The 144,179-nt window shown below is 38.8% G+C and overlaps 2 protein-coding genes and 1 long non-coding RNA gene across 3 annotated transcripts; 1 reads left to right on the plus strand and 2 right to left on the minus strand.

Annotated features, from left to right (window-relative positions):
• Positions 1 to 22,644: 22,644 nt before the first annotated feature.
• GDA (guanine deaminase) lies at positions 22,645 to 80,460 on the plus strand. The gene is made up of 14 exons (XM_032212838.1): positions 22,645 to 22,944; positions 42,323 to 42,411; positions 48,586 to 48,757; positions 51,612 to 51,699; positions 52,856 to 52,961; positions 57,440 to 57,467; positions 59,105 to 59,212; positions 63,100 to 63,207; positions 64,207 to 64,304; positions 65,693 to 65,760; positions 66,741 to 66,890; positions 70,078 to 70,196; positions 75,603 to 75,630; positions 77,454 to 80,460. Exons 1-14 carry the CDS (start codon positions 22,822 to 22,824, stop codon positions 77,522 to 77,524), a joined length of 1,356 nt encoding a protein of 451 aa, XP_032068729.1. The 5' UTR covers positions 22,645 to 22,821; the 3' UTR covers positions 77,525 to 80,460.
• Positions 80,461 to 81,905: 1,445 nt separating this feature from the next.
• Positions 81,906 to 84,905, minus strand: LOC116506596. The gene is made up of 3 exons (XR_004255048.1): positions 84,813 to 84,905; positions 83,850 to 83,926; positions 81,906 to 82,653 (listed from the first exon to the last, which is right to left on the minus strand). It is a non-coding gene; the product is annotated as an uncharacterized LOC116506596 (long non-coding RNA).
• Positions 84,906 to 91,423: 6,518 nt separating this feature from the next.
• ZFAND5 (zinc finger AN1-type containing 5) lies at positions 91,424 to 102,347 on the minus strand. Its single transcript, XM_032213161.1, has 6 exons — positions 101,908 to 102,347; positions 98,356 to 98,512; positions 98,026 to 98,137; positions 97,581 to 97,681; positions 93,606 to 93,731; positions 91,424 to 93,047 (listed from the first exon to the last, which is right to left on the minus strand). Exons 2-6 carry the CDS (start codon positions 98,504 to 98,506, stop codon positions 92,899 to 92,901), a joined length of 639 nt encoding a protein of 212 aa, XP_032069052.1. The 5' UTR covers positions 98,507 to 98,512; positions 101,908 to 102,347; the 3' UTR covers positions 91,424 to 92,898.
• Between the last annotated feature and the right edge of the window lie 41,832 nt (positions 102,348 to 144,179).

Consider the following 144,179-nt stretch of genomic DNA (forward strand, 5'->3'; position numbering starts at 1 on the left):
GTTAAATGTATATGCCTTCCCATCTCAATACCTGAAGTAAGTTCAAGGCTCAGCTCCTTTTTAACATATTGTAAAAAGTAATGTGTATTGCTGATCTTTGACCGTAATAAAGATTTATACTTATACTATACTACAAGGTTCAGTTATGGTTGTAAGTCAAGGAATAACCTATACCTTAGACTGTATGATTCTGCGCAGTTGATAAAGATATAACGTTAAACTTTATATAACTTAAAATTCATCAATTGATATCAAGATCATATACCAAATACCCAATCAATTAAATAATATAATTCTTATTGCCTTGTGAAATGCCAGCAGGCCAGTGCAAAGCATAATTCCAAAGGCAGGGTTCCAAAGTTGGGGGCCAGTAAAGAGAATGACTATCTTCAGTCTCACATCATCTGATCTGACGCAGGTTTGTTTAGAGAGGTAAGTAGGAACCACACCAGTGGTGGGTTTCAATTTTTTTTAGAACCTCTTCTGTAGGTCTGGCCTGCTTTGTGGGAGTGGCTTGTTGGCCATGTGACTGGATGGGAGTGGCTTGCCAGCCATGTGACTGGGTGGGAGTGGCTTGCCAGCCATGTGACTGGGTGGGTATGGCCAACTTGTAAAATGTGGTGAAACTCACTTAACAACGCTCTTGCTTAGCAACAAAAATGTTGGCTCAGAAACTTGAAGCATGCAAGCCTTAAAGCTGTCAAGTTACAAGACCCTGCACCCCTAACCCTTTAGAAAAAAAACAACCCAGGGGTGTTCAAACTTGCCACCTTTAAGACTTGCGGATTTCAACTCCCATAATTCCTCCTCCAGTCATGTTGCTTCAGGAACTCTGGCACTGAAGTGTGCAAGTCTTAAAGCTGTCAAGTTACAAGACCCTTGCACCCCTAACCCTTTAGAAAAAAACCCCTCAGGGATGTTCAAACTTGACAGCTTTAAGACTTTAAGGTTTAGATAGGACTCTTAGAGGTGGGCGTGGTGATTGGTGAGCCAGCCAATCAGTGAGCAGTGGGCAGGGCAAGCATGGTGCGAACGGGTGAGGGGAAGGAGCTGGAACCGGTTCTAAATGGCACGGTAAATTTGTGGAACCTCTTCTATAGAAGAGGTTAGAACTGGCGGGAACCCACCCCTGAACCACACTCATAGACTTGCAAGGTAGATCAGGTTAAGGAACAGACATCATGTAGGCCTAAAACTACTTTTACTGGAATGGCCAAAACTAACAGAATCTTGCAAGTCTGGTTGTGTTTCCCCTCTTTTTGCCTTCATGTGAATTAAGAAGGCATCTGCTTTAGTGTTCTTGTTTATCTCTATCTTTATATGGGCTTAATTCACATTTATCTCTTTGTTGCCTAGGTAACAGATCTTCCTTCAAGGCCATCTTGTATATCACCTACATATGCTGAGGAACTTTGGAATGAAGCCATATCTATGTACTACTGAAACTCTTGCGTCTGTAATCTTTAACAGGGCAAAGCAATGCATCACAGGGCAACAGTTTCTGAACCACCATAGTTGAAATGGGCTAATGTATCCAAAAGAGAAGGCCCGTGACCTCCGTGGGATCTAAATTTGGCAAATCTATTGCTTCAGTGCTGCTGTACTGCCACACCACTACCTTAGTTCAGTATATTGGTCTCACCCCAGCCCTCCAGGAGGTGGTCAGATGTGGGCAATCAGGCAGAAAGCTAGAAGTCCCTCCTGCTCACACTGCTTTTTTTGGCTACCTGTGGGGATTCTGTTTCTCTGCTTAGGTAAGAAAATGTCTCAAGAAAAGCATAATAGAGTAGGTCACAGGTTGCTTAGTAAAAATGTACAGGTCACAATTAGAATTTTGAATTGAATTTAGAAACCTATCATTAACCAGATGTTAATTTTACATCTGATTCACTGAATCAGTAGTTGAAAGGACTGGCTCGCTCCTCTCACCCCACCCCACACCTTCCAGGAGTCTCCAGGTGCTCTGTTTTGGATGCCAGGTAAGTGCAGAGGTTCTGGGAGGGCAAAAAAATGGGCCTCCTGGAAGTTTTGGAAGTCCAAAAATGGGCCTGTTTCCGGTCTCTGGAGGGCCTCTGGAGCCCGTGGGAGGCCGTTTTTGCCTTTCTGGAGGCTCAAGGAAAGACTTCGGAGCCTGGGGAGAAAACATCCCCCCTGCTGTGGTGCAGGAGGCCGAGTAGGCCACATCCACCATGGCCATGCCCATCCAGCAACTGCTAAAATCTTTCAATCCCACCCCTGGGCAAAATGTCTCTTGTTATTGTCTCTTGTTATTGTATCTGTGGATGCCATCCAACCAGCTCTGTTTCAGGTGACAGGATTGAGAGTGGTTCTGAGGTTTACTTTCTTATCATTCCAGAGAAGAAAAGAAAAATCATTTTATGAAGGAACTGGTTCTAATCAATATGCTTCAGTTTCTGAGTGATGCACACAATTAATATTTTGCCTTTTATGGACAATAGATCAGATAAGGAACCCATGAACCTGTCCCAAAGGTGCTTTTTCTAGGGGCCACTGGACTTTCTTGTTTTTCTTTGAAGACATTTCGCTTCTCATCCAAGAAGCTGCTTCTGCTCTGACTGGATTTGGAAGGATTTACTATTTTTCATTCTAGTCTCTCAACCTTTCCGGGCCAAATGAATCAAGAGGAGCATGGACTTGGCTCACAGGTGATAGAGTTAACCTACACAGAATCTTATATCTGTGCTGGTTTCCACAGGGTCAAACAAATCCCAGATAACAGTGCAAAGGCACTGCCATCATTATCACATTAGATCATCTCCAAATAGCATCTAACTCCAAATAAATATGAACAAAGAAATTCATAAACATAACACAACAGCCGGTTGGAACATTGTCCCATCTGTTAATTTTCAGTGGGGAGCAGGTTATCCCAAGCAGATTGTTGGACATAAGTCAGCAGGCACAACAATATGATTCATTGGTCTTATTATCACATAGGCTCATACATGGGCAGCTATTTGTGATCATGCATTTCTACTTTTGGTCTTTGACTACTATAACTTTGGCCTTCTTTTTACTTGCATCATTTCTCAGAATTTATCAACAGCCCAGGATTGGTGAGCAATTTCGACCATTGCCCTATGTAACTACAAATTCACAGAGGATAACTAGATGTGTTGTTGAACTGCTCACCATGCTGTGGAAAACTCCTGTAGCACCATCTGGAGCCAAGATGCACCTGAAGTGGATCATTCAAATAAGTCACCCACCCCTGTACAGATTGTGGGCGACAGTGATATTCCGCTTGGCCTTAAAGAGACCTGAATGCAGCAAAGGACGGAGGACAATGTCCTGGCTTTTCAGATCACATGCTGTTTACACCAAAGAAAATACCAAGGTCAAACATGGGATGGAAAATGTTCTGACCCAGCTACCCAAACACGACAAGCCCTCTGAAATTAACTCAATTAGGATGCCTAATTAGCAGCCCCAGCAAAAAGTTTCTCTCTCAACGCAGGCTTACAAGTCTGGCTGGAAGTGATTCGTTGTCTGCCACATCTATTCATCTCTGCCCCCTGCCCTTTATTCCCAGAGCTAGGGTGGGGCTTTGCTAGCAGCGGTGGCTCTTCCTTTCCAAGGATTGGCCCATGGATTTCCTCTGCCTTCTGCTCATCCATGCATCAGGCACTGGACCAGTGGTGGGTTGCAGGCGGTACGCCCCAGTACTGGTGTACCGGAGCCTGCCCGGAGCACTGGATACCCTTCCGGTACGGTGCTCCAGAGGGCCCGCCCGCCTGAGCTCCTTACCAGTCTTTTAAGTCTTTAGTATTTCCACGCACGCACATGTTGCGTATAGCGCCTGTGTGATGCGACGCTCAGCAGCTGGAGTGTCACAGAGGCTCGCGGAGGCGCTAAGATGCATGCGCACACCGTATACATCCATGTGGATCAGGGATGGGTGCCAGTTCTAACCGGTTTGGTAGAAGAAGGGAGAAGAAAAACAAAGAAGGAAACTTATTTTGCAAAGGAGAAAAACAATTGCTGTTGCTTTAAATTGGAACTGAGCATGCCTGGCTGTGGAATTCTGAGAATTGAAGTCCACAAGTCTTAACTTTAAATTGAAAAGGTGCAGGAAAGAACAAATTGGTTATATGGTTATATGTTATATGGTTTTATGTTTTTGAAGTTTTAGGGTTTGTGCAATATGAGCATTGTGTTTCTAAAAGGGTTTGGATGATTCCCTGCTTGTGAAGGGAGCCAAACTTTGTCGAGGGTCATTATCTCATTATCTCTATCTGGCAGGCATATAGAATGAGCCTCAGGCAGGTTTCTTTGTTAGTAGAGCGAAAGAAAAACAGCACAGCAATTTAGGGCTAGAAGACTACTAGGAGGTCATCTAGTCCAACCCCTTACTGCAGCAGGAAACCTTACATTGTATGGGTTATTTTGGTGCCTCTAACAGAGAGGAAAATTGCCAGAAAGGAGAAATAGTTTACTAGGACAAGACTGCCATGCAGAGGAAGGTAGAGATAGTCCTTGACTTATGACTATAATTGAGCCCAAAATTTTGGTTGCTAAGCAGGAGCGTTGTTAAGTGAGCTTCACCACATTTTACCCAATCCATGACATCTCCTGGTGAGTGACATCAAGTTGGCCACTCTCACCCGGTCACATGACTGCCAAGCCACTCCCACAAAACAGGCCACACCTATAGAATAGGTTTTAAAAAAATTTGAAACCCACCACTGATGTGGATGCCGCCGGGCCCATTCCAACCATACCGGTTGGAACAGGATCCGGAACCCACCACTGCACTGGACCCAGCTGTTCCTCCTCTTCCTCATCACCTTCAGGATCTGAGGGCTCAAGACCTGAGGCTCTCCAGACCTGAGAGCTGTTCACTCTCCATCTGAAGGCTGACGGATGGCCCAGGCTCCACCTCTGTCTTCCTCTCTGCCAGCTCCATTCCCTCTTTCCCCTCGGAGCTCTCAGGTTGCCTTGATGCTGACCCTTACTCCCATGCCTCTTCCTCTGATTCAGCTGCTGGAGGTGCCAGTGGCCAATAGGCCACAACAGAAGTGATATAACCTGGGACAAGCCTGTGGCTATCATATTGGCCATGAAATCCTGAGCTCCATCACCAGTGTCATCATGAGATCCAAGAGCTGAGATAGGCCCATTGCTGGGTATTAAGGAGGACAGTACTCCTACAAGAGTCTCAGTTTGTCCTATAGACCAGAATCACATAAAAATGCTCACACCCAAGTACTACTTGAGCAATCATCAACATGGTGTCACAAACACTACTTATTTAGCAATATCTATATGTCTGTGTATATATGATTAGTTTCATAAAATCATTTTAAAGCCTTATTTCAGTGCCAGATGTCACAATAGTCAATTTAGCAGGAAATTCTAAATCTAGAACATGTCTTTACTGGCAGCAATTATCCCAAAAATGGAGTTCTGCTTGTATCTACTTCTGTTTGATGTGATGAAATTATGAATTTTGAAATTGTAAAACTGCCTGTGCTTCTATAAGGCCTAGAAGCTTTTTTTTTCACAAACTTCACATTTACAAAGTTTCTATGAGGCCTAGAAGCTTCTTTTCACAAACTTCACATTTACAAAGTCAACAATTTCTATTTTAATCAAAACGTTTCTAGTAGTGTACAGCTTTATTTCAGTTTGTTATCAATATACTAATTAGCATAAACTGTGAGAAACACCCTCACCATTCAGAAATTTGACAGAGTCACAAAGTGAAACAGCAAATTTATTGTAAAATACATCCTAGCAAGAGAAGGTGACCGACAAGCAGGCACACCCAAGCATTGAAAAGATCAGCTTTTGATGACTCATCCTTGTCTGCATGATTCCTCCCTTGTCTCCCAATTGGCTGAGTACCACAAGGTTTGCAGCCTATACAAAATGCCCAACAACCCCACATGAATCTCTGCTCCTGTTTACATCTCCCACCTCCATGCTTTAAGCGCCCCTAACCCTTATTTATTTATTCCTTTTTATAGCATAGCCCCCTGGTTAATTTTTGCACTTTATAACCACAAGTCTAGTTTCCATTGCTTCGGTTAGAATTTCCTGCTGTCCTAGGAAAATAAGATTACCTAATCATGCTTTTACTTTGCATACGTTTGTCTGGATGTCAGCAACCTGTGGCTTCAGAGCACTGTTCCCTCTAAGGTGCTCGGCTGTGCGGCCGCGCACGTGGAAAGAAACCCCCGCGCAGCAGTTTCTAACTGCCGCGCAGAGATTTCTACCAAAGCAAACGTGGGGAAGTCCTTTGCAGGCGGCTAGAACTGGCCGCCCGCAAAGGACCTCCCCAGACTTGTTTTGATGAGCCGCCCGTGGCAGTGGTGCCTCTCCCTCCACGGGGAGCACCTGAGCTGGCCCCCGCGTTATCCCTCCCCCTTCCTCCTCTGCCGTGCTTTTGAGGCCGTGGGAGCTAGTAGGAAAGCGGCGGAGGGGTAACCCAGAGCCCAGCTGAGGTGCTCCGAGCGGAGGGGGAGGCACCACCACCGCTGCTATGGGCGGGGGCGCCAGCAAGAGCTTTGCCAGTGAAGAAGAAGCAAGAGGACTGGCGGCTTTGAAATGCAACCCCCTGGTCCCGCCGGCCACGGATTTGATTCGGCGTAAGCGGGGGCTGAACACATGCTGAGCCGACTTTGCGCAGTGAGGCGGAGTAATTCAACCGCCCCCAAAGAACGTGTGTGTGTGTGTGTGTGTGTGTGTGTGTGTGTGTGTGTGAGAGAGAGAGAGAGAGAGAGAGAATTGGATCAAAATTGGTGGCCAAAGGAGTGGAGGGAGGGAGGGAAGGAAGGAAGGAAGGAAGGAAGGAAGGGAGGGAGGGAGGGAGGGAGGGAGGGAGGAAGGAAGCCCTGCCCCCTGTGAAAAAAACTGAAGATGGAGCAGTGAATGAATAAACCATAAAAGCAACAAACAGTTAATGCGTAAGTAAGCTGAGGAGCAAGTTCTCAACTAAGGAAGCAATATAAGAAAGAAATATAAAAAGCTCAATATGCCAAAACACTTATTTTAGTCTTCATTTAATTACTTGTATTGTAGTCTGATGTAACATCTTTTTAAAGTTAACGTTAGTTAGAAAAGATAGGGTACAAAACTTAAATAAAAAAAATGTACATTCATTTTGAAAAATAAATGCAATACTTGATTAATTTCATATCTTTATTTAAAATAGTTTTGGCATGGCATATGATTTTATTGACTCAGTTGGAAATGATGTGGATGTTGTATCTTATTCTGAGGTATATATATTCTTAAGTAACATAACATATAGCATATTGTCCAAACTTGCTAGACTATTTAATTGATCTTACTACTTTAAAGGGGGAGAGTTTCATGATAAATTATTTTATTACATTTATGTTGCATTTATATATTATATTTATTACATTTATATTCCACATTATATATTTGTATTGTTATTTTAGTGTTTATTGTCAATTTTGATAGATATTATATTGATATATCAATACTGATTTTAATCATACTAAATAACAATTACTGCTATTATTTATCAGCATTAAATATCTACAGTTTTTAATATTGAGTTAGTCATATTTTAGAATAATAGGATTATCTTTTAATAGGATAATTGGCAAAATCTAATTCAAATGTGATGGGTTGCATTCCAAAGGAATGTGAGAGGACAGGTTGCCTGCAAAATGCCAGGACCCAGGCTGTTGGTGCCATGTCTCTCTCTAGCCAGTCTAACAATCTAAAAGCTGAGCAGAGAGCCTTTTTTTTCAGGGTGAGCGGAAAAGTATAGTGTTTGAGTGGCACTTTTCATGCTTGGCATTCATCAGGCTGAAACCTCGCTTGCAATCGGCGCTTGGCGCTTGGAATGTTGCGCAAATGTCCAGCAGACGTGACAGCAGTTCAAACTGTTGCTCTCTTAGGTGCTCAGGCATGAAACTGTGCAGCTCAAACACTGTACTTTTCCGCTCACACTGAAAAAAAATTAGAGGGAACATTGCTCCAGAGCCTTATGCAACTCTTTTGTCCCCTGCTGTGGCTCCCTGTTGGCTAAACCTACCACTGGCTGTCCCTGCCCTTCGCCCTCCCCTCCCAGTCATTCCTTGCCTGGCCTGAGAAGGTAAGGGCGATGGCGAGGGATGGAGACTCAATCCATATTCCACAACGGGAGCAAAGCGCTCTTGCATTTGTCTCATCTCGTGGGTGCTTCTTGCACCTTGGTCACTCGGGGAGATGCACGACTTGCTCTCCGCCCGGGGCCTCAGCCTGGCCCAGCTGCACCAATACTCCAGGTCATAATGGGCTCCAGGAAGAGAAGGATATGCCATCTCCCCCATTGTGAAGCACACTAAATTTAATTGTGCTGTGTAAGGCGCTGCAAGAGCAGCAGGCAGGCCATGGAGGCGGGAACAACAGCGGCATTGGCTGCAGAGAGGCTGGGCCAGTGTCTTGGGGCAGAGAACAAGTCACATGTCTCCCAAGTGACCGACATGTGCGCAGCATCAACAAGGACCAGAAGAAGTGTTCACGAGAAGAGGCAAGTACAGGGGTGCTTCGCTCCCACTCTGGAATATGGAGTGAGTCTCCATTCCCCGTCGTCGCCCTTAGCTTCTCAGGCCAGGCAAGGAGTGACTGGGAGGGGAGGGTGAGGGGCGGGGCCAGCCAATGGTGGATTCAGCCGATAGAGAGCGACAGCAGGGGGACAAAAGTGCTTCATTTATCTGGGAACCTAAAATGGCTCTTGATTTAAATTATATGGTAAAAAGTACCCAAAGAAGATGAAAGAACAACATCAGCAAAACAACAACAACAACAAAAAAAAACCTCACCTTTTTTTGGAAATAGTTCAGGAGGAAACACACATGAGAGGGGGGGAGAGGGAGGGAGGGAGGGAGGGAGGGAGGGAGGGAGAGAGAGAGAGAGAGAGAGAGAGAGAGAGAGAGAGAGAGAGAGAGAGAGAGACCTGTTTCCTACAGAAAAGAAAACACCGGGAGCCACAAAACCTCAGTAGGTGTGGCTGGGGGCTGATGTGACTGAGTGGGAATGACTGATGTCAAGTTGGCCATGCCAGTGGTGGGATTCAGCCAGTTCGCACATATTTGGGAGAACCGATTGTTAACTTTCTAAGCAATTCAGAGAACTGGTTGTTGGAAGAAATCTCATTTTGTTTTTTTCCACTTTACAGGGCTAATCCTGTAAGGAAGGCAGGGAGGAAACATTCTGGTGTTGTTTCTAGCCTAATCTTTATTGCCCTCCTTACAGAAACTGCCTTTCCGGTTAACCCTTATTACATTGTAACAGCTAAGGCGAAGAGCCCATCAATGTGAGTGACGAGTTGGCCACGCCCACTCTGTCACATGAACACCGAGCTCTGCCTACCCAGCTGGTTATTAGAGCAGAGAACTGGTTGTTGAATTATTTGAATCCCACCACTGGGCCACACCCACCCAATATTTGTGGCTCCCAGTGTTTTCTGTTCTTTAGGAAATGGGTCCAAATGGCTCTTTGAGTGTTTAAGGTTGCAGACTCCTGGTCAGACTGGGCCTCTGGCTTGAGATCCCCATCAGCCATGAGGGATTTCGAGTCAGTCAGTCTCTCTGAGCTCAAGAGCCAATGTGCTGTGGGTAGTAAAAGGAATGGACTAGGAGCGGGAAGTACCAGGTTCTTCTCTGCCCTTAGCTTTAGAAGCTGGTGTGGGTGACTTTGTGCTATTCATCACTTTACTGATTCCTCATTTTTCTTCTGCAAAAGAAGTTAAAAATAGGATCAAGAGATTTCACATGACGCTTGGTGGGTGAGATGGATCAACTTACCAAAGCTGGATTAAGTATATGGGTTAAAAAGTTTTTAATTCAAGACTACCAGAACCTAACAATGCTAATTCTGGTAAAATTCTGACATATTGGTTAGCATGTCAGATACTGCTAATATTCAGGGTATTCTTCATATAGGAAAATTCCTGGGTGAGCTTGAGCAGATCACTGAGTCTCAGCCTATCTCTGCTCACAAGCTTGTTTGAAGATATATTGCATATTGTATATAAATAAATTTGTCCGCTTGCTACAGCTGTACAGTTTAGCACAAAACACAGAATAATTAAAGAGTGTTTAATGTAATATTTTTCTAATATGCATGCTTATCTTACCTTTATCTGTTTCCAATAACAGAATGCTTGGAACCTACTTTGCAACCAGTACACTATTTGTAATTTGAGACTTCTTTTTCCTGTAAAATAGATATATAATCTGTATTTAATGGTGGCGGGGAGCTTTCAGCTTGAAAGCATTGCTAAATGATTGATTAGGTTCTGCAGACTCATATAAATGGACTATTTGGAGTCTGAGTACTGAATTCATGGTCTTAACTGAATAGACAAACAAACTGGGATGAACTTTTCTGAGAAGGGAGAGTCTGAAATAGTGTAGGTATCCCACTTAAGCAGGGGGTTGGACTAGAAGACCTCTAACGTCCTGTTACTTAATTTGTAACTCTCAGCATCTTGGAACAAGGTTGTGATATATGTGTGTGTTAAAAATGCAACAAAACATATGTCAGGAGGGATGGCAGTGCCTAGTTGCTACAAGTGATTCAATGATATGGTATAAAACTATTTCCACTGATCCCTTTTAAACATACTGAATATTCATATGTACCAAAAATGGGTTTTCATGCTCACTATCCCACTATTCCATCATTTTCAACTTTTTTCTTGGTGTATTTGTGATGTCTAAAATAAATCTAGTAAAGAAATCTAAGACAAAAATCTGTGAAGCAACTTGTGTGGGCATCCCAGTTTTATTCCAGAAGCTCTACATTGAGTTTGCAGAGTATGTAACCATAGTGACTATACAGCAATACTTCTATATACAGTGTTGACCGAACATGGTCCAAACTGGTCTTCATTCTGTTAACAGGCATCAGATCTTCAGCTGAGCTAATTAATTGATTTCTTCTTTCATACTGAAATATATTTAAATTAAGCAAAGCATATGAGAGTTAATATTGGTAAACACTCTTCTTTTAAATGGCTAACTTTTAAGTTATCACACAGTGCAGAAGGGAAGAATTCAGTTTTATAAAGAAACATGAGAAAAGACTTGCCAGAAAAGATATGGCAAATACTTTATTTGTCACATTCTGCCAGAAATAAATTTTGGCAAGTACGATTGTTTTCTGGACAGTCAGTGGTACAGGCCATTGAAAAGGTCACTCCATTGAGGACCACTGCATTCAGAAAGGAGGGATATGGCCCATTCAAACTCAAATAGTGAATATCAGTATTCATTAAAGAGAAAGAGAAAGATAAATCCCAAGTGCCAGTATTTTGGAAAATGTATTCCTTTTTAAGTGCCTGTAAAAATAGAAAAAACGCAAGGACAGTGGAATGATTTGCAACATAACTATAACAATATTTCTAAAAATGTGCAATTTTCTGGTGTATATTAAGACTAATTCAGTAATAGCATAAAATAAAATAGTTTCAAGTTATAAAGTATGTATATATGTGTGGAAATGTTTGTTGAATAGAATAGTACCTAAAATCCATTTAAATAAATTATTCTATTCATTCAAAGTAACACAATTTTCTACATATAATCTTATTTTTACCTAGATTAAATAGCAAGTCAACATTGTGATCGATACCAACACTCATTAAATTAAAGTATTTTCTCAGGCGCCACACCTCTCCTTTTCATACTGCAATTACTCAGAGAAAAAAAATCTATATAAAATAAATCCTCTGCTCCCATAGAAACAGAATTAGCGACTTTTACTGCTGTTTCTACAGTTTGCTGGAGACATCTGTTTACACATATGAACAGATGCCTCCAATATACAGATCAAGACACTCTAAACAAACAGGACAATTAAATGTAAGATTAATTTCATCAGAATACTAGACAAACCATTAACCACTGGGTCATTGTTCATACTTCCTTACCTAAATGGACAGTGAAAAAAAATCGATGAGAGTGACAGCAACTTCCTATTGGTTTTACCACTGGGTTTCCTTGTAGGAAAGTGTCAGGGAGCCTTGGAAGTGAGGACCACATTGACCAGAACTCACCATGGCACCACAGCAGGGGCACTGAAGCATGGAAATAAAATGTCCAAATTTTATTACCATGGAAGTCATGAGTCCTGGCATTCTGTAAGTCAGCCCATTTTAAGTACCTTGGTTTAATAACTGATGCCCTCTGCCTTCCAATTTCTCCCAAACTGAAGATTACAAACAAATAGACACAAGAGTTTTAGTAGTATATAGATAGGTGCGGCTGGACCAGTATGCATATACTCTACTTACAAAAAGTTAAAATGAATTTAATTGAATTTATGTATAGAAAATCAAAGCATCAAAATATGTATACTTACAGACACAATGAGCTTTAAAATAAATATTCCTTCCAAATTACCTGCTGGTCTCTAATGACTTTGAGAGCTTTATCAGGAATGTTGTAATAATGCCTTATTTAGAGCCATTGCCTTGTTAATAAAAAGTTGATGGTCTGAACTGGCTTTAAAAAAACATACTATTTTTTCTTACCTGAGCTATGTTTCCCTCCTTTTAAAAGTCCAACAATGTATCGTTTCATCACATGAGATCCCAAATAACTCATGGTACCTATTGAAGAACTTTCCTTGCCTCAGTGAAGGTTGCCAACTGGTGCTGGCTGCAACAAATCGAAGTGCACTTTCTGAAATGGAGAGAAGATCTTGAGGCCATGTAAGATGGAAAAATATACTTTAGAAGAAAAGGATGCATTGAGATGAGTGAAGGGTTGACAGACTGAACGGTTAACTATATATGCCTTCCAAAATAGTTCTCAGCCTATTCTGGCAAGAGAGCAGTAAGTGAAGAATTAGGTGTCATTCATTTTCCTTCTTTGTGAGGAGAATTTTTCATTGTTTAAGTTTCTGAATATAAAATATATTAGCTCATAGTGTGTAAGAAAAATACACTCTAGATGGCAAACCTATGGCACACGTGCCAGAGGTGGCATGCAGAGCCCTCTCTGTGGGCATGTGTGTGCACACCCACACACAAACACATTCTGCTTTTGGCACTTAGTGCTGAAAAGATTCGCCGTCAATGCTCTAGATAAACATCCTCAATATTGTTGTGGCCCGCCAGCAGGACTAGTGGCAGACTCAGACAGTGAGGAGATTGGGGAAGAACATAGGCCAGTCCTGGAGTCTGGGGAAGGTGCTGATGAGTGCTCTGCGTTGGAGGCAGAGACGGGGCCAGGGCCGTCCGACAGTTATCAGCTGCCTTCAGAGTTGGAGATCAGTGGGGCAGAAGAACAGCTGGAGCCTGTTTCAGTGGTGGGTTCCTACTGGTTCGGCTGAACCAGTAGTAGTTTGGCGGCCTGAGTTTCTGGAACCAGCAGCAACCCAGGCCTGTCACGCTCCTGAACTGGTTCTCCTGGTGGCGCCATAGGTGCCGCCATAGGTGCTGCCATAGGTGCTGCCATAGGTGTCGCCATCTTGTTTTTTGCTTTTGTGCATGCGCAGAGCAATTTTAGTTGTACTGCACATATGTGCATAGTGTGCATCAAGTATGCATGCCTGTGGAGCGTGTGCTGTGGTGCACCTGCGGCGCACCCCTGAGCAAACCGGCAGTAGTCTTTGCCAGAACCCACTACTGGCCTGTTCCTGATGTGCGCAGGCGCAGAGCTGCCAGGAGAAGGGAACAGTTAAGGAACAAAGGCCAACTCGGGAGTAAAGGCACAGGTGGATGGTGAATGGCCCCTCCCAGAAGGAATAAAGAGAAGTGAAAGGGGAGTAGAGTTTGCAGGAGACAATTTTTTTCTTTCATTAGTGTGAAGATTTGTTCGTGACTCTCAGGGACTCATTGCCAATTATTTTCATGTACAGCATTGTGAAGATATCGGCCTAGCAGATCTCCAAGCCTGATAAGGTCTTTCGTTGTAAATTCTCCCTTAAAAAACTCTTTGCCAGGACTTTGCTGGATGTTAAGGAGAGGAATTCACATTAGCTTAATAAAAAGGGGTTTTGTCGGGACTAGGAGTCTGCTTTGTGATTTTGTGAAGCCTAGGTCAGACCAAATACAGGTAGTTCTCGACTTACAACAGTTCATTTAGCGACTGTTCAAAGTTACAAAGGCACTGAAAAAGTGACTTATGACCCTTTTTCACAGTTACGACCTTTGCAGTGTTCCCATGGTCATGTGATCAAAATTCAGATGCTTGGCAACTGGTTCACACTTGTGACTGTTGCTGTATCCCAAGGTCATGTGATCACCCTTTTGCAACCTTCTGACAAACAAAGTCAGTGGGGAAGCCAGATTCACTTAATAGCCAGCTTACTAACTGCAGTGATTTATTTAATAACCATGGCAAGAAAGGTTGTAAAATGGGGCAAATCTCACTTAGCAAATGTTTCACTTTTGGGCTCAATTGTGGTCATAAGTCAAGCACTACCTGTTTTAATGGGTAAATACTTTAGAGTTGAATTTAAAGCATCCCTCCAGATGTTTTAGAGTTGAATTTTCATAAACCCCATGCTGTTTCTCTTTAGATTTCAATTTGCATAATACTCCCTATGGCAGTAACTTTGATGATAGAAATATGAAAATTGAAGTACTAGTTGAAGGGAATGCATTCTGTTTTCTTTAGGAATCTGATTGAGTTTGGAAGTGTTTATGTACACTGAGGTGGGAATAAACTTTTTAAACTTGATGGAAAATAGAGACAGTTATTAATGAATATAGTTCATAGTATATTCATCATATTACTATGAAAATAATCCACTTTCTTTTTTATTGATTTTTTTTTATTTTTAAACAAAGACACACAAAACATGAAACATAAAACCCTCATCAGTTACATATAGCATGTCATTAGGTTGCAAGCATTTGTGCATCACCACTTTCAATTGTATATAAGGTCACAGATTATCCATCAAGCATACATAGATGCATTATTATCATTGTACATCATATTGTTCAGTTATAATTGATATTCCTTCATTTTAAACAAATATTCTAGAAACTAGATGCACATATATACCAATATTCCATTGCATCCTTATTTGTCTATTTAATAATAATATGTCTTTATAGAATCACCTATCTCATTATATTATTTTTGCAATATGAAAGAATTCTCCAACATTTTATATTTTTGCATCACTACTTTCAGTTGTATATAGAATCACAGATTATCCATCGAGTATACATAGATACATTTTTATCATTGTACATCATATGTTCTACTATAATTGTTATTCCTTCATTTTAAACAAAATGTTCTAGATATTCGATTCATGTATATACCAATATTCCATTACATCATTGTTAGTCTATTTAATAATAATATGTTTTTATAGTATCACATACCTTATTCTATTATTCTTACAATATGAAAAGCTTCTCCAACATTTTTCATTTCCATGTTTTTTTTATCTAGCCATTGAGAAAACAAATCCCATACCTTATAAAATTGTACATCTTCTTGTTCTCTAATTTCAAATGTCAATTTACTCATTTCAGCACATTCCATTATTTTTTGAATAACTTCCTCCTGCGTTGGTATTTTCTCATTTTTCCAATTTTTTGCAAATACAATTCTAGCTGCTGTTAAAATATTTACAATCAAATATTTCAAATCTTTGTTATATGTTTCTGGTATAATTCCCAATAAAAAAATCTCTGGTTTAAGGTCTATGTGTTTTTGTATTATTTTCTTCAACCACGTGTGGATTTTAGTCCAGTATCTTTTACCTTTTATGCAAATCCACCATATATGGTAATATGAGCCCGGTGTCTGATGAGAAAATAATCCACTTTCTAATGCACTGCTTCTCAACCTTGGAAATTTTAATAACAATAGCATTTGGACTTATACCACCCCATAGCACTTTACAGCACCGTCTGTGCAATGTAAGTAATCTGGGTCCTTATTTTACCAACTTTGGGAGGATGGAAGGCTGAATCAACCTTGAGTCCCTTCAGGATCAAACACCAGGCTGTGGGCAGAGTTTGCCTCCACCACCAGAGCTCCTTTTTTAAGATTTGTAGATTTCAACTCCCAGAATTCCTCAGCCAGCTTGGTGATTGGAGAATACTGAAAATTGAAGTCCAGATACCTTAAGGTGCTAAAATTGAAATGCTGGTTCAGTAGTTAAGGCACCAAGCTAGAAACAAGGAGTTCTATTCCCGCCTTAGGCATGAAAGCTGACTGGGTAACTTTAACATAGTCATTCTGTCTTGCCCAACTCATCTCACAGGCTGGTTGTGGGAAAAATGGGAGGAGGAAGGAGTATTAGATATCTTTACCACCTTTCTTGAGTTACTTATAAAACTACAGGTAGTCATTGACTTATGACCACAACAAAGGAATCTTTCTTTAAGAGAGGAATCAGGATGAAGATGTTTATCTGACTATCTATGTAGCATCATATCTCTCTCTCTCTCTCTCTCTCTCTCTCTCTCTCTCACACACACACACACACACACACAAACACACACACACACACACACCACACACACACACCACACACACACACACAAACTGCAATGCACTGCACTGCAGTCAAAGAAACTGTTGGCGTTTTCAGCAGTTAAGAGTTAGGTTAACATTTCAATAAAAGCATGAAATCAAATAAATATCACTGCCAGACATTCTATTATTATATTATAAAAATGTGGGGATTAGTTCTTCCAGTTTTCAAGTTTCTGTATATCCTAAACTAGCATTAAAGCTACCTTCCGGAAGTTCATGTCATTTTTGCTTCCTTGGTTTGGCCATCTAGATGGATCGTGACAAGAATCATGCCATATAGGAATTTATAAGTAACCATCAACACCAGTGGTAGGTTTCAATTTATTTTACTATCGGATTTATTTTGGTCTACCAAAGAAGAATTCATCTGATGGGCCCCAGGAGGGGAGTCTTTTCAGCTGTGTCACCTGCCCTGTGGAACTACATTCCCACTGTGGTCATATTGGTCTAAACCTTGTTGAAAGCATGGTCTAAACTCTTTTGAAAGAGACAAAGAAAGAATGGCTTTGCCTTCTGGCTTTGTGATCAGGTAATGGTGAAGCCTATAAAGTAACGATGTCCTTAGTGAATTGACTGCACTGTCCTTGTTGATTATATTTGTAAAGTTTTATTGTTTTAATGTTTTTGTGGTTATGTTTGTGTGGGGGGGGGATTGGCATTGTTTTTGTGTTTTTAATTTTGTAAGCCACCAAGTCACATATATGAATTAGGTGGCTACATAAATTGAATGAATGAATGAAGGGATGAGTAGGTGGAGGATGGCTGGCTGGCTGAAGAACAATAAACAGTCTAGAAAACAAATTAAATTCTGGATCAGACTTTTGTCAAATCAAAAGAGATTGAGAGTCTAGACAAGACCATGCAAGACAAAAGAATTTAGCAAGATAGAAAACTTAAGATGCTTTTATTTTCTTTAAGGTAACTATTAAGTGATTCTGAACTTGAACTTAAGAACAGAGTCAAAATGAAGACATTGATTACATGATGAGCAGGTTCTGCATTTCTAATTGCTTTAGGCTACTTCAGCTGACTGTAGTTCTGCAGTTCGGCTGTTCAAATTTCACCGGCTCAGGGTTGACTCAGTCTTCCATCCTTCCGAGGTGGGTTAAATGAGGACCCGGATTGTTGTTGGGGGCAATATGCTGACTCTGTGAACCGCTTAGAGAGGGCTGAAAGCCCTATGAAGCAGTCTAACTGCTATTGCTATTGCTATTGCTAATGCGAACATACATGCGAAGAAGGCATAGAAGAGGCTGTACTTCCTGAGAATGCTCAGGAAGATAAATCTATCTCAGCATCTACTTCTGTCCTACTATTGCAGGACCATTGAGAGTGTCTTGACATATGTCATTCTTGCATGGAATGGGAATAACTCTGCAGCGGACAAAAAAGCCCTACAGAGAATCATTAAAACTGCCCAGGATATCATCGGGCTCCAGCTCCCAGCCCTAGACGACATCTTCGTATCTCACTGTTTGAGGAAGTTGCACAACATTCTCAGAGTCTCCTCCCTTCCTGCTTACAATCTTTTTGGACTGTTGCCTTCTAGCAGAAGATCCACAACAATTAAAACTCAGACCACACATCTTCTGAATAGTTTTTATCCCAGAGCTATAATTGCACTCAACAATGAACTAAAGGGCCACCATCAGTGAGCAGTTGGACAGCATTACTTGGTCTGCTATGTAAATACTTGGGTGGTTTAGGGGTGGGGAATTTTTGGTATGTGTGGGGGATATTGTCATGTGTGTTGGGCCTGGTCTCTGGCCCCTTATGTGAATTTAGACAGTATGGGTATACTGTCTATATACGTACAACGTACAATGACAATAAAGTATTCTTATTCTTATTCTAAAGGGGAAAAAAGAGAGAAACAAATTTATTTTGAAATTTTTCAGGAGTAGATTGCTTTGCCAACAGACCTCTCCACTGGTCAATTTAAAGTTTTTATTCATAGATAAAGCCTTACTGGTGGCCTTGGGCTTATAATCAAACCGGCAACCTGCTTCTTGGTAATGTAATCAATGATGGAAACCTGTACTAGTATTTCAAACATCAGATATAACACATAAAAATCACGCCATAACAGCTTTTACAACCTTCTTAATTTATCAATCTCATTACAGGGCAAACTGAAACTTTGAACCAGGTTCAGGTATATATTTACAGAAGATAATAGGGCTCAGAATGCATTTGACAGAGAGCCAGCTAGCCTACACTCTTTGGAACTTATGCAATATCATAGGAGCCAGCCAGTCTATAATCCGCAGACGTTAGTTATTAAAACTAAGGATATCCTTTTCATTTAAATTGTCACATGCATAGGAATACCTACAATGAAAACCATTGTTTAGGATTATGGTGTTCTTGTTAAAGTATTAACAACCCATTATAAACCCAGAACCATATCTCAGTAAATATGTGTTATAGCAGCATATTTCAAAAAATAACTAAAGAAAGGTCTGTTTTAACCTGTTATATCCACACCACGAGGAAGCCAGTGTGGTGTAGTGGTTTAGGCATCAGGTTAGAAACCAAGAGACTATGAGTTCCAGTCCTACAGGTTCCAGACTTGTAGGTGATCTTGGGCCACTCTTTTTCTCTCAGCCTTAGGAAAGAGGCAATGGCAAACCTGAAAACCTTATCAGGAAATCTGCAAAGACTTGTCCAGAAAGTCTCTGAGAATTAGACATGATTGAACAAAGAAAAAGAATCCATACCACGTCCTCAAATGACTTCATTCTAGATAATTTTTTCGATTATCCAACATATTCCTGATAGTTTTTTATTCTAGGAAAAGTGGCCAATAAATCTTGAGCACCACTTTTTATTCAAAATCCTAGTTCACTGATGGCTAACCTTTTTGTTGTCGGGTGCCGAAAGTGTACAATTCACCCCACTGCGCTCTCCCCACCCTGGTTTGGTCCTAGCAGGTCTCCCTGAAGCTTCCTAGAGCACAAAATAGGTCGTGGGGGAGCGCTGCACTCCCGTGCATCTCCCTTTCCCTGCACATGCATGCGCAACCCCTGCCCCTAAGCAGGCACGCATGTCTCCCACATGCACCTTGCTCCTCACACATGTGCAGCAGAGACCCAAAAATCAGCTGGCCGGCGAGAGGCATGTGCGCATATACGGTGGAGCTGAGCTGGGGCAACGGCTCGCGTGCCCGCAGAGAGGGCTCCGCGTGCCACCTGTGGCATGCATGCCGTAGGTTTGCCATCATGGTCCTAGTTCTTTCCCCAAATTAAACCAAATACTCACATGGACATGTGTCTCTGTAGTTTTATGTAAAAGTAAAGATTTTTCCAAATTGCACTTTAACTTCTAGTGAGTTAAAGTACATATCTATGAAACAAACAAAATGTTAAAAAGTTATGATATTTATGCAGTTACTTACCAAGAATATCTAAATTATATTAAAGTAACCAAAATATCTTTACAATCCCCAAGGCATGTCACAACTTTTGAGCACCCCTAATGTTTGGAAATGGAAAGTTGAAAAATTTGACACACCCTAAAATCTATGTAATTGTAGAACAATCCCACTTAACTTTTTAAAAAGCAGTGAAGATCAGCTCTGCTTCTACCTACATAGGCAATCAGCTAATTACATTTAGTAAAATCAAGGGAAATGTGTTATTTCATGAAGTGTTGTATCACCAGTAAGGTAACCAATACTCCAAAAAGTGAAGAATTGTCAAAACCAGCACTTAGATTGAAAGCTAATAAAGTCAATAAAAGCAGTGTGTGCTTAAACACCAAACACATTAAAAATAAAAATTCAGTGCTAAATCGAGCTTTTGACATGCAGTCAACTCACTGCTTTTCAGAAGGCTAGGATGGTAGGGGTGTGCCAAATGTCTGGGAAAAGAGGATTCCACAGGACAAAGGAAAGGCATGTTTCCTGGTTTCCCTAAGGTAGCAATGCTTAAGGGAAGGGACTAAGAGTACGCTCACCCTATCTAACCTGGTAGGATAGCAATAGCATTTAAACATATACTGCTTCATAGAGCTTTACAGCATTCTCTGAGTGGTTTACAGTGCCAGTATATTTTCCCCAACAATCTGGGTCCTCGTTTTACCGACCTTGGAGGGATGGAAGGCTGAATCAACCTCAGGATCGAACTCCAGGCTGTGGGCAAAGTTTGCCTGCAATAGTGTATTCTAGCCATTGTGCCACCATCCCTCCAGGGATGGATAGATGTCCTTAGGGAAAGACGTCCGACAGATACCATGGTTTTTTATCATATAGGACTTTAAAAGTCTTTACTTGTATCTAGAAGGAAACCAGAACCCAGTGCAGCTTATGTACCAGAGGTAATACAGTTTTGTATCATCATTGGTTTGTTGCAACAAAAATTAATTCAAAAGGAATATGCTGTTCTTTCCTAGGTCCACAGAAACTTTGCAGCAATGGAGAACTGATGAGTTCAGTTGACAGAAACAGAGAAGCTACATTGATTGCAATGTTATAGCTTAATTGGTAGCTTAATTAGTACCTGTGTATGTACCTGTATATTACTACCTTTATAGTAGTACAGTGGACACAAGATGGGGGAGAAGGAAAACTATGCTTCATTCATGCTGTCCAAAAGGTTACTCATCAGCAAGTCTAAAAATGGAACAAAGGTGGGGAAAATGCAATAACAAATACAGTACATCTCACTTGGACCCAGTGAATGGGTCACTAGAATGGGTCAGTTGGAAGAAAAAGAAATAAAGTTACTAATCAGGTAAAATATAGTAGAATGAAATACAGAGCAGCAGCCAGCCATTGGCGGGCCTGGGTATACTGGGCACTGGATCAGGGATGTCATTAGATTGGAATGGAAGAACAGCTACTCAGATGGGCTTGAGATGGCTCAGTGCTTTCGAAGATGAATGTCAAAATTATGATTGACGGGTGATGGGCTGGGAGCCAGCTGAATATGATGTCATTCATCACTGTACTCATATTGGAGGTGGGGTAAAGCAGAAAGTGTGGATCTGACCCATATGGGCACAAACATGTCTAAATCATACAATCCAAACAAAAGTTTTCTAAGCTGATGCTCACTAATCATCACCACTAATAATTTGGATGTCCAAATGACAAAATAGCTGTCTCTCATATTATTCTCACACATATATTCATGTTACCCAACAGAATCTTTTTAAAGATGAATCATTAATTAAGTCTTAATGTTGCATATCCCCCACCCCAACCAGTTGTTCTAATACTACCACTGACTGGAATGTAGTACGTGTCCAAACTATAAATTCCTGTTTGTATACTGTACATCTGGTACAACTTCCTAGATGACATTGTTTTCTGAAATATATTTTAGACTAACTATGTATCATTCAATTCTTTCTTTCATCTAATTTATCTTTTCATAATTTATTCCTTTCTAATTCCAAGTCACATCTTCTGGCCATCATTAAATGGGTCCACAAATATTAAACCTAATACCTTGGTTTTGATCAATTGAGGGCTTCTCACAATATTTTTAGTAAAGTGTGGATTAAATCAGGGATTTTCAAAGATTTCTCAGCCCTTGAAAACTATTTGCTAGAGTTAGGGTTTTTCAACCTTGCCAACTTTAAGATGTGTGGACTTCAACTGATCTATAACAGTGTTTTCCAATCTTGGCAACTTTAAGGTGTGGACCAACTCCCAAAATTCCTAGTGTGGCTGGCTAGGGAATTCTCGGATATAAAAATCTTAAAATTGCCAAGGTTCAGAAACGCTGCTCTAGAAATTGCCTTGCAAGCCAACGTGTCTTGTTAGACTTCATCAGCTCAGAAGTAAGATATAGCCTGCTAGCTACCCAGTCAGGATACTTTTATTAGATTATTACTAGGATTATTACTCTAATCAGAGTATTTTGTTTGGAATCTAATTTTGGCCATCAACCTTCTCTTCACCTTCTGGGCAAGGACGTGCTGCGGGCGGTTGCGCTTGCCCGCTTCCATCTCCTTTCCAGGATGAGTCTTGATTGTTTTGTATCAATTTCTCCCAGCCGGTCGCACTTTGGCTGCCCTCACGGCGGGCTGAGGAGAAGGCGACAGGAGGGCCAAAAGACCCCCCCCCCCCGGGATGGGGCTGAGGGAGTAACCCGAATTGGTTGTAATCACACCCCTAAAGAGGAGAGTCCTTAAATAGGGGAGGAGAGATGGTGACAGCGCTGTGGGCGCTGCTCCTGACACGCCGGGACCAACTGCTGGGAGCTCCCGCAATCGCAGCCTCCGTTCTCAACGGCGGGCTCCACCGTTCTCCTTTCCCCGCCTTTTTACACCCCCCGTCGGCCGCCTGCTCCCGTCCCGCCAAGAGGCGCGCGCCATGGACCCCCCGCGGGCCGCTCCGCTCGCGCACATTTTCAAAGGGACCTTCATCCACTCCACCTGCGCCTCGCCCATGGTCATCCTGCAAAGCCACCTGTTGGGTGTAGAGGAGAGCGGGAAGGTGAGCCTGGGAAAGGAGAAAAGGGCGGCGCGGGGGCTCCCGGCTCGCTGCCTTCTCTGGCACTGGGGGGATGCGCTCGGGGCGGTGAGGATGCGCTCGGGGCGGTGAGGGTTCCAGCGTGGAGCCGAGGGGCTACGAAGGAGGAAAGGTGGCACTTCGGCTGGGAACAGCGCTTGGGACGGAGGGAGAAGTTTGAGGACAGGGCTTTGGAAGCGATACTTTAACACCCTCCCCCCATCCCCGTTGGCATGAAAATCCCGGCGGTTGTAGAAACGCGAAGAAAAAGAAGGCGGAAGAGCGGGTGGTTGTCGTGATTCACATAACTTACGTAACACCTGAGAAGAAAGTGGGGGATGTGAAATTGGGTTTAATTCGATCCATTTTCCAAGCAGGGAGCTCGTTTTCGGGTTGCTCAGAATCCCTGCAAATGATCAGCCGAAACAGAACAGACATAGGAATGAGAAGATAGAGAGATTTTGTTGATAGAAAGCGGGTGGTCTCCCATAAGTGAAAATCTCTTCCCGTCTCTAAATGGCACTTTAGGAAGGTGCGCAAATTATGCCAACTATAAAGAGGACCTGATAGACTTAGAGATATGCATCCCAATACTCTGCCCTCCCCGCTTTGTTTGTTTGTTTGAAAGGGTCACAAGTGTTTTCAGTGCTGGCAATTAGCAAGCAGGGCAAGAAAATATGATAGAAATAAATAATAAATACTGCTGTTCTGTCATAACCACAGCTGATTCATTATTTGTCAATATAAAAGAGAAATTCTGTGGTTATGACTATATATAAAGAAAGACTTGTCATCTTTGGGTGTCTTTTTTAAATTGTGATTTTATATCCATGTAAATACTTAACAGGAATATATTCAGTCAAATTACAAAGTCATCTGCGCTCATTTCCTAGAAAACATCATGATGGGTGTGTATATGGTGAAGAATAAATTAATATGGGGAGTGTTGAGAACTTGCACCATTTGCACTGGAAAATAAAGAACTATAAAAATGTTGAGACGATAGAAAAATAAATGACTAGATATTTCAGGACAGTCCTCAGTGCTGATCTTCTTGTTCAGATTGCTCTAATCTAAGATATTACATTAACATCATGTTTAATATTACTTTATTGTATGAAAGCCTGAAGAAAGTGTTTCAGGTGCATTTTTTTCCACTATTTCACCTATTCTAATTTTTGGTTCTACTAGCAAAGTCAATATTTGTTTAACTATTAGCTAAGCAGTATCAAACAAAGCTTCCAAGCTTTGATACTGTAGCCATCTGGCTCTATATATCATTAGATGCCAACAACTCTAGTCTAATTAGATGCTCATTTAACAAGAAATGTAATTATATGTTCCACATTCATTGGTGGTATACAGTTAAAAGCTTAATGAAGCATATTATTGTGCAAGCTCATACTTTCAAATATGTGCATGCGTGTAGAGAACAGATGATTGCAGTGACTAATATATGAATGTGTTTGGCATAGCAACCACATCTACTTGGTGGCTCTTGATTTTGCAGACCATTTAACTCCTTCCACTTTTGTTGTAGTAACACGTATTTCCTTGGCTCTCTATCCTTTTTTGTACACTTGCAATAGTTACTTTATGACATGGCAGTTTTTCTCACTAAATAAGAGGCAGCCAATGCCTTTACATTACAGCATACAGCTTATATCAGTTAGGCTTTGATAAAGATGCCAAAGTCCCATTCAATAATGGTTTGGGTTGTGGCCCATTTTGAGAGAAATAGCAACAGGTATAAAGGACGAAATGGTGCCTTACCTGTCTGCAATGTTTTAGGCAACCATTTTGTCCTGTGATATTCCTTCCATCCCATAAGAGCCAACACTGATTCCAAATTTTGGCTCTGCCAATCTTGTGATGACCACAGAAGGAAAACTGGCAGGAAATTTTTGTACTCTTCATCTAGTAGCTGTTGTACTCTGTTAGTATACTTGAAACTTTTAGACCATTTTTCTTCTATGGAAGACAGAGCCAACAGAACATCTTAAACAACTTACTGCTTCCTCATACATATAGTACAAATTGTAAGAGACAAGTTGTAGCACCATCAGCTTTTGCTGATGGGAGAAGAGGAGCCATCTTTCTGTTAAGTTGTTGAGCTAGTTCTCTCACACTTATTTTTTATGTATAATTATAAATTATCCTTGCTTACTAAGCCATAGTTGAGAGGATTCAGTGGACTTTGGTCTTGGAACAATACTGGGACGAATGCCATGCAGCTATCAGTTCTGATGAAATAGTGATGAAAATTACATGGGAAAAGTGGTAATCTGATGATTATTATTATTTGCTTTATGTTTGATGGCTTATTATCTTCCACTCTCTTTTGAAAATTATCCTTTGACATATCTGATTGCTGCTAGAACAATGGAGACAAGGCTATGTGAAATGTATAAAAAGAATGAGATTATTGGTTCTAATAGAAGAGAATATACTGCATGTAGCTCAGAGTGTATACTAGGTACTACAAATGAACAGGGAGGAAATCCCATACTCATTTGCACTGATGATGTTACCTAGCTGGGTAACGAAATACCTGTAAACAAACAATCAAATTCAAAGACAACCAAGGACTCCACAGGGGAATGTTGGTTTTTGGAAAATTCCAGTGAGTCTAGTTATTGGAAGGAGACCACCAAATGCAGGCAGATGGGCGTCTCCGGTTCCATTCTTAGGCTATGAAAAATGCTCCTTTGGGAGCTGTGATTAAGCTCCACTCTTTTTATATAAACAGATTTGTATATTTTTAGGTTTTTTTAAAAACAAATTATGCAATTATTCTCAGAAACAACCTATTCTCAGAAACAATCTTAAGAGAGGTAAAGCCTAACACCCGAAAGAGGGAAAAATAAAAAGCTGGATTATTGAGTGATGGGACATGCTGGAATGCCATGGATTCAAATTCTGCCCAGAGTTTCATCAGCATCCCCAATTAAGGACAAAAATTAGATGATTTATTTTCCTCCTATTACTTGTAATGGTTGTAGATGTACTACTGGAAAGGAGGCATAGAAAGAATCAATAATTCATTCTGCCGTTTTTTTATGCTGTAATTTTTGTTTCTTCCTGAAGAGTTTTCTTAATTCTGGACATGCAGAAAGGTTCAAAATGGAAATGAGGCAGAAGATGAACTTGTCCCTGTCTCACCTGTCTCATTACATGTAGGCTTCTAGATTCAGAGAATAACAATTAGGTAATGTACAGTTAGACAATGTACAATTAGGCAATGCACAGGCTCATCACAGCTAGTGAAATAATGATTGCTTAAAGCAGCTAATAGCAATAGCTTTTAGGCTTAGAGCCAGAGGGGAAAATACCCACCTAATAGGGATGAGTGTCTGAAAAACTGGCATTCATTGTTTTATTTCATGGAGTTCACTGATGCTGTGGAAGAAATATTAAAACCTAAAAATAATATTTTGTTTTAGTATGCCTATGAAAATTCTTTGAAATGTAGAAGCACCTCATTTCAAATCACATCTTTTTGAAGGTTCATGCAGAAGTTGCTCCTGGCTGTCTCTATATATGTAAAGTGAAGTGGCTCCCTGTGCATCCACACACAGGCACCACAAGACAAACTGGGGGATGCTTCTGCAGTATGTGATGGTTCTTTTAATTCCTTTAATTCACTTAACATTTGGCATGTATTTAACCATAGCTGTATTTCCTCATGTCCTTATTGCTCAGAGTTCTTCATTAGAATACAAATGGCCATAAAAGAGAAAACACAAGAAACTTTATTCGGCAGTGTTATTAAAACACTGGATAATTAAATTTGACTTTTACAATCTCTGTTTTACTCTTTCTTCTCCTTTGAAACCCTAATGCTTAGCTACCGGTATGTAAAGGTAATCTTTGAATTATAACCATTCATTTAGTAACCATTCAGCAGCACTTGCTTATGACCACTCTTTGCACTTATGACGGTTGCAGTACCTTCATAGTCACATGACAAAAAAATGGGCACTCAGCAATCAGCATGTATTTATGATAGTTGCAGTGTCCTGGGGTCATGTGATTGCCATTTGTAACCTTTCCAACTGGCTTCTGACAAAGTCAAATGGGGAAAAACTGGATTCACTTAATGGCCGTGTGTTTTTTTGCTTAACAATCATGCAAAAAAGGTCATAAAATTGGGTGTGATTCACTGGGGGCATAAGTCAAGGACTACCTGTACTATACAGGAACACATTCATTTCCAGTGAACTGAATATTTGGCTGCCTTTTAACTTTTTGCAGATAAATAATCTGAAACAACTGTGGCAGGGTTCACACAGTGTTCCAAGATATTCTTAATGTTTTCTCAAATTGTGTTGATACATGGGTGGGTACATACACACAAACACACACACACACAGACACTAAACCAAGACAAACTGCACTTAGGATTTACTCTGTGTGTTGAACCTAACTTCTATGTATATTGATGGAATATCCTATTGAAGACTACTTGCCATGTGACATTTGGAAAAGTCTTGGAAGAGAAAGGAAGGCTTTTAATTTAAGACAACCAATAATTGGAATTGAATCAATACTATTACTATTTTTAATTGTAAGGCACTGATGTTGATATAATATCCTTCAATAGAACATATGATTTCGAATATATACAGTAGGTATAGTGAAATAAAGTCACATTAACTTCTTATGACCTTTTACACCTTTCTCTAGGTTCCTCCAACATGTCCTTTCCCTGCCCATCGTTTCTTCAGTCTAAGTAATAATTTAAAATTAGACTTTCATACTTCTGTCATTAGCCTAGTCTGAAAGTCTTAGTTCATAATTAACTTTGTTTCAGTTTATTTATCTTCATCTTACACAATGTTATAGTTCATTCAAGTTCAGCAATTTGGGGGCAATGCAGAGCAACTGGCTCTTGAACAGATGGCTGCTGTAGTAGCAGAGACATTATTTTATGATCTTGCACCAGACACGTTTTTCCACTGGAGCAAATTCACTATGATACATCAATGGATGAACATTTTAAAAATCAGATTATGTTATCAGATATTTATATATTGGTTTATGAAATAACCTTTGCTTTATCATCTGATTAATTTATACTTATCGAACACTGCTGACAAACAAAAGAAATAGAAGTTGCTTTTAAAAACTCTAGTCTTTGTGGGCCATATCCATTTGCTTTCTTCATAAAATGATATTTGCATAATAAATACATTATTGCACTATATGCTGTTCCGTAATAATATTATTACAAAAATGCTGTGCTATAAATATAGCATTGGCAGCTTGTCTTCCATGACAACAGTTCTGCTTTCAACAGTTACCATCTGGTGCTACTGTGTATGTTTATCTTTATTTCACTTTTTCCGGTTATGAAATTTGTATTTAATCAGAGCATTAATTTTTGTTTGCAGTTTACTTCAACATTTCTGCACTACAGGATTACTTTAATTTCTTATCAAAAGATCTGAATGTATGTGTAAGTTAAATAATTGCATGCTCATGTGGAATGATGCCATATTATTTGATTCATTGTCACTCATCTTACATATGTGACTCTGCATGGCTTACAATAAAATAAATAAAACTACATACATAAAATACAAAAAAAATAATGTAAATAACCTCCTTTAGGATACTTTATTTGACAGTGCTATTAAAAAGAATAGGAGATACAATCTATCATAGAAATGAAGATTTTACAGCACAAAAAAGATAATGAATCTGCCTCTTTTTCACCACCCAAACTATTTGCTAAGTTGAAAAAAATGTATCTAATGACTGGTCAAAAGTAATGAAACAAGAAGACATTTCCAGTGTTCTTTGCTATAGGAATTATTCCTGATTCTGCAACTAAAGCATTTGATGTCACTGAAAGGAATTTAGCTGGGTTCCACCACAAAACCGCGAAGCCCTTATCCGTGCCGACATAAGTGCAGAGGGCAAATCCGCGCCGTCCGAAGCGCTAAGGAAAAACGCGACCCTACCGCGATGACATAATCGCGGAGGGCAAATCCGCGCCTTCCGAAGCACTCAGCACCTAAACCTAACCCTAACCCTAACCCTAAACCTAACCCTAACCCTAAACCTAACCCTAAAGCAAACCCCTAAACCTAATCCTAACCCTTACCTTAATTTAAATCGGCTTTCTGCCGCCACGCTGTTTTAAAGCGCCCTTCTGTCGCCGCGCTGTTATCGCGGCGGTGATAACACGCGGTGATGTCATCGCGGCTTTAGCAACGCGGTTTTATCACCACTATTTTGACGAGCGCGGTTTTGTCGTGCCACGATTTAGCTGCAACTAATCTACAAAAATAAATTCTGAAGACTTAATATGAGATTATTACCTATATCTGCAAGCATTTGATGTCACTGCTGAACAGTTGAACTGTTTATTATTTTTATTATTTTTATTTTATTATTATGTGGTTAATCTTTGGTGAGATTGACAGCCTTTGGGGTTGATAGCCTAACAGTTTGAGTCCTAACCAAGGACCTAGGAACTGTTAAGGTAATGTCGGAGGATATAAGTTGTTCCAAGTAGGGTGTTTTTTTGTAGTCAGAATGTTCAAGTCAGGTAAATTTAGAATTTTCAAATAGCGAGGTAGCCCTTTAGGTATTGCTCCAAGGGCTCCAATTACAATTGGAACAACACATGATTTCTTTTTCCACAGTCACACAACCTCAATTTGCAAGTCTCAGTATTTTGTGATTTTTTTTCTTGGTGTTTATCTTCTATTATTATTAGAATTGTATCACAGCGGCCAGTTGTTTAGCTGGATTTGGCATTGATTATTAGTTGGGCCCCACTAGGCCTAGGACATCGTAGCGTATTTTCGTAATATGCGTACAGTTCCAAGCAGTGTGGCTTTTTGCATTTGACTGATGGTGATTTTGTCAATTTTTAACTGTTTTAAATGTAATTCCAGTGCTTTTGGAATAGCACCCAGTGTGCCAATTACCACTGGAATTACCACTGCTGGTTTGTGCCATAGGCGTTGAATTTCGATTTTTAAGTCCTGGTATTTTGCGATTTTTTCATGTTCCTTCTCGGCGACCCTGCTATCACCTGGTATTGCGATGTCTATGATTGTGACCTTATTTTTCTCAACCAGTGTGATGTCTGGTGTATTATGCGCCAGTATTTTGTCTGTTTGTATACGGAAATCCCACAAGATCTTGACCATCTGATTTTTGGTGACTTTTTCAGGCTGATGTTCCCACCAGTTTGTTGCTGTTTTAATATTATAATTTTTGCACAAATTCCAATGGATCATTTGCGCTACTGAATTGTGCCGCAATTTATAATCAGTCTGCGTGATTTTTTTTACAGCAGCTGAGTATGTGATCAACAGTTTCATCAGCTTCTTTGCAAAGTCTGCATTTGGCATCATCAGAGGATTTTTCGATTTTGGCCTTAATGGCATTTGTGAGGATAGCTTGTTCTTGCGCAGCCAGGATTAGTAACTCTGTTTCTTTCTTTAATGTACCTGTTGTTAACCATAACCAAGTTTGTTCACTGTCCACTTTATCTTTTATTTTTTCCAGAAATTGGCCATGCAGTGCTTTGTTCTGCCAACTCTCCATTCTTGATTTTTATCACATCTTTTCTGTATTCTTGTTTCGTCTGTTGGGCCTTCAGTAGATTTTTGCTCTTTACTTTGATTAATAGATGTTCTTGACTTTCTTTTAAATAATCAGTCAGTGCATGTTTTTCTTCTTCAACTGTTTGCTTCACTTGTAATAATCCTCTGCCACCTGATTTTCGGGGCAGATATAGTCTATCAGTATCACCACGTGGATGTAAACTGTAGTGCATTGTCATTAGTTTCCTGGTTTTTCGGTCCAAAAGGTCCAAATCAGCTTGTGTCCAGTTAACTATACCAGCTGTGTATCTTATAACTGGTATTGCCCAGGTATTTATGGCCTTGATTGTATTTCCACCATTCAATTTAGATTTCAAAATTTTCCTAACTCTGTTGGTGTACTCTCGCCTGACAATAGTTTTTACTTCTCCATGCTTGATGTTATCCAACTGCAGAATGCCTAAGTATTTGTAGGCTTCATTTTCTTTGCATTTAATTAATTGGCCATTGGGCATTTCAATTCCCTCACATGCAGTGATTTTGCCCCTTTTTATGGATACAGTGGCGCATTTTTCCATGCCAAACTGCATTGAAATATCGGTGCTGAATACTCGGACTGTGTTTGTCAATGATTGGATTTCTATTTCTGACTTTCCTTAGAGTTTCAAATCATCCATATATAGTAAATGCGAAATTTTTTCAGCTTCTTTGGCTGTTTGGTAGCCTAATTTCATTTTTTTAAGATTACTGATAGTGGGATCATTGCGATGATGAAGAGAAGAGGTGAAAGTGAATCACCCTGGAAAATTCCTCGCTTGATATTAACCATTCCGTAGATCTCATTCCCTACTGCCAACTCAGTTCTCCATTGTTTCATCGCCTTTTCAGTAAAGGATGTAATATTTTTGCTGACAACGCCAGTTGTTTCTAAGCATTTTATGATCCAACTATGTGGCAGTGAGTATTATTATTTACTTTATTCATTAAAAATGAAACTCAGCCAACTGAACATTCAAAAATACATTACAAATACCATTGACTGGTGCTAATAGTTGATACGGTTTGCTGCCAGTGTCCTAGATATGAACCAAATAACTTCTTAAAATATAAGATGTTCTGAGTAGCGCAGTTTTTTGCAGTTCTCCTGATTTTTTACACTTTAAAAAAACTTAAAACAGTGGCAGCAAGAAATTGCCAGGTGTGCTACCAGCTATATTGGATGCTGGGATAGCAGCTGGGATGATTGCTCCCTATTTCATTTGGCTGGTTCCTGTATTAATGACATACTTTTAACAGAACCAATGACAGGATAGAGCAGAAGCCCAGAGGAAAACATCTTTGGTGTTAGGCTTCTTCTATTATCAGACTTGACATCAACTGAAGGTACACATTACCACAGGGCTAAACAAGTGTCATGGCTGCAGTCTTAGAATGAAGTGACTGAAGTTAATGGATAAGACTTAAGTCACTGCATTCTCTGCAGTTTAAATCCACCATTGTTACTTCCTGCCTTTTCTATGGCTTACCAGGAACCTCTGGAGTATCTAGAGCAGTGTTTCTCAACCTTGGCAACTTGAAGATGTCTGGACTTCAACTCATCTTCAAGTTGCCAAGGTTGAGAAACACTGATCTAGAGGGATGGCTGCCTTGGGTTTGGCAGACAAGGGAGATCCTGGGCTCCTTCTTGCCCAACAGTTTCAAACTCTCCTCTCTCTATCTCCATATTTGAAAGCTCAACATCCTTGAGATTCAGAACAGTATGAATGCATGATACTCCATCTTCATTGCAGAAGGTTTTTTCCAGTTGGAATCAATGAGATCTATGCAGTTTCAGAACAAAATAAAATAAATGATATATTATTGTTAATTTTAATCAATTTTTTAAAATGTTATTGTTAATCTCAATTGGGTTTGTTTTTTGGATACTCTATTTAATTTTTTAAAAACTTTTGTAATATGTGTTTCTTTTAATGTTGTACGCCACCCTGAGTCCTTGGGAGAAGGGCGGCATATAAATCAATAAACCAAACCAAACCAAACCAGAAGAATTCTTTCCTTCTTCAAGCAACAAAGTATTATCTGTGAGACAATGGAAAATTCTGTACCTCCCCTCCATCATCACTCTGCCCAAGCGTCCTCTCTTTCTCATTCTACTAAATTACTTTCTGTCCCCACACCACTCAAAATCAGTTCATTGATCAGATAATTTGGGTTTAGGAGGTAGTACAGATTTAATCTCCTCCAATGGCCCAGATGTCCCATCCTGCAATGTGCATCCAGACTGCAGTCTAATTTCAAATCTTCCTTCCCATTTATCATTGGTAGATGTACTAGAAGCAGTAAAACAGTGTACAGGTGAATAATTTTTAAAATGTGACTGGAAGCTGCAAGTGCAAAGAAAATGGACTGATTTGTGCCAAGGTGGCGCAGTGGTTAAATGCAGCACTGCAGGCTACTGCTAGATCAGCAGGTCAGCGGTTCAAATCTCACCGGCTCAGGGTTGACTCAGCCTTCCATCCTTCCGAGGTGGGTAAAATGAGGACCCAGATTGTTGGGGGCAATATGCTGACTCTCTGTAAACCGCTTAGAGAGGCCTGAAAGGCCTATGAAGCGGTATATAAGTCTACTGCTATTGCTATTGCTATTGCCACAATGTGGAACGGCCCAACTGATCGGTCATCCAGCTTCTTAAATAATTGTATAGAAGGAAATGTTTGATAGACAATAAAATCCAACTTTTGACAACAGTGGAAGGTCTTCTTCATAATATTTTGTTGGAAGACCTGGCATGGCCCAGCAGTGGAATTTCTGAATTGTTTGAAACTCCTGAAGGAAATGGGAGGCTTCTCTGATGGCTAAAGACCAGAAGATGATTAGAAAAAAAGGAAATATGTTACTCATAAGTAACCTTAAAACATAACTTTTAATCATATTTTAAAAGAAACTTAGCAAGCATAAAAGAAATGGTTGGTCATCTTTCTGTAAGTCAACGCTTCCAACAAAAGTATAATTCATAGGTAACATTTATCTCTCTAGTTGTGGACAATAGGCTAAGGATAGCAGTTTTGCAGTAATTGAAATAGTATGAACCACAAGATGTAGATCAGGTTAAGAAATCAACACCACATTAAGGCTACAACTACAGTAATTTTATTAGGATTGGTTATAGTAATACATAATTCTTGCAAATGTGATTATGCTTTATCTCCTTTTCTAATATTTATTTTGAACTATGAGGGTATCCCTCAGAAATACTTACAGTGTACATACCTTCATTTTTTTTGGCTGAAGCAATGTTTCTCTTTTTATTGCTTTTGTAATAGCTCTTCCCTTTCCCTGTCAAGGCCAACGTTTTTACTATCTACAAATAGGCCCTGCCAAAATTATACCATGAACTGTTGGCTCCTATCACAAATCAGGTGGTTGGGCAAGCTGTTATTTCAAACAACTTATTGAATTAACAGATGGTCTCTTTAAGGTGCACATGAGAAGCCAAGGCAGGGGATAAAGTGAACAAAGTTAGAGAAGAGAACAACTGCTACCAAAATAGTATAGTATTTAGATTTTTGAGAAATGGTAGGTCAGTTATAAAGATCAAGGAAATTCTGTGTTGTGAGGTCTGTGATAGACAAATGTCATTATGTCATTAATCCAATCTAACCTGCATATACAATGTTTCTCCAGAACTATAATATTTAAGTAATTGAGTTGTTAATCTGTTGAATATCCTGTGGTTTTCAGTTGAATTAGGAAACAGATAGTAAACATTTGCTAAAATTTAATTGTAATAAAATAATTCAGTTTTAAAAAGCAATTCAATGATCAAGTACAGTGGAACCTCAGGTGCCGACCATAATTTGTTCTAGGACTTCATATGGCACCCAATTTGGTCATGATCAGAAGCAAGACTAACTGCGCATAAATGTGCACCAAAAAATGGTGTGGCAGGGGAAATCGCCACAACTATGTTTATTCAGCACCCAAGGATGTATTTGTGACGTGAGTGAAATATTTAGCAGATTTTTCAGTTGGGACCCAAATTGTTCATCGTCTGAGCCATTTGGGACCTGAGGTTGGTTTCAAACAGGGGTGGATTTCTGCCAGCGTTGCTGCCAGTTTAATTTGTGTACGCTGCGCATGCATACACATTTAACAATAAATTGAAAAAATTACTAAAAAACATGCCGGCAACAGCAATGGCGATCAGGGAACCGGTTTGGAGGCATGGCCAGCCTGGGTCGCTGCCAGTTCTGCGACCAAGGCCAAAATACCACTACTGGTTTGCCCGAACCAGTGCAAACTGGTAGCAATCCACTTATGATTTCAAATCATTAAATATTTTTTAAATTACAAACTGTTGAGACTGAAAAGTGCAGAGAAGAGCAACAAAGCAGTTTCTATATTAGTGTTAATTAGGTTAATTAATGCTGTTATATCTGGGTGGCAAAAATCTGGAAAACTCTAGATGACACTAAGACGATAAAAAACCTCATTGTTTTAAAAATAATTTATATTTTTGCAGCCCATATGTGATAGCCATAAGTAATATAAGCCATATCAGAAAACAAAATGCTTGTCAACTCTCTGTGTTGACATTCCATGCAGAGCGGTGGCGGAGCCGGTTCTCAGATATCAGTAGCTGGGTTGAAATGAATGAAGCTATTGGATAACACAATTTATGACAGGCTGAAGGGAGGACAGAAACATGGGCAAAGTTCAAATGCAGAAAAAGAGAGCAAAAAAGATGACTGCGAATAAGAAATGCCTAATGAAGAATGCCTAATGAAGCTGTTAATAAATCACTGCTTTTTGTATTACTTATTATGAAGCAGGCATCGTTAGGGTACTTTACAGACAGCCATCTTTTGCTTTTAAATATCGGGGGTGCCGAGGGGGAACTCAGAAGACCATGGCAAAAGGCCAGCTATCTGAACAGAGCTGGAGAGCAGCCGTCAGACATCAAAGCCGAGATGAGCGAAGCAAGAGGAGATAAGTAATCAACCCCTAAAAACAGCTAAAGCTGAGCCCCCACTCCACCCCTATGCCAAGAAAAAGGGAAAGGTCCTAAGTGAGCTGGGAAGAGTGGAGGGGATGCTGCACTGAAATCAAGCCAGCCCCCCAAAGCCCCAAATGGAGCCCTTGGGAAGTTCCATAGAGCAACGGAGGGAGGAATTTGACTGGCTTACCCTCCGGAAAGAAAGGCCATTATGCATGCCAAAAGAGAGGGGAAGAGCAGTGGATCCTCTTGAGGTGACGAGAACCACATGGGAACGCAGCCCCACTTCTCCACCCATTAGAAGGAAGATGAAGCCAGTGTCTCTCCCACGTAGCAGGCAGGCTGCCCAGGGCAGACAATCTCCACCCTCCCTCTGAACTAGAACTGAGGAGTATCTTTAGACATATCAAATACAAGCACACAGAGGCCAACAAGAGGAAGGAAGGGCACTGCTGATTGAACCGCACCGATTCAAAAGAAAGTTTGATGGGAACTCAGACCAGTTAGCCCTATTCCTTGACTCAGCTGAGGCCCACCTGGAATGCTATGGACACCTCTACTCATCCTTCAGAGCCATAGTGAATACTATCACAGAGGGATTAGAGGGGATGGCTAGCAGCCCTCCACAAGAGGAGAGCCCCCCAACTGCAAGGCGTAGATGACTCCCTACGACTGCTAGAGGCCAGATTTGAGGAGGTAGAGGAGGACCTATATGCGGAAGATGAGCTCAACAACCTAAAGCAAAGGGGCTGCCCCATCAAAGAGCACATCCGTGAATTTAGGAGAGTCATTGGAAGGCTACCTTTACCAAAGCATCTGTTAGTGTATTTTTTCAGAACAAGTCTGGACCAGCAGATTGCCCAAGTAACTGCCTACTGCGACATCCCAAACTGACTCTGAGTGGTTGCGGGTAGCAATAAAAGTCAACAGCGGGCTGCATGCCAACGACATGAGAAAGCAACCAGACACAAAAGAGAGAGGTCAACCTGACCTGAAACTATCCAGCCAACAGGGCACCACAGCGGACCCTGAGACCAGCCCTCACTCGAAGTCCACTGAAATACTACAGATGCAAGGGGATGAGCCATATGGAATCCGTGTGCATGACCCCAACCCCAAGACTAGGGCCAGAGCTACTATCAAGGGCACGACGAGAATACGGCCATAAATGGGCCACCCACGCATCCCGGAAGGCTTTCCAGGCCGCAGAAGTCCCTCCCCAACCAAATGAAGGGGGGAATCCAAGGCAACAATGACCAGTCACCAGAATCCTACGACAGTGACAACGAGGGCGAAAACGACTCAATGGTGAGAGGACCAATTCGCCCTTTTCTTTTTCCAATACACCTCACAGCCCCAAAGACAGGAAGCCAGGGGGATTTTCAAGCCCTAATAGACTCAGGCTGCACTAGATGCTTGATCAACCTGACCACAGTCCTGAAACTGGGGATCAGAGCAAAAAGACTGGCCCACCCAATCTGGTTCGAACAGGTCGATGGCTCCCTAATGGGGGGACCTTATGCCACCCACCTGACCAAACCAGTGAGACTAGATGGATCACTGGGAAATAAATCGATTCATAATAACCCCCAAAATGACAGATCCAGTCATACTGGGACTCTCCTGGCTAGACAAGTGGGGACCAACCATTTGGTGGCAAGGCAGTACCCGCAGGCTTAGGATAGAAAAGGGGCCCCAACCCCTTTTCCACCAGCAAGCAGAAACACCACCCATGCAGGGAACTCCCCAAAAGAGCACACCAGAACATCTGGGAGCCACGTCTGATGAAATCCTAGAGACCGAACAGATCCCAGGGGAATATCAGGACCTCGCAGAAGTATTCAGCGAGACAGAATGCAACATTCTGCCCTCCCCCACCCTGAGGCAGATTGTGCCATCGAAATCATCCTCAGGGCAAAACTACCCAAACCCAAGCTGTACGCCATGACGCCCCAGGAAGTGCAAGAAATGCACAAATACATAGACAAAAACCTAGCACGAGGGTTCATCGAGCCAGCCAAGCCACGGGTTGCAGCGCCAGTCTTCTTCAAAGAGAAAAAAGACAGAACTATGAGACTGTGTGTGGACTTTTGAGGGATACATGCTGTGTGTGTACACAAACTATACCCCACTCCCCCTCATGAAAGATATGCTATCTCACTTGGCCAAGGGAAAAGTCTTCACCAAATTAGACCTCAGAGAGGCATACTACCGAATATGGATTAGGGAAGGAGATGAGTGGAAAACAGCGTTCAACTGCCCCCTAGGGAGCTTCCAATTCAAAGTGATGCCTGTCGGACTACAGGGAGCCCCAGCAGTGTTCATGCAGTTAATAAACGAGGTGCTACAAGGGAGTCCTCGTCTACCTGTATGACATCCTCATCTACACTGAGACCATGGACAACCACATACCCCCCGTCCGCCAAGTCCTGGAAAAACTTCTGGCAGCCAACCTGTACCTAAGCTATCAAAATGTGAATTCCACTGTGAGCGACTAGAATACTTAGAATACCGAGTGTCAAATGAGGGAATAGAGATGGACCTAGCCAAAGTGCAAGCCGTCCTAAGCTGGCAATCCCCTCGCACCTGCAGACAGCTACAAAGCTTCCTAGGGTTCATGAACTTCTATAGGTAATTCATCCCCTCCTTTGCGAAGGAACAAAACCTCACCCGGGACAACCTCTACAGTGGGACCTAAGCTGCCAAAAGGCATTCGAGACACTAAAAGAAATGTTTGCAAAGGAACCAGTGCTGAAGCATCCTGACCTCGAGCAACCCTTCATGATCCAAGCAGATGCCAGCAAAATGGCAGTGGGAGCGGTGCTACTCCAAAGAAACAACCAAGGAAACCTACAACCCTGTGCCTACACCTCTCGCAAGCTCACAGACACAGAGAGATGATGGGCCGCAAGGGGAAAGGAGGTTTTTGCAGTGAGATGGGCACTGCTAACCTGGAGACATCTGTTGGAAGGGGGGCAGAAACCGTTCGAAGTCTGGACTGACCATAAGAATCTGGGGGCTCTTAGGACCCCACGGAAACCCAAACAAGTCCGATGGGCTCAATATTTCAACTGCTTCAACTTCATACTAAAACACATTCCATGGCAGAGAAATTTTCTAGCTGATGCCCTCTCCTGCATGCCCCAGTACAAAGGCGAATGGGAGCAGGTGGTGGACGGCATCATTCCCACTACCCAAATAGCTGCCCAAGTGACCACCAGACGACAACGCTGTGACCGGCATGACCAACCAGCAGGTGACCTAACCACGAGACTCAAAACTGAACTGCTAGCAGACCCTTGGTTCCAAAACAACCAACAAATCTTGACAAAAAGAGATAACGTTGCATGGAAGGGGATGAAACTCTATGTCCTGGAATCCCTATGCATCCTAATTCTCCAGAGGAGACACGATGCCAAACCGGCAGGCCACTTTGTATTCCTAAAGACATTACACTTAGCCCGGAGGCAGTTCTGGTAGCCCAAAATAAAGAAAGATGTGAACAGTTACGTGAAAAGTTTCACCATCTGTGCCACAATGAAGAGGCGACCAGGAAAAACCCCTGGATTGCTGCAGTCAGTAGCACAGCCAATGAGGCCGTGGGGGGAGATTGCAATGGATTTTATAGTAGAGTTGCCGAAAAGTGGGGGAAACATGGTGATTTGTACTGTAATAGACCTGTTCTCCAAACAGGTGCACTTCATACCCTGCAGCGGACTACCCTCAGCTCACAAGATGGCTAAACTGTTCCTGAAGCACATCTACTGCCTGCATGGAGTACCTTGAAGAATTATCTCAGGAAGAGGGGTCCAGTTCACGGCTAAGTTCTGGAGGGAGTTCCTGCGGTCCATTGGGTCATCCCAGGGCCTTAGCTCGGCTTTTCACCCAAGCACCAATGGGAAGGGGCAGAGAGACTGAATGCTATGGTAGAGCAGTACCTGAGATGCTACATGAACTATCAGCAGTCCAATTGGGCAGACCTTCTGACCTTTGCTGAGGTTGTGTACAATAATGCTGTTCACACCAGCACAGGACTAACACTGTTCAAAGTAGTGAGCGGCATGGACTTTGTCCCAATGCCTGAGTATCCAAGGGATCCCCCTTCCTCAGTCAGCTTGACTGACTGGATGTCAATGCTAAAAGCAGCCTCGGAGAATGTGAAAAAAGTGCTAGCTAAAGCAGCACAAACCTATAGGAAACAGGAAGATAAATGTCGAGCTCCGCAACAACCATTCCTGGTGGGAGAGAAGGTTTATCTCTCCACCAAATATTTGAGGTGAAGACTCCCTAGCAAGAAACTGGGACCAAAGTTTGTGGGACCATTTCCCATAGTAAAGATCAGCAACCCAGTCTCAGTGCAACTGAAACTGCTCCGACTGCTAGGGAAGGTACACCCAATATTCCATAGTACCCTCTTAAAACCTGTGATCGGATCCACTCTGAGACCACTGTCCCGGGAGCCCCCAGGCCCTGTGGTCATAGGGAGCCAAACCCATTATGAGGTGTCACACATCCTTGATTCGAGGTGGCACAGGAGGCAACTCCAGTACTTAATTAAGTGGAAGGGCTATCCCTTGTCAGAGGCATCTTGGGTAAAGAGTAGAAATATCTAGGCTGATCGCCTTATAGAGAGATTCCATGAAAAAAAATCCAAACAAGCCTGGGGGGAAGACGCAGCCTCGAATCCTATACTGGTACTCAAATTGTTTTTGCTTGCACAGATTGCCTTTGAAAAGTGAGGGGAGCCGGATGTCAACTCTCTGTGTTGACATTCCATGCAGAGCGGTGGCGGAGCCAGATCTCAGATTACAGTAGCTGGATTGAAATGAATGAAGATATTGGATAACATGATTTATGACAGGCTGAAGGGGGGACAGAAACATGGGCAAAGTTCAAAAGCAGAAAAAGAAAGCAAAAAAGATGGCTGCGAATAAGAAATGCCTAATGAAGAATGCCCAATGAATAATCTAGAATGTCATTAATTTCTTTATTTCTTTTTTCTCAATAGATTTTAGACTGTGTTAGTTAAAAATCCATACCGTGTACGGGTTCTGGGAAGTCGGGGGGGGGGGGGGAGGAAGGAGGAGGGGGGTGGGGGGGTGGAGGGAGGGAGGAGCACACACACACAAAAAATTGTACTTCAATGTCTTAATGATTGACAAATGATGACATACTTGTGTTTTTTTTAAAGAAAAATAAAAAAGTTCTGTTTAAAAAAAAAAAAAAAAGAATGCCCAATGAAGCTGTTAATAAATCACTGCTTTTTGTATTACAATGGTGGGTTGCTTATTATGAAGCAGGCATCGTTTAGAATACTTTACAATACTGCTCTTGGGAAACAAAAACAGCTCACAAAAATTAAGAACTGGTTTATAGAAGATTAGTGTTTGTGACTTAGGTTAGAAAAATCTAAATTGAAAATTATGGCTGCTGGCCTACTCATTTTAGGATTGGCTAGTAGAAGCCCTCAACAGATTCTGCCAAAGGGAATTTAATCATGGAGAGAAAATAATTTTCACATGTGCTTTTATAACATTAACCAAAGAAAATGACTTTGTTCAGTCCTTGACTTGCTATTTTGACGAAGCATCAATTTGCAAGTCTGCTTCTCAGTAGGTTTATTTCTCAGTAGAAAAAATGGGGATGAAGGAATCTCAAATGGAGAAGAATCCAGATTCCTGTGTAAATTATTTTGTGGAAGTTGAATGGATTTTAGAAATGTATTCCTTTTAAGCAACACTCAAACACAGAAATGATAGAAGGGTAGAAATAATTATGCAAAATTTGCATTAAACATGTTGCAATATTTATAAAATATCAGCCTGCAAATGCATATATATATATATATATATATATATATATATATATATATATATATATATATATATATATATATATATATATATATATATATATATATATGCATACCCTAGGAGCTTTCCAGGCCAAAACCATTTTGTACTGATTTTTTTGCTGATAAATAAATGAAGGGAGATTAGTATAGATCTATTTCAAGCTATTTAGCTCTCATCAGCTAGCAATACCCTTACTGGGATTTGAACTTGGGCTATTTTCATGTTAGGAAGTTATAATAACATATGCACCACAAACTCTCCTCCCTTATTAGCTGAGCCAGGGAAAGGCTCCTAGGATGGAGCTGAAAGGCAAAAGGGAAGCAGTATGCTCCCTGCCATATTTGGGGCATACCAGGTGCCTTGGCAAAACATCTAATCATTAATCAAGATTTTACACGGGAAAAATCTTACACGGGAAAAGACCCGAATACAACAACACCAGCATGCATATACATATACATATACATATACATATACATATACATAACATATACATAACATATACATATACATATACATACACACACACACACACACACACACACACACACATATATATATATATATGATTTTTACAACCCCTGGTAAGCCCCAATTATGGGAGGAAGCTAACTGCTTCCAACATCTGTCAATCGGCTCGTCACAAGAGTCCATCACGACAGAAACCCAATATTTTTACTGTTGCCTTTGTTATATTTGTGTTTTTTTATTTGTGCTGATAAGTCTCCCTTTATTTATTTATCAGCACAAATAAAAAAACATATATATATATATGTAGAAAGAAAATAAAGAAAATAATCTATTTTTTAAAAAATAATAAAATGAAACATTTAATACGATTAATTTCTACCATTAACAAAAATAAAACATAAAATAAGTATTTGCTAAATTGCCTTGCATACAGAATGATATAATGTATGTATTTCATTCTTTTACCCTTGTCTTAGATCGCGTTTGTTGAACCAGCTGACAGACAAGACAAACTAGTGAAGAAGTGGGGATTTAAAGCATCTGATATACAAGAGCTCAGTAATAAGTATGCATTTGTTCTATACTATATTCTCAACAAATTATTTCTCTGGTTTTTTTTCAAGAACAAGTGGTGGCTTATAAATCTAGTTGACTTAAAAGCAGAACAACCAGTAGCACCAGTTTGGATATACGGTAATATCAAAGAAGCCAGGGACAAAGTCAAATAGGATTGATGAAATAGTATGCATCACTGAATTGTTTTTAGTATATTAGAAGAGGATCACTATGCAAGAATTTAAATGTTAAATCTCCTGAGACTTCGTAAGATTATTTCTGTTGATTCTTGTTTGTTCTTGTCCTTTTTTTTACTTAGCTGATAAAAATAAGTCCATTTATGTAACTTCCTTTCTCTTTCTCTGCCATGAGCTATTCAAGTTTATTAATTATTTATTGCTTTCTAATTTAGTAAGAGTTGTACAGGCATCAAAACTATTGCAGAAGTGTTTTGGACATTGTTTGGTCTTTAAAAAAAAGTCCCACAACTCATTAAAGCAGCCACATCTTTTTTTAAAGCTTCAACCTGTAATTATATTTATGGCCATCAGATGGATGCTGTCCTGATGGGAAATCTGAAGCACTTCTGAATAATTTGCAAACTGTGTGCAACTCCATTATCAGTTGTATCATTTGATCATCTATTTAAAATATTTGTGTAACGCATTGCACAAAGAAATCTCATAACAATTTGCACTTAAGAGAAACTGTTCAAACATTTGATTAAAAATTATATTAAAACACTGTATAAATGTAAAATAATAATATCTATTTCACACACGCACACACAGACACGCGCTAATACAGTATTGGAGCTTATCACTCTGGGTACATGAAAAAATTTAGGGACAATTCACCTTACAGTTTAAGCTGCTCCTGCTTTAGAGAAGGTGAAGTAAAACATGTCCCACTGAGACATTGACCACATTCATTCCACAATATTGGTTGGAATGTTCATAAATCACATAAGATGCAATATTGACAATAATACACGAAATATATGGTGTGACAAAAATAAATATTTTTCAGGCAGCTGGTTCAGTATTATATAATTTAAGAAATTATCCTGTGATGGACACAGTCTGCCTGCCTGTCGTGATTATGAAGTTTTGATATTACAATTGCCACAATCTTACCGCGCAATAAATTATGAGATTTTCCAGTTTACTACACAGTTTACTACTCAGTACTGACAAGTTCTTCAGCTGCCCTACTGCAAACTACAGTTGTTTCTATCAGCAGCAGAATGTAACTTGCCACTGGAAAGGCAGATTTTAGGCAAATCCTAGACCAGCGTCCCTCAATCTCGGCAACTTTAAAATGGATGGACGGCAGCCAAGGAATGATGGGAACTGAAATCCTCCCATCTTAAAGTTGGCAGGGTTGAGAAACTCTGCCCCAGATGATTATTCTGTATGGCTCATGCTCAAACTAGTACATAATAATTCTGAACATAATTGTGATACATTCTTAAATACTGTGCAAGTCACACGCTTTGATTGAAGCAGTTTATTTTGGGCATAATCCATGTAGCATTTATGACAGTTTATATTATGTTTACAATGATTTTCGCTTCATTAGCAGTGAACAGCTTTTTAAAATAAACACCTGGTCCTGCCCTGTAGCAAAATATGAGGAAAGAACAAAGACAAGGAAGTTACCCAAGAAACACTGGGTGTCCTTCAGTAACTTTTAAGCAGGACAAATTCTGGATAAAGTTTCTTAACAATTGTTTATAAAAATCCCCCAGCAGATAAATCATGTAGAATTATAATATGATTTATAGAACCATGATAAATAGTTTAAGACTTTTTGGCGTTCTGATCACCAGATACTCAGAAAATACAATATACATAAATGATAAAAATGAACTAAACAATGCCAGAAGCAAAACAAACAACCCTCCTCCCAAATTCTTCACTTAAACATCCAAAATTTGCAAAGTCAGCATCATTGCTACTGCTTCTGAAGGCAAAATTAACTAGAAAGACTGAAAGGCTTACAAACCACTTAGTTCTGTTGTTTCCTGAAAAAGAGCCCCCTTTTTGACTTGAAACAACCCTGACACACTCAGACTATTGCAGGGGTATCCAATCTCTGCAGTTTTAAGACTTATGGACTACAACTTCCAAAATTCCCCAGCCAGCTGAGTTGGAAATTCTGGGAGTTGAACTCCACAAGTCTTAAAGTTGCCAAGGTTGGACAACCAGAGGCTGCTGCTTTTTAATCAGCTAAGATATAGTGCAGTGAAAATACATTTAAAGAAACCCTGACTCCTCTTACAGCCATCATAAGCCAACTTTTCCCCTCAAACCTACCTCTATTTTCTAAAATGTTACTCCAATACTGTAGGACAGAATGACTGCTATCATAGTTTTGTCTGCTAATTCCTCATTTATCCAGAAATAATGTACCCGTGTAGTACAAAGAAAAATAGACCAAATACAGGTAGTCCTCAACTTATTACCACAATTAAACCCCAAATTTCTGTTGCTATGCAAGAAAGTTGTTAAATGAGATCTTGCCCCATTTTCTGGCCACACTTCTGGAATCACTGCATTTCTTAAGTGAAGTGAATCTGTTTTCCCTATTGACTTTGCTTATCAGAAGGTCACATGACTCTGGGGCACTGACTACAATCATCGTAAATATGAACCAATTGCCAAGTGTCTGAATTTTGATCATGTGACCATGGGGATCTTACAACAGTTGTAAGAGTGGAAAACAGTCATATGTCACTTTTTCAGTGCCGTTGTAACTTCAAAATATCACTAAACAAATGCTTGTATGGAAGGGATACAAAAATATGGCTAGCATGCCTTATAACATGCCTTGGAGACGACATAAATTGTGTTGCAGGCTTTATTATTTCAGTGTGCTTCCATCTCTGCCATTTTGTAGATCCTTGTGAAACAGTTTATTATAAGCAGAAGCTGAACCTGCCTTTCTCCTTTTCCACATCTCGGCACATCTTTATGTACATTTTGTGGGAAACAGTAGGTTTTAAAGACATGCTAGCCATATTTTTGTATCCTTCCCATACAGTACCAACAAACACTAAAAAAACAGTCAAATCATCTTCAGCCAAATCATGTTTTTGCAAGTCATTGCAAGCATTGGAATTAGACTGACTCACTCTTGTTAAGGTTTAGTCATTGTTAAATTGTTTTATTGTCATGTTTTGTTATTGTAAACTGAGCGTTTGTTGAACAGAAAAGTAGACTTCAAATTTAGGAGAGAGTATAAATATTATTCCTAATTAGACAGCTCATATAGTGTAATGGTTAAAGTGTTCAGCAGGAGTGACAAGTCCATACTTCCACACAGAAGTTCATTGTCTGACTTTAATCTACTCATTCTCTCTTAACCAGTGGTGGGTTCATACCGGTTTGGACCGATTTGGCCAAACCAGTAATGGTTTGGAAAACTGGATCGTTGGAACTGGCAGCGACTGAGGCCTGCCAGAACCCCTGGCAGCACTATTTTGGTTTTGGCTTCTGCGCAATTTTTATTGTACTGTGCATGTGCGCGCTGTGAGCATCAAGTGCACACGTGTGCTACGCACCCATGAGCAAACTGGCAGTGGTGGCTGCCGGAACCCACTCCTGCTCTTAACCCAGCCTATTTCAACAAACTGAGTTATTATGAGGGGAAAACAGGAAGTGGAAGCGCCATGTAGATCACATCTAGATTGCATCAAGTTTTGTATGAAAATTATATATATATATATATATATATAGATAGATAGATAGATAGATAGATAGATAGATAGATAGATAGATAGATAGATATAGATATAGATATAGATATATAGATATATAGATATATAGATATATAGATATATATAGATATCAGAAGTGTAGAGGAGAGGTAGAACCAGTTTCCTATATGCAATTATGGATATACAAGTTATAAACATATAGACACAGCACCAACTGCTTGCATAATGCTGGCAAAATACATATGACATAACCAATCGCTCCATCTATCAATATTAACCACATATAAGTTAATATGTTTGTTCATGTGAAAAGGTAATTAATCCTTTTCCTTAGTATGTATGTGTGTGTATATACAGGTGTGTAAAAAAGTCCTGCACGCTTTCAGTTTTAAGCTGTATTTACATGTTTAATCAACTTTTCACTCATAGTACCCATGCAAAATTAGTACTTTGATGAAAATTTCTGCAGTCAGATTGAGATGCATAATTTTTATTAATATAACCAAAGTCTTTTTAAGATTTTGAGGGAGTTTATGTGCTAAAACAAACAGCTCGAATTTTAGAGAATCTTAGGATCGAAAGTAGCCAATCAGCAGTGAGCTTTGGCTGACCAATCAAAATGCACAGAGGCTAAATCTATGAGCCAATCAATGTTATCATACTCTCAGACTATAAATAGGCATGAAAAGCATCGAGAAATTTAATTTAGCTCTGGCTGCGGGCAAGGATGAAGGCCTTTGCTTTCACCAGTACTGAGCAGTGGCATCACATCATTGTGCTTCATGAAGAGGATTACTCCTGCCAGAAATAGCAAGAGAGTGAAATGCCATCACACCACAGTGAGAAGAGTGGTTGAAAAATACCAAATAACTGGTTCAGTTGATGACAGGCTCCACTCTGGAAGACCAAGAAAGTCAACAAAACAGCAAGATCAGGCTCTGCAATGCATTTTGATGGCTGACAGGAAGCTCACCTCACCTCAGATTACAAGAATTTGAGGTGAAACATGTGATGTAAAAGTGTGCACAAGCACAGTGCGTCGCAGATTGCTTGCCAGAGGGATCAAAGGCTGCAGGGCTCGAAGTAAACCTTTGCTCACAGACACTCATCGCTCTCGTCGACATGTGTGGGCCAAGAAGTATGCCAAGTGGACCAATGAACAGTGGGCCAAGGTCATCTTGAGTGATGAGAGCAATTTCTACTTGACTGGGAATCAGTGCAATAAGTATGTCAGAAGATTTCCAGCTGAAGAATTTAGGCTGTACTGCCTGAATCTATCTGTGAAGCATCCATTGCACATGATGATCTGGGGTTGTATTGCTGCTTCTGGTATTGGTCGGATACAAATATTGCAGCGAATCATGAATTCCAAGCAGTATGTTGAAGTCCTGGAAAAGACCATGTTTCCTTCAGCTCAGCAATATGTAGGGAAGGACTTTTACTTCCAGGATGACAACGCTCTTTGTCATCGAGCCAAGTCCGTCCAGCAGTGGATGAAGAAGCATGGTGTTTGACTCCTGGATTGGCCAGCTCAGAACCCGGATTTGTACCCAACTGAGAACTTGTGAGCCAAGATTGGTTATGAAATAAGCAAGAAGCATCCGAAGACCAAGCAGCAGCTGATTGAATCAATTACTGCAGCCTGGCACCACATTGTCACCAAAGATCACATGCAAATGCTTATACAGTCTATGCTAAAGCGATGCCGCCTGGTGATAAGCAATAACAGCTGGCCAATTTCATATTAATAACCATGTTTGGTTACCTTAACAGTCCTTTTCAGGGCCACAAACAATAAAAATGTTAATAAAACACTAGCATCAGCCTTAGTAATTGCAACACATATGCCACTGGGTATGCATCAGTTAATCTGTTTTCATAGTCATTGTAAGCAGGAAAGAAAATGTACAATCTCCATCCAAACAGCACCAAATTGCAAAAAGCTTATGCTTTTCACTTAAAAACCACCAGTATTTATTTAAATATAACAATATTTGCATAGCAGTGAGCATAAAATATCATAAAATCAACGGCCTATCCAAAAAATGTCGTAAACCGTAAAGCATGCAGGACTTTTTCACACACACACACACACACACACACCCCTGATTGGACTTATTATCCAGGGAGATCTTATTTTCAGGGAAACAGGGTGCATATATATTGGATGCTTTGGTTTCTATATAGGAAGCATATTAAAACATCCAGGTGAGATTTGATTAGGGGCTCTAAAGAAGGAGAAAATGATGCATGACAACACAAATACTGTACTTACATGCTTGTGTCAGACATTATGATGATGTAATACTGTACTGTATGTAACTGCAACATTTGTGTGATTACATCATCATGAATATATGATAATGTTAATATCACTGTTACTGAAATCACTGGATTTAATAAAATGCAAATAATTACATTTGGAAAGTTGATGTGCTTGTTTCTCATACTTTTCTTTCCCAGTGAATTCTTCATGCCAGGTTTGGTTGATGCACATATCCATGCCCCACAGTATTACTTTACAGGGATACAAGGAAATCTGACTCTTTTGAAATGGTTGGAAAAAACCACTTATCCAGTAGAGGCTGAATTCAAAAAAATTGATTTTGCTGAAGAAGTGTACACTAGAGCTGTGGTAAGACAGATCTGTCTGTCTACTTGTCAGTTTGTCCTATCTATTGTACCTCTTTTTCTTATCACCATAAGCACCTCAGGATTCTTTCCCTACTATTTCTATGGTTTACAATTATATAAATATATTATTTGGGATAGGTTATGCTGAATTTTATATAATAATTTGATAATCCTTTATCACTTCTCCTGAATTCTTCATTTCTAATTCAATGCAAACATAACAAAGAAAAAAATCTTCTGCCTGATTCCTTACAGTTTAAAATGTATAATTCATGAATAAACAGGAGCAATTGGAATGTATAGGAAACATTATTCTAAAGCTAGATTAATTAAACCTCTATGTCATGGCCTGCTCCCAGATAATAACCAATTTTGTTGTATTTATTCTGTACAATGACAATAATATATATATTATTGAATAATAATATTATTGAATATTATTATTATTATATTATAATATTAATATTATTATTAAATAAACCATGAGCAGATAAAGCTAAAAATTGCTTTAAAACTTAAATTTTAAATTTGCTTCTGGGTCCAATTCAAGATGTTGGTTATGATCTTTATAGCCCTTTGTGGCATGGGACCAGTGGTGGGTTCCTACTGGTTTGGACCAGTTCGGTCGAACCAGTAGTGGTTTGGAGGCCTGGGTTGCTGTAATTGGCAGCGACCCAGGCCTGCCACGTCCCCGAACTGGTTCCCCAGTCAGCACCATTGGCGCCACTATCTTGTTTTTCAGTTCTGCCCATCACAGAACAATTTTAATTGCACGTACGCAAAGCGCTCACATGAGCAAACCGGCAGCTGTGCCGGCCAGAACCCAACCCTGTCTTGTTCCAATTACATCAACTCGGCCTATCAAGTTAGGCAGAAACACTGGTCCCCATTCTTCTGGTTTTCTGGAAGAGCATTAAGATCTGGCACTGTAAACTAATCTGGATACCCAAGAGGTGTATGCAACCTGGAGGTATTGGTGTCTTGAGGGTGCTCTCTCCATTTTTTGAACTTTATCTATTTCTATAGGATGTTACAGAGTTTATTTGTAAGCCACTAAGAGTTTGTGAGATGAATGGTGCATAAATTTGAAAAATAAAACAAAATAAAATGCAAAACACTGTTGTCCAGTAGTGGTTTCGGATTCCGTTCCAACTGCTACGGTTGGAACAGCCCCGGCGTCACACACATGGATATGTATGGCATGCGCGTACACGTACTTGCCTGCGACGCTTCCGCAAACCTCCGTGATGCTCCAGCTGCTCAGCGGAGCGTCATGCAGGCACCATATGCGCCATGCAGTGCGCGGAAGCGCCAACTGGCTTAAAGCACAGGCAAGGAGCTTGGGCAAGTGGGTGAGCCCTCCGGAGCACCGTACCGGAATGGTACCCTGTGCTCCAGGCAGGCTCCAGTACGCCCATAACCGGGGCGTCCCATCTGCAATCCACCACTGAAGAAGTCCCATTGAAGTCAGAAAGATATAAAGAGTTGAGTAATTATTTGGACTTCATTTCAGGAAAGTACTGCAGAATGAACATTGCATCCATCTGCAGCTCTTTAAAATAGCTGCAAAGATCAACTGTACAGTTTTGGGGAAAAACATGCTTCCCTTAAAGAGCTCATAATATGTCCTTTCTGAAGCAGCTTTGAGGAATCAAATCCAAAATGCTGCCTACCTAGCCCTTGTGAACACATATGTTTATGCAGCTGGAAATCAATGTTTTATACAATTAGTTTTGCATGGGGTAGTTTTCAAATCTTTAAATACATATGGATGATTTCCTAGTTATTACATCTGATTTATACAACAGGAAAGGCTAAGTAAATATAATATGTTGTTTTGGTAGAATGCTTTATAAAACACTAATTAGATGCATGCATCATTTTAAATCTCTGCTCATGATCTAGCCATTTTTAAGTGCAACTAACCTCAGTGGTGAAATGGGGCATATAGTTTTTTTCTCTCTTTGGAATCTGTGGGATTTTAAAAGGGAGCCAACTCTGAATAGATTGGATTAATGAGAGGTTAGAAATGGGACTGTGGCACAATTTAGATGCTTAGAGTCCATTAAATATGATATAGTCTTAGTTCTATAATCAATTTAAAAATGACCAATCCTATCACTCCGCTTCCCTTTAATATACACTCCTTTTGCTTTTCTTCTATTTTCTCTGGGAAATCAAATCCTTCATTATATGAAAAGACAAGATGCAAGTTGATATGATTTGCAAAAACATAGATTTCAGAATTTTTTTGGGGGGGGGACAAATTAACACAGTTGTACAAAGGAAAAAGTAAAATGAGAGTCTATAAACTGTACACACCCACATATTAGTCATTCAGATTAAATAGAGATAAACCAGCTATTCTGATTTATCGCTGGCTATATTTGCACAGTGGATTTGTTTCACTGTGATTTACTGAATAAATTATAATGCTTAACAATATGTTAAACCGGAGGAAAGAAACAGCATATTTGTTTTGCATAATTTGAACTAAATCTTTGTAGAGGTAAAAGAGTAATAGTTTCTGCTTTGTTTGCTGAAGGCCATAATTGAATCCTTAGTAATTCTCAAGAGACAGAATGGAAGAAACATGCCTACCCAGGAAAGATAGTACCCTAGGACACGTTAGATATATTATTAAGTTAATACACTGCTAATATTTTTAAAAGAAAATAGATAACATAAGGTAGTATAATAAAGGTATTTTTTCTATAATGCCTATATTTTTGTCCTGACAATTGTCATTGATTATATTGATGTGCAGATTTTTTTAAAGAAAATGGTAGCATTATTCACTGCATTATTCTCTCCTGAAACAAATAAATTGCGAGGGTTTTTTTTTTTTTGTACAGAGGCGAACACTCAAGAATGGAACAACTACAGCTTGCTATTTTGCCACAATTCACACAGATGCTGCTTTGCTTCTGGCTGACATTATAGGTAAGATTGTCAGATTGTCAAGAACTTTTAGAATGGGGTAGTAGAAAATAAATTGGGATTTATTGGTCAGTGATTAAAAATAGATTGGTAAGGCTTTCTAAAGTACAATTATCTAACAATAACAGTAATTAAAAATGTATTTCCTTCTCAAATTAGTTGCCAGTAAAAAAAAAACACATGAAGGAAAATCAGGACTACTATTGATTTCAAATTTCTGGACTAACTGTGTCAGGCATCTTTTTTTTTATTTTTTTAGTGTGTATCTGTGTACCCACATTATTATTTTGTATCTGGTTTCTGGATTAGTGGAACTTGAGAATTTTATTTTTAAAAAAGTAAACAAAAGTTTCAAGTACCGGTAGATCATACTTTTACAGGTAATGAGAAATTTTCAAAAGCTCCAAGTATAGTTCAGATTGCCTTAGTCATTGTAAACTGGATCAATTAATGATATTCCCGTGTTGAGTATAACACACTTTCAATCCTTCAATTATTTTCTATGCAGTTAAAAATATAGGGATTTATTTTCTGAAGTCATCACTCACTCAAGCTGTTCATTCTGTTTCAACAGCAGTGAATAAATCTAGGAAACTTCCCAACTAGATATGAAAATACCATAGTTATTCTTTGCTTTTAGTCAATGAAATCTGCATTACAAAAGCTAACATAAATTCATCTGATTACCAAAAACAAACGACAAATCCCAATTAAGTTTGTAGTTTTCATCCTTATCATGAGAAAATGTATCAATAAAGCATGCATTTTTCTTCTGTTATTACTTTTTCCAATGTTTGAAACACTTTATTTTGCTATCAATTTCTCTAAAAGGATCTACACTGTGTATAGATGAAATAGGTTTTAACTAAGGAACTTATAGCTCACATCTCACAGTGGTAACTACATTATATTAGATCCTATATTTTGTAAATGCTTTTGGGTGGTGGGGGAACTGTAATGGTGTGGCTAAAAATACACAAACTACACAGATAGATAATTATGAATTGTATAGAACTCTTTTTATACTATTCCAAATGATTGTCTGGAATTGTGAGATATGCTTGTAATGTCAGAATTTATTGGCAATTTAAAAAAAGACTTGTAAACAACGAGGATCAAGAAAATTATTCTTAATCTTGTTCTCCTTTGTATGTTACAGATAAATTTGGCCAGAGGGCATTTGTTGGTAAAGTTTGCATGGATATTAATGAAACCTTCCCAGAATATAAGGAGACCACCAAAGAATCAATTGAGGAAACTGAAAGGTAAACCAGATAGTTCTTCCTGTATAATTTAAGCAGCAACATTTTTAAAGAATGATGAAAGAAAGAGGACATGGATTACCAAAAATTAAAGAAAGACTAACATGTGACATCTGTTTCTATTTTATGTGTTTCATACCACACTAGGAATAATTTCACAGTATTTGGGATTTTCTCAAAAATATTGCCAAAATGTTTAAAAAAGGAAGAAAAGCAGCTATAGAGAAACTAATGCTGGTATTGATGTAGCAACAGCGATAGCAATAACACTTAGATTTATATATTGCTTCATAGTGGTTTCCAGCCCTATCTAAACATTTTACAGAATCAGCATATTGCCCCCAACAATCTGGGTCCTCATTTTACTGACCTTGGAAGCAGATTCTAACTGGTTCATTCAGCAGGTTCTGACCAGTTCTGGAAAACCTGTAGCAGAAATTTTGAGTAGTACAGAGAACTGGTAAATACCACCTTTGACTGGCTCTGCCCCCATCTATTCTCTGCCTCTGGAGTCCTAGCTGATTGGGAAGAAATGCAGATCTTGCAGTATCCTTCCCTTGCCACACCCACCAAGCCATGCCCACCAAGCCACACCCACAGAACGAGTAGTCAAAAAAAATTGAATCCCACCACTGCTTGGAAAGGTGGTAGGATTGAACTGCTGGCAGTGGAATGCAGAGTTAGCCTGCTATAATACTACATTCTAATCACTGCGCCACCATGGCTCTTATCTAACACATTTATGGGCATATAACTTTTCTAACATTTTAAAGGTCATTGAACTAAACTCAAAGCTCATGTGTGAATAACATAAAGGTATAAGCAGAATAATGCTACACTTTTATGAAAGTTCAAGTATTAAAGGTATTATTTATTTATTTATTTATTATTTATGGCTGCCCTTCTTAAGCAATTTTGGGTTACTTACAATGTATTCCAGACAGCACAGGCTGATTATGTATATATGAGCATAGTCATATATTTCTGCTCATGTGAAGAAAGATCCTTCTCCTCTTCAACTTCTATGTAGATTGATTGATTGATTGATTGGTTGGTTGATTGGTTGGTTGATTCATTGGATATAGTCACCCATCTTGCCTTAGTAATTCCATACAGCTAACAATATATAAAAGCGCAATCCAAATAAATAATAAAACAGCATTAAAAACTATGAAGGCAAACAAGATAAATCTCTACAATGACTTTAACCATAATCATATGGGCTCCCACTATCTACCTCATTCTCAAGCATGGAACATATCTATGTTTTCAAAGCTTTTAGAAAGATTAGTACTGCATTGGCATTCCAATGGAAAATGATTTGTTCTGTTTGCTTTGCTGGGAACTTGAAAACTAATAAGTTATAGTAGAATATATGTATCTTGAGACAAACTCAGATACTGATTCTAATTTTGAAGAAGAGGTTTCAGTAGAAACTGTGGAATTTCAGCCTCAGGACACACAAGAATCATATAAAAGTAATCAAATATAGGTATCACATGAACAGCTGGAATAATCAGAGAAGAATGACATAAGGCCTCCCGGACTTGCATTCTGCAAGTAAAGGAGAGGAGGAGAGTAAAGAGGAGAGAAGAGTAAAGCAGTAAAGGGTAAAACAGAGAGGTTGCCAAAAAGGGACAAATCTTTTGAATAATGGCAGCTGACTGCACATGATTTAAGACCCAGCCCTGACCCTTATTTCTTTGCTGGAAGCAATTGTCTGATTTCTGGCTCTTGTATGACAATTTAGGTGGATTCTTGCCATGAAATTCTGATCTCTGGAATGACTGACAACCATCACCCAACTTTTGGAATCTTGGAATGATTTTGGAGTGTTCTTCACTCTTCATTTGTCAGACACTGTTTTGACTTGTATGCGTTGACTGTTATTACTCTTTTACCTTGAGTAAACTGTGAACTACCATAGCAACTTTGTGTGAGTCAGTATTTGAAATTAGAAACAGAATAGTTTGTTTCCAGCCTCATTAACTCTCAGCTGATTAGGGAGTAAAACTTTAACTAACATCCACGCTGAGAAAAATGATCAGCATAGAGAAATGTGCCATTGGGAATACCCAGCTGACTCAGCAGCTTGCTTTACTCACAGCCCAAATTCAAACATTACAAGTCTAGTCAGCATAAGCAGTGACTGCAGCAACAACCACTCCCCACTTGCAGAAAATGTCCTGTTGCAGGGGTGTCAAACTCAATTTCATTGAGGGCTGCATCAAGGTTGTGTTTGACCTCGGGGGGGGGAGGGGGAGGTGCGTAGTCAGGGTAGGTGTGGCTGGGATGGGTATGGCCAGCTCTATGTCATTTGTCAGGGGCATCTGTGATGGCTGGGGCTGGAGGGAGGGAATTCATTGTCTCCAGAGGAGGAATTTCTCAATGTCTCTTGCCTTGTGATCAAATGCCACTTTTGCTAATAGTTTGTTTTGCTAGCCCTCTACCAGTGAAAACGGAGCTCGGGAGGGGTGCGCATGGCTCCCAGGCTCTGTTTTCAGCTGTGACAGGCTCCTGTAGTCCTCTGAGCTCTGTTTTCGCTGGCAGAGGAACCACAGGCCAATCCTTTGCTGTTTTCAGGGTGGCCCCATGGGCCAGATCTAAGCACCCCCATGGGCCTTGAGTTTGACACTCCTGTCATATTGCCTGTCCAGAAAAGTCTGATGGAATGCTGTATGAATTTCTTACCTTTTGAGCACAATGCAATCTATATATGAACATGTATGGGGTGAAATTTTTGACAGAAAGACATTGAGGTGGGTTTATAATCAGCCTTTTATCTAGAATTGTTACTACCGATAAATGGACCACATCATTGTTAACACAACAGAGCCCCCTACTTGATGACTGCTGAATTTAGTTGATAGATATAAACCCATTTACTCTGACCTTATGACAGCACATTGCCCAAATTTGAGAACTGAAACAAGGGTGCTACTCAGTGGCTGAATACGTAAGAGCTTTCCAGCTAATTTCCCAAGATCTGGCCTGGATGAAGCAGCACTTATTAATCAGTTTCAGGAAGGGTTGGCAGATAAAATTCTGGATGAGCTAACAAGACATACAGGAATTAGTTCAACTGTGCCTTATAATAATTAACAACAGCAAAAACTTGAACTTGAGTTAACAAACATCTCTGGCCACCAAGCTAGCAAACATCTTTGTCAAGCATCTCTGTCCACAACAGAGTTGGGTTGCTGCTGGTTTGGCCTGGTTCAGCCGAACCAGTAGTGGAATTCAGGCCTGGGTTGCAGAACTGGCAGCGACCCAAGCCTGATGAGCCCCCAAACAGCTTCCCTCGCCATCGCTCGGCCGTCGCCATTTTGGATTTTAGTGACTGCACGTGCACAATTCACTGTAATGTGCACAGAACAATTTACATTGAACAGTGCATGCATGTATGGGTGTTGCGAACCAGTAGTAAAACTGGCAGCAACCCACCCCTGGTCCACACCTAGCCTTGAGAAAACATCTCCAGAAGAGCCCATGTAGATCAGGGGTTCTCACCCACATCTGACTGATAAAGAAAAGGTATAAAGGTGCAGAGATGCTCTATGTTTAGACTGTGGGGGCCAGGACTACCTAGCTCCCACATGCCCTGCCCAGAGACCAGTTCACACATTTTTCTTGGTAGGTTATAATGAAATATTTTTATGCATTTGGGAACACTGCACAGAAGCATGCCTTTAGTAGCCACATTTTACATAGCCTACGTTATAAAATGCTATCTAACCAGAAGTGTTTCTAGATGTGTCTAATTAGTTTAGAAAGAACAAAGTCCTGAATTACCTCAAGAATCATATTAGCCATCACAATGCAATGATTGTGGAACCCACCTATATCTGATCTACTTTAAGATTTTAAGAACAATGCTTGTTTCTCTGTATTGCTCAAAAGCAGATTAATGTTACTAAAAAGCCTGTGGCGGAGAGAGGGGTAGCATCAATTAAATAATGTAGGAGAGATGTGAAATTAGAATTCACATTTTCAGGGTATTGTCAATGAAACATGTTTATGCCATACAAAATGCCGCTTATCAAAATAGAACACTTCAGTTTTCCGATACAGAGCCAAAAGTTCTTACTTTCTAAAAAATATGCCCATAACTATAACATACAATTATGCTTTCACTTGATTTTGTATGTTATCTATTTAGTTGTCACAGAAAACATAGTAATAACCAGTTGTCTACTGTTAATTATCAACAGCTTGTGCACATTTAAGATCAAACTCCTTAGCTAGTGCACATTTGCACAGTCTCATTAACTGCCACAGAAAATGTTGATTTCCTGCAGTCTTTCCAAATATGGCATCCTTTGGATGTATTGGGAATTAAAGTAACAGGGAATTCTGGAAGCTGTAATCAAGATCCTTGTGAAGCATATCAAATTGAAATAATAATTGATTTCATGGTTGATCACCAAACTCGCACATTCATTTATAAGTCTTTTTCTAATTCCCTTTTTTGATCTTTTCAGATTTGTTCAAGGAATACTGGGAAAAAAGGTAAGTAAGCTGAGTTTTCTTCCACAGAGCAGTATATATATATATGATTTCTTTATATCTTATGTTTAGGTTTTTTAATGCAACAAAATGATCTTCCAATATGAAACCATGTACGAACCTTTTCTTGGCACTGAGTACTGAAAAGGGACCGTGTGTGTTTGCTCATCGGGGCCGCAACCCAGAAGAGAAGCTGACCAGGGGGCAAGCACATGCCAGAAAATGAACTTCTGGTTTCCGATGCGTGCATGCGCGCCAGCCAGATAGTCTTCCAGTTACCGGCGTGCATGCATATGCAACAATCAGCTGGCAAGTGTGCATACTCCTGCCAGAAAACGGAAGACCAGCTCTTCCACTTTCTGGCACTGCCGCATGCACGAAGGCCAGATGATCATCACCCAAAATCTAGAAGAGGAATGTGTAATGCCGCATGCGTCAGGCGACATGGCTCTGTGCGCCACTTCAGGCATGTGTGCCATAGGTTCACTATCACAGGCCTAGATGTTTTATATTGAACTCCTGTTTCTATGTTGCTACAAATCAGGGATTATACGCACTCATCAGATAGGACAACAGGATGTCTCATATTTTGCCTAGAATGTTATCAGACTACAGAAGGTATTGCTTTAGTTTTTAAAGTTCTGCCAAAAATTAAAATCAAACTGAAAGTTCTAATCTATTAGAAACAGAATGTTATTAAACATCAGCTCTAATTAATTATGTATGAACACTATACAACTATAGTTTTATTCTGGTCTTTACATTTTATTCTTGTTCCCATCCAATTTCTTTTTGTACGTGTGACTCCATACAGCTCCCAGGAACATAGCTTTCTTCTCATTTTCAGATTGACTTCTAAAATGTTGGGGGTGTAGATCAAACGATGGGCCACAGGTGATGAGAGGAGATAGAAAACTACCTTTTTAAAAAAAGTAGCCAGAATGACATTCAAAGAATTGAGTCAGTTACAATCATATTTTGGGGGGGAATGAATTCTGAACTTAAGAAAATTAATTTCAGTGAATGTAGTGAATTAATTTCACTGTCTCTTTTAGAAATTATTTTTGTAAAGTAGGTCATATCAGTGGCTTATTTACAGGCTTGTTACGTGGATATTTTGCTTTGATAAAGATATGGAGAAGTATTCATTATTGATACTTTCCCCAAATAGCAATTCTGCCTTATTTATTTAAATTGTTTTCTAGATAACTCCCCGCAGTATATGTTTTAGATTGCATTTAGTTATCATTATAAATATAAGAAAATAATAAGTTTTATATACATATTAATCTTGTGCTAGTTATGAATCAATAGACTTTCTAGAATCAAATAGATTATTAGTATGTGTGTGTGTGTGTGTGTGTGTGTATATATATATATACCGTATATATATATATATTATAATATGATTATTAGTTTAAGCCTGAATTTGCATACACTTAGGACTTTATTTTTATTAGCTAATAATCACTATTTTGCTATGTTACATTATGTTTTCATAATAGTAGGGTTGAAAATGAGCTTAAAGCCCTTTTAATTATGGTTTAATAGATGATACATATACAGCCATAGATATAGCTTAAATGCTGTTGTGCTCACATATTTATTGTCTATTTGTTCTATTACTTGAATATCCTTAGTATCCAAGAATACTTCCTATAGTAACACCCCGTTTTGGGCCATCTTGTACAGAGGAATTACTTAGTAGCCTTGGTAACCTGGCAGAGACTCATGATATTCATATACAGGTAAACCTTTTGTTATTGTATTTACTAAGATGTTATTCACACAATAATGTTCAGAGTACTGGTCCTCTCTCTCTCTCTCAAATTAAATTGTGACTCTCTTCTTTCTATAATCTGCCCTATATAATCTTCAAAACCATCAATCATAACTTCATTTTTTTACAGAAAAAGTCCACAAGGGCTTTCCAGTCACCAGTAAATGTACATATGGTCTTTTCTCTATTTAAACAAATCAGTGAGTTCCATCATTTTCACCAACCATGCTTCTGTTGTAGGCATTGCTGAATCTTTCCATTTTTGTGTAAACAATAATCTTGTTACAGTTGTCATATATTAAAAACAACGTTCCATGACTTTTTTCACAATTGTTTAGCCATTGATCCCAAAAGTTCTGGTTTCAATTGAATTTATCCTCTGAATATCTATGTGTGTTTGAACTCCAAATTTTCTAGCTTTTTTTGCACGTCCAGCAAACATTAAAAATGACTCTTCTTGTAGTTCATATTTCCAACATAAATTTGAAGTATTTTATACATTCTAGATAGCTTTTCTGGTATCTTATACCAACAGTACATCATTTTATAAAAAATTGTCTTTAAGATTATAACATAGTGTAAATTTCAGCCCTTTCAATGAAATATTTTCCCATTGTTCCAACAATAAATTATAATAAATTTTATATACCTTATCATACATTTCTCTACTTATCCTTGTTTTGTCCCAAATTTCAATAAAATTTTAGGAATCAGTTCCTCATTTGTATGCAAATCTCTTTCAAATCAATCTTAAAATGTTCAATGTTGTAAGCTTCCCAGAGTTGAGGCGGGCAGCAAATAAATTTTATAAATAAATAAATATTATAATAATTATTATTATTCTTTAAATCCTTTGAATTTCTGTAAATAAGGAAACCATTGTCACATTTACCCCTCTGCCATCCATTCTGCTGATTTTATTCTGTTATCTCAGGTTACGTTAGCCATTTGTGTTTGCCATTTATTTCTTGTCTATTACAAGTAGTCCTTAACTTACAACTGTAATGAAGTCTGCCCATATGATTGCCTTACTTAATGACCTATATTCATGCTCTCCTTGTTGCGGTCATTAAGTGACTGCATGGAGTATTAACTGAAGGACAGGGTGACTTTGGGTTCTGAGAGGCCTAGTGCAGGCCTACGTCTACATGCCCTGGGCCTGCACTAGGCCTCTCCCACCTCAAGGCACCCCTACCTTCAGTTTCCTTGCAGTCCCAGGAGGCCATTGGCTTCTCACCCCACTGGGTCCCACTCACTCGTCCCTCTCACTCACTTACACTTTTTAGTTCTCCTTCTGGAAGCTCCAGGGATCACATTGGGGAAGGAAAGCAGACTGCTCTGCCCCTCAGCCTCCCTACAGTCCACCTGTCTCTGTCTCGGAAGCAGGTTGCCTTTTGGGGAGAATCGCACAGAAAGATCTTGCTTCATTTGTCTTGTATTTTTACTATACATATTACTGCCTACATTAAAGTCAGTGGCATGAATCTATTTAGATGCAGTATTTGAAGACCATTATGTCTGTAAGCTGGCCCTGAGATCAGAAAACTATTCTAGGTAATTTGAGAAGACTATTTTGATGCTAGATACCATTATGTTGCTCCTTTCCCTTGTTTTTCCATTAGCCTATCTTTTAGGTAGAATATGACTCTTTCAAAAGCACTCTGATGAGTCAGTCAGCCTCTGACATTCCCTTTGAGAAAAATAAATCACACCCAGGAGCTTAGGACTAGTGAATTGCTATTATGTTGACATTTAGCTTCTGGAAAATGGGAGTTCATTACTATTAGATTGTGATTCATATTGCTTTTAAATTTGTACTGTTATACTTCCTTGGATTGGGTGAGCTGGAAATGGAGTTATTTATTTTTATTTCCTGTCTTTATTACATTTTTATAAATAAGTCAATGCAGCAATAAGTCCTTCCTCCTCCTGTTCTCCCCACAACAACAACCCCTGTGAGGGGAGTTGGGCAGAGAGTGAGATTGTCCAAAGGTCACACAGCTGATTTGCTTGCCTAAGGTGGGACTACAACTCCCAGTCTCCTGGCTTTTACCTTGGTACATAACCACTAAGCCAAAGTGGTTCTTTAATTATTATTTATTAGTTCTTTTCTTTCATGCCACAAAACATGAGAGAACTTCAAAGACACAATTCAATGTTCACTTTGGTTCTTTGAGAAAAAGATAATTTTCTAGTCTATGAAATAACAGCTCATTATGAATATGAAGAAAATGGCTCGTGGGGATTCTTTGCTCTCCAACGATTGGGCACACCACAGCATAGCAAATCTATACAGAATTCCAACAAGCAGCTCTTGCTCTTTATTGTCACTCCACCCCTCTGTATTGTCACATCTTGAAAGGTGATGTTGCCACGTGAATGTTTTTAATGCTCAGACCTTAATAATCAATCTTTTAATACTCAGTCCAAGCAAAAGTCTCAAAGTCTTTAAAGTAACACACAATCTTTTTGTGTTTTCCCAGACATTCTCATTCTAGTAGGGATGAGTTGCTATTTCAGTGTGGTTGTTCCTAATCTAGTTGCTTCTGAGCTACAGGTAAAGGCCCAGACAGGGCTCCTATCAGGATATGCTGCCCACCATAGCTTGTGGTGCTGGCAGTTGAATGAAAGTCCTCTTGCCTGCTTGCAATAGCTGTCAATTTGCAGACATCATCTCCACTGAACCTTATCTAGACCATTTGCTTTCACTTTTCCTGGTACACCCCCCCCCCCTTTTCACCAGTCTGACTTAGCATTTGCTTTTTGTAACCTCAAATAGTTGATGGAGTGAGGTTGACTCTGGGCCTCTGGGCAAATCTGTGCATTCTAGCCTAAAACAAGCAACCAAAAAGCCAGATACGATACTGGAAAAGCACAATTAAGTTTTATTAATGAAATATTTTTACTTGATATGAATCCTTGCATTTTTAAATAGCTATCATTTCACTCAACACAAGGCAAGAATTTGCCATACTGAAAATATGCAAAATACCTAAGTAAGACATATACGAAATGAACAGATGAAGACGGCTATTAATAAGATGGCAACTGAACTATATAGGTTGTTGTTATGATCCTGCACTACTCTTATATCCCTTAAATCACAAGTCACTGCATTTCAATATCCATTTGTTTCAGTCTTTAATTACAATGTTTTATTTTTTCTCTGCAAAGTATGATTCATGAATTTCAACTGTTGCTTTCCTAAATCATCAGGTACTATAAAATAAAATGATTTCCTGCTGACCTAGTTCACCTTTGTTTTCCGGGATTAAGTTAGATCGTAAATATTGGTGCCAATTGAAAATTACATGGAAGAAATATTTTAAAATTTGAATAAACACAGCACTATTCTGCTATGCATTGAAGTAGCCTAACATTATTCAGGCTTCTTCTATGATATCTATATTATCTATATCTTTAAAATATTGTTCTCAGCGAATGAAGGAAGATTCCATCAGCTGCTTTTTTCATATTAAAAACCTAAAATTCAGTATTCCAACTTTTCAAAATGTGGTCTAGATTAAGCAGTTTTGCTTCATATCATGCTACCATAGTTCTTTATCTCATTAATTTTTGTAAGGGTTTCAAAATCTGTGAAAGCAAAATGTTTCTTTTCTGTTTTTAATTTTTTTGCATTGTTTAAGTCTAAAAAACTTCTCAAATAATCATTTAATTTACCATAAAACTACCAATAGTACATGACATGGTAAGAAGTTTTATAAATATTGTTTTCATTAAAAATGTAGCTTTGCATTGAATAGCTTCAATAGCTTGCATGTATGAAGGCATTCATATTATTCTTTAATGATGTGAAATACTGATCACTGTCTCTGTGTTTCTCCCACCTTACAGAGCCACATAAGTGAGTCTAAAGGGGAACTCAGACTTATAAAAAGCACATTTCCACATTATCAACATTATACAGAGCTATATGATAAAAATAAGCTGCTTACAAATAAGGTTTGTTATTTTTATCAATCATGAAGATATTTTGATTAATGCAAGCTAACAAAATGGGCATTATTCAGTTTTATGTGTTTTGACCTTTCTTTCATCATTTTTATAAAGATCTTAAAACTTGTGGATAAATTATTTCTGTTGGAAAAGCAAACTTTTTTTTTAAAGAAATCAATTTCAAGAAGCTATGTACCATTCAGCTCTGGAGTGCGTAGGTTCAGTTGATTACTAGGTAGCAGCATAGGGATACACAAAGTTCTATCCCTTTGGCAGTTGGCTGAACATAAAATATATTGTTCTGTATTTTGCCTGTATTTTGCATTTATGCTTACCTGGCAAGACTGATAACTTAGTAGCTAACAAGATTTTAACATTATATATGTTATCATTTACAAAAATGCATTTGAAATATATACTAAACTACTTTTAGAATATTTTTTAAAAAAAATAATGGATACCCTTTCCTTTTTTAAAAAAACCTTCCTATATTTTTCCTTGTAATCTAGCCTTGTTCTATTACGTTAAGCTCACAACTTTAAAATTCTAACTGCTCCCAGTTTTCACATGCTATTATAAGAATTGCATGAAAATTCCACATTCCACAAGAATAGCACATTCCTGTTTATCTACTCAGAAAGAACTCCCACTATGCTCATTGCGTATTGCTACCATAGAAGTAAGCAGTGGCTGTTAAGGGTTATACCATGGGCCTATTAAGATGAATGTTTATTTACTTTATCTGCAAATGTGAACATCTGAAGGAACATTATTAAATATAAGCATCTAACTAGTAACCCAAAAGGGGTGCCACTCTAATTGCCCTTCAGTAAGGAATTGAAAGATTGAAAATTTTACTAAAAATGTTGAGCAACATGTGATTCATTACAGGTTATTGCTGTAGTAATTTTCACAATAGATTCTAAAATTGTTATTTTAAAATCTGAATTGTCAAAATAAAATAATTCAAATAAGTAAAGGTAACATTACTGCATTTACTTTTAGACTATAATGGCTCATGGCTGCTATCTTTCTGATGAAGAGCTGGACATATTTAAACGTAGAGGAGCTGCCATTGTACATTGTCCTAATTCAAACATATCGTGAGTAATATGGTGTCATAAAGTAATAACACTTTCAAGAAACGAGTTTCTGTTCAATCTTTCCCAATCTGGTGCTCTTGGGTTACATATTGAATTATTCTCAGACTCCTAAATAATGAAGATAAAAATGGAGAGCACAGATTTGTGGTAGCTTGCTTTAAAAAATGTCAGTCATGAGTTAAATCACAGGTGTCCAACCTTTTGGTGATGAAGAATTGCCTTGGGCCACACACACACATACATACATACATACATACATACATACATACATACATATATATATATATATATATATATATATATATATATATGTGGCCCAAGGCAATATGTATATATATATACATACATACATACATACATACATACATACATAATTAATGTATATAAATGACATAATAATGTTAAAAGTTTACAAACTTGTGGGACCGGATAACTAGATGTCCAGGGCCACAGATTGGATGCATCTGAATTCAATATTGAAAGCATTTGATTGTTAAGCTTTTCAGATATGAATCTTAGGTGTCTGAAAGTGAGACAGGGAACCTAAAATGTACTTATCAATTCCATAAAATAAGTTCTCGTTGTTTCTAATGGTTGATCCATTCAGCCTTCTTTCACATATTTATATAGCAGAAAAATCCAATTTATATGCTTGGATTTTATTGATTTTATGCCTAAGCTTAAATACCAGGATTGTAGACATTTCAGAAATGATTCAAAAGACCTTTTTAAAAATTTCATAGGACCCCAGCATTTGTGTCCTGTTCATTAAAGCAACCATACCTTTTTTTTTTTTAGATTTATATGGGAGTCTGAATGGCATTAATTTAAGGGATCCGGTAATTAAAATTAATGTGATTCTTAAAGCAGCCACATCTTTTTTCCAGGTCACAAAAAAGCATGGGAATATTTAAATGAATAGTATTGAAATACTATGTTCTCATTAGTTTTGCAATCTGAATTGTTTTGATTCAGCTGCATTAAATATAACATAGCTTAGTTAATGTGGAACATGCTCATAACAATAACACTTGTGAAGTTATACTTAAATCAGTGTTTTTCAATCACTGTGCCGCGGCACACTAGTGTGCCGTGACATAGTGTAAGGTGTGCCGTGGGAAAATTACTTTATATATAGTCAATATAGGCACAGAGTTAAATTTTTTAAACATTTTCTAATGGTGGTGTGCCTCGTGATTTTTTTCATGAAAAAAGTGTGCCTTTGCACAAAAAGGTTGAAAAACACTGACTTAAATCAATGGCAAGGCTTGTTTTACATCTTGTTCTAGCACTTTGTGAAGAGTTTTTAATACATCAACACATCTGCTACATCCTTTTTGTTTTATTTAGGAAAATTATATCCTTTCATTCTTCTGTTTTCAATCTAGATTAAAGAGTGGCCTTTTAAACACAAGGAAGATTCTGAACTACAATGTAAAACTTGGATTAGGCACAGGTTAGTGATTTATTATGTATTTATTTTAAGGTACTGTTTTAAAAGATTAAAAAAGAGATGGGTCACATACATAAGCACACAAAGCATATGAAATACAGATAATTGTTGTTTATTCACTCAGTGGCCATTTGAAGTTACACTAATCAAACCTATGTAAAAAGATTCAATAGGAATGTGAAATATTCCATGAACAAAATGGAATTATATAAATAAAATGGAACTTTTTCAGACAGCTGCTTAGGAAAGTGCATAACTATCTTATAAAATATCTTTACAGTAAACATTTTATATATTTATATAACCTCCCAAAGTCACTTGATTGTGAGATGGCAGCTATATAAATATGATGAATAAATAAAACATAATAAACAAACAGTTGAAACCATCTATAGGCCCCTCCAGCCACTGCCTGGTTATCAAATGTTTATAAACATCATCCCCATCATGCCATATCATCTCAGATGTTGATCCTGGATCTGTTTATCATTTGCTTATTTACCATCCATTGAAGAGCAGCTGAGATACAGAATCTTGGCTTTATCCTTGAGATTACAGTTATCCTGAACTGGAATGGCCTGTGGCAAGAATGCTCAACATCTGTCACCTTATTGGCACCACCAGGCCTGCCCCTTATAAATGGGTGGAGGCTGGGCTTCTTTGGGGGAGGAGATTCAGGAGGTGAAATGAGTGGCTTAAGCAAACTTTTTGTCTCACAATTTAAGCTTTGGGACCCTCAGATATATGGTGGCAAGCTGATCTTTGGCAATACTTTTTGCACCTCTGATCTAGAGCATGGATATCCTCCTGTTCATAGTGAATTCCTGGAAGATACATTTAAGTTGCCAGCATGATAAAAAGCCTGGATGAGATCATACCTATGTTGTAATCATAAGCATCTGCCTGCATATTTAATGAAACTCCTGTTTCCATCTAATGCATAAGCCTTCCAGATTGATTGTAATGTTCTGCTCTGTTGTTAGATGTTGCTGGTGGCTATTCTGCTTCCATGCTTGATGCTATCAGAAATGCGATTGTGATATCTAAAGTCCTTCATCATATTAGTGAAGCAGATGACAAAGTCTTAACTCTGAAGGAGGCATTCCGACTAGCAACTCTTGCAGGAAGTCAAGGTAATTCTCTTCTTTTTAATTGTCTATCCCCAAAACACAGAAATCACATCTGATATTCTAGCCTGGCTTGGAAGAAACTTTTCATTTGGATGTTAGCATATCTTACATCCTAATCACTTCATTATACTAACCAAATGCACCCTGTATGTGTAATTATAGTTTTCTCACTCACGGTTTGTAAAAAAAAAAAAAAAAAAGTTCATGCATCATATAAGACAAAATTAAAAATACTAAATCTCTATAGCTTACTGTGACATTGTTAACAAAACTACTAAAATATGTGTGTGCCCATGTGGTGTGGTAGATACAGTGCCGAATGAGGACCAAGATGCTCTACTTAGCACTACTTTTTACTCTGAAGATTCAATGGTTGATCTTGGATCATTTACTATTTCTTCTTCTCACGTAACTCACATGACAATTTTGTGTGGAAGATTGGAGATGATCTAGCACTGATCCAATATGCTATGAAATAAGGGAGAATATATAGCTATATAAGTGAACAAATAGGATTCTCATTTGTTGAGCTCTATAAATAAGTTTAACAAGTTTAAAATATTTGAATGATGTTTTCACAGACTACAAGCATTTAATTTTTGATTTGATTTTTGATTTTATTGACATTTGTAGGCCGCCCTTTTCCCTGAGGGGACTCAGGGCGGCTCACATAAAATCAGGGAAGGGGAAATGCAGACAATAACAAAGACACATATAATAAAAACAGTAACCAACATGCATTCATCATTCGGGAGGGGCAACTATCTTCATCCCCAGGCCTGACGGGCTAGCCAGTTCTTCAAGGCTGTGCGGAAGGCCTGGACGGTGGTGAGGGTACGAATCTCCACGGGGAGTTCGTTCCAAAGGGTCGGGGCGACTACTGAGAAGGCCCTCCTCCTTGTAGTTGCCAGCCGACACTGGCTGGCCGATGGAATACGGAGGAGGCCCAATCTGTGTGATCTTATTGGTCGCAGGGAGGTGATTGGCAGAAGGCGGTCTCTCAAGTATCCAGATCCACTACCATGTAGGGCTTTATGGGTGATTAACAGCACCTTGAAGCGCATCCGGAAATTGACAGGTAGCCAGCGCAGCTCGCGGAGGATAGGTGTAATGTGGGTGAACCGAGGTGCACCCACAATCGCTCGCGCGGCTGCGTTCTGTACCAGCTGAAGACGCCGGATGCTCTTCAAGGGCAGCCCCATGTAGAGCACATTGCAGTATTCCAGCCTAGAGGTCACGAGGGCCCGAGTGACTGTTGTGAGTGCCTCCCGATTCAGGTAGGGTCGCAAATGGCGCACCAGGCGAACCTGGGCGAATGCCCCCCTAGCCACAGCCGTCAAATGGTGGTCGAACGATAGCTGTGGATCTAGGAGGACTCCCAAGTTGCGGACCCTCTCTGAGGGGTATAGAATTTGACCCCCCAGCCTGAGAGATGGAATATTGGTGGAATCCTTGGGAGGGAAACACAACAGCCACTCGGTCTTTTCTGGGTTGAGCACAAGCTTGTTAGCCCTCATCCAGTCCATAACCGCCTCCAGGCCCCGGTTCATCACGTCTGCCGCTTCATTGAGTTGGCACGGGGCGGACAGATACAGTTGAGTATCGTCCGCATATTGATGGTATCTGATCCCGTGCCTGCGGATGATCTCTCCCAGCGGTTTCATGTAGATGTTGAATAGTAGGGGGGATAAGACCGAGCCCTGAGGCACCCCATATGTTAGGGGCCTAGGGGACGATCTCTGCCCCCCCACTAACACCGACTGCGACCTGTCTGAGAGGTAGGAAGAGAACCACCGCAGCACGGTGCCTCCCACTCCCACCTCTCGCAGTCGTCGCAGAAGGATACCATGGTCGATGGTATCGAAAGCCGCTGAGAGGTCAAGGAGAACCAGGATGGAGGGAAATCCTCCATCTCTGGCTCTCCAGAGATCATCAGTCAATGCGACCAAAGCGGTTTCTGTGCTGTAACCGGGTCTGAAGCCTGACTGGAAGGGGTCGAGATAGTTTGCTTCCTCCAAGGACCGCTGGAGCTGAAAGGCCACCACCTTCTCAACAACCTTCCCAAGAAAGGGAAGATTGGAGACTGGACGATAGTTATTAAGGACAGCTGGATCCAAAGATGGCTTCTTTAGGAGGGGTCTCACCACCGCCGCTTTCAGTGCGGCGGGGAAGTTCCCCTCCCGAAGAGAGGCGGTCACGACCGCCTGGATCCAGCCTCGTGTCACCTCACTGCTGCTGGTAACCAGCCATGAGGGACACGGGTCCAGTACGCAGGTGGAGGCACTCACAGCCCTCATGGCCTTGTCCACATCCCCGGGGGTAACATCCTGAAACTCAACCCAGAGATGTTCCATCTGATCCTCTTGTGCCTCGGCTGGAACTGCAGGGGTGGAGTCCAAGTCCGACCGAAACCGAGCAATTTTGTCCGCTAAGAATTGGGCATAATCCTCAGCTCTGCCCTGCAAGGGTTCCCCCGCCTCCCTTTTATTTAATAGGGAGCGGGTTATCTTAAACAGGGCGGCTGGGCGGGACTCAGCGGACGCAACCAAGGTGGCTATGTGGGATCTTTTCGCTGCCCTAAGCGCTCTGGTGTATTCCTTGGTGCAGGTGGTTACCATTGCTCGGTTCGATTTAACACGTTATTTTTCATGCTTCTATGGCTGGGATTCAAATTTGTTCCCCTGAAGCTCCTTTTCCTGGTTTGAAATAGATTATTTTATGGTCTATATATCCATAAATTTACTTTGATCTTCTTCTGCTTCTCTTATTAAACTTTGACAGGCATGCGACTATTGATATTCTACTGCCCCCTGCTGTTTAACATGGAAATTTATATTAAAGAGGATTAGGAAAAGCACCATAGAAAGACTCACTGAGAGTTTATTTCAGTACTAGTTACTAAAATTTAGTATTTCAAAAACAGTATTCTTCAGAAATGATGCTGGATCAATTACATGCTGAATGTTCATTCTTCTTTTGGTCATCATCTTTTATTTTAAAGAATTTGAGTCATTTTTGCCTCTTCTATTATTTAGACTAGAATTATAGTCATAACAAAATTGCAACAAAGAACACAAATGTAACCTCTGTAAATGTATTACTGGGTCCTTTCTATTGATTTCAAAAATCATTACTTGTAGTGTACTTAATATCATGGTGCATAAATAAAGAGATTTTTTTTTATTTGCAGCTTTAGGATTAGATCATATAATTGGAAATTTTGAAGTTGGCAAGGAATTTGACGCACTGCTTATCAACGCCAAAGCTTCAGATAGTCCTTTTGATCTATTTGCTTCTGACCATATTGAGGTAATCAAATACTGCATAACTTAAGTACATTGTATATGTATGGAGGAATCCACACATGATGGAATGACTAGCAGGCACTGGGAATAGGCAGGAAGGAAACAAATGCAAGAGAGACACCTCAGCCATGCAGCTGGGGAGGAGCATGAGAAAGAGACTCAGAGTAACTCTGTCTTAAAGTATAAGTTGATCTGAGCAGTGTTTCTCAATCTTGGCAACTTTATGATGGGTGGACTTCAACTCCCAGAATTCTCCAGCCAGGATTTGAAGTCCACCCATATTAAAGTTTCCAAGGTTGAGAAACACTGATCTAGAGAATTCCTTCAACAGTTTTTGTAATATTTTTTTTTTAGTTTAAAACAAACACAACATCCTTTTTTACATGCTGTAGAAAGAAAGTGTATCAGTTGGTTACAAAAAGACTTTCATGCATCTCTTCCATAGTCAACAAACATAATTCATATTAACTCAAGTATTTTAACTCAAATATTTATACATGTTACCATCATTATATCTCCATTTTCATTTTACTATAATTGTTTAAACATCCTTCATCATAAAATATATCAAGATTTAATACATAACCACATATTGGCTTTCATTTACTATTTCTAAAATCCTCCACTAACACTAAATCCTTATGTCCTATTCTAGCTAAACATCCATAATATTTAATAACAAAATTTTCTAATCCTCCTTTCCAAATCACTGTTTAGAATTTATGTCCAGTTTCCTTATGTTATACCCATATCTATATATACATTGTTATTCTTGTCCCTCCTTTATTTAACTATATCCTGTATCATAACATTTTCCCCCTAATAATCAAAACTTTAACTGTATCTAACTTGGTTCTTTTTTTTAATTAACCTTTATATATTTCTAATCTTCCTTACATGGGTACCATTCAATATTCATATCCAATTATACTCATCATAACACTACACACTGTATATATTAGTAACATTATCAATTATTTAGTTAAACTATATCTATTGTCAATAAATTTCACTAAGTTTAACTAGTTTTAAATTATATTCTTCCATCTATCAACCTGTATCTTTCCAATAGCAAAACAGTCTCATATCTTCTGCCATTTGTGGTGCCAGTCCTCTAATCATCTCCTTGATGAACTTTGTATGGACTCCTCTTAGCAACTCCTTGCTTGTAAGATCTCTCATGTAATCTTGATGCCCTTCTTCTGTTTCCTTAGTCAGTTTATCTTTGATTGTCAGTAGTGTTATCAATGCTATTGCTAATAAAATTTCTCTCTTTAAATCCATAGATTCTTTGGTTTTTTTCTTCTTCTGTATCTTGCCCTCTGGGATAGACCCCCCCATTTAATTCCTCTTTCAGTATTCCACTCTTTCCATTTTCAGAGACAAACCAAATATCAACAAATTTAATCTCTTTATATTCATTTTCCAATTTGATTTTTTGGGTTTTAACCACCACGTTTTCCATTTGATAGACATCCTCAACTTCTTCATCATATTTTGCTGTTAGATGCTTTAAGTCTTCCAGCTTCTTCTCTATCCTCTCATATGTATTTGATAATTTCTGTATTTCTGAAAATATCTTTTGCAAGCTTAAGGTTTGTTTCTGCTGTTGAAATTGTGCCATTATCTCCAGCTAACAAACACAGCTGCTCTAGCTTGAAAGGTTAATAAAATTAAGCATAGATTCACAAAAATGTGTTGTTTTCACTTTTGTCTGGTTAAAGATATACTTCAAAGGGACATCTGTATGCTTCCCTTCTTATCACTCTCTATAACCAAGCAGTGAGACCTTGTAGTGCCAAGCCAAAACAATCAGTGAAGAAAAAAAAAGTTTTCTATTTCCAATACACAAACCTTCCAGCCTCTGAGTAGCAAGGTTATTGTTGCAAATTTCCTTATTTTTTGTATCTTTTTTGTATTTCAAATTAGAAAAAAGACTCCAATTTTTAAATGGGTTGGTTAGGAGAACACCCACAGTAATGAAAGAGGAAAATTTTAGTCCATAGGTTACAGAGAATAATAAAAGAAAAAAATAGAAGAAGAAAACTTAATCCATTTGTTTTAAAAGGCTTGCATAAATTCCATCCATGAAGATAGCATTTAAAAAGTAAGATAACCACTGTCCAAAACTATTTCAAATTTAATTCCGTCGCTTGATTCTTCTGTTCTCCAATTTAAATTACTTTTAAGTTTTTTATAGGCAGTCTCTTTTTAAAACAGTAAAAGTTCCTCATCAGCTGGAAACACTTTCTCTTTCCATATCCTTCTGTTTTGGAGCTGCCCTGACTTCGTCAGCCTTGGCTGGATTTTTTGTTGCTGGATTGAAGAACTTCTCTTGCATCGATCAGGGACTTTGTGATGTCTCTGAGGTCAGCAAGACGTATTCTTCCTATTCACCGTCTCTTTGGGACAGTTTAGGTCTGATTTGACCACCCAGTGGCAAAAGTATCAGCTGCAGTCTCGGAGCATCGAGACTGCACATCCGTATTGTCACGACGTTGGCTCCTCCCCTAACCCTTCAACAGTTTTTTAAGGTTATGTACTGTACCCTACTGGCAGTATAGACCATCGCAGAAACCCTAATAATTCTTGTCCCTGAGTTTGCCTGCCTCACAAGTATCACTCAAGCCCAGTGAGTTTTCTGTTTGTTTCATATAAACGTAAGAGTCTTGCTTGATCAGACAGCAATTGGATTGGATTTATTACATTTATATGCTGCCCTTTTCCCCGAAGGGGACTCAGGGTGGCTCACAATTCAGTCAGGGAAGGGGGTACAGACAGGGGATAAAAAGACGAACATAACAATACACAATTAAAACACACAACAACCATACCATTCAAGGAGGGGGGCAAAAGCTCTTTAGCCCCAGGCCTGTCGGAACAGCCAGGTTTTAAGGGCTTTGCGGAAGGCCTGGAGGGTGGTGAGGGTTCGAATCTCCACGGGGAGCTCGTTCCAGAGGGTCGGAGCAGCCACAGAGAAGGCTCTCCTCCGGGTAGTCGCCAGTCAGCATTGGCCGGCGGATGGAATTCGGAGGAGGCCTAATCTGTGGGATCTGATCGGTCTATTGGAGGTAATTGGCAATCCATCTAGTTCAGCATCCTCTGTCACACAGCAATCAAACAGATGTGATAGGAAGCTCACAAACATGAAGAAGAGGATGATATTCCTTTTGCATCATTACTTCCTGGAAGCTGATATCTATGGCATGCATAGAGTAGTTTAGGAAGTAGTTAATCAAGAGTAGCACTTAACTTACAGCAGAATTTTGCATAAATGTATCTAATCTCCTTTTAAAATTGCCTAAATTAAGGGCAATCATTGCATTCGCTCATAACAAATTCCATAATTTATTTTTGGAAAGGTAAAAAAAGTGGCTCCTTTTATTGGCCCTCCCCCCATTTACTTTGAATGAATAGTTCCAAGTTCTAACATTGTGAAAGAAAAAGAAATCTGGGTCTATATTTTTCATACCATCCAGGATTTTATTATCTCTATCTTACCTCTTTTTTCTGCTTTTTGCTCTAAGTTAGAGCCCTAGAAAAGCTGCAAATTTTCCTTACAAGTCAATCATTTTGGATCCTGTTTTTGCATCTTTTCCAGATCTACAATATATTTGGGAGACATGTAGTAGATTTTATGTCAGAGCTCTTATATTCTTTTGATACAAAACTTTTGGTATTATAATTTTTCATTACTTTCCTAATGAATGCTGGCATGAAATTTGTTTTCTTTTTCTTTTTAATAGTAGCAACCTACTCGATTGACTTTCTCACTTTCCTGTTAATTTTGACTCTTTGGTAACTTTTTTTATCAATTATAGTAGCTCAAATTATATTAATATGTTTGTTTTAGAAGACACGTAGGCCATTTTCCACTTGATTTGATTCCACAGCATTTGCTTCTTAAAAGCCAATTCATTCATTTGAAAAAGCACTGTTGAAATTATTGCAATTTCTTATTGAGATTAGTACTCTTAAACCTAGACTCATAGATAAAATGTGTTGCATCTCTAGTCCTGGTAATTTCATGCCATTTATTAACAAGTTAAAAAGTGCCAATCCGGATGTTAATCCTTGGGGATCCCATTTTATATGTCACTAATGTGGTCTCTAATTATGTGTTGATTCCAATTCTTTCTTTTTTTTCCCGACAGATTTTTTTATTATTTTTCCCTTCTACAACACCTTACAGTCATTACATCAACATTGTTATGTCATCCTACCTGTACATGTATATAATATTTCACTTCTATATTTACACACTTTATACACAGTTCTATATATATTTATATATATTGTTTTTGGCTTAATTAATTTTGTTCCTGTTTTGCAGCCATTTGTACCAATTGTTCCAAATTTCATAATATTCCGACTCTTCTTTATCTTTTAATTTCAGTGTTAATTTGTCCATCTCTGCACAATCCAAAGTTTTTTTTATCACTAATTCGTCTGAGGGGGTATTATTTTGTTTCCAGCATTGGGCAAATGCTATTCTAGCTGTAGTTAACAAATGTGTTAATATGTACTTAATTTTCTTTGTATATTTCCCTTTGATTATTCCAAGTAGAAACATTTCAGGTTTGTATTTTATCTGTTCTCCTGTAATTTCTTGCACCCATTTCCAAATTTTTGCCCAATATTTCCAATTTGTTCTTTCTTATTCTTATCTCATGATCTCACAACTGGAATTATTTGCTGCAATTTTTAAGGGTTTCTGAAATTCCAAGTATACAGTAGTTGTAAGATCACTCCTATCTCTTAAACATTTAGATGGGTTGATGCTGAATTTATATTAAAATACTTGTAATCTTTTATTACACAAGACATAAATGCATTTTTTAAAAAAAACTTGATTTATGAGAAAAAAATAATTCTAATAGACATGTTGAAGTGGGACTGAGGAAACCTAAATTTGACTCCATTTGACCAAACAGCTCACTTGCTTGTCCTTTTTCTTAACCAGCAGTGTATTGGGTAGTATTTTTTGTGAAGTTAATTCTAACCCTAACAGTTAATTGATTAAATAAACAATCTCAGAAGAGTCCTAGAAAAACTGCAACAATTAAAGTGAACCAATATCAGTTCACTTCATGGAACAGATCTTTTGATGTGGGGCCCTCACCCTGAAAATTCCAAGATTCCATTAAAAGAAAGGAATAGGACACCCTAAACAAAATATAAAGTGAAAGAAATGAAAATATTTATTGAAAAACAATTTGCATCAGAAGAAACTTTATTCTAGTGCTTCAATATTTTACAATGCTGAAATTCTTGGATTCATACTGTATTTCAGTTTTTCTTTTTGTGATGGCATGTTTGTTAAAATTTACAAATTATTAATGTTTTATTATCTACTTTTACAATAAAAAAGAACTACATTTGAATATTTCCTTTTCTCTTCCCATCCTAGGATATAATTGAAAAATTCCTGTATGCTGGTAGGTATGCAAGTTATAATTTATACAGATAGTTTCATATGATTGCAATGTGGGTTTTTTCTTCCATGGTTATTAACATATTTCCCTTTACTCTTAAAAAAATTCTTAAAATATCATTGTGTGTGTATATTTAGTACTTATTAACTTTATTGAATATAATGAAATGAATATCATTATGAACATTAACTATAATGAAATGTTATCATTAAAACTGAGCATTAATTCTTCCATTATGGAAAAATATGTTTTTTAAATCACTTGTAAAAAATGTGATTTCTGTGTACAAAATGCTGGGACAAGATGAATTTACAGATTCAAGACAATTTATTTTGTCTTATATTTTCTTCGTATTCTTGGCATATTGTGTTTGAAAGGATACATATTGCCATTGATCCCTTAAAGTTGAAAAGAATATTATAGATGATTCTCATTGATGTCTTCTTGTACAAATAACTTTTTTCGTATATATTGGCTTTGAACTGAATCCAGTATGTCTTCTAAACCTTTTAATGTATTCAGAGCAGACACCAATCTAGTGTCTTTTAGCCTTGTTGCAGTGAACATGGGGATTCTTGCAATTCTTGTAATGGTTAACCCAAGTTTAACAGAATCAAAATCATTATAAAATAATAATAACCACATCTCAGTAATGGTTTTTTCTTACCTTTGCTATGGGTTTGGAACTGGAAGCGCACATGTGCATGCTCATTTTACTTGCGCACGATGCTTCTGAGCATGCACAGAGCATCCGTGATGATGTCTGGGTGAGTGGGTGGAGCCTCCCTTTGCTGCCGCTACTGGTTTACTTGAACCAGGGTGAACCAGCAGAATACTACTTCTGCCACATCTATTGAGCCACGGTAGAGCAGTGGTTAGAGTGCAGTACTGCAGGCCACTTCTGCTGCCTTCCAGCTGCCTACAATTTGGCAGTTCAAATCTCACCAGGCTCAAGGTTGACTCAGCCTTCCATTCTTCTGAAGTGGGTAAAATGAGGACCCAAATTGTTGGGGCAATATGATGACTCTGTAAAACCATTTAGAGAGGGCTATAAAGCAGTATATAAGTCTAAGTGCTATTGCTGTAATATTTCCCAAAAGAATTTGGATGTAATTTATTCCAAAGTATAGCACTATGGCGATATTTCCTGCCATTATGCGGACCCTGCCATTATGTTTATGATTTTCTGGTTTATCCATGCAGCAGCATAGTTAGGAGATAATAAGATTGCTTGAATGAGTTCAGAATTCTGTATGTGAACTGACTCCAGATATGAACTGTGCATGGTGGCATCAAACTATGTCTTTAACTGTGAAATCTTATTTCTGATATGAGGACTCATGGGGAATTGGAGGTGTGGGAGGAAAAACAATTGAACAGACTTCTGGGTAAAAACAGAGGGTCAGGGAATGCTTAATTCTGGGTATCCTTCAATACTTCAAATCCCACTCCACGGCCTTCATTAAAAATCACTGGGACAGAATTGTATCTGAAAAATCTGCTACAAACATATACTCTGGAACTTAATCATGACTGGATAATTTTTAACTTTATTGTAACTTATTTACATTATTTAGAAGCTGTCCAACTCTGGGTGGCTTACATTTTAAAAAGCAGGAACAATGAAAACAAATAAATAAAAAACAGATCATAGATATCCAGTAAAGAAAATATAATCAAACTCAGATTTTTGGAAGAATGTGAACTATGCATGTTTATAAATAACCTTAACAATTATATGTTTATCATTTAGGAAAATTTAGAAAAGTTTGTAGTAATGGATGTATACTTTAAGGAAATAATCGCATTCATCTTTATATTTTCAGGTGATGACAGAAATATTGAGGGGGTGTATGTTGCTGGCAAACTGGTGGTTCCATTTTCAAGCTCTGTGTAAATTGGATTCCCATTCTGAAAAATGCTCAACTAGTTATCGTTTGATTTGGAAGAACTGGGCAGAAATGCAGTGCCTTGTTGTTATGCTGCTTTTATTTAGTATGTTTCTGATATGCACAAGAAAGGTGATCAACTTGGCAGTGACAAAACAAATATATATATATATGCCAAAAATCTATCTCGTTTGAACAGGACAGAATATAACTCTAAAATCCCAAATCCTAAAAATGTATCTGATGAGAATTTAGAGATCTTATTTGTGAATATATTACAATTACTCTCATTGACTTAGAAACAAAACACACTTGTTTTAGGTGGTGTCCATTTTCTACAACTTTTCTCCTTTAATAGACATCATGTGATCTTGGCAGGGTTTCCCAATCAGGAATTGAAAAATCTGTTTCCTTTTCTCTCTTCAGGGGAGTGACATGTCTCCTGAACCTTTTACCTTTCCATTTGTCCATCTAGAGTGCAGATTGTTTAACTGCAAATATGGCATGATGAATGAGGATATAAAAAGAAGAGAGTCAGATCCCATGTTCACAGTTTATGTCACCCAGGATGGCTTTGTTCACACATAACGCAAAGCTGTAATGTGGTTATTTTAAATTTGGATTAATATGATGGATTCATTATGGATGCATTTCAAGTGAGAAAAAGGCCCTTTTTAGTATGAGGATAAGGCTGTAGCCTTGATATTTTATTGATAGGGGTCAATTGGGTGCAATCTAATTAGAAGTGTTTGTTCAAATTGTAAATTCATTCTTACCCTACAGTTCAAAGCAATCTTGACAATCAAATCAATATGGAAAAGGGGGCTTTTGTTTTAGAATATGATCTCTGAGTTTAATATTTGTATAACTGCTCTATTTTACTCTGAAAAAGTCTATAAAGCACATAGGATAAATATTCAGTAAATAGAACAATTAAACTATTGTTTTTTTTTTACCTTGCAACCCAGAGATGGCAGGTATAAGTATGATAGATTTGCACAAAACACTTTTGGAGGAATGTGTGCTTTTTAGGATCATTATTGGTTTTTCTAGTTTGGGGGAGGATAATTTTAGAATTCTATTATGCAGCAGTTGCCTCTGAGAGATTCTCAGTGGGAAATAAACTTTTGTTGATAATTGTATAAATAAAATAAGACACTTTTTAAAGGGATTTGTCTCTAAACATTTTGGAAAGCCTGTTGAAAACTGTCAACCATCTCTCAGTACACGCGATGCCTTCTTCATCCGCCTCTTTGTTCCCCCTCAGCATGAAGTTGAGCTGAAAAGGTTGGGGCAGCTGAAAAAAGAGCCTTGGAACTTTACGTGGGAGAAAAGAGAAGCCTAAATGTCTGTTTTGTGAAAAAGAAGCATTTTGAATGACAAATTGAAATTATTTGAATTTCCATCTTACTGTACCATTTATTAACCTTCTGTTTGAAGATATTAATGAGAACGAATATATTTTGTGCTTTGTGGAGTTAGTTGAATGATTTTGGTGTGGCTGTTGGATTTCAGCAGTATAAAATGTTGACTTAGCTTTACTATGCATGCTTTACAATATTTGCAAAACAGAAGTCTAGGGGAACTCAGGAAAGGAACAGCACTTTATTCACTTATCTATTTTATTTTACTTTTTCAAATATAGTAAGTCTGTGAAAGGAGGAAAAAAATGGTCCAACCTCTGCATTTATGCCAAAAACAAACTTTTATTCCTGCTGATAAAAAAAGTCAAATATGCATTAGAAGTCAAGGAAGGAGAAATATAATATTTCACAGAACTATATTTGTTGGATTAAGAAGTTAACTTGATTTAGTTTTATAGTTTGAGTATCAGCATTTTAGTGAACTCAGCTAGCCATGAAATATGATGGTTAAACCATGGCTTAACATGATCTGTCCACCTATTACAGGTCTCATTCATAAGATATGCTAAAATTGTCTTTATCTTATTTAAATACATACTATAGAGTATATAATATATACTGTATTAATAATAGTATACTATTTGATTATATTAAACTAAAATATATTTATACATATGTGTTGACAAAGTCATATAAAATTGAAATGAAGGAATAAAGAAAAGTGGAAAAAGCTTGGGAAATTAAACAAGAAACAAAGTATTTAAGACAGAACTAAACTTTAAAGTCCTCTTTAGAAATATAGAAATTCATTTTTTCCAGCAAACCAAATAAATGATAGATTAGCATCACCTACAAGACCAATTGCCTAGTTGGGTGGACTTTGCTCTTGGTGTGAAAACAATTATGATGTGTTGGGAGTAGGAGTGAAGGAGTAAACATTCTCATTTATACCCTTTGGAAAAACCAATTACCTGGATACTATGTTCTGCTGTTGATATTGCCTATCATGTACTGATTTCCATCACATCGTAAAACCATTTAAGCACATTTTTCATCTCTTGTTTTGTCTGGTCCTCAAATCAATATAACTAAAAGTATGATCCTTTAAACGGTATCTGTTTATAAAAGTATAGCATATTCATATCACTAATAAATTTGGAAAGTTGCTTGGATATATTGCTAATTAGAGCGGGAACGTGTGGGAGAGAAGTTGGCCTCAACAGCATTGGGGTAGGCAGTCAAAAAAGGGCAACATGATGGTTATGGAGTCTGAATTGCCCCACCCCTTTCCCTACACCTCCTGCACATGGCTTTCTCTTTTTCACCCGCATTCCAATCTTGGTATGAAAAGTGCTTGGCATGAAGAGTGCTATAATTTTATTGTACAGCTTTTGGTTGATAGGAAAAAATGATGTGAATTAATCTTACCAGATTTTTATTTTTCTGACTGTATACTTTCAAATGCAACTCCTCCCCCCAAAATAATTTGTTGCTGTGTATTCCAACTGCTTGATTATTGTTAGCTATAAATGAGCCCCTCTGTGCTTGGTTAACAGAATAAAGAAGGTATGTTTACTATGTTTACATTGGTTCATTTCTTAATGTTTTGAAGGAAGTGGAAAAAGCATAATCCACTGATTGACTCCAGAGGAACGCATGCATTGAAGAGAGGATACTGAAGATAAAAAAATTCCCAAATAAGGTTCTCAAATAAAGCAAACCCCTCAAATTGAGGGAAAAACATATCTTTGCATAAGGTTCAACTCCCTTGTTGTCTAGCCACCAAGGTTGTGCACATCCTTTAACACAGCTGCTGTGTTAAAAGCTGCGAAACATGCTTTGGAATTAATGTTCAGAGTTTGGAAACTAAATTATATAAGCTTTAACTATTAATTCTAAACTATTAATACCTAACTCCTCCTTAGCTCCCCCTCCCCCATTTATGCCAGCATCACCCAGGGGCTGTTTTAAGGTGTACAAAATCTGTTAAGCTTTCTCATTCATTGCCCCGGAGAGAGGTTAGGTGACTGGCACGGTGCTTTGTTATTAGGGGCAGAAGAGGATTACCATTGGGGACAGAAAATGTCACACCAGGCCTGTTTTCTGCCAGGTGAAGCTCAGCTCATAATGGCCTTGAGTAAATCTCTCTCAGCATAGCCTAAACAACCCTCTTGCTTTTTGCAAGTGAGGAAAAGTTGCATTATTTCAGCAGGCTTTGATTCCTTAACTGTACTTGGGAAGCCCGCGTTGGTAGTTTCTTGTCATAGATTTTTAATGTTTAAATTTTAAAATTGTTTGCTGCCAAATATTTGTATGGATCAGGGAGGCCTGTGAATGTTGTTAGCCAGCAAACTAAACTGAACAGAAAGCTGGAAATGGAAAATATATTTAGTTAATATACATAGGATTGCATTGCTACTGAGTCCAGTTCCATCCTTCTATGTTAGAGAACCACCAAGCTCAGGGAGCACCAAGAACCTCTCATTTCAACCCTGAGCTATAAATATTATCCTTTATCAATACCTTAAATAGCTGTGTTCAGTGGAAAGAGCAATCATTTCATGAAATATCTTGAAACCTTCACAAACAAACAATTGGTGAAAAGCAACATCTGCTCGCCTGTCTGGAAAATAACTTGTTTACCAACTCCTTGAGAATTAAGTTGGCTTTTTTTACATTTATTTTTACAAAAATAGATTCAAATTGCATTGGTGTCGCACCATTCCCTCTGGGAAGGAAGCGTTAGAAACTTGCTATTTGTTGTCAGAATCTTTTACAATCAGCAGGAACACAACCCTTTTGATGAATTCAGACCAAATGCATTTTCATGAATTTATTTCCACAACTCAGCTTTGGATGGCAGCACACAGACTAGAAGAAAGACTGGAATGAGCCACTTTCCAGCATATATGAGAAATAGCCAGTTCTTTGGCATATAAACATTAACCATTAAAAAAAAAAAGACTTATGGCTTTTTTATTGTCTGAATAGTTTTATTTTCTGAAGCAGGCACATAGTTTGGATCTATTCATTTTAATCAAATCTATTCATCCATGATATTACACTCATGGAATCCATTAAAATACTTGAATTCCTAAAGGAACAGCTTTTATACAAATCTCCAGCCCTCCTAAAATGTGGAGATATGTGACCTCAATCAATACAAGGTTAAGAACGCTGCACTGGCAATGAAATAATAGAGTCTATGAAACGTTTCCAGAGTTAGTTATCGAAATGTTCTCATTTGTTTTATACAATGCAACCTCCCATATTCATATTCAAATCACTGTATTGCTGAAAAGAATATCGCATTTGCATATCTCAAAATAGACCCAAATATGTAATATCTCTCCTTTTGATTCTCTCAAATCAATGGATTATTTTGATGTATTTTAGGGAGGTTGCTAAGGGCCACAAATGAGAGATCTGTAACTTGGTGACATCCCTGCAGTGTGCAACATTTTGAGAGAGGCATGTTGACATATTTTTCTTTGATTAGGAAGGGAATGAATTAGATCTATTCAACCACCCACCAACAATATCCTATTATTTCCTCTAGTCCAGCAGAAAAATCACACAATCATTTCTTGGCAGATTGTTGACAATATTCAAGAATACATTTTCTAGAGCATGCTGACAGGGCATTCTGGGAGTTGAAGTCCACAAGTCTTAAAGTTGCCAAGGTTAGACACCCTGTTCTAGAGCCACGCAGGCTGCAAAACTTTGGGCCAGTAACTTTCTTTCAACCCCAGGAAAAAGGCAATGGCAAATCACTGCAAAAAAGAAAAAAATATCCGCCGTTAAAAGTAAAGCAGTGCAGATAATAGTTCTGAAGCTCTACTTAACTCTACTTGAGGATACTCTTCAACTCTTGTGAATCTTCCTTAGCTGCTTCTCAGCTCACACTTGAGATTCTATAAAGCATATTTCTCTTTCACATAAAGGCATCTTCTGAGTCCCCGTGGTTAGTACTTCTGGGCTGATTCAGAAGTAGTGAGGTGCATTTGCTGGTGAAATCTTCTCATTACAATGCTTTTGTTCTTTCCAAATTCTCTTTTGCCCAACTAGTCTTTTGTATCAGCCAGCTCTTCTCTGCCTAGTTTCAACGGGTTTTGTTCTCTCTTGAATGCCTCCTTGCTTTACCACTATTCATGTAAACAGTTCATTGTGAAGAATTTTAAAAAGGCGATATTTTTATTCTTTTTTCCTACCAAGTAACCAAGAGAACATTTCAGACTAGAAAGCATCTTTCACCTTGAAATGTATACATGAAAAGCTTTCCTTGCAAATTCTTATTCCCTATTTTTAAAACTATTGGTTGTCTTAATGAAACAAAATAAAGTTCCTGAAATATTAATTGTATTTGTGACTATTGTGTGTGTATCTTGCTGACTTGCCTGGACAAATCTCTGTCATTTTCTTGGAAAATTTTCAGAAGTGGCTTGCCACTGTCTCCTTTCTGGGGTTGAGAGAGAAGGACAGACCCAAGTTACCCAAATTTCCTTTATACCTAAAGCAGTTTTTAACATGGTACTTTAGCTACTATATTAGGGGGTGTCCAACCTTGACAACTTTAAGACATGTGGAGTTCAAATTCCAGAATTGGCTGGCTGGGAAATTCTGGGAGTTGAAGTCCACAAGTTGCCACGATTGGACACCTCTGCACTGCACCAAACACATTCAGGACTACAGTACAAGCCATTTTAATTGTTTTCCAATATGTTCTAGGGCAGGGGTCTCCCACCTTGGCAACATTAACACTTGTGGACTTCAACTCCCAGAATTCCTCAACCAGCAAGCTTAAAGTTGCCAAGGTGAAAGACCCATGTTCTAGGTTGCATTTTGCTTCTAAATGCACATTTGTTTCAGTCTGAAACCTTTATAAATCATTAATTTAACCATGAAATTTACTGGGTAAATTTTTTAGGTGAAAAAGACCATGTGGTTCCTCTTCTTGTCCTTCCCATACCTTCTATCCTGAGAGACCCATCAGTGATATAGAAAGAATAAAGCATAGCTCTCTTTCATTGAAGAAACGTGTTCTGTCTGAAAGGCAAATGTGGATATTATGATATGTTATAGCTCTCTTCCTTCAGAAGATGGCACTCTTTTCTCCAGATCTTCACCATGTCAAACTGAGGAAATTCAGCGGAACTACTGAATTGCAATAAAACCACACTCTCTACAACCTGAGAATATTTGTCAATACTCTATATTTAAAAAAACAAATATCCTTTTATTTCTTCTGTAATAACACTAAGAACCTATTTATAATAACCAAAATGTCACTACAAGAGTCAAAACACTCAAATAAGCCACTCCAACAACTACAGAATAAGAGTTGGAAGGGACCTTGGAGGTCTTCTAGTCCAACTCCCTGCTCAAGTAAACAACCTTACATCGTTTCAGACAAGTGATTGTCCAATCTCTTCTTAAAAACCTCCAATGTTTGGGCACCCACAACCATTCCAGTTGGATAGGAAATTTCTTCTTAGTTCTAGGTTGCTTCTCTCCCGGATTAGTTCCCCTCCATTTCTTCTTCTCCTGCCTTCAAGTGCTTTGGAGAATAGCTCGATTCCCTCTTCCTTGTAGCAGCCCCTTAGATATTGGAACACTGCGACTACGTCAACCCTAGTCCTTCTTTTCATTAAACTAGGCATATCCAATTCCTGTAATTATTCATATTTTTTGGCCTCGAGTCCCCTAATCTTTTTTCTTCAACTTGACAGCAGAGTACATAAATTAAGCTAATAAGTAATATTTGTCACCCCAAATAACAACAACAATAGAGTACCTGTATAATAACAAACAGCATTTTCTGAATAAAGGCAAGATAGTGTTTTTCAATAATTATTGAAATAAAAATCACATAAATACTAAAATGACAGAGCAACTCTGCATCCTCTTGAAAATCACTACATTTGTAATATACCTGTATTATCTTTCTGGGATAATTCTCGAACACTTCAAGAAAAAATGTGTAGTGATTATTTGATGTAGGCTATTCTTAAATGATTAAACAGAAACATCAGTGTACAGCTTACTATTAACCTACTCCAGAAATGAATGAAACCTGCTGGGGCAATGCAAATCATTAATTACTGATACACTTTGCCAGAACTTTAGCTGTCTTCCTGGGGATAAGTAGAATCATTCAGCCATGCTTGTATCAATCTGCCCCAGCAATTTTATTGGAAAAATTTATACTGGTATATAAAACCCAATATTAACAATAGCAGTAGCACTTACAGTTATATATCACTTCACAGTGCTTTACAGCACTCTCTGGATGGAGTAATGCAGATATACTGCATTCAGTTTTGGTTGCCACGATGTAGAAAAGATGTGGAGACTCTAGAAAGAGTGCGGAGAAGAGCAACAAAGATGATTAGGGGACTGGAGACTAAAACATATGAAGAATGGTTGCAGGAACTGGGTATGTCTAGTTTAATAGAAAGGACTAGGGGAGACACGATAACAATGTTCTAATATCTCAGTGGATGCCACAAAGAAGAGGGAGTCAAACTATTCTCCAAGGCACCTGAGGGTAGAACAAGAAGCAATGGATGGAAACTAATCAAGGAGAGAAGCAACTTAGAACTGAGGAGAAATTTCCTGACAGTTAGAACAATTAATCAGTGGAACAACTTGCCTCCAGAAGTTGTAAATGCTCCAACAATGGAAGATGTTGGATACCATTGGACTAGACCTCCAAGGTCCCTTCCAACTCTGGTATTGTATTGTATTGTACTGTACTGACTGTATTGTATAAGAATAGGGGCATAGTAAAAGTAGTGTCAGACCATGCAACCTGATTCTAGCACAGATCATCTACAAGAGGGATTAATGCCAAAGGGAGTTTCCCATGCCAAAGGGAGTTTGGAGGCAGCCACTAGAGATAGTCCACAGTGGAGAACAAAATTTAACTTGCTAAGCAAGATATTTGTTGAGTTTTGCCCCATTTTATGACATTTCTTGCTACAGTTGTTAAACAAATCACTGCAGTTGTTAAGTTAGTAACAATCTGGTTTCCCCACTGAGTTCCCTTTGAGAAGGTCACAAATGGTGATTTCATGACTCTGGGATACTGCAACCATCATAAATATATGCCAATGGCCAAACATCTGAATTTTGATCATGTGACCATGAGGATGTTGCAGTGATTGTGTGAGAAATGGTCATAAGCCACTTTTTTCAGTGTTGTTGTAATTTCAATTACCTGTAGTAATTTAAAAAAAAAAGTTGAATTGAGACTTGTCTTCCTCCTCCAAGGCAGGTAGAACTACTGTTACCCAAGGATGTGTTAACCACCATTCTTATCCAGTCTCTTGCTATCTTCCAGGTAGCTTTCACCAATGAGAACAAGGATGTAATCTATATACGGCAGAACCAATGAAGAATCTGATCTACTTCCTCAGGATCAACAGAATGAAATGGCTTTCAGTTACTTTTGTGACATATGGTTTCTATTATCTGTCAAGAATTTGTCCAGCAAGATTCCATTTCGGACTGAATATAAATGATTTTGTCTTCCATATGCCTTGCAAATTTCTCAGAGGCTCAATCAGTTAACTTCTACCCATCCTTCCCAGATCAGTTTGGGTTGGCTTAAGCAGGGCTTCTGGATGGTAAGAATAAGTATTGATGCACAATTGACCAGTCTGCCAACACTTCCTGTGCATTAATCATTGGAACCCTCTGCACGACAAAGCATTCTTAGTCTGTAAGGAATACATAAAACCCATGAAGAATACTTGCTGGTTGGGTATCTATTGTCACACTGGGGGGCGGGGGGGAGACACGGACATAAGAGCATAGCAATTAAGATCAAACTCATTTGACTTTTTTATTTTGCAAGTGCAATTATAACCTCCTACTGGTAAGTAAATTGGGATGGAAATGTGCAGTGAAAAAGACTTCACTTTTAAACCATTATCCTTCTTGTTGCAATACCATTAAAACATTCCCACCAGACAACTGGAATTAGACCTGGAAGGGTAGCTTCCATACCTGTTTTGCTGCTCCTGCATACTTACCTGGGCATAAGAACTTCTGAATTCAGTAGGTCATACTACAAAAGCATGCATGTTTATACTTGTTGAGCTTTCATTTCTATAGTCATTTTCTCTCTGGGTGCTCTAACTGTTATTTTGAATAGAGACACTAGTATGGCTGAAAGCATTTAGGCTGGAAATATGCATAATTCTTTGTGCTCACAGCCGTGTAGAAAAACGTTGATCAGTTGTCTTTTGCAAAGAGAAGAAAGGAACAGTTCAGTAACTCCAATGTTAAGTTTTTCTTTGTGTGAACTTGCTATAGTTTTGGTATCACAGGCTGTAGAATGATTGAAGGCACCAGAATGGAGATGACTCACCTCACCTATGATCAAATTAGATAGTATATTGAAACGAGTTTATTTCTTCTTTAGCAAACAGGGAAGAATTTCCAAGTTCTTTGAGGTGGAAGACATGGAAGATACATTTACTGTAATTGTAAGCCTCTTGCAATTTTAGGTAGAGCTGAAAGTGATTAGCTTAGTTTTACATAGCGCATGGAACAAGCAAGGCAAAATCTTCAACTTTGGAACATTTGAATAGGGTACAAAACACAGAACATCACAAAGACTACACTGAAGTTTATACACCCGATATTTGTATAAAACTCTACTTTACATGATTATTCCACATCATTCCACGTGAAAACAATAACAAATGTTTTCAGTAATTAGTCTTTCCCACACATTTAAGGCACCATGCTTTTGCAAGTTTGGTTTTAGATACAATGATTTGACTCTGATATGAATCAGATTGGATTAGCTGTTTTGCTGCATGCCCATAATTTTAGGAAAGGATAACAATTTTTATAATTTTTGCTGTTAGGATTATTGTCTAGGATAAAGGAGTTATTTGGAATACTAAAACTTACTCTTTACAAACAAACGTATTTCCTAGTTGGTTTCCAGTCATAAAACCCAGGATCTATTAGCAAGTAATTCAATATAACCAATGGTGGGCTGCTGCTGGTTTGGACTGATTTGGGCGAACTGGTAGTTTGAACAATCAGTTGGCCCTGCCCACCACACTACCTTGTCCTATATGTCCTTTCTGGCTCAGTTGATTTGTGCAGCACAGCTGATTTCCGCGCCTCCGCTGTTCTAGCTTCTACGCAACTCTGCCTTAGAAGGTAAGCAGCTGAGCTTCAAATTGCAAGCACGTTAAGCGCATGCACTCACCAAACCGGTTGCAGCCCACCCGTGAATATAACTCTTACTTGGGAGTAAGGTAGAACATCCACCTATACATGAATGTTATGAGACTCATGTTGATTTTTTAAAGGAATGGGCAACCTGTGGCTCTTCAGAAGTTGCTAAGTTTGAGCCAAAGAGCGTGGCTATGTGGACAAAATGAGAAACAAATTATCGGTGACTGGGAGCTTTGCACACTACTGATAATTCTAGTTCTCAAACTAAAGTGGCACAAGCAAGACAGATGCATAAGTAAGCTTTAATTAAAACATCCTTAATAAACCATCTCTGCCGAGGGGTTTGACTGGTATGATTTTTGCATGCAAAAAAATCCAACAACAAAATGCTAATTTTAGCAGCAAGGAAGCTACTAAAAGTTCAGCACTAATTACAGAAATGTGATCTTTAAAATTGGTTAAGTACAAGTAGACATATGATTTTGATTTCTAAAACTTACTGGATTTTCTTGTAAATGTTAAAGCGTGCTACAGCAAGGTGGTTGCATCTTGCCACTTCTAAAAGGTACAATGAATATAACTAGAAAAATTAACAAAGGGAATCAGGACAGATTTTGGGTACTTGTTTCTGTGATGCAAGGAGCTACTAAATGCAGTCCATATAAGTAGCCAAAATTAAAATCATGTGACTTCAGCTAGATGATGCTGAAATAAAAGTTAAAAAGGAATTCCACATTCTGATTCGTATGGAAATATACAATCACAAGATATTTGAGTTGACAATTGTGAAGACAAATCTTTTTCAACATGATCAAAGAACTGGTTTTCTTTTCTTTCTCTGGATTTCCTAAAGTACTTCAAGTAGTTCATTATGTCCTACTTTATACAAAATACACATGCTATAATTTAGTATGCATTTTCTGCTTTACATACATTTGTGGTTTTAAAAATGAAGACTATACAGTATTTAAAATACATGTCAGTTTCTTTTATAGAGATTAGCAGAGTGGCATGCATTTTTGCAAACAATTTTGCACTCACATTAGCTTTTGTGTGTACTGTACTGCTCTAACATTTATTTTCTGCTTTATATTGCAACATTGTAAAATTCAAAGAACTACAGTTTTTGAAGGGTATGCTTTCCTTCATGAATGTGTTGGAAGTGTTAGGTAATTTATCAGAGAAGAAAACACTGTTATGTCTTCCTTTTCTTGGTAACTAGAAAAGTTCTTTTTTCATTTTGAGGAGAAACATATCCTTAGTTTTTACTTCCAGTGCTGAAAAAAACAAGAATGTTCCGTCTTCGAATCCACTGAAATAAGAGATGACCTTCACGATTCAGCTATTGTCACTTTTTCCATTGTAGAAAATCCAAATACAGGTAGTCCTTGATATACGACCACAACTGACTGCAAAATTTGTCCATTTGTTGAAATGGATTTTGCCCCATTTTACGATCTTTCTTGCCACAGTTGTTAAGTGAATTGTTGCAGTTTTCAAGTTAGTAACATGTTTAAGTGAATCTGGCTTCCCCATTGACTTTGCTTGTCAGAAGGTCGCAAAAGGTGATCACATGACCCCAGGACACTGCAACCATCGTAAATATGAATCTGTTGCCAAGCACCTGAATTTTGATCACATGACCATGGAGATGCTGCAATGGTCATAAGTTTGAAAAATGGTCATGTCACTTTTTTCAGTGCCATTGCAACTTTGAATAGTCACTAAATGAACTGTTGTAAGTCAAGGACTTTACCTATAATTTTATAATTTACCTATAATTTTAAAGGATAGGTAGCTTTTAGAGTTCATCAACTCCTCACATTTCCCAATTTCACAAATCAGTCTTTTACATCAAAAGATATTTGAAAAACAATCATACCCCAAATATTTATCGTGTTTTTCTCCACACATTAGTCTACTTTATCAGCTATACTAAGTTACAATTATCTCTCTGGAAACAGGTAAAATAGTAAAGCAGAATAAATAATCAATTGGCAATTCACTGAACTTTTGCACTCCCAACAGCACATTTTATATTTAAGGGGCACCGTTCTAAAAGCTTTTCTTGGGCAATTTCTATGGTTTGCCAATTCTGTATAGGTTTAGGCTAGAAACAAGAAGACCTAGTTCTGCCTTGGGGACAAAGCCAGCTTAGTGTCCTTGGGGAGATCATGTTCTCTCAGTCCTAGAAGAGAAGGAACGGCAAACCACTTCTGAAAAAGAAAAGCCATTCCAGGCAACCAATCTCCAAGAATTGGATGTGATTGAATGAAATAATAAACAGATATTGCACATCTTATGAGCCAATAGCAATGAAAGTTCAGCAACTGGTTCAGCTCTGGCAAAATGCTTATCCCAGGAAGCTCTGCTTAGACTTCATTTTTGAAACATGTAGTGCCCTTTCTTGATTTTCTGACTTCAGAAAAGAAAAAAAAAACAGGTTGATTTTATATAATGCTTCCACCAATATAAACTCCCTGCAGCAAACCTTCAATACTACAGAAAGCCAGTAAGACACATCATAAACTGCCCAATGACGTCATTATTCCAAACAGAAGTTTATATTTATATCATACTGAAGAAATTTTTTTCTCTTTAACAAGGCCACAATAGAAAATTAGGAATCAGCCTTTTCACAAGTTCCGGTCACTCTTTAATAACTAACATCAATTGCTGTTCATATCAGATACCCACCAAGTCAAAATATTTTTCATCAGGATAGTAAATCTTAATTTACAAAAGGAATTTTGACTCATGGGATGACTAAATGGAGCATGTGATTTGTGTAAAACTGGGACAGAAAAAAGGTATTCTTTATAATTTGAACTTAAATCTAATTTATATAAATGCAAAAAAAATGTGCATAATAGGCAATATATATTTTTTTAAAATGAAGTGCACTTTTCTTTATATTACATACAATATAAATTACCTTTCCATTTCTTTGTTCAAATCATCAGGTATTACCCAAGCTACAAAATAGTTACGTCCACAGTTAGTGAATCATCAACGGCTGCAATTACGGCCAGAGAATTGCTGCCAAAACTGGAGAAACATGTAGAATGTAAGACATTTCCCCTTTCAATCATAATGATAGTTGTTTTTGTTCTGTCAGGTATCTATATATTCCTGCTTAGACTTTGCTCACCTGACTAGATCTTTGAAAGTGGAAACAATAAATAAAAATTCAGCAAGCAGAGAAACATATATACTATTGTAGTTAAATCCCCAAATTAGAAACTTGAGCAATAAATTGCAAACACCTCTTCCTCCCCAACAGCAAAGCATTCATTACTCAATTAGTTTCCATGCCAATGAACCATCACAAAAGGAACTATATCCCTCTGTACATGATTTTATTATTTACATAATACAATATAGCATAGATGCTGGGTAGCATGATTATGTGCAATACATAAATATGAACTATCTGTACACATTTGCTTATCTAATAATTCAACTGAGGACAAAATTTAAAGCAAAGACCTGATGCTTTTAATGAAGAAAACTAAGACTGAACACTGCAATAGAAATCAGAAGTAGTGCCCTATGTATACACAACTATTTACAAATGAGAACAGGCGTTACCACTATACTACTCTAAACTGTACTTGTTTATATAAAAAACACAAGTTTCATACATCACAAAAAACCCTTCCATTATAACACAGAAGTGATATTACCAGACAAGCATCAGTGAAGTATACTGCCTTTTCTAGAGTTGTTATTGTACAATGCTGTAGATAATGCAGCCCATGCAATACACCCAAGAACACTACAGTCCTACACCCAAATACTATTAAAATGATAAAAGCAGCCCCTCAGAGTGGTTCCAGGTACCACTTAAAAGTGTACAGCAGCCATATTGGGTATGATTTCTCCATGCAAAAGGGTGCAATCTCACTACATTTGGAAACTATAAAAAAATTAAAGGCTAACCTTCTTTTCAAACCAGAACACATTCAACTTAAGATGCATATGAAAAAATTAAAGGCTTGAATACATTTGCAAACTAGGTTCATCAGATGCAGGTGCTTATTTGAAAGAGCTGCTGTGATTAACTTTTATCAAAAATGTAGCCTTTATTTTGTGAACTGAAATCAATTTTTGTTGCATTGTGCTACACAATGTATTTAGCTACTTCAGAGTAAGAAGCAGACAAGTCTTCTGTTGTAGGCTAGTTCATAAAATTTTGAAAAAAAGTTTCCTTCAAGAACTAGTTAACAGTTGAACAATTTTTATCACTTCCAAAGATTACATCCTCTAGAAGGTAATCTTAAATTGTAGTTTATGGCACCTGAACACACCCATTTCCATTTAGAAACTGGCTCCTCTGCAGTTCAGCCTTAAAACAATGAAGTGTGGAAATTAAAGATTACGGTTAACTATGGTAAAAGTAGACTCATTTTTCTTGGTGTATCATTTAATCAAACAGGCACATTAGCACTATTCAAAGATGATATACCTCTATCAACAATCCCAAAAGGCAAATCTGCTGCAAACATGCAGATTTTATGCATCTGTTTGGCACATGTGAACTAGACAACTCTGTCCTTTGCGCATGTCTGTTTTCCAATGCAGGTCTTACTCTTTCATTCATTTTGGGGAGGGCACGTATACATTTTAAAGGGCTGTATCTATCCAATTCTGCCTGTAACACCCACAATATCCTAAAATATCAATCAATAAGACAAACTAAAGTAAAACTCTGGAGAACATCAAAGGAAAATGGCCATGCATCTGCTCTTTAATGTTTTCCTAGGATATTTTAAAATAAAAACAAAGGAAGTCAGTCTTTGCACCAATAGGTTAGTTTATATTCTCTGGATTTTTTCAGCCACAACAACTGGATTCTCTTTCCTGATTTTTGCTGCAGCTTCTGCTTTGTAATCATATGGGCAGTTGTGCTTGTCAGAATAACGGTGAAGTCCACAAAACAGATTTCCACATCGACAGTCAAATCCTGTGAAAACACAGAAGAACCTTGAAGTAAATTATGAAGTCTTATAACAGGCATTATCTTTCTAAGCAATACATCTATTCTTATCCTCTAAGGATATTTGTCTTCTCTGAAAGACGTTTAAATGTTTCCCAAATACCGTATTTTTCAGAGTATAAGATGCACCAAGATTTTGAAGAGGCAAATTAAAAAAAAAAGTTTTTGCACTCTGCAGACCTCCCCAAAACAACCCCCTTTTGTCAATTTTTTTTTGGCATGCATAGCCTTTAGGAAGTCTATAGAGTGCTTCTGGGGGGCAAAATCGAGCAAAAAACGGCCAGTTTTTTGCTCATTTTTGTCTTTCCCAGCCCTCAGGAACACTCTGGAAGCCTCCTAAAGGCTATGCACAGCGATTTTTGCAAAAGGGGCAGGGTTTCGGGAGGCCAAAAATGCTGTATTCAGTATATAAGACGCACACAGATTTTCAGCCTCTTTTTTGGGGGGAAAAAGGTCTTTTACTCCGAAAACTACAGTACATTCTTTAAAAAAAGGAGCTGGACAAAATGAACTGTAGTATCCTACCTGTAAGTCCAACCTTCTTTCTGCACATAAAACATCTGTTCTTCTTTGGTTTGGGCATTTCAGGTGTTTTTTCTTCATTCTGAGATGTACTAGGTTGAGTAACTGAAGGACTTGGTTGTGTAACCACTAAAAGAATAACAGAAATTGGTTAAATATACATTTCTGCTTTAATCTGAACTTTCATCTCCATCACCTTTTCAAATGCTCCATTATTAAATAGGATATACAAAATATTCCTATTTAAGTTTGATATTTGAACATGAAACTTTCCAGTGTTTCAGATATGAAACAAAAGACCAATATTCCAGAACATCATTGAGATTGAAACAAAATTTTTCTGCCCCCTAAGCAAAGTTTAACTGTTAAAATTATGTTGCTTTGAGTGCTAAGACTTGTATTTTCTATTACTTTTTGCAAAATGTGTATTATCAAGTACTGTAGCAGGACCAGTTTCATCCATGCTATTAGATGTGTGATGCAGGAATGAAAGGAAAAAGTGACTACCTAAACATAGGATGAAACTGCTATTATTGAACACTAATCACTGTCTTTCTTAGGTGCTGTCTCTGTGTTCAGAATAAGTTTTTTGTTGTGGTTCTAATGCAATTACTGTTAAACTGCAAACAAGAATTTAAAAAGCCACACTTAAACTTCTGTCAAGATTGGTTACTATGAAGATTTGGGAATTGTTTTTCAATCTGGAATATTATGTGTAAAACACCATAAACTACTTCCAACCCAGAGAAATAACTTGTAGAAAATAGCCAGACCACACTTGGAACAGTCAGTCCAGCATGATCCAGAGAAAAAAACACAGAATGCTTCGGAGTTCCTTGTACTCGGATATTAAGAACCATCGTCTTCAGCATTCTTTATTTGGGCAATAGCAGGACAGCACCCTGAAACCAATACCTCATCTATCTTTGTCATATGAAGACACAACTGTTTTGAAGCAGTGGAACATTGGCTGGAGTTGTTTCATGGACAATGTTAATACTGAAACAATTATTTCCATAAGAATTATTTGGTGAAAAACATTCGTGAAGATACTGGGTGTACAACCAATCTTAAGTTATTTTTGTCCTCTTTCCCATTTTTCTTTTTTCAAGCTATCTTGAGGAATATTTATATAATGAGTTGTTTTAATACTTTGGACAATTTGAAACAATCTTGTAATAAATGAGTACAACTACTTTGGAAATCGAAGAACTTTTCCAACACTGAGCTTTATCAAAGGCACCAAGAATCAGAATCAAGATTTTTGGTGGTAATGGCTAAACCAGTGGATTCAGAGTTCTGCACAGTCTAGCAATACATGTTGGGAGATGAGAGAACAGGTGTGGAGAATCATTCAAATATTGTTTAACTTTAACTTCTATCAACCCCAATCAGCATTTCCAATAATGGAGGGAAAGGAGACTATGATCTTCTGTTATTTGGAAAGCTAACATTTTCCTGGTTCTCAAACAGATAGTAATATTTATGAGTTATTACAGCATTTTAATTTCTACTTATGCCACCTTTTTGGAAAAATATTTATTGAACGTAAATGCTTTGAAGTAGCTTTCTTTCCTTCATCAGTTTCCCATAGCAGCTACAACAGCTTACACTTGCTCAGAATAAACACCTAAAAATAGACATTTGAAAATGTGCATGTGTGTTACAGAGATGTTGCTATTATTTCAATACAGAGCTAGGATGAGTGCAGACCTATAATCAATTGTATGGATAAACTGGAAGTAAAAACTAGAGACTACTCTGCCATTTTCCAGAGATCAATTATCTCCTTCACTTATGGTATTGCCTACATAATAGTTTATTTTATTGAGCTAACTAAAATATTCATTAAACGTCTACAGGGTGACATATAGATATAATTTAAATGTTGAACTAAAACAGCCATTATACTGCCAGTGTAGTCATTTTTAATGATGTAGAAATGTTTTACACATAATTATATAAAGTCATGTCAAATCATTCTAGAATTTTGAGCTGAGACAGGATTGGATATTAAAAAAATTATTTCCTTTTTAAGAAAGGTCACAAAGGATGAATAATGTTATTTATTAATAGGTATACATGTGAGCTGATTTTTACCTGAAAGCTACTTTGTCTCATATCCAACTCAAATTGACCCTTATGATAAAGTGCGTCAAGGGTGACACTATTGGGAAAATTCTTTAGATGTTTCAATTATTAAATATGTGAACAAAATATTGCAGAAAAATATGACTCAACTAACACAAATAGTGATAATAAATCATGAGAATTATAATTCAAAGTGTTGGGAGAGTACAAAGTTCAAATGAATAAAATAAGTATGTCCACATTAACCATCCATTTAATATTAGTGAATATAAACAATGTGGTTAAGTTATCATATCTATACATAATTCATGAAAATATCTAATGTGCAATCAACTTCAGTTGGGGTGTAAGCTATAATCTATGGAGGAAAAATGTGTTGTTGATTAGAACATGGGGTGTGTGCAAATTTTAATTAACCTTTGTTTACAGATATAGTGCGTTAATTAAATTTATATATAACTTGGTTGCTCATAAAACTGTTTGATATATATCTAAAAGAGATTGTTTAGGCCATAATTATGAATGGATTGATTCTTAAAATATTGTTATAAAAAGCTGCTATTATCTAAACATGGATTTCTTCATTTTTAAGAAATGTATTGGTATTAATGTTCAAGTAAAATGCCTAATTGTATTTCTCACTTTATGCTTCCACTTATGCCAAGTAACCATATAAAGTATTAATTTTCAGAACTTGAGAAAAGGAAAATATGAAAATATGACTCAGTCAGGTGTCTGAATTTTGATTATGGGGATGCTGTAATAGTCATGTTAAAAAATGGTCATAAGTAATTTTATTCAGTGGTGGTGTAACTTCGAACGGTCACTAAATGAACTGCTCTAAGGACTATCTGTATAGATTTTTGTCTATATTGAAATACACCTATCTTTTTATATAGTTGTATCCCCTTCTACCATATCTAATAATGTTATGTGAAACTTTCCCATATTATATGATTCCTTCAAAACACTATTTAAGTAGTCAAGGAATTTCTTCCCATTATTGAATTTCTAGCAAAACCATGAGGTTATTGCAATACTTTCCCTTTAAGCTATATTCAATTTAATATATTTAAAAATGGGGGTTTGCACCATACATTAAATAAAACATTTACTGCAGAACGTTTACTCTAAAAATACTATTTACCATGATGATACAAAAGAATGATTAAAATAAGCTTTGATAAAAACATTTAATGTCCCACTTAAAAAACTGATTAAAGAGCAGAGTATGGATATGAAAATGAATGAATACATATGTATGATTGAATGAATGTAAATTTGCTGATATTACAAATGAACTTTTGGAACTTGTCAAAATTTGTAATGTAACCATAGCAGATGTATTCAATTCTAAAACACACTAAACATTTTGCATGGGGTTTTTGGTTTATTTTGACTACTGAATTTATTAGCTGTTGATCTGATTAGCAAATTAAGCTACTCCTTCCTAATAGGAAGAAAATTCAAAGATTTAATAACATTTTGGTAGTTTCCTGTGTGTTTCCCCCCTTAAATATATAAGGTAAAAATAAAGTTTTCTTTGAACTGAGTTGACCCTGTGACAATATATTCTTCTTGGTAACTATTTGGAAGTGGTTTGCCACTTTCTTCGTCCAATAACCCCTCTCCCCCATACCCACCCCTTTGGACTTCATACTTTAGGCGACAACCCTGGGATTTTCTGATGCCTCTCAACCAAGTCCTACCTTGCTTAGCTTTCTGAGATCCACCACAGTTGGCTAGATTGCTGCCTCATAGCTGGGCTAACTGTGTAAGAAGTGTTCAAATATCAAATATTATAGTTTTCTTCCTTGATTTTAGATGTTTAAACGTGCCAGGTCCCACTGTACTAACTGCACTCAAGTCACTTTTAAAGAGGCATACCTGGCTCTGTTGTCTCTGTTTTCGGAATTATTTTCTCCTCTCTTGAAATGCTCATTTCTGTCATTTGCTGTGTTACAGGCAAGGCGGCAGCAGGCACATTTCTGCTTGCATTCAGTAAAATGAAAGCAATTTGTTAGTGCTATTACGAAGACTAGAATTTTTATAAAGCTAAGATTTTTAACAACTTCAGCTCTTTTTGGTAACTGAATTACTGAACCCACTGATAATAAATTTTGATAACAAATTATTAACAACTGACCTTAAAAATCTATTCTTATAGTCATCCAAGATATTATTATAAACGTTTCATCATTATAATTCTCAGATTAACTGCAAAAATAGACTAAGTATTACCTCTATTAATTAAGTATAGCAGATTCTAATGCAATTATAAAACAAAAACATTTTAAGTAATTTCAAGCTCAATTTAACATTTTTGTTTTACCTTGATTTCTCTGATGTACTGCCAGCAGCACCTTCACAGTTGTTTAAACTAGTATCTGCTCTCTGTATAGATGTAGAATCTGAGGTAGGGTTATTGGAACCACCTGATGTTCCTGGGTAGTAAAAAAAAAAGGAACAAATACATTAGAATGTTTAAGCAAACAAAATGGTTATTAAATGCTTCCAGGTCTTTCTAATTATAGTGAATGAATCCAGTTTAAGGAAAAACATTTCAAAGTTTGGAAAAGCATGGTATAATATTAATTCCAGCTATTTCTGAAATGTACTCTATTGACATTTAGTATTTCATTTTTGTTTCTCCAAAACATACCCATTGGACTGATTCGGCCACTATTTTGCTGTCTCTGAAGATGTTCTTTATAGCAGACGGAACACATTCCATTAGTTCTAGGATTCCCATAAAATCCACATCCTGTGCTACACAGCATGGGTCCTGGGGTCTGGTTGGTTTCCTGAGCCATCTTGTGCTGTAAACAGAGCAAAAGGATACCTAATTAGGAGTTGCTATACATTCATAATTCAAATAGAATTGTTATTACAAATGCTAAAATGGCACAACTAGCCTTTTGCATAAATGTAGAATATATATATCATCATGAAAGGGCAGATTATCATAAACAGGGATGGGACAGGACTGAAAATGTATATATTTGAAGTCTGTAAACTATGAAGAAGAAACAATCTTTTCTTTCCAAAGGCAGGTGGATGGAGAAATTAGTAGGTACTCTCAATTGTTAAAAGCTGTGAGTTAAGCTAAAAGAAAATAAGCTGCTTGTCATTTGAGTCCTTTCAGCCTAAAGCCATTCTCAGTTCAGCCCTCACCTAAGAGATTCTTTTTCTATAAATGGGAATGCTGCTTGCATCCTAAAAAACCAAAAGTAAATGGAATGTGCAGGTGCATATGGCTTACCCTAATGGCATAATCACACAAATGTGCCTGTAACTGCATATTCCGCTGACAATTATGTTGTTTACTGAAGTCCAAAATTCCTGAACTACTAAATGGACTTCAAATTGCTTTTATATAGGTTTATGGGAAGGAAGAGTGGAGTTTATGCAAATAATATAATGATGCACAACCCTGTTTTTAGCATCATTGCATTAACAAAAACACTACCACAATCCCATAAAGAAACTGAAATGTTTTGCAAGACTAATATTGTTTATTAATATTTATGTATCATTTATGGATAGGGAATTTGCACTATGATATTATAAAACCTGGAAGATAAGACTATTATTATATGTGTATATAGGTATGAAGTTTGCTTTCTTATACCTATTTTCACTTTTATTAGAAGTTCAAAACAAAACTTGGCAGGAGTTATATTTATCCTTTCCCCAAATAACTAAAAAGGCGAAGACATCTCAGTATATCAAAATCTACATATTTTAAAATGCATGTTTGAAAAAAGTGGAAGAAAACATCTATTAGCCGTCCAAAGTAGTTTTATTTCTTTACAGATAGATCTCCCACCACCATTAAAACATTCAGGTTGTAGTTTTAAACAATGCATGAAACTTACAAAACATAATCTGCTTTGTAAACCACATCTAAAATTGACACAATTTAAATCAAGCATAGTAGATATCAACTTAATACTAGCCTATTCAATCCAATATATTTAGTACTGCATCTTTGTAAAAAACATAGCCTCTTTTCCATATAATGCTATTTCAGTTCAAATTGTCCAAAAAGCAACAGGACAAATATTCAAAAAATGGGGAATGGGTAAATGAAATAAAAATTGAAAACTGATGCTAAATGAAATAAAGACAGTTTTGATTTTCAGATAGCTTCCAACTGGCACTTGGCATGGAATTTGTAATCTCATGCTATTGAATATGCTTTACACTTTTAGTCTAACTAGAATGCTGGTTTCTAATACCACCTCTTGTGTGTCCTCTAGCTTTAGTTTTTCCTCAGAAGCTAAGGTCACATGGGGGAGCGCATTAGCTTCCGCTTGTCACAAGGCTGCAATGTGACAAGCTGAGCTAGAAGCTCAGATAAAACCCTGTCAACAGGGGCCTCTGAAATCAGCTTCTATTTTTATCTCAAAAGCTGCCTAGTTCCAGTACAGCTCACAAAATTAAAACAGCAAAATATGTATTCAGTTAAAATGTTTTTTTAAAAAACCTCCATTATAGGGCAATTCATAATAGCATTAAAGAAAAAAATGGGCAAGGCCAACAATTAGAGAATTTGCCAAACTAATTTAGTTACAGTGGTATAAGCAATTCTTCTGCCACTCCTACAATACATGGGCTACAAAAATCCGATGGTTGATTTATTTTTTAAAATAAAAGTTTGGTTCCTGCTGTCCAACATTGTAAAATAAACATGCTCTTTGTTCAATCTTACTTTCAATTATCAACAAGAACTCCATCAATACTTGTTCTAAACTCCAGGGCGCAGAATGGGATAGTACCATGCAACCAAGAGTTGTATATTCCATGTTTAAAAATTTAATAAAATAAAAAATAGTTTAAAAAGTTATTCCTATCACAAGGAAGAAGTCACAGAATGAACTCAACAGCCCTCCGATTACTTAACACGAAAAAAATGAAACTTCTTCGGTAATGAAAGGAAAAACCGTGATTACTAATTCAGTATTACACCCACAGAAATTGCATCACTTATGGCACGCAACTGCTCAGCTCGTCTACACGCATTTAACTTTACAAAGCAACAAGGCGCTTTGGGGATTGAACTCGGAGGCCCTGGATAGAAGGGCGCCTCCAGGCAAATCCTGAAGCTTTTTTGGGGGGGAGGGGGGACCCAGAATACCAGAAAACAAGGAGCCAGGGATTTTTTTTTCTCGTAGTGGCACAATGGATACCGGCCAAGTCGGAGGAAACAAAGGAGAAGCCGCTGCCAGTAATTCAGCGCTTCGAGGGGCGGCGGGGAGGGGGAGGGAGACAGGCAGCGGATAAAAGGAAAGCGGAGCCGCTCTCGGGCGCCAAGGACTCCGGGACGCCAAACGCGCCGACCAAAATAAAAAAATAAAAAAAATGGGAGAAGATGGCAGGCGACGATGACGGTCAGGGCGGACTCTCCTGGTTGAGCTACCGGGAGGGGATGGGCAGAGGAGCTGGGAAGAGGCAGGGGCCTCGCTCCGGCTCATCGTCTCTTCCCCCCCCCCCCCCAGCCACATCCACCCAGCTGACAAGCACATACCGAGGCCTGAGGGGCCTCGTGAAAGAAAACCACTGAGTCATGGCAAGGCCGAGCCAGCCCGGGAAAAACCAAGCGGTCGTCCTCCGCGCTCCGGGGCAACGCACACCAACGACCTCCCCACCCCCGGTTCCCAAAGGCGGTTTCGGCCCTGAGGCAAAAGGGACGGGAGTTGATGGGGGGGGGAGGCGAAGAAGAAAGGCGGGAAGGGGAGGAAGGCTTCGCTCCCACTCCGCGCCGAGGAAGCCCATTGTCTCCCTTCCAGTTTCTTTGTTTCCCCTTCCGCCACTACTACTACTTCTCCCTTTCAGTGACTTTGCCCTCCCGCCTCCTCGCCAGCCGACACCGAGCAGACAGAAAGAAAGAGCATCCATATTTTTCCTCAGTTTCACTCGCTCCCTCCACAGCTCCACAAGCCACGCAAACAAGCGGCCCTTTTGTCCTCCTCCCTTGCCCCGCCGTCCTCCTTGGCCAAACAAAGCGAAAAAGCACCCCCCCTCTTTCTTCCCCTCCTCAGTTTTCGCGGCTCGCAACACGGAAGGCGAGACCTCCCCTCTAATCCAAGCGCCCCCCTCCCCGCCTCTTCTCGCTCCTCTGTGGAGGCGAGACGGAGAACGACGCCCCCTCCTCATCTCCCACCATCCACCTCCCCCGCCCGCCCCGCACCTGGAACGAAAGGCCACTCACCGTCGCTCGGCGTCCCAGATACTTCGACTTGCAAGGGAAGAGCCGAAAGAGAGACGGGGAGGAGACGCCGCCGCTGTTTGGGGCTTTAGCGGGAAGAGGGTCCCCGGAGCTGCAGCAGCAGCAACCGCCGCCGCCGCTGCTGCCGCCGCTTCTTTCCTTTGTTCCAAGAAGAGGAGGCGGAGGCGGAGGCGGAGTTGCTGGTGCCGCTGCGCGGAGCTAGACACGGCGAGGAAGGGAGGGGAGGGGGGCCGAAGATGGTTCCTCGTCGTCGCGCGCTGGTGATAATGGCGGCGGTAAAGCCGCCGCTGCTGCGAGCCTCCGGGCCTGGATGAAAACGCACCGACTTCCCGCGCGCACAAACCGTCCCTCGAGCGTGGAGGAAGAAAGCGCGCGCGCGCGGGCAGCTCCGGTAGCTCCGGGTGAAGAAAAAGGTAGGCGGCCGCCGGGCTCCTAATGGGCTGACTGGCGCGGGCGCGCTGGCTGTGCCCTGATGGGAGTCGCTCACGGTGGGCGAGAGGGAGGAGCAGAAAGGAGGAAGGGCGGCCTGATACGTCACCATTCCAACCCTTCCCTCGCTCTTCCCCTCCCCCTCGCCTTCCTCTCCCCTCCCTCCTGTGCACATTGGGGAAGGAAAAAAAAAGCAGTTAGCCAAAGGGGCGCTGGAGACGTGTACACGAGCGACGGCGCAAGCGCCTCCTCATAGTTCACAGTCAGTGTCAACGTCACCGTCATTCTCCTTTCCACGCCCCCCCTCGCTCGCTGAAGCGCGGCTGAGCGCGAGGAGGCGGAGGGATTGGGAATGGGGGTGGGGGCGAAGGCCGGTTGGGTTCGGATCTGAAAAAAACACTCCGAGAGGGGACGGATTAAAAGCTGATCCTTCGGGAGTGTTGCTCGCTTTTAACCTGGGGTTACGACGTTAGCGCGGGCAGTTCCTTGTCGTTTCCAATGCGCTCTGAAATCAAAAGACAAAAGGTTGGCTTGTGCTATCAGAACCGGACATGTTGCATATTCCCCTAGCGCTTATTGAGAAATAGAACCACAAAGGAAAATGAGGAAAGCCTTCAATTTGTAAGCCTATCCGGCCCCATTTTTGGATCTTCTTCGTCCCCCCTCTTTTAGATGATTTCTGGACTAGTGAACAAGAAATTTGAATTGTTTAAAACCCTGCACATTTTTAATCTCATTTTTTAAAAAATGGTCCTAATAAAGATATGGCTAAGCCATAGATTTTTTTTCTATCCAATATAGTTATGGTCACTTATTGATATTTAGTTTATGAACAATTGATCAGCAATTAGTTTAAATTGTATTTTAGATTAATATATTTAAATCTTGCCATATGTTTACAGTTCTGTTAACACAACATTATTCTCTCATGTTTACAGGTTACCGTATATACTCGAGTATAAGCCGACCCGAATATAAGCCGAGGCACCTAATTTTACCCCAAAAAGCTGGAAAAGTTATTGACTCGAGTATAAGCCTAGGGTGGGAAATGCAGCAGCTACGGTAAATTTCAAAAATAAAAAATCAGTGTTATTTGAAACTCAAAGTTATGTTTATTCAAGGGACCCGCTTAATTAAAGTGTTCTATAATATCAGTATGACTTATAATACTGCAAGTCTGCAATATTAAAATACTTGTATAGGGGATCCCCGGGATCCCCCGAAGAGATCAAATCACAACCAGTATGCCACCTTCTTGGTATATTGTTTTTATTTTCACTGAGTTTTTTAAAATGAGCATTATTTCATCCTTTTTTTCTTTATGTTTGATTGGTATCTGCAATTTGTGTTAATTCTGTTCATACATATAATATAAATGAAAAACCCAGCTCTCTTAAAAAATATTTTAAGTTCTTTCTGGTGCTCCCTTTTAGAATTGGCCAACTAATATTTCTGTTCACCCAACTAATGTCAGGCAGAGTTAACTGAAAAAGTAATTTTTCATGAAAGGACATTTTCCTAGGATTTTAATTGTTCTTACTGTCAGATTGCTCGTTATTTCCAGCTTGAGTCTCCTTCTGACAAGTTTCCATTGCTTCTTGTCCTGTCCTCAGGTGCTATTGCTGCCGCCGCCTCCTCCTCCTCCAACAGCACCAGCACATTTGCTGCCCAGCGCTGCGGCTGAGGTGAAGCCGCCAAAGCTCCCGCTGGCGCCCCCGCAGCGTTGGGCGGATATCCGGCAGTGCTGTTGGAGGAGGAGGAGGCGAACCAGCCTGCCATCGCCGGCCACCGCCAGCCCCGCCGCTCTTCCCACCCCCTTCCAAGCCCCACAGTCCAGCGGATGGAGCAGCGAAGCCCCGGGGCTTCGCTACTGCTCCCCGCATTTTCTGCACGGGGATCCCTTGGAGAGGGGATTCCAGCCTGCCATCGCCAGCCACCGCTAGCCCTGCCGCTCTTCCCACCCCCTTCCAAGCCCCACAGTCCAGCGGATGGAGCAGCGAAGCCCCGGGGCTTCGCTACTGCTCCCCGCATTTTCTGCACGGGGATCCCTTGGAGAGGGGATTCCAGCCTGCCATCGCCAGCCACCGCTAGCCCTGCCGCTCTTCCCACCCCTGGGGCTTCGCTGCTCCATCCGCTGGACTGTGGGGCTTGGAAGGGGGTGGGAAGAGCGGCAGGGCTAGCGGTGGCTGGCGATGGCAGGCTGGTTCGCCTCCTCCTCCTCCAACAGGCAACAGCACTGCCGGATCCAGTTGTAGACTCGAGTATAAGCCGAGGCGGCTTTTTTCAGCCCAAAAAGTGGGCTGAAAAACTCGGCTTATACTCGAGTATATACGGTAAGAAGAAAGGAATAAGAAAGAATAACTGGGGACCTCAAATCTTGGTTTATAATTTAGAGAGCCACTTTAGCATAAGAATTAAGACCACAGATTAGAAATCAGGAGACTGAGTTCTAGTCCTTCTTTAGACTGGATGGATGACTTTCATGAATTTCAACTTTTGTAACATCTAAATGCTTTGTCTGCTCCCCTACTCCCATGGAGGTTTGGCTATATCCACAGGACTGTTTCTATGAAATAATCCAGGAATTATGCTTGTGCAACAGCACTGCTTAGTGTTGTGGTTTCTCATCAGGCAGAATGAGTTCCTTTTTCCTCCTAAACATAGTTGGAGAAAGAGCATACTAGTAAATGCATGAATTCTTAACATATCTTGGTTGTTTCTGTTCTGTATTATTTTATAGTAATGAATGGATTACTATAATTTACTAGAAACATTTCCATTTTGCAAATTTTTGTGTGGTGTGCTAGTATTTGTGAGAAATATTTTGTGATGTCGTGAAATGTTTCATCATGAATATGTACTACATGACAATGACAATGATTATCTTTACCCCAAAAGAAGCCTCATGGGTCTTAATAAATCATTTGGTTCTGGCTTTTATGATTGGCTAGAAGCTATGACTTTTATCCTACTTGGCTGAAAACAGTGATCATTATCACATGATACAGCTTTTTAAAGCAAGACCTTTTTCTCAAATAGGGACAAGTTGAAATTGGTGCCAAAGTTATTTTGCAGTCTCATAATTATCCCAACTTTTTCAGTGTGTTGGTCTCCCAGTGTTGCAATGAATATATGGCCAGAAAAATCCTACAGTCCTTAACGTAAATAAGCTTGTATGGTTAAGATATAAACGTGACTCTTTCACTCACTCATCTGGCATTTTTACAGAATGGGGCACCTTCACTACAATTATGATAAGAAGAAAATCATTTTCAGAGGATAGGCCAGCTGAAGTCACTACAAATGAAAACTTTTCCGTAGTGTCCATGTTCAGATTGAATAATTGGTGAAACCTAGAAATCTAAAGATTTGAGATCCAAAAATGTTACCAAAAGTTAAGATTGTTGCCCCCTCCCTGTGCTCCACTCATTTTGTCCTGAAAACATCCAGGCCCAAAATTTGTAACTTCTGTAGTCTGTTATATGTTTACACAAAGATCACATTTAGCTGAGTATTATTTCTCAGTAAATAGACAAGCTATGGCTGTATTTGCCTTTCATTATTATTCATCTTAACATAATTCTCTAAGGTTTCTTTAACATTCTACGTATCAGAATCATTACTATTAAAAGTTCATATCCTATAATTTTGAGCCTTGTATGTTATAGTACTCTAGTAAAGATAAGGAATGCTGGGAACAGCTGCAGTTGATGCAAATAAATGTTCACAGGCCACTGTTTTCATTCATTCAGAATTCAGAGAGCACGGAATATGTTTTACTGCCATCAGTGAGAATGACATAAGCAACAAAATAAATACTACAAATCAGTTATGCAGCGCAATCTATTTCCTTTATCTTAAACTCCTGTCTAGATTATAGCTTTGTTTCTTCCTAAAAGCTCATCAATAGGATAATAGTTAGATAAACCATTTTCCTTGCACATTGGCTAGAAGTTACAAAATTCCTCAATCTTTTGTTTCTTGCTTGTTTCATTCATTGCAATGATTTCTCCTGTCAAAAAGAAATGTTGCCTTGCTTTTTAAAAATAACCTGGAATTGGTGAAGCTATAACTTTTTAAAAAAATTGTACGTCAGCTTTTTTCATAGGCTTATTTTCTCTTTGGGTGTCAACCTCAAGAAAAAGATTGATCTACCTAGTTATTCCAATATTTAAAATCAACATGTACGTTGGTTGGCGTATATGTGTAACCACTACTGTGGTCACCTGTAGCTATGAGTTCTGCTCGAGCTGAAAAAGGCATGTTTCTAAGGCTGAACTGTCTAAAACTATTCCTAGAACTTGGGAAAATATCTTGCCCTAGTAATTAAGTACAGGTGGTCCAATTGAACCCCAAATGCTGTTGCCAAATGCTACTCATTTTTCTTGTCAAAAGTTCACAAAAACCAATCACATGACCCTGGGACAATTCAACTATCATAAATATGAGCCAGTTGCCAAGTATCCAAATTTTGATCATGTAACCATGTAACTCATTGCCCAATATAACAGGATAAATTCAAGTTACCTAACCAACCAATCCCTTCATATTCTATAAGGGTGTAGCAGGTAGAATTTTTTTTACTTAAGCTCTCCTTTGATCATTGCCTCTTATTGAGATTTCTTTGTTCTTCTAATCTCCCGTCTTGAAAACTTCATTATATAATGTTATGACTTCTGTATCATTTTGAGCTTTATCCTTCTTGTACAAGAAAAAAGCTTGAATAGGAGACTTTGTTAACATGAAATACTGTACTAAATGCTGTTGTTAGAAGCTTCAGTTTACAGAGCTGGAGGGTCTAATTTTAAAATTCATTTTAAGCTGAAGATCTCTGCTCAGAATTGTAGTATTAAATTTATTTATGGGGCTTATAGGCTGTTTCAATTAACTGACTCTAAGTGGCAGATAGCTTCCCAAATCTGTAACTAGTGGTAAAACAAATACATAAAGATTATAGAGTTCATTGTGTTATATTCTTTTTCAAAGAGGGGAAAGGAGATTTCCATTGATTTTAGCAGGCTAAGGATGGGAAGTACTTCATCCATCTTGACCCTCTCTTTGTGGCCTTTGTTACTATCAACTATTCTGGTCTGCTTAGGGCAAACTCAAGGCCCGTGGGTCGCTTAGATCTGGCCGGTGGGGCCACCCTCTCAAAACAGCAAAGGATTGGCTTGCAGTGCCTCTGTCAGCAAAAAATGGAGCTGGGTTGGTTGCAGGAAGCTGTTGTGGCCAAAAATGTGGCCCTGAGGAGGGGGGGGGGCTGCACACGGCCCTCCTGGACTCTGTTTTCGCTGGCAGAGGGCTAGCAAAACAAACTAAAAACAAAAAGAGGAGAAATGTTTCCCCTTTTGCATTTGAGCATGCAAGAAGGGATGGGAAAGGGAAAGAGGAAAGATAAAGAAAAAGATGGGAAGAGAGCAAAGAAGGAAAAATGAAAGGGGATGGAAGAAAATGAAGAGGGAAGGAAAAAGAAGGGAAGGAAGGAAAGAGATTATAATGAGAATGAGGGAGGGCCAGAGGGAAGTCATGCCTTAGCACTTGGCCACCACAGGTGGCCCCAACACAAGTGATATTGAACTGTCGACGCCCACACCCCCATGCCTCCCTGAGGTCAAACACAACTCTGATGTGGCCCTCAATGAAATCGAGTTTGACACCCCTGGCTTAGGGAATTCAAAGAGGGAAGCACCATGCTAGTATAACTCCTTTCATTGGGGATAGCTCTGGTGGTTGGGAGAAAGGTGGTACCCACATTCCCTACTTTATGGAGTGCTTCAAGACTCTACTCTTTTGCCGCTCCTGTTTAATATCTCATGGAGCCCCTGGCTGAGATCAAAGGGTTCACCAAGATCTTTTCCTTTACTACAGCTTTTGGAAACTGCACCTGGTCCCAAATGCAATGTTGTGGACAGGTGTTAATATTTCTTGTTACATTCATATAACACTGTACCATGAGATGCCCTCCATTCCAGTAGTTTTCTAGGTGTGATTCAAGAGTGCTGCTTTTTACTTATAAATCCTGTATGCCTTAGAGTAGATGTGGGCACTTTATGCCCCCTTAGGCCACACCTGGCCGTTTGCCTGTCCCTGTCTAGTGTACATGGATTTCTTTTATTTTGAAGGTGATTATTTTTCCCCAATTTACATATGTTCATGAGTGCCTGCCTATGCACCCTCAGCTCTATTAGTTTGGCCCTCCACAATACTCCCAGTTTTTCATGTGGCCCCTTGGAAAAATTAATTGCCCACCCCTGTCTTAGTGGTAGGCTACTTTTCTAGCCTGTATAAACTATGTTTCCCTGACAGGGTCTTTTTTTTTTACCCCGCCCCCAAATAAGCATTTGGCCTTATTTTCAGTTTGAGGTGCAGAAGGCAGTGAGCGTGGTCACCTCATGGCTGCTGCTGTGTTGCAATATTTTTGGGGAGGGCTTATTTTAGCGCATGCACTCTAAAGCCTGATTGGGCTAATAAACAGGAGGTCTCATTTTCGAGGAAACTGGCTATTTAATCTATTGTTTCTGTTTGGCCTATCCAATCTACAAGAGCAGGCATGCCCTGGGCTCCGTCCATTACCTTTTTGTTTCCACAGATGTTGGCCTAGAGTTAGGTGAGATCCATTGTAGATGTGATTTTTCTGATTGAAACCTTTCGTTTACCTTGGGCATCATGGTAGTAGTTTGTAGCCATTGTTCTAATCTTTTACACCAAGGGTCCCCAACTCTGGGCTGCAGCCCAGTGCTGGGGTAAAACCTGTTGGGAACCAGAGCGTGGAAAAGACTGTTGAGCTTGTCATGCACACACACAGCCACATTTGTAGAAGTGGCGAGTGAGCAAATGAATACGCAAAGCTATATTTCTACAAGCAGGTGAGTGCGCTTGTGTGGAAAATGATTCTTCTCCTCCCCTATTGCCAGTGCTGATGCCGTCAGGCTGCAGAGCTGGAAAGATTGGGCACTGCCGTTTTACACCACCCAGAATCATTGTTTCAATTATATACATTAATTAAATAAAATTAATACCCAACTTAATTTTGATGGTTACTCATCTATTTTTTTAAAAAAAAACCAGTATCTCAATATATCTCATATTGCATAATTTCAGCTGAAAACATACTTTCAGGGTTGCTTAATGCAATTGTTTATATGTGATATATGTGAAAACCTGCCATTGTTCAGGAAATCTATAGAATGTATGACATTTTAGGCAAAGTATGAAATGTCTATGTTATTTTAATATGCTATATACCTTCCCTAGCCTTTGTATATAATATCTAGGCATTATATGGAATTCCAAGAACGATTTAGGCAAAGTATGAAAAGAGAGTCATGAAAAGGGTTAGAGGTACAGTTAGGTTTAGATATATATTGAAGATGAAAGAAGAAATGCAAGATAAAGTGTAGGACTTTATCCTATAGCTATTTTGAAACAAACAAACAAACAAAAAAACCCACAGAAAAAGACCAGTATTTACCTTGTTTCAACAAGGAAGTCTAGAATAGTATTTTGCCATTTTGCCTTTTGGCATTGCATTGATTACCTAGAAAATGTGTGAAATATTAAGCTTTTCATGCTTTGTCCCATTTTTGGCATTCTATAGATTTCCTAGACCTAGGCATTCTATAAAATACCTAATTTCACACATTTATGGTAATCTATACAATTGCACAGTTCCTTCTAAATTGTCTACCGTATTTTATTTGTTAATGCAAAGCTATTTCCGATCTAAAATGATGGAGAAAAGTTGATAGGAAGGAAATATTCTGTGGTTCTGTGGTTCTCAACCTTGGCCACTTTAAGATGGATGGACTTCAACTCCCAGAATTCCCTAGCCAGCAAGGCTGACTGGGGAATTCTGAGAGTTGAAATCCACCCTTTTCAAAGTGGTCAAGGTTGAGAAACACTGAGGTAGCCAATTAGATGCTTGTGTCTGTTTCATGTAATTAAATAGAGGGATTATAGAGGTAGCTGAAATTAATACTGATAATCTGCATTTACAAGGCATATTTAAGCATTTTGAGTGCTTCATGTTCATTATCACTGTGTGATGTCAGTGTATCCACAGAGTTGCCTAACTTGACCCAGAGAGCCAAGATTAGGCTGCTAAAGAATATTGATTTAAAAGAAAGAATTCAATTTACAATCTCAGGAGGAAAAATGAAATAAATAGTGATTCTTTTTAATTGCTGGGAGGGAGGAAGAGGGCAGAGACTGAGGCAGAACTGCTTTCCAGCCAATTCTGATACACATCTTTAACCAAGCTAGGGTATACTTTGATTTCTTACAGTAGCATTTTCTTTGTCTGACCAATTTTAGTCCTCATGGTCTTGAGCATTTTGACGGAAAGGTTTCTCCACAGGGCTTCTGTAGATTTTCTATATTTTGTACAATTTACAGTAATCAGAGGAAGTCTTTTAGGCAGTTCACCCTCAGCACTTTTATATGGGAAATTCAGCGAGTCCCTGTAGCATGCCAAACCTATCTCTGCACTTTTGGCATAGCTTAATTCATCCTTCACATATGGCTACATTGTTCCTTTTATAATGATAGCCAAAGAAAACTCTTGTTCTTTGTGTGACCCAGGTCAAACAGAAATTTTATGTTAACTTATTTTTTTTATCACACAAGGACACTTTTGTTATGCGTAGTGTTGCAGAGTTGACCACAGCTGCTGTCAGTATCAGCAAATGACTGACCTTAGACTGTATTGAGTAATACACTCATATGGGTTCTTTTGGCAGATTTTAAATGGTTAGTATTTGCAAGTTATTTTACTTTGGGAAGGGGGGTGTTTGTGATCTTTGATCAAAATAACTTGAATGTACTAACTGAGAGTACCTTTTGCCCGGCCTGATGTCTTGCACTATATTTACTTTTTCTAGCAAAGAAAGTCACTGAACATTATAGCAGTTTAGAGAACAGCTGCATCAGCTAAGAACGACACAGGTGCTATAATGATTCAAGGACTGGTGCTTCACACACTCTTCTATATTACAAAGCATCCCTTTCAAAGATTTGAGCGACTCCAATCTTTAGTGAGCATAAATTCACGCTTTGTTTTTGTGCTTGATGGGCCAGATTACTTTTACAGGTGTAGATTACTTGATCCAAATTCCAAAGACATGTAGGTTAACTGATGCAGTGGTCATAGTTTGAGCTGGTATGTCTCTGGAACTTGGAGAAAGTTTTCAGGGTTTGCAGTTTTATTCAAGCTAAAAAATGAAGCACACCCGAACATTCTAAACAGATGTTCTTTGTACATGTAATACATTGGTTTTCTTGAATGAGATCCAACATACAAGTTTGCTTTTCATAATATGTTTTTGAATGAAGTGAATATTACTCATCTGGCATCTTATGGTTCCATTGAGTAAGTTAACTGCTCTATAAGGTGGAAAGTCAGAATATATCTGAAAGTCAATACTGTATTTACTATTCCTAAAAATGCACTAAACATGCCCAGTTTCTGTTTTATTCCTGGCTAGCCTTGTCAATAAACAGTGAAGAAAATGTGTTAGGTGGGAATTTATTTGTTCAATTTCTATGGACGCCCATCTCAATGACTTTGGACATCTTACAATTCAAAATCTTACAATTTTGTTAATTATTTAAAATGTTGGCTGGGAAATTCTGAGAGTTGAACTCTTCATTTGTTAAAGTTGCCAAGGTGGAGAAACACTGGTCTTAATTATGACAGGCTGCCAATCACCCAGTAAACAGGGTTTCTTTTCCATTCATCTTTCCAGGAAGACTAAAACCTCAGGCAAGATAGGGCAGTTGGAAAATTCCAGAAGTTCTGGAAAAATCCTGCTTTCCTTTCTGTAGATTACACTGAAGGAAACTGAAAGACTGAGAAGGAACAAATATCCAGGAACAAAAGAATGCTGGAATGCAACATTGAGCAGCGATATAAATCCTGTATACATTCTGGTTTCTTTCTTAACATGCAATCTAATATTTTCATTCCTTCCAAATTAAATATCAATATTTTGGCTTAAGTGACCATTGAGTGACTACTTCCATCAAACATTTCTTGTGATTACCATCATCCAATGGCTACTTAAATAGACTGTAGCAATGGGACAGGTGGATGGTAGGAACATTGTTCAGCTCAGTTGAGAAATCAACCAATTCATCTTCTTGGAAAAAAAGATCTCCTGGTCGTGATAAGAATTGCTATTTGTCCTTAATTGTGCCAGAATATGTCTCTATTTCTCTCTCTCTTCCTCCTTTAGAGTCTTGGATCCAGGGATGTGCAGTCACTGGAGGCAGGGGAGGCGGGGCCTCACCAGTCTCATGAGGAAAAGGAAAGAATTTTTAAAATAATTAAAAAGGCCAAGGTAGTTGCTGCCAGACTCCAAGTCTGAGTCTGCTTAGTGCTAACTGTAGGGGGAGGTGAGAGAACTATGGGCCTCCTTTGTATAAGGAATTTTTTGCCTTTTAAGAGTTAAGCAAGGGTTAAAAAGTGAAAAATTCCTTATGCAAATGAGGCAGGTGATTCTCTCACCTCCTCCTGCAGAAGGCACTTTGTTTAGAGGCTTTTTAAAAACATTTAAGCAGAGTCATCCACATGGTGACTCTAGCAGCAACTATTCTAGCCTGCCTGGCCCTGGCTAGACCAAATCTTGCATTTTTGACGCAGCTGGAAGGTATGTGGGTCAGAGGGAGGGGGCAGGGGGGAAGAATTCAAAATTATTTGTAATTAAGTAATTGTAATTTGTTTTTTATTGTGTGTGTGTTTTTACCCACCTCTGCTGGAGCGTGGGCTGGCACATTTATTTTTATTTTTTATTTTTCATTGTTCATTTTTTAAAAGTGCCAGCATGCCTTCTGGGCTGGCCATTCAGCGGGACATGCTTGATGTGCTCCATCCCGGCGGGCGGAGAGGACGAGGGAGGACTGGAGGCGATGGGCGGGCGGGCGGGCTCAGCAGCGCCGCTGCACCGGCAGAGCCAGCCTGAGGGACGAGGGGTGGCCAAGCCTCCGTGGCGGCAGGACCCCGGCAGCAGGGCTTTAAGTCCTGGCGCCATCCACCATAGAGCTGGTGCAGCGGCGCTGCTAAGCCCGCCCGCCCGTTGCCTCCAGTCCTCCCTCGCCCTCTCCGCCCGCTGGGATGGAACTGGAAGCCTCATTGGAGCAGTCGGTGTCTGTCGTGCCGCCACTTTAAAGCCATACCCCCGGGCACTGACTGCTCCAATGAGGCTTCTAAGTCCATCCCGGCGGGCGGAGAGGGCGAGGGAGGACTAGAGGCGACGGGCGGGCGGGCTCAGCAGCACCACTGCACTGGCAGAGCCAGCCTGGGGGACGAGGGGCAGCCGAGCCTCAGCCGCCTGAGCAGCCTCGCTTCACCGCCCGCCCGCCTGTCGCCTCCAGTCCTCCCTCGCCCTCTCCGCCTGCCGGGATGGAGCTGGAAGCCTCACTGGAGCAGTCGGTGCCTGGGGGCATGGCTTTAAAGTGGTGGCAGGGCCCCAGCGGCAGGACTTTTAAGTCCCGGTGCTGTCCGCCATAGAGCGGGTCCCGGTCCCGCTCTATGGCGGGCGCGGCGCCGGGGCTTCAGCGGGGCTTTCGCGCTTGCCTCACCAGCCATGAAGCTTACCGCACGTCACTGCTTGGATCAAATATGAAATAGATTCATATAACTATTACTGAAGCTTTTGAACAGTCATAAATCCTCTGATAGCATGAAAGTACCAATAAATAGGTAATAGCAGCTGTTCAAAATTAAATGTGATTAATGTAAGGTATCTTATGAATGTTGTCCCAGAAGTCTTTTGAAAGTGGCAAGGATGTAGATGTGAAATTACAGCTTTCAGGGTGTTATAACATAATGAAAGAGAATTTTGTATGATAGGCTTGACAATCTATTTGTAATTGAACTGGTAAAATAAGGTTGACATGATTGTGCAGCCTAGTGTGAATGCTGTAAGTTTCATAGGATAGTTTTTGTGAAGTTATGTTAAATCTGTTGAGGAGAAAATAAACTTCCTTTATGAGGAAAAACAATACTTGAATAGTGGCTAATAGTCAAATGTTTTGCCTCTGCCTATGAGTGTACAGTATCTTAAACTAACATCTATATCATAGAACTCAATAAATAGAAAAATAGAGAAATTTGAACACTGATTGAAAGGAAGAAATAGTGATTTTTATATGCAGATAGTCCTCGACTTACAACCATTCATTTAGTGACCATTTAGACTAAGATGGTACTGAAAAGTGACTTATGACTGCATTGAAAAAAGTGACTTGTTTCACACTTACGCCCATTGCAGCATACCCATTGTCACATGATCAAAATTCAGGCACTTGGCAACTGGCATGTATTTATGACAGTTGCATTGTCCTGGGGTCACGTAATCACCATTTGTAACCTTTCCAGCAGACCTCCGACAAGCAAAGTCAATGTGGGAAAACCAGATTTGCTTAATGACTAAATGATTCACTTAACAACTACAGTGACTCACTTAACTGTGGCAAGAATGATTGTAAAATGAGGCAAAACTCACTTAACTGTCTTGCTTAACAATGAAAAAGTTGGGCTCAGTTATTGTTGTCTGTCAAGGACTATCTGTTTGTGAATGTCACAGTTTGAAACAAAATTCATTCACAAGACATACTATTTTTAATGCCAAAGCTTAAGTGATCAAAGGTAAGAATGATATGCTACTTCTTAGTAATCGTGAACAATCAGGCAGAGAAACTGTAATCATAGTTCTTGCTTTCTACCTTTCTATAAATCTGTTGAAAGATAGGAAGTATTCTGAGTTAACATCAGTCTTGCAATACCTGTAATTGGTGTCTTTTAATATCAGAGTATGGATTCTATCTTGTATCCTGAATAAAAATATAAATGAGATGAGAAAAGAGACCATTTAATTCCTTGTACCTTGCTCAACTTCTTTTTCCACTTGAATTTTCAGCATATGCAATCTCTTCTTAATTAGTTTGCTAAGGCTGTGCTTTCTGAATATGATTCAGATGCATTCAAGAGTAAGGTAGTAAAAAGCAAAGAATTTAATCTTAGCCAGTTTCTCTAGACCAGGGATGTCAAACTCGTGTTGTCACAGCGTCATCATGTGACGTATTGGGACTTCCCCCCCTTCGCTGAACCAGGTTGGGGTGGGGCCAGCACATGATGGTCTGGCCTGTGGGCCGCAAGTTTGGCACCCCTGCTGTAGACCATAAATTTAAAAGCTGCTGATTGTATGAATCCAGCCGTTCCTAAAACACAGTACAGGCAGTCCTTGACTTACAATAGTTCATTTAGTGATCAAAGTTACATCGGCATTGGAAAAATATGACTTATGACCATTTTTCACAGTTACAACTTTTGCAACATCTCCATGATCACGTGATCAAAATTCAGATGCTTGGCAACTGGTTCATACTTATGACCATTGCTATGTCTCAAGCTCATGTGATCAACTTTTGCAATTTTCCGACAAGCAAACTTAACTGTGTTACTAATTGCAGTGATTCATTTAGCCACGATGGCAAGAAAAGTCATAAAATGGAGCAAATTTTGGTTGTAAGTTGAGGGCTTACCTGCAGAGTTTTTAAGCATGTTTTTCTGCAGAGTACCAATCTTCCGTGTTTGGGCTTTTGAAGGTAGACTAAAACATAGGAGACTACAATGTCACAATACATGCTTTTTATAAAGGAATGAAGAACCTATAATCCTGCTGGTGTTGCTGAACTACAACATCCAGCATCCCTCACTGTGGGTCATATCAGAGAGCCTTGTTCCTTCTCTTTATTTTATGCTGTAAATTAAATTCTGTTATTGCAGAAAAGATCATCCAACCTTGGAGGAGCAAAGGAACCGCATCCGTGGATAAATCCAATATTGTGGGGGAAATTATCTACTTCTTACATTTAATTCACAGAATAATTAGCAATGTATTTTGCATAGATTTGACTATACACTAAAATACATTGGGCATAATCGAGTGATAGTAAATATGTTGTTCTGACATAGAACTAAAATAGTGCATGCCAAATTCAGCAGCAATTAACTCAAAAGTCACAGAACAGTATCTGAAACTAAATTTCCTGGCATTTGAGATGGGAATGAACAGCTTGTACTGTTAAAGAGAGATTGGGAAAAGGTCCTGTTTCCAGTGATGTTATTTCTCTCCTCATGTCTTTTAGAATGATGATAAAAAAGAAATTGACAAATTAGGCAAATTAGTTACAGCCCACCTAAATTTCTTTTGTTTTTTTAAGGTGGCAGTTGCACAGCCCAATCAATATTTTGTGTCATCTACCAAATAACAATTTGTTTGCATGGTCTAATCATGTAAATTATAGCAGAAGTGTTGGAAACAGGCTGCGGTGTGAATGTTATGATAGCTTAGCAATATGTACTTTTGTGAAGTTAAAATTTGAAATGTTGGCTTTATCTTTTCACAGCTAACATTAAAATGGATATGTCGATATGTTTAGACATTTGTTCTAAACAGTTGCACTTCAGTAAGGAGTAAGATGCATCTATCATAGTTTTCATTAACTTGCTGATGAAGTAACTTATGAAAGTCATGTGAGTTGGAGAATAGTTTTACATACCAATGATTTCTGTTATATTTTATTTTGAATAGTTGTGTGGATTTATACTAAGATACAAATTTGGTGATAAAATGATTGTAATGACTATAAAATTACTTCATTGATTTCTTTGCCATGGAAGGCAGTTTGACATACCACCCTCTTCTATTATAAATGGATGACAGTTCATTTGATGTAATACTTAAATCCTTCTCAGTGATACAATTATTCATATACAGGTAGTCCTTGAGTTATGATCACAATGGAGTCCAACATTTCCATTGCTAAACAAAGAGTTATTAAGTGAGTTTTGCCCCATTTTATCACCTTGGCCACAGTTGTTAAGCAAATCATTGCAATTGTTAAATGAATTATCTAGTTGTTAAGCAAATCTGGCTCCCCTCTTTGACTTTGCCTGTCAGAAGCTAGTTGAGAAGGTCACAAATGTTGATCACATGACCCTGGGCACTGCAACTGTCATAGATACATGCCAGTTGCCAAATGCCTGAATTTTGGTCTCGTGATCATGGAAATGCTGCAATGGGCGTAAGTGTGAAACAAGTCACTTTTTTCAATGCCATTACTTTGAACAGTCATTAAATAAATGATTGTAAGTCAAGGACTTGCTGTAATAACTCTTCTTTGATCAGCTTTTGTAATCCTGTCTGTGCAAGTGTCTGCATTTGTACATTTTCAAGCATGGAACCCTAATTACTGATTTCTATTCCTTTAGAGCAGCATTATGAGCCTTACATCTTTTCCTCAAAGAAATATTGTTTTTGACCTTCTGGAGGCAAGTCATTCCACTGATTAATTGTTCTCAATGTCAGGAAATTTCTCCTTAGTTGTAGGCTCATTCTATCCTTGATTAGTTTTCATCCACTGCATCTTGTTCTGCGTTCAGATGCTTTGGAGAATAGATTGTCAGTCCGTCCCCCCCCACCTTCTTTGTGGCATCCCCTTAGATATTGGAACACTACTATGATGTCACCTCTTCATTAAATTTGACATACCCAATTCATGCAATCAAGCTGACAAAAGAGCTGTCAAGAAAAATGGAAAACCTCAATGAGAGGATGGGAAAGATTTCCAACAGCACCTTGTTTATTTATGGTCTTGACTTTAGTGCAAAAAACATATTGTTCCATCTTGATGTAAAAGTGCTTTCCATGGAGTCTAGGAAACAGGCACAAAATATGTTAATGTCTGGAAAGCTGCCATCATGTTTGATTTAGCTAATGATGCTCTCTGATGCTACCTAGTATTATTCATGCTATTGATTTACTCTTGACATTAGACATTTTGAACAGATTTTGTAAACTCTACAAGGAGAAAATTGTTAATTGTGTTTAGATCTAATCAGAAGAAGGGGGAAGTTACCATTTTCCCTTTAAATTTACCAATATTAGAAAAGGGGAAGAAAAAGAATTGCATTGGTTATTGGATAAATATTCTTGGTTATAAACTCGTGGTATTCCATAAAAGTGACTGATGGGTAAAAAGAAAACCATTACCTATGAAATAAGGAAGGGAGGGGAAGATTAGGCAATAAATAAATTACTAATATGGTAACTTGTTTACTCAAACCTGGTTCATGGAGGATTTATTCTGATAACATTTGTAATTTGGAACTATTTTAGACCCCATAAACGTAAATATGCCAGAAATTATGAGGGGTGGCTTCCTATATTAGGCATATACTTTTTTTGCACAGGTTTCAATATAATCTATAAAAACTGCTCAGAATTACTTCCCAGAACAAAGACTTAATAGGGCCTTAATGTGACTTCAGTAGTTTTTAAAAGCACTGTTCCACATTTGTATAATTTTTTGCTGCACTTGTACCTGTCAAGTTTTCATTTCCACGATTGTCAGAAGAGATCTTGTATCCTCTGGAAGCAAATATTCCTCTGAAATATCTTCAATATTTTACATACAATATTTTTCCCTTAAGCTCATGTTGAAGTCAATACATGTACAATCAGAGGCTCCGGTATACCGTAGGCCAGATAAACCTCTGACAGTCTGACACTTAAGGTTTATGGAATTTTTCACATAATGTAGGAGGTGTCTTTGAAGTTGCTGTACTAATTAAAAAATAAAAGAAGGACCCAAAAGGAGACTTGGGTCCTACCATCACTTGCATATTAACAACATAATCATACCTTGACAACATCAGTTTTCCCCATTGGCCTATACAATTGCTTTCAACTCACTCTCACATATCAATGGAATTAAAATTGTTACCACCTGGAATAAAAGTAGTATTAAGTTACTATCTGCCTTCAATAAGATGCTTTGTCTTATTGTCTTCAGCTATTGGTATATAGCTGAAAACAACCGATCTGTTGTCATTATCATCAGAGGTGTGTTTCAGAAGTGTTGACAATCACTAGCCTGTCTCCTTTTCTGGTCATTCCGAGAGTTCGACCTCTTGAGGTTGGTACTTTATTTCTTGATTTCCTTGCACAGTTATCTTCCCTCTCCCTATTTTTGACTGTAGTATCTCCCCATACTTTGAAAAAGGGGAAAATGAGAACACAGTGCCACTATTTGGAGAAGAAGAGATGTGGGATCGGTGATATTCTTTAACAGTATTTTTAATTGATTAGATCCACTATTCTATTTGGAGGGAAAGGAAGGATATTTTTGCACTGTTTTGCATCAATACCATAGTATTTTAAAATGTATTATTGTCTTTTAGTGCTTTTCTTTTTTCAGGAAACTAGAAAATAATATGAGATATTGAACTGGGCATCATAAGATTTGAGGAATGCATGCATGGGGGTCGCACATGCATGCACTGGGAAAGGGCACAAGGAATCACATGCACATGCATGGGGCACACGGGGGGATGTCCAGGTGTGCATTGCATTATGGGTGCACATGCATCTGCTTTTGGCACAGAACGACAAAAAGGTTAGCCACCACTGGATTAGGACTTCCCTACCAATACCACAAGCTGATGCTGATCATTAATGCCCATTTATTACTTGAACATTGATTAAAAGGAGGGCGGTGTAATATATTTCTCCAACCTGTTAAGTCACTGAGATGTCATTAATTTTCTTTGCAGACATGTTTAATTTCCCATTGGAATAATACTAAAAAGATTGTGGTGTTCTTTTTTATGAAGAATTCTCTGATTGCATCTCTATATATTTCTGAATATATATGCTTGATATATTTTTAGCCCAGTATTAAGTATTGGATCATCATATATGGCATTATGTATGGAAGATTATCATTTCATTTGGATTCAAGTTACTCAAGTTATGTAGTCAATCAAATTATTTCATATGTCTTTCAGTAAAACAATTACCATTAAATACATAGATTGTCCACCCTAGAGTGGTGCAACTTTATTTCTAAATATATGTCATGTACTCCACCCAGTGCATGCAATTTAATAAATAATATCTAATCATGTAAATCCAGGTATGTTTCATATCACCACTGGTGTGGCTCATAATTGTTCAGCAGCGTGAGTGTGAGTGAGGTGGTAATTATTTGCTTATCCAACTGTGCCACCAGGTACTTTCCCTGCCATTATAATTATTTATTGTGAGATACTTGGAAATGAGAACCAATTCACTGTAACAAAAACAGTTCTGCATGTCACATGGATTACTTCCTTTCGTATTTCTCCCATATTGTATATTATTATCACACCTTCTCACCCTGTTATATCTTATGCCAAGTTTATATTACTTAGTTATTTCACATGTCTGGGTTTGGTAGAGTTTTCTGGTTCATTATTTAGGCTTTTTTTTTTTACATGCCTCAGGACAATTACCTTTGGATTAAAACATCATGAACATTTTCCAAATGCTGTGTTTTTAATAATGTCATTTGAAACAAAGCAAAACGCAGAAAGAAAGGGAGGTGGTGATGCTAATCCCAAAAGCATAGTTCTTTCTCTTAAATTCCAGTGAAATGACATGCAGGATTCCTTCCCCAAAGCCAAACTGTTATATAACTTTCTTTCACTGACAGCAGAAAGGTAGCATTCATGTACACTGTTGGAAGTTTCTTATTTAGTTTGCCAGGTCATCGGAATATTATTGTATCCTAAAGTTTATACAGTACAACAAACATAAAAATAATCCATGTTATATTAAAAAGATACTTCGAATTTCAAAATAAAGAATGTTATATACATATACATACATATATACACCCACACCCATACATACATATGTGTGGGTGGATGTTTATGTATAATCTTAGTAATAATATATAATAATATAATATTACTATAAGAATATGCAGCACAAAATAATACCATATAACTTTTAACTCCAAGCATTTGAAGCTTTGAGTTCATAATCAGGTTCAGTCATATTAAATTACTTACACTATGTATAAGTCCCACTGACTGTATTGCATATAATGGGATTTTGCTTTGCCTAACCCAAACCTTCTGTGCTCATATGATACTATAGCAAGAATATTTTTTAATAAAAAAAAGCTAGCAATGACCCCTGCATTCAATTTTTATATAAAAAATTAAAATGTTAAGAACAAGAAAAAAAATTAGATCAGAGAGAATTAAAAAAAATGGAAAAAACTAGAATAAGCTAAAAGTGCAGTAAGGAAAGAGAACAAAAAAGTAGAAAAAAGATATATAAAAAGACTATAAAGGTATCAATAAGTAGCTTTGTAAATAAAGTTATATTTTAGCCTCTTGTCTCCAAAGCTACATCATTACTCTTCTTTCTATGAGCTATCCTTTATATTTCATCCAAACCATAAATCACAAGTTCATTTTTTTCATTGTTATGCAAAAAGTCCATAAAGGGTTTCCATGACCTCCGCATTACAAATTAGTTTTACACCACCCTAAACTCTCCTAGTTACGATAGGGGTGTACCCACTCCAGTCCAAATATTGTTTTATATGCATGCCATCAGTAACCATGACACAGGAATCTTGATCAAAATATGTGGAAACAATAAATGGCCTATCTTATGTACCTATATTTGGGCTTACAAAGATGAGTTATTATATTGTAACTTGTTCTATAATTTTACCGGTAGTACACCTTAAATATTGTTTCGATGGAATCATATGGAAAAATAAGATGATAACTCAAAGCCTAGCTTTAGTTAGATTGCTTATTTTGGGTTAGATATCCAGGCACTTTTAATATTTTCCTTGAATGCAATGCTAGCCATTGTGAAAATGTTGGGGTGCATGGAGAAAAAATAAATTTATCTGCTAATCAATATTTTAGATGGTTCCTTGTGCAAAAGGTGTAATACAAAATGCCTTTATAAGGATGATTTTTGAATCAATGATTCTATGGATTAAGCTACAATTTGCAATGCCTACTTTCCGCAGACCATAGATAATATTTGACTTTCCATTAACATTTATAATATGAATTGCAACACAGTAATACAGTAAATTACAACATTCTATCTTATGTGTTCCAAAGCAGACTGCTTTACTTATATTTCAGCCCAACTTGCTAATTTTCTGAATTATTTATTTATTTTATCTATATATCCTTCCCATCCAGTGTGGCAATAAGAACAATACAAATAAAAACATTCAAATAAAACAAAATGTTGTTGAGAAGCACCCACCTGGTAGGGAGGGAGGATCAATTACGGAGCTAGCCTGGAGTCACTGTGCAACTGCAAAAGAGCTAGGGCCTCCCCCTCCCCCTAAATTCTTGGTTCCTTAATTGTTCCCAGGAATATGTCAGACTGGGAAATTCCTGTATTAGAGGCAGAATATAATAAAGTAGCTATCTGGAACTCTGCACATAATGGGCCTGGTTGTTCACATTAGACATTAATATATGCAAAAAAGCCCTACAATCCAAAACAGCAAAGTATAATCACGTAAGTACCAGGAAAACACTCATCCAGAAGAACATACTAAAGGTCTTTATGCTGTTCCAAACCTTGAAAAAAGTTAGGATCGGATTGGTCTGTTTGAAAAAATATATGAATTTTTAAATTCATTGTGGTGTCATCCATCAAAAGGTACAGAACAATCAATTTTGATTAGTTGTTTGTTTCATATATCACTTGGAATTTATCCCTGGTCCCCCCCAAAGATATTTCTTCAACTCTGTCCTTTTTGGGGAGACAATTTTATATAATTCACCACTGGGATCTTGATTTCACCTGGTACGCTGATGTTTATGAGCATTGTGATGTTTGATTTCTCTGTAAGTAGATATATACATCCTTGGAATTTACATTTTATTTTCCTATGCCAAATGGCATATTTATCTTTTGTTAAGTTCTTTTTTTACATATAATCGCATAAAAAGAAAATACATGTTACCTATTTCATCTATTCCATATATGAGGAGTTATGTGGGTCTATGGTTGGGATAACTTAAAATTGACTTGTGGTTGAAGCCCATTATTAGTTTTTTTATCTATTTTGGGAAAAACCAGCATGACACACTACTGTTTAGTGTCATGCACAAGTGGGATGAGATACAATCACATTTAAGGCGGTCTGCTGTGTGTGGGTGAATTATTGGGAGAGTCAAAAGCTAAGGATGAAATGAATGCAACATCTTGAGACATTTATGGCTAATGATTTTGACATTACTCTGCATTATGTTTCTTTGTGCAAAGGTAAGTTTGCTTATTATATAGGTTATTATTTTATGTTAGATTAGTACAGCCCTCTTTACTTGAAGCCATATTTAAAGGCAATTTGGAAACTGTAGTTGATTCAAAGCACAGCATGCCAGCTGCCAAAGGAAGTTGCTTCAGCAGAGTTACATCTATGTTGAGCTTGCTTCCTTAGCTCCTAGTTGATTTCCAGGCTGGTTCAAGGTGGCGTTTTTTAACCTTCAAAAACTACATGACTTGCAGGATCTCCTTTCTTATCCAAAACCAGCTCACACGAGGTTTTCATCCCGAGAGGAGCTGCTTCATGCATTTCTCATTTATGAGGTCATGAGGGTGGGAGCCTAATGGCACATCTTGGTGGTAGGACCCATAATATTTTTTACTAAATATATATCTTTCCCTCTATGCAGAAGTTCAAGGCAATAAACATTGTGCTTGTTCCTCCTCTTTTCCCCACAACAGGAACTCTGTGAGAGGTTGGTAAGAGAGAAAACAATTACCTTAAAGTTACTCAGATTATGTAGCGGATGGGAAAGTTGAATCATTCTAACTTTTTAATGAATAAACCATTGTGGCCCTTGCTATCTAAATAAAGGAAGCCCCCCCCTTCTCCCCACCCCTTTGCATTTGTGAAAACCTGCTGCTATCTTTGACTTTCACCATGGGTGAAAGAGCTCCATTTGCAGTTTTTATTATGTGAATTGTGGCTTTCCCCCCAAATCTATATATGGAAACCATCTTGAGAATAGTGCCATCTTTCTTAAGGATTTTAATTGACAAATTTCTGGAAAGTTGTCTTAAAATGTGTGTGATATTTAAAGTATAAGTACATGGCAAAGGCAAAGTATTGTGGTACTATGAATGTTAAAATAATATTAACATTCATACCTTCACAATACTTTGTCATGTACCTATATCTTAAAAGAACACTCACATTTTAAAGACATTTTTAATTAGATCACCTTGAATCAGGGCAGAGTTCATCTGAGTTTACTCCAAACAATAAAGGTAGAATGAGCTACAATGAAAAACAAAGCACTTTGAACATCTTTCATATTCATACTTGCTTAACATAGATACAGACGAACATTTCATTTGCAAAAGAACAGCACCAGAGTAAGAATTCTTTTGAATGTTTGCATTTAATGTTCTGTGTGAGGCCTAGTGAGCACAATATTTATTGCTAAAAGGATGTGCTTTTTCCTGAACCTTTTTGAATATGGACCTACAGCATTTTGATTATATCACCACAATGAGATCAGTCATAATACTTTCCACAGCCAAGACATGAAGATCAGTACTGTATGTGACAGCACTACTTAGGAGCTGTGAAGGACCATATTGCCACTGCGGTGAGGAAGAGCTGTATAATAGTAATATCCATTAAAGTTGTAGAGAAGACTGCCAAGAAAATGATGGTTTCTCCTCTCCAAGGTCTTTAAAAATGGTCTAGACAAGCATTAGGGAATAATCTGGAAGGAATGTTTTTGATCTGGCAGAAAGATGAAATAGATGAGATAACAGACCTACATTGTCTTTAATTTCTCTGAGTCATATTCCATCCATCAAGCCTTGCTACCAAAACAAGGAAAGCAGTGCCAGCCCAATTGGTGACATTTTTAAAGCTTGGATGCTGTCAGCAGTTATTTCACATGTGTCAAAGACCGATCAGTAGCGTTATTAACCTGTGACATATAGCCAGATGACAGCTCTGTAAGAAGAAATCATAGCTGATCTCTGAAAAGAAAATGTGTGAAAACTTACGTGCCTTTTTTATGTGAGCACCTCACAACAGCTGTATGGGTGTTGGCAGTTTTTTGTTTTCTAATTTTGTTTCAGCTTAATAGGAATTTCAATAGGCAGAACAATATTTCTGAATTGATATGAGTGCCTCTTAAATGGAAAGAAGGAATTTAAATGTAACTCATTGTCATCATTGGAAAATTTGGGTGCCTTAGATCAAAGTCTTTATTTCTTATTCCATCACAAAATCCAGAATCTTCATAAAGATTTAGAATAGAATTTTTTTCCCAGTTGCAAATGTATAAATGTTATAAAGATATTTGCTGAGCTGGGTTGCAGAACAGTTTTTTATAGTACAGAATTGTATAGATCTTTTCTGTTGGTGGTCAATAGTAAACTGTAGAGGTGGACCATTATTTCTGTGGTGATTCAGATTATGTGTTTCTGTTTTAGCCTAACTTAAAAAAAACCACCCAAAACAAAACCCTAAAAACCCTACAAAACTAAAATTATAAAAATACATTTTGGGTTGGAATTTCCAATATAGGCATTCTGCTTATGACATTTTTATTAACATATTAAAGCGAAGATGGTTTCTCCACTTCCTCTTTCCCATACCTGCTACTTTCCTGGAACGACCTCCAATCTGTAATTCTCAAGAAATCTCAGGAGGAATGGAAAATCCATTAGTGGGATACCCTTGTATAGTAAAATCCTTCTAATGGAGCCATTGAGACAGAAAAATGGAATCATTGAGTCTAACTTGCAATGGTTCATTGGAGAAATGCAAATGAAAGGACTCCAGCAGATGGCTGTCTAGCCTCCCCCTGAAAGGGCCTTCTGTCAGCATGTTGGATCCAAACCACTAAATATCTGCTTAGGTTTGGAATAAACATGTATTAAAAAAATTAAAATGAAACTAGGAAAAACAGAATAAAATTCTAAGAAAATCAGAAATAAATTGTGTGTCATTTTGGATTGTACAGATGCTAGGCAGACAATATGTATCTGTCTCTCTGTTCATCCATCCATCCATCCATACATTATTGGAATGTAATTTTGAAAGCTAGTTAGGCCATAAGGCCATATCTAATTCTTGTTTTACTCCAGCTTCATAATTTAGTCTATAATTTTTCATTGAGGCATTATGATTTTAGAGCTAAAATAAAGATTAAAAATTGTCACTGCTCCCAGTTGTGGGCATATGTTCACAGAATATGGAGTGTAAAATTCTAAATCTAAATCAGGTCTATCTTTTTAGTTTAAAATAAATCCTGAAATAGTTATTTAATACTATAATTGGCTTAGCACTACCAAATATCTCCCTCATAGCCCCATCAATAATGTGTTTTATTTAAACTTTTTAAGACCATTATTAGTGAACACCCCTTCAAAAGTTGGTTGTTTATTAGAAAACTCAAACAGTCTTTTCAGTATGGTATATATTTATGTACCTTGGTATATATTTATGTACCTCTGCTATACTCTGATTCCATTTTTCTGACTCGATGACTATACAAAGGTATCCCACTAATGGAGAACTGCACAGGCTTTTTTTCCCCAAGTCTCTGGAAAAAGGCAGATATTTTGCATATAGCAGGAGAATGAAATAGTCCCAGAAAAATCACATAATAATCTTTTTTGTTCCCAAATTTGGTTTCAGAGGGTTTTCTTCTTCCCTGAGTGATCCCTGTCAATAAAAGATATTAATAGAGTGTGTTCAGAAGAGAAAATAAAGATCCCTGATGTTGAAGGCATTGTTTATATTTAGCTTGGAAAAGAGAAGCCTATGGGAAGGCATGATAGCCATCTTCAACTATCCAAAGAGCATATAAAAGGTGGGCCAGAAATGTTCCCTAAGATAGAAAAATTATACTGAAGGTATGGGTCAAATATCAAGAATTTTTCCATTCACATAAGGGCTTAGTTAAACTTTCCTGGAAGATGGTGTATTGCTGGAGGTGTCTAAAATAGACTGTGTAACTAAATAAGCAGCATTATGATTTATCACAATAAAACTACAGTTTTGTTTCCTCTTGTTGTTTGTAGGTGCCTGTGAGAGGTACAGAAAAGTTTAAAATTAAAGAATCAGTGATAAGACCAATTTACAATTATTTATTGTAAATGGGAATTATCTTCTTTAGCATTTAGAGAAGGTGAGCTTTAATCTGAAAATATCCGTAATACTTTTAAAAAGAAGATTGAGTTGAAAATTACCCAAAGACTCTTCAAAATTACTTTCCCCCAGAACTAACTTTGCAAACCAGACCACAGCTTGCTGAATAAATTCTGTGTTGTATAAGGTGAAATCATTTCCACGTGGTGCTGTTTCTCTGTTAATTGCAATTTAGTACACATTAACTGCATAGTAAATGCCACTAAAATTAGCAAGACGTATTTCTGTGAAGCAGTTGAGCTGTTAGCAGAATATATTTGCAAGCAAAATGGTCTTGATAATGCCCTCAATTATTTGCGAAACAAAAAACAGCCATGCTTATTTAAATATTGTTTATTCCAAATGAATCCATAAAGAGTGAAATCCAGCATATATATGCTCACAGCAGTGTGGGAACAAAAAGGCCAAACTTTTAACAGTAACTGAAGGTTCCTCGAATGTTTTGTGGCGGGATTGTTCAGGATTCCACAAAGCAACTTATTCAAACAGTAGGAAAAAATGTCAAGTACTAGGCCATATAATCAACCACAAGACTACCAGTCATTTTTTTTTCTTTTAATAATTGTTTCCAGAGTTTAAACCTGGCTCAGAATTATTTCTTCTACATCATTTTTATATCAGTTCCCCCCCCCCTTGAAATAATGATGCCTCAATAGTCTAGTAGGGCAATGCAGTTTTAACCCAAAAAAACACGTACAGGACAGAACAAAAGGACAAAAGAGAAAGCTTCAGGTATCTGACTTCTTTATGTATCAACACAATGTCCTGATCTTTGAACAGGGACCCACCATTGTTGTTAAGCAGAAAAACCTAACCAAAACCCCATCATGATTTGTCATTGACCTTTTTTTAATTTTGGAAAAGGGATGGGATATGACTTGTTGCGAAGTGGTTGTTCAGAAATTTGATTCTTTCTGTAGGGAAACGAGAGAACAAAGTCCTTAAACAATGCCTGATGTCCTACATATATGTCAGAGGTTTTAGGAGAAAGTGCATGCGTGCCAGCTCTAAGTTGTGATCATCAGGCACTGTAGATCTCGACAAGTATTGGGTATGATACTGGTGGTCGCTGCAAAGCAATGTAATGTGCCATTAGTAGTGATCAAAGCTCTCTTTATCAAAGACTAATGATTCTCTATATGAATCTTTCAACTAAATAAGTTGTAGTGACTTAAATGATTTCTTCCATAAAAATGTTGCGGTGCTACATTTAAATGTGGAGCATTTCTGCTAAAATACTTATTTCTATTATTTCCTTTAAGAACAATAATTTAATGCATCAGAAGGAGCAATACATCTCAGACATTCTAAAAAAAAAAACTATTAGGCAATATGTATTTAACCATTGAGTCTGCCTTGAGATAGTGACTTGTTTGGCTTTTTGGAAATGTATTTTGAGTTGATGATTCATGTAGTTTAATCTACAAGTTTATGTTTGAAATTGGGTCTGATTCACAAATTATTTTTCTGTTAGAGTGTAGTTTAAAGGCGGTTGACCACATCAGCATTTGCAAAAAGTTACTCAATTGGGGCAGATTTGTTTTGTTTTCAAAACAAAATGAATAAAAAAGTAGGGAAAGAGTAAAGGATGGGTGAATCATGACTTGGGCAGAAAATGGAGCATTCAGTTCATTAGTTCATTACATCTTTCTATTGATAAAGTCAATACCTATATTAGTTTGCTACTATTTGACTCTGCTTCAGAGAACTTCATTAGCAGCGACAGTATGTGAATCTTCTAGGCAGACTTCTATTTGCTTACTGACAAGAGCCAAGAGCATTTAGATTCAATAAAGAACATTGTATGTCATCTTGTTCTCTGGAACCAACATGTAAACCAAGATATGAAGTAAACAGTGTTTTCAGTGGTTATCTGTGTCATCCTAAATCAATATCAAGGAGTAACATTCCCATTCATTTTAGTGCTTCATTTTCTGTGCACAGAAAATCCTCCTGGGATAAAACCTCATGCCACTATGTGACCATACAGTTGGACAGTGATGGAGGAAAACCAGAAGCATAAGAAAGTGCTCCCTCCCTTCTTCTCTCTCTCCCTCCCCCCCTCTCCCTCTTTTGTATTTCCAAGAAATTGGAGTTACAAGGTTTCATTGCATCATGTCAGTGCACACATTTCATCAAGGCAGAGTCAGCTTTGTTTTGCAAGGCTGCTGAGCTGTTTTCAGAGGGCAATTTACAGAATGGACTTTAAACAGCAGCTCAGCTTTGCCTGATTAGAAGGAACCAGAGGGGTAAACAGAAAGTTTTTTTTGAAAACTTTCTACTTTCTATTGAACTGCAACAAGTATTGGTAACAGTAGTTTTCTAAATATATGCTTATATATGTGTGTGTGTATATCTAAATCTCAGAATGAATTGCAATGACTTCTCTGTTGCTGCCTGTATGTGTTGAATGCTTCAAAATCATAACAGTAATTTTGAAATAATAGGATCAGGAAGAGTTGAATTGTCTTGCAATACAAATTATCTGTTCACCTAACCTGGTGTTCTCTATTCTCATTGCAATTCTCCAGAATTTCAGGCAGCCAATCCCCCCACCCCTTTATCTGTTTTTCATTTTCAAAAAACATTAGGATTTGTTTGTTACATAATTTATTTTCATTATTTTCCTAATAAGAATGGGATTTCCTAATTCTTCCCAGAGGGTCAATGTGATGTATTTTGTACTGCCTCCTCCACCAATCATCTCATAACATAGCATGAATTGGAAGGTAATGACTGGACCAAACCCATTCAGTGAGCTTCCATGACTATGGTTAGACTTGGATCTAGCTCTTTCTAGGACTAAGCCACTATTTCAACTACCGTACTAGATCACACTAGGTTCTCTGCATAAAACATGTTTAACTATTGAGTCATTATTATCCCTGAGTGACAGTGATGCTGTTTTTTAATGTATGTCTGTAGATCAGTCTTATCCTTTCTTTTTTAAAAGAGTTTTAAGTGGTTTATAAAGATCCAATAAAATTCCAAGTAACAAATTATTAAAAGCCAACAATATAAGAACTCTGAGATACTCCAGGAAGCCATTGAGGTCCATTCAACAGTCTGAGCAGATAGAGATGATTGACATCAGGGAGCCATGATCCCATGCATAATCCTTCCCAGTTGCCTCTCAGAGATGTTAAATAAGATGGGAGAGACAATGGGATCTTGCAGGATCCCACAGGACAGTTTGAAAAGCCAAATGGAAAGCTTTCCAATGATGGTTAAGGGCAAAAGAAGGGTTAAGGGCAAAACTATCTGAGCTGGCTTAGTTCTCGTAAGTGCATCAGGGAGTGCATCAATGAGTTACGATGGTCAATGTATCTGAGATAGCTTGGAGAATCACTAGAATTGCCTTTCCTCCATCTCTCTCCCATTATTATCTGCACCTGAAATCATTGACCATCTTGTTGAGCAACATGTTCTACACCTAAATCAGTTTCCCCCTCTTCTGAAACATATTGCTGTCACAAATGTTGATTTCTAGCTGTATGAGTAATGGTTCTGGAGGAATGCTTTTCTTTTGCATCTTAATTCTTTTGCAGCAGCTGTGGAAGAGATAAATCTCCTTCTCGGGGATTTCTGAGCAGACTGATTATTTCACTGCTTGCATCACACTGCCACCAGGACACAGATGGTATCACGGGAGCATTGGTGTGTGTGTGTGTGTGTGTGTGACTTGTATTACACATGCGGATTTGTTTGTGATCAGCCAGGTTATTATATTAGTGCTTAATGCAATTATTTTAATTGTACAGAGTCTGGATGTGTGCTTGTGCAAGGGCAATATGACAAATCTCATTGGTTCCAATCCTGCAATAGCTCTGGGCTCCTTGAAATGAGTGTTAAAAGTGCCCTGGCTACAGATAAGAAAACTTGTTCGTGTATGTTTTTCTGTCTTACATGAGCAGGAATATAACTGAGGGTAGGTACATCAATTTCATTTCATTTATCTTCTGGCTATGAGCCTTGGAGATATTTGTACCATTTGTCATCAAAGCAAATGTGTTCATATTTATTGGAGTAAGAGTGACATGCAAATGAAAGCCGTTAAAATTCCCAGGTTTGGAACATTTTGTTCAGAGAACTATTTCATATCATCCCTTTGAAAAATAATGTCTTCTGGCTTTGTGTGTGTTTAGTCATCCTGAGATACAGAGAGAACCTATGTCCTGGATGTGTGAATAAATTGGTGCCTCTTGTGCTGATGCATAGCAAGGCCCTGGATGCTGTTAGTAGCCAAAAGCTACTTAAATAAGCATGTTCTTTCTCCTCTTCCTCCTTAAACACATTAAAATCTCATTATCAGCTGTGATTGGGAACAAAAGGTTTGCCTATAATCTTCCAGGAGACTTCAGGAGGTCAGCTTAATGAAAGCTAGGTTTATTAGAAGGATGTTAAGGATCCTAAAAACCTCACAATTTTTTGAAATAAAAATAAATCTCAATTAAGAACTTAACTTAAAAATATTTCTTTTGATCTCACTTCTCAAGGCATAGTTCTCTCAAATGACCAGGAGCAAATTACCTTCAGGAGACATCATATCAAACAAGTGTGGCCTGATATACTATACAAAGCAGTTTTGAATTACCTACTGCTCATCAGTTGTAAAGGATGACAGTTGTCATCATCTGCAAGCCAATAGGACCAGTGCTGAATGATCTTTGATTATGCGTCTAGGAATTACGAAAGTTATATCTGAACAATATGGAGAGCAAGCAGATTGAAAAAAGTTGCTATAATATTGTAGCGCACATAGTATAAAAGGTAAAGGTTCTCCTATCTGGTCATGTCTAATTCTAGGGGGAGATGCTCATCTCCATTCTTAGTCAAGGGACCCAGGGTTGTCTGAAGACATTTCTGCAGCCATGCGCCTAGCATGACTATATGCTGAGGCACACAGACGTTGTTACCTTACGAACGAAGTGGTACCTATAATCTACTTGCATGTGGATGTTTTTGAACTGCTAAGTGGGCAGGAACTGGGGTAAGTAATAGGTAAGATACACACACACACACACACATACACAAATATATATATACTTTGTTTGAGAGCAACGACAGAATTTCATTTTTAATGTGGGTCAATATGCTCACAGTAAAAAATGACAATAAATGTTATCTTATTTTACCTTATCTTAATAATTTTACCTTATCTTACAGCAAACATTTACTATAGATTATTCAAAAATGGGTTTGAAAATAAAAATGACTAGTGCCTATGCCTGTAGTAGAGGAGGAGTTGGAATAAATAAAAATAGCAAAGAGGCAGAAAAGAAAGAGCAAAACAATTAGGTTTCTATAATATTTCTTTTTTTCTTTTTTTAAATAACATTTCAAAAGTTTTTCATTTAATTAAAATATTTGGATAAAGAATGCAAGAAAGAATTACTCAATGATAGCAATATAGCAATAGCAGTAGACTTATATACCGCTTCATAGGCCTTTCAGGCCTCTCTAAGCGGTTTACAGAGAGTCAGCATATTGCCCCCGACAATCTGGGTCCTCATTTTAACCACCTCGGAAGGATGGAAGGCTGAGTCAACCCTGAGCCCGTGAGATTTGAACCGCTGACCTGCTGATCTAGCAGTAGCCTGCAGTGCTGCATTTAACCACTGCGCCACCTTGGCTCTGATGAAATTGTACGGGATGATTTTATGAAGGTAAAATGCGATCTCAAAATAAAATATATAAATAAAATAATTCCCACGAATAAACATTAGAATTTAGGATGATCTAGTCAAATCGATTGCCAAGAGATCTGCAACCAGTGAAGGGAAGCATTTTCACTCCCATACAAAGAAAACTCTGAAGTCGGAATGCCTGTGTTTGGATCATTGGCATTCAGTCTCGTGCCTGAACTACTAGGCTGGGCAGTTTTTCCACTTTTAGTTAGTAGTTTAGATTCTTTGAGACTCTCCCCTGGGATACATATCTTTCTTGGGACGCTGCCATTCCAATGAATGCTTACAGATTGCATTGCAAAGAAATAAGGAAAAAAAGAACTTGCCAACTAACTTTATGTCACTATGCAGGATCCTGAAAGAAGAAACACACAACAAAAGAACTGGGGAAGACCAGTTGCTCAACTGCCTGGTAGACTTTAATTAGCATAATTTGCATGACTCCCACCTGTTTTGTTATTAAAGTGTTGCTATGTCACACTTGTAAAGTTGAAGGGAGGCAGAAGCAGCAGCTGTAGAAGGAACACACTTTAACTTAGCAAAACCTCCCTCCTCAAGTGAGATCTTTGCAGGCAGCTGAAATCTGGAGAGATTTTGAGCTTTTGTATGCAAAGAATAAATCTGTCCAATGGTTTAGGCTTAGTTGCTGCCTGACGCTTACCAAATTGGCCTTGTTTCAGAGAAAGAATTGTAACCAGTTACAATTACAATATATATAATGCTATATATAATATACAAACAAAACTCTTATGAAAGGAGCCAGTCCTTTTAGCATGGTGCAAATGAATAGCTGAATTATAATTCTCTGTTACTGTTTAGCCATAGTTTATTGAATAAATGAGAATTTGTTGGATTTGTATGTTTAACCTTACCCCATAATAACAAGTTGAATTCATATACTGTAACAACTAAGCCAGAGCCAAACCATATTATGAATTATGGAATGCATGGACTCAGCAACACGGACTTTTATAAAGTTTAAGACACAAAAGGTAGAGGCCTCCAAGTTACTTTAGAGTATATCTCTTCAGCATTAATCTTATTCTACTATTCACTTCATGAGGCTTTGTGATCTTATGCATCATATTTTATGATGTAATCATGAAAACCTGCTCATACGTTTGCCCAAACACTGACTCCGTGCCAAGTACTACTGTAATGCGCTCTACATGGGGCAGCCCTTGAAGAGCATTCGGAGACTTCAGCTTGTCCAGAATGCAGCCGCACGAGCGATTGTAGGTGCACCTCGGTACACCCACGTTACACCTATCCTCCGCGAGCTGCACTGGCTGCCTATTGGACTCCGGACGCGCTTCAAGGTGCTAGTCGTTACTTTTAAGCCCTACATGGTATCGGACCTGGGTACTTGAGAGACCGCCTCCTGCCAATTACCTCCCTACGACCAATTAGATCCCACAGATTAGGCCTCCTCCGGATTCCATCAGCTAGCCAATGTCGACTGTCGACCCCCCGGGGGAGGGCCTTCTCTGTGTCTGCTCCGGCCCTCTGGAACGATCTCCCCGTGAAGATTCGGACCCTCACCACCCTTCAGGCTTTCCGCAAAGCCGTTAAGACCTGGCTGTTCCAGCAGGCCTGGGGCTGATGAGTTCCCAGCCCCACTCGAATTGGTTGCGGCTGTTGATGAGTTTTTTAATCTGTTTTTTTTTTTGTATTTTGTTTTGTCTTGTTTGTTTTCTTTGTATTGCCTCCTTCCCTATTTGGTTTGTTAGCCGCCCTGAGTCCCCCACGGAAATAGGGCGGCATACAAGTTTAATAAACTATAACTAACTATAACTAAGTATCATATAAATATAATTCAGGTTTTCTGTCCCTGAAAGAGCCTCCCCATAGAATTTCATGTACACAGATATAGAACTGGTGTTAAAAATAAACCTTTCTTCGTAATTTTAGCCAGGGTCACTAAGGAAAGTGGGGTTTTGCTATTAAATAATTTCTGATTTGGTGGCTAGGTTCGAACAATGTTGCCTTGGTCTTCAGCAGGTGGTTGGTTTCAAATTTTTTTGGAACCTACTCTGTGGTGTGGCCTCCTTTGTGGGAGTAGCTTGCCGGCATGTGACCTGGTGGAGTGGCTTGCCGGACCATGTGTTCTCTCTCTATCTCTCTCTCTCTCTCTCTCTCTCTCTCTCCTTCCTTTGGTCTCTCTGTCCCTTTTTTTCTTTTTTTTTTCACTCTCTCTCTCATTCTTTTTCTTTCTTCTTTCTTATTTAGTTTATTTATTTATTTATTCCTCCTTTCTTTCTCTCTCTCATCTCTCTCTCTCGCTCAGCCTCTCTCTCTCTCTCTTGTGTCTGTGTGTGTGTGTGTGTGTCAGTGGTGGGTTTCAAAAATTTTTGGAACCTCTTCTGTGGTGTGGCCTGCTTTCCGGGTCCACTGGTGTAACCTCTTCTAACTGGTTCAGCAGATTTGACGAACCGGTTCTACCGAATAGGTGCGAACTGGTAGGAACCCACCTTTGGTCTTCAGTGACTTTCACTTATCTCCCATGTTCTAGAAAACTGTGGATTAATACTCTGAGGCAAAACATGAAAAAGATTCAGATGGTCCACTCTAGTCACCCTCTGTGATTCCACTGCTGTTTCTTGTATTTTAAAATTGGAACAAGGTTTGTTAATTCCTGAATTTGAGGTGTTTGGATGGGAAGACCCCCCTCCAAATACCTTTTTGTCTTGGGTGGTGCAATGGTTAGAGTGCAGTATTGCAGGACAATTCTGCTGACTGATAACAGTTCGATCCTGACTGGCTCAAAATTGACTCAGCTTTCCATCCTCCTGAGGTCGGCAAAATGAGGAACTAGATTGCTGTGAGGCAATATGTTGACTCTGTAAACAGTTTAAGGAGAACTGTAAAGCACAATGAAGTGGTATATAAGTCTAAGTGCTAGTGCTATTTTTGTAGCGCTAAGCTGAATAGAGAAATCATGGTACAACTTCCTAGCTGGATTGAATATGATATAACAAAATTCAACCTGACTGCTGGCAGCTTGTTGGAATCATCTTTTATAGGGGTATCTTTGGGAAAAAGAATGTTAGTGAAGTTTAAATTACATCCCCTCAGAGTTAGTTGGTTTATTCATTCAATTTCTATAGGTTCCTAGCTCAACCAATGGTGAAATTCAATTTTTTTTGCTACTGGTTCTGTGAGCTTGGCTTGATGGGTGTGGCAGGGGAAGGATACTGCAAAATCCCCATTCCCTCCCCACTCTGGGACTAGCCAGAGGTGGTATTTGCTGGTTCTTCTCGAACTACTCAAAATTTTCTGCTACCAGTTCTCCAGAACCTGTCAGAACCTGCTGAATTTCTCCCCTGAGCTCAATCAAGTGGAAAGCTTTAGTTTGAAACAGAAGTGATTTACACTATACCATAGATTCTTAATTTTTATAGTACCTTTGACCTTCTGAACTTCAAATATTTTTATGCTTGAGGATATACATGCAATCCTTGTTGTCCCTTGAATTACACCATACTAACATTAAGAATCTTTCTTGGGTGTTACAGCATTTTTCTTCTTCCATGTTCCCATGAAGCTGACTTCATCTTTTCCCAGACCAAGACTGAGGCAGATTTCAGTCATCCTTAGCTGAATTATTCTTAAAGTAGTATTTATGCTAAAAACTCCAAGGGTTGCCTCACAGTATATAAATACATTTTATCACTTTCTTGGACAGATATCAATGATGACAGTGACTTGAAACAGAAGCAATACAGGAAGTATGATTGGTAATAGGACAAAAAATCTCACACCCACTACTCTTTTCTGCCAGTTCAAGGATAGGTGGGGTAAAACATAAACTCAACAGTAAAAATGACTTGGTGATTATGTAGACTAGGGCTGTCCAACCTTAGCAGCTTTAAGATCTGGAGACTTCAGTTCTGGGAATTGAAGTCCACAAGTCTTAAAGTTGCCAAGATTGGATACCTCTGATGTTGATTGTTCAATCCCATTCTTAGAAAGCCCTTGACAGAGGTCCAGAGTAAATTATAGCTGAAAGGTTTGTCTTCCACAACAGCCTTAAACACCACATTCTCACAGCTATTCATTTTCCTACTCCTCAGTCAAATGGGTGGCCATATAAATCAAATAATATATAAATTGACCTTTCTAACTTGTCTTGTTTCCTTTCTCTCGTTGTGTCTTCCATACCTTTAGGTCATTCTGTACACTTGAAGGAAACCTACGAAAACTTGGAATTGGTTCTTCATAAACTTAAATATGAAGACCATGGTTTGGCAAGTGTGTGGGGACTTGAAGGTCTTGTGCATGCTGCTTGGGCAACAAGCTGGGTATACCAAATACCCTTGTTTTCTGTGTCTATGGGACAGTCAAGACTGACAAAATCACTGGACCAAGAAGAGTTGGCAGCTGAGGGTGCTAACAGTCAGTGAAAAAAATGTCCTCTGAGAAACTTTGGTACCTTCCCATAAAGTTCTTCTACCACTCTCCACATAAAATTGGGATTGATGAAGCAATTCGTAAAATCACTTCCAAGAGATGCAGAATGCTTCAAATTCTTGGTCACCAAGTTTCCATGCCTGTCGGAGGCAAAATTGAAGGAAGGTGTGTTCGTCGAACCAGACATTAGAAGGCATTAGTTGATCAAGAGTTTGTCAATACCATGACGATCCTCAAAAAGAAGGGTGGATTGCATTTAAACAAGTTGTACAGAAATTTTAGGCAATAACAAAGATCCTCACTGCAAAAAGATCGTCGGAAGAATGCTGAAAGCATTTCAAGCTTTAGGTTGCCTGAGGATTTGAAAGTGCATTTCCTCCAGTCCCACCTTGACTACTTTCCTGAAAATTTTGGAGCTGTGAGTGAGGAACAAGGTGAACGATTCCACCAAGACATTAAAGAGGTTGAAAGGAGATACCAGGGAAAAGGAGCATTACAACGATGGCAGACTACTGTTTGGATGCTTCAGAGAGACATTCCAGATGCTACTCACAAGCGTAAAAGCACCAAGAGGAGCCTCACAAGGAAAAAGAATCGAGTTTAGTGTGTGTGGGTGAGCTCATTTCAGTTCAAAAAAGGATTTTCATGAAAATATTGTAATAAAACTTTAATTTTATAAGTCTATTTCCATTTATTTTGAGGTACTGCCTTATTTAAAATAGTTACCTAAATTGTCAGGAAACGTGATGTCCTATGACAAAATGGAGGTCATTTTTGGATTCAGCGCACCAAAAAACATAAAGATTACGTGGAATAACTAAAACAGCTCTCGAAAAATATTTTTTTGCAGACCTGTTGATAATTATCACTCAGATTTTCAGTCAAGTGAGAAGTCCATCACAGAAACTACATCTAGTCACTTTCCAGTTTGGTTACTCCTATATTAGAAGCAATTACATTAGTATTTTATGATATATGTATATCAAATATTATATGTAGAAAGAGAGAAAATATCCTGTGTGCAATCCAAAAGAATTATACAGTCTCTTTTATTGTATTGGCTAGTGATTATAGATGACACCTCAGTAATAAATATTCTAATAAGTCCGGACTTAAATTTTTCATTATTAGACAAATGTTTTTGGACAGGAAAGTGCTTTGTCAGTGGTTTAATGGAACACACCCAAACTAAACCTATCAAATCTGACTAGATAAGAGTTCAGAATCATCCAATAAAAAAGAGGAAAAAATACTAATGGAGTTTGAGTTTCATGCCCAGTGCATTAAAAGAAGAAATACAAAAGCATTCTCTTCAGCAAGTGGCCATCCAAAATTGACTGCCAAGGGATTTGGATGCCGAACAAATCTACTGTCTCAATTCCACTTTCCAAAATTTGTGCTTTCTAAATTACTAGTGATTACGCATCAGTACACCCATTGCTAAATATTTTTCAGGCAAATTAGTGTAATTTACATTATGCTGTCCCTCAGATTTCTGTTCCTCCTTCCTCTTCTCTGTTAGGGATACCATATGTGGACTGCACAAATCTAGATAACTATTTGTTAGCCCCACAAAATTAATTTTAGTATTTGCATAGCCCAAATATGATATGCCGATGATCCATATTGTAGCCAAAGCTTTGTCATTCTGCAGCTGTAGATGTATTTTTGTCACGGCTGCTTTGCCCCTTATCACAGCTGTGAGCTCTGATTATTTATTTAACTGCTTCCTTTTCAAATCCAGTCAATAACTGTGATCCATGAGTTGAGCAGGATCCTACATGATGCCACAAACCAACATTAATTTTGATTACACGTGGGGGTGTGTGGAATAGGCGGAAAGGAAGAACAGCCTATGAGAAGTTACCAATTTGTTTGCTAAAGTAAGTGATTCATCAGTGCTGGTAATAGTGTTGCCTATCTTAATATGTCAGAATAACCACAACAAATGTTTCTGACATTAATTGATTATTAATTGAAGTGCAATTTAATCTGATGTGCAATTTAATGGGATAGATTTTATTCCAGAGGCAATTCATCTGTTACAAATTCAGTAATTGCTAAACTACTTTCTTCTTCTCAAATCTCTTTTGCCTTTTTGTTCTTGGCACTTCTCTATTAAGACATCTCTGAAAGCCATAACTAAAATTGGCTACCTTAACTGTTTATTTTATTGAACCAAGAATTATCAATAGCAATAGCAGTTAGACTTATATACCGCTTCATAGGGCTTTCAGCCCTCTCTAAGCGGTTTACAGAGTCAGCATATTGCCCCCAACAACAATCCGGGCCCAACCAAAGAATAGATAGGACTGAAAAGGAAGCTGCATTTTTTCATTGCCTATATGTTAATGCTGTGGGCTCCGGCTTGAATAGAGGGTTGAAGTAGAAGACCTCTGAGGTCTCTCTAGGCCAATGATTATATGGGTGACCTCATAATTTTTGTTCTACTTGTTCTTGGAAATTATACAGATGGAATCTGGATCATAGCTTGAGAAATAACCAAGGTGTTAGAATTTAAAAGCAAGGGTTAATGAATGTCTCCTAGGAGGTAACAAATGGTTGTCTCTAGTGGTGAAATTCCTTTTTTTTTTTTTACTACCGGTTCTGTAGGTGTGGCGTGGTGGGCGTGGCAGGGGAAGAATACTGCAAAATCCCCATTCTCTCCTCACTCCTGGGGGAATGATATTGCAAAATCTCCATTCCCCACTCTGGGGCCAGCCAGAGGTGGTATTTGCCAGTTCTCCAAACTACTACAATTTTCTGCTACTGGTTCTCCAGAAACTGGCAGAATCTGCTGAATTTCACCCCTGGTTGGCTCCATGCAGTGATGACTTCATTGAAGAAGGAGATGATTCTATTTGAAGGAGGTTGTTGTTTGCCCCAAGAGCTACTGAATTCAATGAAGCTGAATAATATTTGTCAATTGTCCAACCTTCCCTTTTTAGGAAAGTTTGTTAAGTAGGTGGTTGGTTTACAGCTCCTTCCAGAAGGCTCAGGAAGAATCTGAATCACTCAATCATGATTCAGGCCTGGTTATAGAACCCAGACAGCATCAATCAAACTTGTTAATGACCTCTGAGAGGTTCAGGATGGGGCTAATATATTCATCGTAACTCTCCTTGATCTCTGGTATCCTTCTGGGCCACTTCAAATGATTGGTTGTGGAAGGAAGTGTTTTGAGAACACTTTTAGGGAACCTAAGGTCTCTGCTTTGTGGGATGCTTCAGGGATTTACCTTCTCCCTCCTGCCATTTAACTTCTGCTGAGACATCTGGCAAGGTAATCTACTGGCACAGGGTGCACTATCATCAGTATGGGGTCATTTCTCAGTTGGAGTTGGTGCACAAATTGAAGATCCTCCTGGACTGACAGCCGCTGCTTGAACAGGTGGCACCCATGACTAAGGGAGCCTTTGCACAGCTTTGCCTTGTGCACCAATTTTGCTAATTTCTGGACTGAGAGGCCTTGCTCATGGTGATTCATGCCTTAGTCAGCTTTCATCTGGATTAGTATAATGCTCTACATAGGCCTGCCCTTGAAAAGCATTCTGAGGCGGCAGCTGGTCTACAATGGATTCATTTCTCATTGCATTCATATAGCACGGCTACTCCATGGGCTGCAGTAGATCCTAGTAGGCTGCTGGGTGCAATTCAAGATGCTGATTGTTGCCCACAAAGTCCTGTATGGCGTAGGGCCATGCTACTTGTAGGATCACTTCTTTCCCATTGTTTTTGCTCAGCCTACAAGATCCATCAAAGAAGACATGCTCCAACAGTGCCATCTTGTTGGATCCAGAAAGGGTACTTTCTCTGTTGCAGCAGCACCTGTCTTGTGGAATAGCATCACTCTGGAGATCCATATGCTAAATTCAGTGGTAGTAGCCTTTTGCAAGAAACCTGCTGTTTGTGTCAGGAGATTAGGTGAACTTAGCTGTAGGAGATAACCAAGCAGAGCTCTCATCCATCCATCCATTCATTCAGGACCAGGCAGAATTGTTCTTCTAGGCCCTGGATGGTGAACCTATGGCACGTGTGCCACAGGTGGCATGTGGAGCCATTTGCCAAGGCACGCGAGGCTTTGCCCTGTCATCTGCCCTGTGCACATGTGTGTGCTGGCCAGCTGAGTTCAGCCTTTTTTAAAGCCATTTTTCGCCCTCCAGAGGCTTTATAAGAGCCTGGGGAGGGTGAAAACACCCCCCTGCCCCCAAGAGGCCCTCTGGAGGCTTGAGGAGCTTCCCTGAAGCCTCTGGAGCTCAAAAAGCTGTCCCTATGGGCAAACTGGAAGTTTGGAAACAGACATCCGGTTTGCTCGTAGGGCTATTTTAAGCCCTCCGGAGCCTTTAGGGGCCTTCTGGAGGCTTCCCTGAAGGCTCCGGAGGATGAAAAATGAACCAACGAATAAACCAGAAGTCAATTCCAGTTTGCTCGTAGGGCTATTTTAGTCCTCCGGAGCCTTCAGGGCAACAAAAACATGCAAAAAATGGGGGGTCATGCCTGTCATGTACACTGGGGGGGTCACACATTGCATTAAGGGTGCATCACACACTGCACACGCCTCTGCGCTCCCCCCCGCTTATGGCACGTGAGCCAAAAAAGGTTCGCCATTGCTGTTCTAGGCTATCGTAGAATAGAGAAGAGGAAGAATTTGTCAGGTTCAATTCAATTCTAAAAAGCTGAGAAAGTCATCTGGGGCTGATGGGGAAGTGGCAGGGATAGGCAATGGAGTGCAGGATGGCATGAAGGGCAGAGATAGGGAGAGAGAGCTCTGTGTTGGGCAATTGAAGCAAATGCAAGTGTGGAAGGGCAGTAGAAGTGTGAGGTCCTCATCTAATAATGGTATGATCCTTGCCTAGTGACTCCAACTGGGACTACCGATACTGCATTGTACATGCATTATATGATGCATGTAATGGAAATTCTGGTTCCAATTAGGATAGTAAAGCGAGGACTGCTATATAACAAAGTTGACAGTTGAAATGCATGTTTTCCAAAGCATCCAAAAAACATTAAAACAAAAACAAAATCTTTTGTTGAATTAATCCCTTTTTATATTTTTTTTAGATTTTTTAGATTTTATTGGGAATTTATATGCCGCCCTTTTCCCTGGGGGACTCAGGGCGGCTTACAACAATGAAGGGAAGGGAGTGCAAGACAAGACTTAAAAAGAAAAGAATCGTGATTAAAAGAAAATTAACCATAAAAACACAACATTCACTCAACATTCGGGCGGGGTGAGAGTAATCCTATCCCCAGGCCTGACGGGATAGCCAGTTCTTAAGGGCTGTGCGGAAGGACTGGACTGTGGTGAGGGTACGGATCTCCACGGGGAGGTTGTTCCATAATGTCGGAGCTGCAACTGAGAAGGCTCTCCGCGTAGTCGCCAGTCGGCACTGACTGGCGGATGGAATTCGGAGGAGGCCTACTCTGTGCGATCTGATGGGACGCAGGGAGGTAATTGGCAGGAGGCGGTCTCTCAAATAGTCAGATCCACTACCATGGAGCGCTTTATAGGTGGTAAGTAAGACCTTGAAGTGCACCCGACGATCAACAGGTAGCCAGCGCAGCTCACGGAGGATTGGTGTTATGTGGGCGAACCGTGGTGCGCCCATGATCACTCGCGCGGCCGCGTTCTGGACTAGCTGAAGTCGCCGGATGCTCTTCAAGGGCAGCCCATGTAGAGCACATTGCAGTATTCCAGCCTAGAGATCACAAGGGCTCGAATGACTGTTGTGAGAGCCTCCCGGTTCAGGTAGGGCCGCAACTGGCGCACCAGGCGAACCTGGGCAAATGCCCCCCTGGTCACAGCCGACAAGTGGTGGTCAAAACTCAGCTGTGGATCCAGGAGGACTCCCAAGTTGCGGACCCTATCTGAGGGGAATAAATTTTGCCCCCCCAGCCTGATTGATGGAACGTTAGCCAAATTTTTGGGAGGAAAACACAACAGCCATTCGGTCTTTTCCGGGTTGAGTACCAGTTTGTTAGCTCTCATCCAGTCTTTAACAGCCTCAAGGCCCCGGTTCATCACGTCCACCGCTTCATTGAGTTGGCACGGGGCGGACAGATACAACTGCGTATCGTCCGCATATTGATGGTACTTAATCCCGTGCCTCCGAATGATCTCGCCCAGCGGTTTCATGTATATGTTAAATAGCAGGGGGGACAGAACCGAGCCCTGCGGCACCCCATAGGTTAGGGGCCTCGGGGACGATCTCTCCCTCCCCACCAACACCGACTGCGACCTGTCCGAGAGGTAGGAGGAGAACCACTGTAAGACAGTGCCGCCCACCCCACCTCCCGCAGTCGTCGCAGAAGGATACCATGGTCGATGGTATCGAAAGCTGAGAGGTCGAGGAGAACCAGGATGGACGCGTAGCCTCCATCTCTGGCTCTCCAGAGATCATCGGTCAATGCGACCAAAGCGGTTTCAGTGCTGTAACCGGGCCTGAAGCCAGACTGGAAGGGGTCAAGGTAGTTAGCTTCCTCCAAGGTACGCTGAAGCTGTAAGGCCACCACCTTCTCAACAACCTTCCCCAGAAAGGGGAGGTTGGAGACTGGACGATAGTTGTTAAGAACTGCTGGATCCAAGGACGGTTTCTTCAGGAGGGGCCTCACCACCGCCGCCTTAAGCGCGGTGGGGAGGTATCCCTCCCGGAGAGAGGCG

The sequence above is a fragment of the Thamnophis elegans genome, chromosome 3 (assembly GCF_009769535.1).
Source record: "Thamnophis elegans isolate rThaEle1 chromosome 3, rThaEle1.pri, whole genome shotgun sequence".
NCBI lineage: Eukaryota > Metazoa > Chordata > Lepidosauria > Squamata > Colubridae > Thamnophis > Thamnophis elegans.

What these genes read in the sequence shown, in the direction of transcription:
- GDA (XM_032212838.1), top strand. Translation starts at nt 22,822, where the DNA reads ATGGACCCCCCGCGGGCCGCTCCGCTCGCGCACATTTTCAAAGGGACC. An exon ending in TCAATTGAGGAAACTGAAAG is followed by an intron (nt 52,962 to 57,439) that starts GTAAACCAGATA and finishes TGATCTTTTCAG; the next exon opens with ATTTGTTCAAGGAATACTGG. An exon ending in AAGGAATACTGGGAAAAAAG is followed by an intron (nt 57,468 to 59,104) that starts GTAAGTAAGCTG and finishes GAATATCCTTAG; the next exon opens with TATCCAAGAATACTTCCTAT.
- ZFAND5 (XM_032213161.1), bottom strand. Translation starts at nt 98,506, where the DNA reads ATGGCTCAGGAAACCAACCAGACCCCAGGACCCATGCTGTGTAGCACA. An exon ending in AGTACATCAGAGAAATCAAG is followed by an intron (nt 97,682 to 98,025) that starts GTAAAACAAAAA and finishes GAATGCAAGCAG; the next exon opens with AAATGTGCCTGCTGCCGCCT. An exon ending in AACAGAGACAACAGAGCCAG is followed by an intron (nt 93,732 to 97,580) that starts GTATGCCTCTTT and finishes TTATTCTTTTAG; the next exon opens with TGGTTACACAACCAAGTCCT.